Here is a 124958-nt window from a genome sequence, read left to right as displayed (position 1 = left end):
CTGCCGCTCCTGTCCCGAGAGTGCCACCCGCACGCCCGCATCTTCCTGTGCTCGCTCTTCGCCCCCGTGTGCCTTGAGAGGTAAGACTTACTTCTGAACAGACTGACGGTTTCATTGATCGGCAGGAACGATGACCCTCAAAACTAAAAAAGGTTACACTTTATTTTAAGGTGTTTTTGTCACACTGCAACTATACATTTAAGTACGGAGTAATATTAAGTAACTACATGTACTTACTATAGGATTAGGGTTTGGTTTTGTAGGGTTAGTTGCATGTGATTATGCATAGTTTACTGTTATTACTATGGTAATTACATGCATCACTGTAAAATAAAGTGTTACCCTAAAAAATATAGTGTGGATATCATTTCAGTTGTGGCCTTTGGTCAATGTTACATGGCATTTAATTCAGTTAAATGGTGTCATTATCATGCAAATGAGTACAAATGCTAATGTTAAGTGGAAGTGGAAATCATATGCAATGAAATTCGTGGCACAAAAGAAATGACAATATAGAAAGACAATACTCTAGCTTAAGCAAGAATGCGTTTATTGGATTGCATTCATTTCTGTTTGATTAAATCAATTGAATTTGGTAAATTATATCAAAGATTTGCTCTAATGCAATAGAAACAATAGCAATTGTTGCTATTTTAAAGTTTTTTTCTGTGCTCCGAATCTTAAATATGGCTAAATAGCCGAGACCACCAATGAAAATACTTTTCAAGCTGTGTGCTCAGAAACCAGACATCTTTAGCTACTTTTCCACATCAAATCATCACACAGCTCCGAAACAATCAGTGAATGTGTGTCACTTTTCAGGATCATTTCGCCATGTAGGAGTTTGTGTGTGTCGGTACGGGACAGCTGTGCCCCCATCATGAACTGCTACGGTTACCCCTGGCCCAGAATACTACAATGTGACCAGTTTCCTAAAGATCACCTAATGTGCATCTCCTCAGTTGCGCATATGCAAAACGGCACCAGCAATGAAGGCCGAGGTAAACAAAGATCTTTTTTCTATCATACATACTTTGGAAGAGCCATGTAGACGAAAACAATGGGTCTCCTCCACCAAACTGGTTTCTGTGGTCTGTTTCAGTGGTGCCGCGTGCGAGCTGCACAGATTGCGAGTTAGAGGAGGCCGCGTCATCCAAAGAACTGCTCGATCTCTTCTGTAAAAGTGACTTTGGTAAGAAACGCTAGTGTTTGCTCGTTCACCAAAAATGATAAAAGGGGTGGATGATTATGATTTCACTTTTCTAACTTTAGTTAGTGTGTAATGTTGCTGTTTGAGCATAAACAACATTTGTTATTAAAGAAACAACATTTTCTTATAAAGAAATCGCTTTTTAAGGACTACAACAAACGGCTGGTAGGGACTACAATGAGCTTCTTCACGGGTTAGTGACATCACTAACCCTAAAACTGACATAAACCCTGCCTTCGGGAACACATTTATAGATTATCAAGACAGAATATGCTAATCAGTGACTAGAAGATAGTTAACTCCACATAAGCTACATAAATTCATCTACTAACCATGTCCTGCTGCACTCTACATGTTGTCACTTCTTCTTGAGTCTCTCCATCTTTGTCTGACTCCGGTTTGAACATAAAAGGCTGAAAGTTTTAGAAATTTTCAGTGCATGTCTGTGTGAGGTAAAAGGACACAAGCTCTTGAAGCTCCGCCCCCTGCGCCGGAAGCAGCAGCTCATTTGCATTTAAAGGGACGCACACTAAAACGACGTGTTTTTACTGACCCTCAAAAAGTGACAATTTTAACATGCTATAAAAAATATCTGTGGGGTATTTTGAGCTAAACTTCACATACACACTCTGGGGACATGTGAAAAGGGCATTATAGGACCTATTTAATGCTGAAACTAACTCATTACTCATTGATTTCCTTCTCTCTGCTAGTGGTTAAAGTGCGTCTATCCAAACTGAACTCCAGTAGTTCTGTCCTGACTATGTTCTCGCTGGGCCCTCGGCTGGAGGTCCTGAAGCACGGGCCGCTGCTGGGAGGGGAAATGAGGAGTCGTCTGACACTGTGGCTGGAGCGAGACGCCACCTGTGTGGGCAACCTGACCCGCAACCATCCCGACGGGGGGACCTTCCTGTTGGCGGGCACTGTGACGGGCAAGAGACTGCTAGTCACTAAAGCTTTCAGCTGGGGGAAACGCCCGCGGCACCTCAACCAAGCGGCACGCAAGTGGAAAAGCCATCGGTGTAGAGGGTAGAGTCTCAGATGGCGGGACAAAGAGGGTGTTTAAAAAGGTATCTCAGTGTGTTCATAATGTTGTAAATAATAGAAGATCCTTAAACTATATTTTTTAAAGATATTAAACCATTTAAAATGTGTTCATGTGTCCATTTTGTGTCACAAATCGCAGTGCTACTTTTACATCCATAATTAATGAGCTGAACCCAAAACTTCAAGATTTAATACATGAAAAGCTGAAACTCACCAAACAGCAGTGGCTTCAAGCTGAGGGTGCGCATGTTATGGGTCCGGTCAGGAACGAGAGACACTCTTTGCACATGCCCAACCTGAGTAGAAAAGATATAGCATGTAAGTCTCACTAACAGTGGATTACGCACACAAAATAGGGAAGCATCACTCAGGCACAGCTGGATATTAAAGACATTTTTAAACATCATTTATAAACCTGTGATTATTTAAATTCCGCACAGCAGTACATTGCCTTGAAATATTTGAAATAAAGCTGAAATAAAATAAAATATTAAATAAAAAAATATATATATATTAAATTCTGCCTTGGTTTATATTGTAGTACTAAAACTACTAAAACTGAACTAATAAAAGTGACAGAAGCACTGTAAGGTTTGTGTTCTGTTTTATGAAAATGTAGATTGTTTTTCATTGCTTCCCTGTGATTCTGGACTTGTGCCTTGTTCCCGCTTCTCGTTTGATGTCATAGGCTGTGTCTGAAATCGCACCCTATACCCTTAAATAGGCCACTATTTAAAGGGACAGCCATTTGTAGTGGTGTCCGAAACCAGAGTGGCACAAGTGCACTCATTCAATCCCACAATGCACCACAATAGTGAGTGTACAACTGTTGTACACTCAACAGCCAAATGAATTTCCACGTCTGACCAGAAGATGGCGAATCATTCATCCATTTCCCAAACCGCTGGTCCAATGTGGCGACAGTGTAATATCATACAGGTATAAATTCCTTTTTACTTGATTACTAAATTGTTTAATAAGGTTTATACATGCTAGTTTCCATAACAGAGTTCCAGATAAATCTTTTCATTACTACTGGAGCTGACAATTTGCTAGGTTTTTAAAGTTTTGCTAAGTTATTCAACAGCAAGCACAAACTATGCAAAAGCGGCAGCCCTTCCGGCTCACTCAGTGTCCGAATTCACTCACTCGTTTTCATTCTCTACTTCAAGTGAACTATTTTAGTGGAGTAATGTAGGGAATAGTGAACGAGGGTTTGGGGGCGATCTCAAACACAGCCTTGGTTACTGATTTGGTTTCCCTCGTTATTGATTCCTTTAAATTATTAATTATTATTAAATTTAAGGGAGAAATGTTTTCTAAATTCATTGTAAGTCTCATTGTTTTAAATAAAAATGTTATTCATACATCTACATATAAGCTAAAATTAAATGAGGGGGTAGTGATGAGGGATGAATTATTAATTGTTTTAAAACATGCACAAAATTTAATTTTATGTATAATAATCATGTTTCTATTAGTATAACAATACACTGGCAATGTGGTATATTGTACTTGACTTTTTTTTTAATTTTTTTTAACACAGCTTAATTTATTTCACAATACATTAATTTAACAGACTATGAATGCTATCACAGAACATGAGAAATAAATAACAATACTCCCTGACCTCTCACATCTTAAAAAATGACCCATTTGAGATGGAAAGGCGTAACGGAATAAAAACATAAGTCATATAACATAGTGAATCATGCCCTCATGTCGCTTACCCGAATGCCCTCCAGGCGAGGCAGCTGGAAGGAGAGCTCAGGGCTCAGGTTTGGTGAAGGGGTTTGGAGTTCAGGCATGGGTCCTGGGACACTGGCGCTCTTCTCCAGGAGCACATCCTGCTCCCCAGGCCCCGTGTTATAGTGCACATAAAGAAGCAGAGCTATGATATTAATGATGTAGATGTGGAAGAAGGCCATCACCACCACGAAGTAAGCCCTGGAGCAGACGCTGCTCTTCTGGATGTTCATGCGCTCCCGGGCGAGCGGGTGTCGCCGTGGTGGTGGAGGGGGGAAATGATCCATCATCTCCCCCTCGAGGCCGTGCAAACTGTCCTCATACTCACGCATCTCCTCCTAAATCACTGCTCTTCCCCCGTGCATTGCCCTGGTCTAACCTGTCCTCCTCTCAGCTGATCGGCCAACTGACTTTACCTGGTGTGTTACCTGGCGAGCGTTATTACACACTACTATAAGCCTAACAGTTACATGGCGATGCAGATATTGACCATACATTCATAAAAAAGGTCCATCGTGTGTGTGTGTGTGTGTGTGTGTGTGTCTGGATAAGGGATCTGTGCAGGGATTTCTTCAGGATGAACCGGAGGAAAGATTTAGAACGATGTCAACAGTCTATAACAGCGCTCTTATAATCCAATGGGCGCTTAAATCGGACCTATCATACACAGAACAGACGAATAAAAGCGAGAAACCCCCCCGCACGACTTCTTTATAAGCGGAGATGGAAAATAACAACAGCGTTTATAATCATCTGTCATTCACCCTGCAAGCAACGCGAAGTAACCGACGCTAGGCTAGAACTCACGGGTCCTTTCAAAATAAAAGCACGACATTTGTTATAACACTTAATTCTTTTTAATACAACTTTGACTTAACTTTTTATTAATTACAAACTAATATTTACTTAAATTTTATTGTATTCTATTTTATTTGACATTATTTTATTTTATTCGAAATTATGACGTACTACGTCTCTCACAATTTCTGTTTTCTAATCTCATAATCTAGTATGTCATAATTTTGACGTTTAATGTTATGATTTAAACTTTATCGGTATTTCATAATTATGACTTTTTATCATAGACTGTAAAAAATGCTTTTATCTTGTAATTTCGACTTTTTATGTCATAATTATGACAAAGATAGTCAAAAGTATCACAATTATTATTTAGTATGAGTTTTTATGTAATTTTTTTTTCTTTTTAAGTAGTATATCATAATTCAGATTTAAATAATTAAGCATTTTTTTTCTTTTTTGTTATGTGGCGAAAATGGGCTTCCAGAATATTATTTAGACAATTTTATCAAGCGCTTTACTATATAATTTATTATTGACAAGTACTTTAAAAAAAGTTTAATTATTGAGCAAGCTTGAAGTAATGATTTTGATCACTGACGATTTTGCATGCTTTGAGCTTGAAACTTGAAACGGAAGCTCTAGAAAAGTCCAGCGATTGTGAGGGGCGTGGTTTGAGGCCCCGCCCACCCGTGACACCACCACCGCCAGAACAGAACACGGGAGAACATACCAGAAAACCTCTGAGCAGACGCCGACTATCGCACACTCACACACACAGCCGCCAAAGTCATGTAAGTGTGTACTCTATGTTGAATGTATCTGTTCAGATTTATGCGAAATACAGTTTGTTACTGAAACCAGCACAAAATTACAGTGTAGACTGTGAAGCTTATCGCTAGCCAGCATTAGCTACTTCCGCACGACTCATTCACTCCTCTCGTAGGCGATAAACTATATAGTAACTCAATGAAACCCCCTGCAGGTTTATAAAACGCTAAATTTAAAAGCATTAGGTTCAGAACTCTGTAATATATGTTGAAATGTGTAATAATACAGTGTAAGTATAAGTTGGCGCGTTACAGTTAGCCTGAAAAAAGGTCACCAATGTTAGCATTTTGCGCCCTTTTCCCACCCAAGTCCGTTCATAAATACACACATCTTTGTAAAATGTATTTTACTCTCGACGAACTCGCTGGAAGAGTAGCTGATGCGAGGGGAGTTTATCGGTTTCTTCTTGTATGTTAAATGCGCGCGCCGCCTGCACGTGCTGCAGGGCCATAGCGCTGGAGTGAGTGTGTGTGCGCGTGCGTGTGTGTGAATGAATGAAAGAACACACTCATAACACTCACTATCCAGTGAGCACACTACAAGAAGACAGCGGTTATATCTGAACCTCGTCTGGCCCTCAACAGCGCTGTGCTTTTAAACGATAATCCTTGATTTTATTTCAATGACCTGAGTATTCCCACACATTGTTGGGACTCAGATTATCATATTGATTAAATGATGTAAGCATATTAAATAAATAAAAAGCTTAGTCGTGTCCTAATGGTATTTCGCATGAGTTATCAATGAATTAATGTGGTCCTATGGGCATGCACAGTTTGAGACTGGAACTGAACTCTGAACTCAACCTTTGTTTAGTAGTGTTTACTTGTTTCAGGAATTTGATACACCATCCTTTGGAAAAGGAGCAGTAACAGGCGGTGGACTGAAGTGCTGTGTCACAGATGTCCATGCCACCTGCTCTTTGCAGATCTATTTAGTTGATCGAATCACGTTTTCTGTACCTCACCTGCTACTAATATCTGTGGGAAATGGTGTTTTGACACCCAATATTTAATGCAAACAATATAATTACAATATTTTCAATGCATTTTTTAAGTCTAATAATTCTTTAGTAGATGCTTCATAAAGTAAAAATGATTTAAAGTCATGTAAGCAATTGGACACTATTATTGGAATCAGTCGTACAACACGTAGCGGTCACTCATTATGCACTAACGCTCTAAAGCTCAGAGGCTGTAATGTTTAAAGGTACAATATGTAAGAATTTTGTATCAAAATATCCAAAAACCACTTGCACACAATGCACAGTGTTATATATTTCTTTCATTTGTGTACTTTCATTATCCTAAATTCAGAGAAATTCACAATTTTAAATAGTGCCCGTCACTTGTCGCCTGTCAATGACGTAATATCCGCGTTGTCCCTGGTTTCCGCTTGTACTGGCATAGTAACCATGGCGACAGATGTGGACAACTGCGACTGCGTAGCGTCTAGCGGCACGCTCACGCAAGCAGACTTTGGGACAAAAGGAGAACTAAAACGAGGATCAATATCGGCTTGGCGTTTTCAAGATGCCGAGAGCTCCACGAGTCACGACTTGACAGGGCCACTCTTGCATGCACTTTATTAGACAGGTGAGCAAATGTAGGCTATGTAAAACAAATCAATGTTATAGAGCTGGTAAGTCCCGCCCCTTCCGCAAAACCCCGCTGGACCTCAAAGTTGAAAAATCGTCAATGCAAGTGAATGGGAGAAAATAATTATTTTCTGGTCCCGTTTGAATTGTGCCATGAATGTGAACATATGTTGTCTGTGAATTTTTTATATAACTTTTCGTGTAAAGAATGCTACAATTTAGCGGGTAGAAGTTTGATACGGTTAGACTTTGTGTGAGAGCACTTTGTGGACTACAACTCTCGACGCGTTTGAAACGTCAACACCACTAGCACACGGACTAGCTCACGGATCCCGCTAAACATGGCTGTGTCTTTGGTGCACTTCACCGCCTTCTTTCAGGGAGAGGACAAAATCGTTGAGGTTGGCGAAAACCACGGGTAAGTCAACTTTATGGGGTGACGTCACATAGGCGACATGTAGTCTTTCTCGTTATGTCTTTTCCACAACTGCTAGCCGAAGAATCATACCATATACTGTCAAACTCGTAACATGAAAAGTTATATAAAAAATTCACAGACAACATATGTTCACATTCATGGCACAATTCAAACGGGACCAGAAAATAATTATTTTCTCCCATTCACTTGCATTGACGATTTTTCAACTTTGAGGTCCAGCGGGGTTTTACGGAAGGGGCGGGACTTACCAGCTCTCAAGACTACATGTCGCCTATGTGACGTCACCCCATAAAGTTGACTTACCAGCTCTATACAGCTCAACATGATGAAATGTTAGAATATGATCAGTATGTTATTCTAATGTTGATCTAGCTCACTGCTAGTCTCATAGCCAACAAACTAACACATAGAATAACATTATAACTTTCAACACACTCAAATGCAGTTTAGTGTGATCGTGTAACATTAGACCAAGTGAAACAGCGCTGCTTTACCTCATGAGTTTAATTCGTCAAATAAACTGATCTGTGTGAGTAGTAATTCAGCACTTGCTGATAGTTCGGTAGAATGAAATGTCGTCATTCCTTTATATCCGCGGGACTCGCGTGTGACGCTGATATCTGTCTCTCATTAGCAATCGCGCCGCTTCATACCACAGTCATGTTAAAAACATCAATGTTTTCACTCATCCATAAACATTATTAGATCCATCGGCATGACAACAAGTTCCATCATTCCGCTTATGCGTCATCAACCTTTGTTATTGTTTTGATGCTTAATTAAATGTTTCTCCTCCTCATTAATCTAATTTTGAAAAGAGTTATATTAAATATGAAATATTTTTGTGGAAACCCAGATACATTTTTTCAGGATCCTTAGATGAAGAGTTCAAGAGAACTGCATTTATTTGAAATATAAATCTTTTGTAACATTATAAAAGTCTCTACTGTTGTTTTTGATCAACTTAATGTATCCTTGATGAAAAAAAAGTATTAATTTCGTTTGAAAAACCTTACTGACCAGTGACCACTGGCTACATTTTTGATCAATGTAAAAGCATCAGCATATCGGTTATAGCATGAGAAAGGCCGATATAACAAACCCATGGTTTATTAGTTAACTGCGGGAATAATGTATAATGTCTGTTGCATAATCCAACCTTTTTCTCTGGGTAAAATAATTAAATACTTGCTAAAACAAAATGAAATCTGTAAAAAAATACAGCAGTGCTCGACAATACAGACTCCCCGGGGTCAGCGTGAACGACGATCGGGACAACTGAGGGAACTGTTGCTGTCCTGATTAGGCCAGTGCTGCATCTTCACGAAAGTGTGTCCTTATGTTCAAGCGCAAGAAGACACGAAAGAGAGTTCGATTCTCTTTCATCTCAAGTTTTGCGTGCCCACACATCCAAAGCGTACGCCCGGAAAGCCACATTTCAGACGGAGCACAAATATGGAATTGAGTTCTCTTCTTCTAATTCACACAAAATTATATCTTAGTGAGTGTCTTTGTAAACATTGTCAGTTATATCTTAAATTAACATAATTGTAATTGTGTACCAGTATATTGGATCTGTGCATTTGGTTTTAAAGTGACAGCAAACAACAAAAGACACAAAATCACTTGCTACTCTTGACTAAATAACTAAAAAATCGCTCACTACTCCAATCAAAATATCTGTATCGAAATCAGCCAACAGTTGTTTCAACTCCTCCCACCTTACATATACCTAAACCTACCCCTTTCCACCCCCTGATCCCTAAACCCACCCCTAAACCTACCAATCTCCACCCCTAAAATCTGGATCCAACTCCGCCCCCTGGATCTCGTGTACTGCAGTGAGGTGCTACTGAAAAAAAACAGCATTTTCCAGGCTAGGCTTATGTGCATTCCTCTCAGGACACATGACTGTTTCTATAGGAACCGGAGCTTCTAACGGCAGCTGCAGTGATGCGATGACTTTTCCGAACGGCGATTGGCTCATTTCTTTAGAAGGCGGGACTTATTCCACCATATTGCGTGTTGCACTTTCTCCCATTCATAAGTAATAGGAGTGAACCATCTTTCTATAAAGTCTTTGATATAACCATAGAATGACCAAATATCAGCTGATTGATCGGCCTGGCTGACATATTATATCCATTCATTTAAATTATCCTAAAATTACTTTTTCCTTATATTAAATGTTTATCGCTGAATTATTATATTCATTCAATCCATAATATAAATTTCCTCATCAGGCAACCAGCAACCGCTAAGTGGTACGACAGACGGGACTCTGTCTTCATTGAGTTTTTGGTGGAGGACAGCAAGGATGTGAAAGTAAATTTTGAAAAGTCCAAATTTGGTTTCAGGTATGTTGTTGTAATTTCAATCAAGTACGTCTATGTAAAACACCAAAAGCTTCTTATTATCATTGCCTTCGATTCTAGACTGTAGTCTGAATGTTTTGTGGTTCAGCTAATGTCGTCTTCTGTGCTCTTCTTCAGTTGTCTCAGTGGGACGGATAATACGAAGCACTCAAATGAAATTGACCTTTTTGGATCCATCGATCAAGATGTGAGTTTAGCACACAATTGCAATATCATGTTTCAGATGATTCGCTATAGTTGGATGTACATTTCAGGATGAGAATGTTTTGTTTTATATTTTAATTTCTATTCTCAGGAATCCAAACATAAGCGTACAGACCGGTCGGTCTTGTGCTGTTTACGGAAAGCAGAGCCAGGGAAATCCTGGCCCAGGATAACAAAAGACAAGGCAAAGGCAAGTTTATTGTTGTTGCTTTATTTGCAAGTAAAATGTTTTTTTATTTGATTATCTTTAGGAGATATATCTTGACCATTTGAAGTCAAAGTTAAGTGTGGATTTTAGTGCTCATTTAAAATAGTGGTCGACCGATATTTGGCTTTTTTTTTTAAATATCGGCATCGTCCGATACGTTTTTCTGTTTGGCCAATATATTGGAGCTTTTATTTTGACGTCGCTGAGAACGCCAGCGCCTGAGCACACATCGGCTCTGTTCTCCATCTTCATCAGTTATGGTCTCTGTTTTACCGTTTTGTCTAATACGTTACTAGATAGAACTGTTAAACAGAGAAAGTAAATTGTATACGAAAAAGTGTTATAGCCCTTGCTGTTAAATTAGAAAGGCAAACACTTATTCTTTCTCATTTACGGTCAGCAAATACGCATTTATATCATTTAAACAAATCTTTGAATATCTAATTAACATTTAATTTCACAAACCTTGCAGACTTGGTCGAATCCAGCTGCCAGATATTTTGAAGTGAAAGTTCAGCTTCACTGGAGTCGCACGATCAACAAACTTTAAACCCTTGATTTCAAACTATTGTGTTATATTCAGTTCCCCACTGTGTCATATTCATGTCATTTTCAATGTGCTGTAAGTATAATCCCAGTGTGCACAAACTTGCCAGATTACGTCCTTATTATTTATATTTTTCCCAACAATTTCTTTGAGAATCAAGAAGTTGCCATCCAAAGGAAGTCTGTTTAAGAGATTTATTTTTTTAATTCATTTTCAAATTATTTATTAAATAAGTTTGTGTGTGTGTGTGTGTGTATATATATATATATATATATATATATATATATATATAATTCTGCTTTCTAAGATATCGGCATCGGCCATCAAAAAAAACAATGTCGGTTGACCACTAATTTAAAAGTGCCCCTATTATGCTATTTTAAAGGTTCCTGGTTTTGTTTTGCACATAACGCACATAACTATAGAACCCATTCTAAATGCGCATGTGAACGCCATCAGCGTTTCTCACAGGTTCGCGTTTAAAGTCTGTGTAGAGAGAATGGTGTCGTCTTAGCGGCCCCTAATTTAATAACAAATGATCATTGCGACGGAACCAAATCAATTAAAACTAACTTTAGATGGAAATAACTTAACTCTGCTGTAAAGCCGAAACAATCTCTGTTACCTTAAATTATACGCTTATCTCTGTAAAGCTGCTTTGAGACAATCTACATTGTTAAAAGCGCTATATAAATGAAGATGACTTGACTTGACTTGACTTTTGAAGGTCTCCTACAATAGGTTTACATGCATCCAAGGTCAAAAAACACTTTAATTTTCTCATAATATACATTGCACATCACCTCATAGTGTCGGAAACGGTTCAAAGATTCAGTCTCTCTAAACCCCTCCTTTCTGCGAGCTTCCTCTGTTCTGATTGGTCAGTCTTTTGTGAAAAGTATAATAGGGGCACTTTAAAAATGTCAGTCATGTACTTGTATTTTGTTTGCCCCAAACCTCAATTATGCCTCAAAAATACAGAATAATAGCACATCTGGTTTAAAGGGTGTACTTGAGCACTGGGGTTTGTAACACAAGAGCACAGTGTTTGTGTGAAGTGTTTTCGGGTCTTAAAATTAAATTGTAGACAAAGTTGTTTGGCAGTCAATCTAGTTAACCATTAGTGTATCAAATAACCTGTTGTGTAAAAATGATTAGTTATGGTATCAGCCTTTAATATCGGTGCATCAATACTTAGTGTTGACTTGGTTAAGATAAAACGTAATTTTTGTCTTATTTTGTCTACAGGTCAACTGGCTTAGTGTTGACTTCAACAACTGGAAAGACTGGGAGGATGATTCAGATGAAGATGTGGCAAACTATGATCGCTTTTCAGAGGTTAGTTCTTTTTAGTTCAGAAATAGCTATTCACCTTCCTAGCAGTATTCCCTATTATTATGGGAATTGTGTGAGGGATATGTGCTGTTCTGACATGATTTGTTGGTTTTAGATGATGGGCAACATGGGAGGAGAGGATGATTTACCTGATCTAGATGGAGCAGATGAGGTAAGATTTAATAGTGTGTAATGTGCAATAGTTTAGTAAATAGGATAGTTCCTGTAAAGTATTCACTCACTCATGTCATCCCAAACCTCAATGACTTCCGTTCTTCTGACATATAAAATATATTTTGTCCATAAAATGGGTCTATTGTTCTGTTGTAGCCCATTGACTTTCATAGTAGGGACCAGGGGCGGATTGGCAATCGGGAATACCGGGAAGAATCCTGAACAGCCGGTGGTCAAAGGGTTTCTATTTTTTTTAATGATACGCGACCGGCCACAGCGGAACGCTGTGTATGTGTTTCAGACCGGGCCAAACCAATACTTTCAATCTTAAGGGGGGATATGAGCATCCCATCCCAACTTGGACTGATCCTCGTTTTTCCTGACATCCGATTGGCTCAAAGGCGTCGATCAAAGGAGTTTACTTTCGGTCCGGTTTGGGTTTGTGTGAATACAACAGAAACGGATGGTAAAAGTGGCGAAAAGAAGAGAAAGAAATGGGTGGGGCTGAAAAAATTAGAATAAAAAAGAAAAGATGTTGGCACAAGAGGCAGCTAAATGCGCCAAATTAACAGACCTTTTCCGTAGTGAAAAGGGTGCTGTGGCAGGAGGTGCAGATGAGGAAGGACCCAGCAGCATGGACAGGACAGGTGCACGATTAGTGATGCATTTATTATACACTGAAATTATTTATATTTGCATTTAAATTTAGGCATATATATTATATATTTATAGATATATTATAAACAGCAGTTTGCAGTGTGTCAACACATACAGACAACATCCTTCTGTAAGCAAGGAATCTCTGCATGTCTGTATGTATATTAGCTGTTAAGGTCAGTGATGGAGAGGGACAGGTTGATGATGACCCCTGCAGTCATATTGATGAAGAGAGAGAGGAGGAGGAGGAGAAGAGAGGAGGAGCAGGACCCAGGACACAGACAGGTAGAGGGGCAGTGTGCAGGGATGGTTAGGCAATCATATTAGGCATATCAATCAATCAATCAAAGCTTTATTAAGGACACACACACAAAAATAAAAATACAGCACAATATTACATATAGATACAGTCTATATGTAATACATATATTACATATAGACTGAAGCACAGATTGAATTAGAAAATGTATTATTCTTAGTCATATTTATTACTGATGTTCTTCTCATGCATATGTAGCTGTCCAATCAGTAAGCAGAGGCAGGGTCCAGCACAGGGGAAGCTGAGCCAGGGAGAGTTGAAAGTGAGGACACACACACACATCTATATTTTATGGGACTGCATTGTAGTTTTTGAGTATCTGAGTGGGTATGTGTCAGTATTTCTAACTATTTTATCACTCCGACTGACTGTACACATGACATGCTGGTAGTAGCAGTATACTGTGACTTATGTGTTTGAGATTAGGTTTTGCTGACCTGGTTGTGTTCAGTGCAGTGGTGACTTGCTTATATAACCTGAGGAGGCAGGTGTCATCCTAAAGTTTCATGAAGGTCTTCAGCGTAATCTGATTCTCTTTATACCATAAAAACACTATTAGAATTAAAATAACTGCAAAAAATCCTTCTGCTCGTGCACCAAGGGCACTCGCGTAAAAGGCCTCTCCATCTTAAAGTCCCGGGCTGAATTTCAGTCCCAGTACGTCCTTGGTAGGGACAAAAACATTCTTCAAAATATCTTTTGTGTTCCACTGAAGAAAAAGTCATAGAGGTTTGGACCGACATTTACTAGGTGAGTAAATGATGACACTTTACAGTGAAGTATCCCTTTAAAGCAGTAGTTCACCTGAAAATAATCCCATAATTTACTCGCCCTCAAGCCAGCCTAGGTGTGTATGACTTTCTTCTTTCAGCCAAACACAATCTGAGTGATATTAAATAATATCCTGGCTCTTCCCAGCTTTGTAATTGGCATTGAATAGTACCCGAGATTCTGAAGCTCCAGAAATAAGATAAAAGTAATCCATACAAATCCAAGGGGTTAATGAATGCCTTCAGAAGCGAAGTGGTAGGTTTTTTTGTATATACATTTAAAACTTTATAATCACTGGCACGTGTTCACAAGAGTCTAGTTCCGGCGGAATGGTGACCTCTGACCCGACGTAGGTGTAGTGTAAGCTTAGATGAGAATTAATGAATGGCGAAGCGTAGAGGCGGCAAAACAAAACGAGGAGTTTTAAAGACCAGTGTCAGAGGATTACGATATAAGAGAGGAAGAGCTTGAGTTTGTTGCCCAGCTCTGTTTGTTTGAACCACGAGAGGCGTCGACTCAGAGCTTATGCTACTCCTACGTCATGCGTCGGTCAGAGGTCATTCTTCCGCTGGAACTAGACTCAAGTACAGCCTTTACCGGAAGCCAGTGATTATAGTTTATATAGTTTTTTTTAAATATGGATACAAAAACGTATGACTTTGCTTCAGAAGGCACTGGAGCCGTATGGATTACTTCTATGATGGATGGATGCGCTTTTTGGAGCTTCAAAATCTGTTACTAGCCACTCACATTATAAAGCTTGGAAGAGAAAGGATATATTTTATTATAACTCCGATAAGATAAGAAGAAAGTCATACACACCTAGGGTGGCTTGAGGCGGGTGAGTAAATCATGGGATCCTTTTCTTTTTTTCTGTGAACTCTTTAAGTTTCAGCTTAAACTAGGGATGTGCAAACCCACTTATTTGTAATTGACTGGTTGAGGTTTTCTAAATGATTATTCAACTAGTCATCCTCAAGGAAGCCTTGAATAATTGGGCTCATTTAGGGCGGGGCACATCCAGTCAGATGCGGTTCTTGAGGGGGCGGAGCACAACGGGATGAACAGAACACAGCGTCCTCAACACACTTTTAACAGTTGATTGTTTTCTTTCCAGGAATCAGCTGATAGTGATGATGAAAGTAAGTTTTCCTCTTTTTCTATATACTTTCAGTTCAATACTTTTTTAAAAAGGGGTAGTTCACCCGAAAGTCATGATTTACGTCATTTACTTTTTTCATTTGACTGTTTTTGATATATATACTCTTAATTTGTATCTACCCATTTTAAGTCATCTAAATCTAATCTACACTTTCAAGCTTTAAAATGTACATGAAGACAGTAAACATAATCCAAATAAATCGAGTTGTTTAAGCCAAGTCTTAAATAATGAAACATTGATTAATATGATTGTGAATAGATTGATTCACATATAATCACTGATCAACACGCTTATCAAATATAGGAAACAGAAGCTCATCTGTACTGGCTTGACATGTGAGAACAGAAATGTCCCTTCTTGTCGTTCCAAACTTGTATGACTTTCATGTATTGAATGTGAAAGGTGAGTTCCAAAAAGAAACAAAAGCACTAGTGAAAGTGTGAACTTCAGTCCACATTCATTGTAACTGCAAGAAGAGCAGCCGTTCCATTTATACAAGTACATAAGGGATTTTCTTCATTCGTGTTGCACAGAAGAAAGTTGGAACAAAAAGAGACTAAAGCCCAAAGTATACTTCGTCCCAAAGTACTTTCCGCGACGGTCCACGCACTGACCCTGTGACATAATCCTTGAACATGTTTGTTTTTTCCCCCCCAGAAATGCCAGATCTGGAATAAGCGGCTGGCACACTGTGGACAGACAGAGGAGGAGGAGGAGGGGGATGACATGCGAATGAAAAGAGCCGTCATCTAAATGGTACATGATCTGAAAGAGCAAAGCTGAATTGATTGAGATCAGTGGATTCATAAGCATCACCTCTGTCCACGCCGTGGCTGCACTCCAGAAGATCGACTTCACCCTGTTGGGAGTTTATATGCATATTGTTGTACAGAGCTTCGTCGTCCCTCTCCTTATGAGCAGTCCTGGCTTTTTTTGTTTTCTTTTAATCTGTACTAAAACATCATGTATACTTAAACTGTTTGGAAATACTGCACTGTATTCATATTTTTTCAACTGAAAAGCAATAGATGTAATGGAAAGTTTCTTTTTTATTGTGAGGCATTGAAATTAAAATGAAAAGTGACAAACTTTGCAGAGGTGAAGGTAGTTTGTGTCTTGTAAAATCTGTATAGTGGACGACCTTGTGATTAAAGCGTAAGAACTGTAAGTAGCAGTTATTAGACATAAGACCCACCTCCCCATACTTCAGTCATCTCCTAACATTAGTCCTCATGTCTCTTGACGTGGTACCAGATTTGTTGGTGCTTGATATTTTCTGCTGACTCCCTCTGAAATGATCCAGTTTCCCGAAGTCTATATTGGCACTGTATTTGGTATTAGACTGTTAATGTCTTTAATATTATGACTGCAGTATGATGTCTTTACTGGGAAACAGAGAGGTATTGTATGTTCCAGATCAAGTCTAAAACAAAAAGACCAAATAAGTTTGCACTATCCAAACAATTGGGACTGTTTTGTGCACATTTGCATGTTTTCAAAAGAAAAAAGCTTTCAATTTTGTCTACGTATTTCTAATAAACTGCTCAAAGCTCACCTTTTCATTTTGTCTGCTAAACTGTTAAATGGATAGTTTGCCACATTCCAAACTCGAGGAACGCAATAGAATTTTGGAAAGATGTCGGAATATCTTGGTGTTCTACAGAAGAAAGGTTTGATATGGCATGAGGATGAGTAAATGATGACAGATGTTTCATTTCTGGGCGAAGTAACAAACATGTAATTAGTTAGCGGTTAAATATTTTGATCAGTTAAAATGTGTAGAAGTACATAATGTGCTCTAAAGAATATTGACTAGTTTAGATGCCCTTTGAATGTACAAGATTTGAAAATAGTTAGCAGTCATTATAGGGTTATAGTCCCCCATCAGGCAACTTGGATTCAAGTAAATGCATAATAGTGATAAAACATTAGCAAGTGAAGTTCCAGGGGCTACAAATGTGTTTTTACCTTCCAACTCCGTATTTCCAGTGGCGTACTTCATAATCATTCGCAACTCGCCCCTTTTTTTTTTTTTTTTTTTTTTTACAACATTACGCCGTGAGGTCACGAAGGAGGTGCTATAATAACAGGTTCATAGAGATGCACGCGCTCGCCCTATGACTGCATGCGGATACTTCACACGATTATGCATGCCTATGCATCATTTATAATTTTCTGCCATTTTAATTAAATAGAAATATGGCCACCTATGTAAAAGTGTGATATTGTGGATAAAAATAGTGCTTTTATGTATTTTGTATGTCTTATCGGATGAATGGCATGGCCTCGGCTCTCTCTCCCCGTAGCTGACCATCACTTCCTACAGCCGCATTCTGGCTGCGCATCCATTCCTCTCCAGTGGCTCCAGACTGATCAGCGCGCTCTGGGTCCTAAAGCCGGACGAGTTCCGTTCCGCTCTGCGCTCTACTCGTTATCCTTGACGTCTGCCCACTTACAGTAGCATGTAGTTTGGGTTTTTTAAAAAATGGGTATGTTTTATTGAAATGGATGGGGAGAATTTGTTTGTAATTACAACTAAGGGCACGTTTACACAACAATGATACACAAAAAAAAAAAACCGGAAAAGCTTTTTCTTTGCGTTTTTCGCGTAAAGGCGACAACATTGTCAAAACGATCCCGTTCACACGGGCGAAAACGATTAATATCGTTGTATTATTCATGCCAGCCAAGTAGATGGCGATGTCATTTTGTAAAGAAACACTACACCTATAGACCGAACAGGTAATACGCATGATTCGCCTGACGTGACCGTTTTCACAAGTTCACGTCTTTGTAGTTTAGGCAAGGCAAGGCAAGTTTATTTATATAGCACATTTCATACACAATGGCAATTCAAAGTGCTTTACATAGAAGAAATAAAAATAAATAAGAATAATTAAAACAGTTTAGAAAAATAAAATAAAATACAGTACAGTACAAACAGTCGGACGAACATTGGCACAGTGCTCATTCAGTGAATGCATAGCTAAACAGAAGTGTTTTGAGTCTGGATTTGAATGTGACTACAGTAGGAGCACATCTGATCTCCTCTGGAAGCTGGTTCCAGCTGCGGCTGGTATAATAGCTAAAAGCAGATTCACCATGCTTAGAGTGAACCCTTGGTATTTCTAGCTGATATGATCCTAGTGATCTGAGTGATCTGTTTGGTTTATATAGCTGTGTGTCGTCTGCATAGCTGTGGTTTAGGCGACACAGAGACGATAACAGTAACGTTTTATTAAAACTTTCACTTTAAAACCCGTTTTCCCGTGTAAATGAATGGCCAAAACACAAATTATTTTCCGTTTTTAGTTGAAAACAGTGTTGTGCAAACGGCCCCTAAATTTGTTGGTTGCAACCGGGCTCTCATCTTTCTCTCAATCCGACATGATGCATCTAATAGATATGGCTTTAGTCTTTACCACTGTTAAAGATGCTGTACCACATATGTGTACCACATATAAAATGTGCCTAAACCTAACAGATATCACTGTGTGACAGACAGCCCATAGGCTCTAATGAGACCTATACAGTCTTGTGTTAGCCAATCAGAGGCAACCTCTATAAATCTTCTTAGATATACCAGGCCTGGTTTCACAGAGAGGGCTTAGATTAAGCCAGGACTAGGCCTTAGTTAAATTAGGACATTTAAGTAGCTTTTAAAAATGTGCCTTAAAAAAAAAAAAACATTACTGGTGTGCATCTTCAGACAAAACAATGACACAGCTCAAACATGCATTTTAGTCTGGTAGTATGCTTAAGCCTTGTCTGTGAAACCAGGCAATTGCATACATTCAATATATATATATATATATATATATATATATATATATATATATATATATATATATATATATATATATATATATATATATATATATATATATTAAAAGGTGTAACTTATAAGGTTATATACTTGCATATCAGTATACTTATTATGGAAAAATACACATTAAAGCAATGTACTGGATATAAACAATGTATTTTAATTGCATGTTAATTGCAATTATGGAAATGTATTATTTTAAATGTATATTAAATGCAATTATTCCTTGCAATTATGGAAATGTATTATAGTTTACATTTATATTAAATGCAATTAGTCCTTATTTGACCCATTTAAGAAAGTTAATCTTATATGTCATTTCATAATTACTTGTATTGTCTTTGAAATATGGTTAAAGTTTGCTGAATACTGACAAGCATTTATAGTAAAATAAAATAAATGTCATTTCTATTGAAACTTGTATGTCATGCCTTTAAATAGGCCTATATTTGTAATTACATAGTTGTAATGAAGTTGTAATTTAATATATTTTAAGATATATTTACTTTAAATGTAATATCAAATAACATGTAAAAAAAACTAAATAAGTGTACTTCTTTGAAACACAGCAGAAATATTTAAACATAATGATTTAAAACTTATTTTTACATTATTACAAAGTTTACTTAAGAAAATAAATGTAAGTGCCTTTTTGTTTCATTAATATATTATCTGCAACTTAAGTAAGTTTTTTAAACAAAATACACTGTTCAGATTTGAAGTACACTACACACACATTCAATGTCCACCTGAGACCCAGGAAGAAAAAACAACATTGTTTAGCATAAGAAACAAATGAAAACAAATGAAAAGCTTCTCCTCTGGCCAATGAACGAATAGTGTATGATTATGATTCAGGCAGCATTATAGGTCAGAAGTCAGATTGGATCAGAACAATCAGAATATTATCCAGTTCCATCTGGTTTAAGATCAGAGTCATCACACTGGGATGGAGACGGGTTTGTTGAGGATCAGTGCCGATGGCTGTCGTATCGATGAAGCCTTCACAGGGGAGAGTCTAGTTGACACAATTTCTGCTGACACTTCAGGGATGCGTTGTGGTCGTGTCCAGGTGTAGGTCCTCCATCTGATCTGGATACGGCCCGGATCCGGCTCACTACATCATGCGTTGTGGTCGTGTCCAGGTGTAGGTCCTCCATCTGATCTGGATACGGCACGGATCCGGCTCACTACATCATGCGTTGTGGTCGTGTCCAGGTGTAGGTCCTCCTTCTGATCTGGATACGGCCCGGATCCGGCTCACTACATCATGCGTTGTGGTCGTGTCCAGGTGTAGGTCCTCCATCTGATCTGGATACGGCCCGGATCCGGCTCACTACATCATGCGTTGTGGTCGTGTCCAGGTGTAGGTCCTCCATCTGATCTGGATACGGCACGGATCCGGCTCACTACATCATGCGTTGTGGTCGTGTCCAGGTGTAGGTCCTCCATCTGATCTGGATACGGCCCGGATCCGGCTCACTACATCATGCGTTGTGGTCGTGTCCAGGTGTAGGTCCTCCATCTGATCTGGATACGGCACGGATCCGGCTCACTACATCATGCGTTGTGGTCGTGTCCAGGTGTAGGTCCTCCTTCTGATCTGGATACGGCCCGGATCCGGCTCACTACATCATGCGTTGTGGTCGTGTCCAGGTGTAGGTCCTCCTTCTGGTCTGGATACGGCCCGGATCCGGCTGACTACATCATGCGTTGTGGTCGTGTCCAGGTGTAGGTCCTCCTTCTGGTCTGGATACGGCCCGGATCAGTCTGACTACATCATGCGTTGTGGTCGTGTCCAGGTGCAGGTCCTCCTTCTGGTCTGGATACGGCCCGGATCCGGCTCACTACATCATGCGTTGTGGTCGTGTCCATGTGTAGGTCCTCCTTCTGGTCTGGATACGGCCCGGATCCGGCTGACTACATCATGCTTTGTGGTCGTGTCCAGGTGTAGGTCCTCCTTCTGGTCTGGATACGGCCCGGATCCGGCTGACTACATCATGCGTTGTGGTCGTGTCCAGGCGCAGGTCCTCCTTCTGATCTGGATACGGCCTGGATCCGGCTGACTACATCATGCGTTGTGGTCGTGTCTAGGCGCAGGTCCACCTTCTGATCTGGATACGGCCCGGATCCGGCTGACTACATCATGCGTTGTGGTCGTGTCCAGGCACAGGTCCACCTTCTGATCTGGATACGGCCCGGATCCGGCTGACTACATCATGCGTTGTGGTCGTGTCCAGACGCAGGTCCTCCTTCTGATCTGGATACGGCCCGGATCCGGCTGACTACATCATGCGTTGTGGTCGTGTCTAGGCGCAGATCCACCTTCTGATCTGGATACGGCCCGGATCCGGCTGATTACAGTAAACCTCGGAATAAGCAGAAAGACTAACATTACCGTAGATGTCATTCTTCTTATGATGTAACGAGTACATCAGGTGTTATAGGAAGTGTTCCCGGTTCTGGCTGACCTAATTTATGCATCTTAATAATGATGTCTCTACAGTGGACATGTAAATCAATGCCATGTTTCGTAACAGAAAGTCATATTTGATTAGAAATCACACATTTCCTGAGATCCATTTCCTGAGATACATTTCACATTACATTTACACATCACATTTCCTGAGATGCTCATTTATGACAAAAAAAACAAAACAAAAAAACATATTTCCACAAGATTGCTAAATTCGATCACTAAATTTAATGTCAGTCATGTTTAAAGACCAAGAAGTTGTGGTGAAACCTCCAAAAATTATAGTGTATCTGAAAAGCCCTGAATGTAAAACTGTGCCATCATGTATGTCAGAGAAATTCACTTAAATATAATGTCCACTACAGTGGACAAAAGTCTGGGTCCCAGGAGGATACAACTAAACACTTCTTTTCCACAAGGGCATTGTGGGTCAACAACACAGGTTTGTTCGGCCCGTAGTGCGCTAGTCGGCGCTAAGACCCGGAGGCGCGCACCCTTCTAACCGTCATCCACTTCCTCTTTCGGCTCGCTCTCTTTCTCTCTCTGTGATCATGGCTGCGCTCAAACATTACCAGCCATGTTTGCAAATCTGAAACCCAAAGGTTAGCGTTTTAGCCGTTTATTATTCACATCGCTTACACCCTCTTCATCAACACTGGTCCTTTGCCGGGGGTCCAGAACCCCTGTCTCCTGTGCGATCGGCACATATCAAGGTTGGGCAGTTTTATTATCATTATACGGGGGAAACTTTTGAGAGTGTGTTGTGTGGGTGATGATGATGCTACCTCATTTTCTCTAACCGTATATCGGGCAAATAACGTGTATTAATCAACGAAAGATGACCTTCCGAGACGATATTATTTGTTAATATTGCATTTGTACAGGCAAGCTTTCAAAACATTAGCCACTCATAATGTCTTAGAGATCACAAACCCTCTTGTATTTATATAATCAGCCCGTTTTATCTGTACGTTTATCGTCTTTAATTATTTAAATAACGCTCAAGCCCGTGGTTATGTAAATAAGACCTGCTGTTTTCATTTACACCGTTTTCATCGACACTGTTAAATTAATTTCGCGTCCAATTTCATTCATACTCCAAAATATTGAATTAACATACATGTTAATCGGCGAATGTTGTTTCAAAGCTCATAAACGGTCGTGATGAATCGTTGTTATGCGGAACGCAGGCCTCATTTTGTCATGTCATCATCACCGCTGATATTAATAACCGAACACTTTAATCAAACTTCATATCGAAATATCGTTTTATAAGTGTGTGAGTATATCGCTAGATTTTAATTATGAGCAGCACTGAATTGTCTTCCCTTCATCTTTGTGGTCTCGGTACATAATTAATCTTTCATCTTCAAGCAAAGTCCCTTTTTGTTTTCGTTTTTGTGTTGGTTGTTTGGCCGCATCTTGTCGCTTTTTCTTCTTTTTCTGGCTTAATATGTGCTGATACAAGACTAGAATTACATTAAAGAGAATGAGGAAATCGAGTAAGAGTGGATATGAGCTGGTTTACCTTGAGTTGTGGTGTTTTAGTGTCGGAGAAGTTTAATCAAATGTGGATATATAAATATATATATTTTGTGTGTGTGTATGTGTGTATGTGAGAGATCCAGAAGCAGCGCATGGTCATTAGCCTCCGTGCTAACCGATTCCCACATCTCCTTCTTCTTCTTATTAACGTTTCCCACTATAATATTTAATGAAATATCACTCTTTTGCCGTCTGTGTTGCCTTTTAGTGGCGTATGTCGCATTAACAGCCATTTCTGAATGAAATCCTAGTTTTGAGTTAGATGTTTACTGTTAGCTGTGCGGTTAATGATGGGCACGCTTACAATAATTAGCGTTGGATTTGATCTTTATGAATTAATATATCTGGTCATTTAAATTAGCTTTTTTTTCTTCAAAATTTCAAGGACTAACTTATTATTGTGTTTAAAGTGTAATAGAGTTTGAGCCTGGTGTTCAGCATCTCTGTGTGTGTGTGTGTGTGATGTGTGTTATTTAACGCATCTCATCGGCTTTATCTGCGACATTTTATGTTGAGATGTGAAGAGCAAAATTTGTGATGTCCGCCAGAGCAGAGCTCACTGGCTGTGTCTCAGAGCCCGTACACCGGGCTGTCGTGTACCTGCGCGGCGCTGAAGCGTTCCGAACGTTCGGTGTGCGAGAATCCAAATAGAACGTTATGAACGCGCCTTCAATTCTCAAAATTCCATATAGCTAGGTAGATCACTGGGTATTATTTAGAACACAGCCACTGACTTAAGCACTGTTCCACTCTGGTTCATAAACATGAAACGCTTTTTATTTGGGTTTAAATTGAGTTTTTTTTTACTACAGAAGGATTGGAATCTGCATATTGTTTAAAATGGTGATTGTGGTACTTGTAAAATTATGAATTATGAGTCTGGTTAGTTGGAAGATTTAAATTAATTTGTCCATGACTCTCTAGATTTAAGTTTTATTTAAGGTGAAGCTGTGGTTTTCACAGGACAAAAGTGAAATTTTTGATAAAGATGTATTTTTAAATGGTTTGAGAGTTGAATGAGACACCAAGGTAAACAATAGTACAACACATTAGGCATTCTTGTCATGACTAATGTCTGAAATGACTGTTTTCAAGCATGTTTCTTAAATATTTTTTCTGCTGCCTGTCTATCATTGGTTGAAGAAATGGAAAGTAATGCCCTAAACTTAAGTGATTGGTTAAGCCAGTATTGAATCTTCAAGAAAGCAATTTTGTTTTAAAGAGTCATAGTATGTGAAATTGCATACTAAGTATGCACTACATTTGGTGAGGAACGAATTTAGCAAAAAAAAAAAAAAAAAATGCATTCTATGTAGTATAAATGTGAGAGTACACATCAGTTACGTCGCTTTACTGCCATTCACAACTCCTCTCCCGTGGCATCATGGGATAGTAAAGTGTCCATCAGTAGTAAGTCTTCCGGATCCTTTTTTGCCAATGGTTTTATAAATATCATGAACTTGGACATAAGGAGCACTGGGAAGTAGGCATATTTAGAAGCAGAGACAGCGTTTACGCATTTTAGGGAAATCATCCGACAAATGGCTTACTTGTAGTTTTCTGTGTATGAATGTGACATAGGAGAAAGTATTTTAATGCTAAAAATATGCCACATATGTTTCAATCCTGTGATGTTTTTTTTTTTCCTTCCGACAGATGGAAGCAAATAACCATTTTAACTACGGGCCTCACTCTTCTGTGCCAGTTAACTCAGGACTGAAGCATTCCTCAGGAGATTCTCTCTATACTAACGGGTCCTCCATGAGCTTCCCCCAGCAAGGGAAAAGTGAGCATCTACACTGCTTTTACACAGTTTTCACTGCTTCATATTTTTGTGGAGACTCTGATACATTTTCAGTTTGTTTTTTTCTCATTTTTTTGATGAATAGAACAGCATTTATTTAATATAGAAGTCTTTAGTAATAATATAATTGTCTTTACTGTCTCTTTTGATCAATTTAGTGCATCCTTGCTGAATAAAAGTTTTAATTTCAATTTTTTTTCTGACCCTAAACTTTTGAATGGTAGTGTATCATCATGGTTAACACAAAAATATGAAGCAGCACAACTGTTTTCAACATTGGTAATAATAATAAATGTTTGAGCATTAAATCATCATATTATGATCATATCATATATAACATTATGATAATCTTCAGAGTCACAAATGACTCTGAAGACTGGAGTAATGATGCTGAAACTTCAGCTTTGATCACAGGAATAAATTCAATTTTAAAATATAATAGAAAACAGTTTTTATATATGTGATCAAAATGTCTGTTTTATTGTATTTCTGATCAAATAAATGCAGTGAGCATAAGAGACTTCGTTCAAAAACATTAAAAAAGCTGTTTTTATTCCAAAGTTTTAAACCAGTATCTTCCGTACGTAAATAGGCTAATAAATGATACGATGTGATGCCTTTATTAATGATGCTGTTCATCACACAGATCTGAATGGCGAAATGAATGTGAATGGCATCACTACTGCAGGTGGGAGCACCCAGCCCAGCGCCCACCCTCCCTCTTCCTCTTATCCTCAGATGAGCAGCCATCTACTCCCAGGCAGCATTGGATATGACTACCTGTGGGGCCAGTCTCAGTACAACCCAGCATTGGGGCCTGTCCCTCCCCACGGGTTGCACCAGAAACCAGGCTCCCAGGGGGGGATACAACCACAGCAGCCTCAGCACCACTTCCAGGGGCATGGAGCGTACCAAGTCAACGGCAGTATAGGATCGTCCCGGCAGCCCCCTGGTGCGGGGCCGCAGTATTGGGCAAGGGGTAATCCTGGGCAGCAGCAGGGGGGATCTTCGATGTCCATGGGATTTAACTCTCACAGCATATATGGGACTTTTCCCAACCAGGGGCATCCTGGCATCCCTCCATCCCAGCATCACCAGCAGCCTCCAGCCGTGCAGCACCAGTCTGCAACGACACATCATCTCCAACATCATTCACACCACCACTCACCTCAGCACCAGCAGCCGCAGCAACAACCGCAGCAGCAGCAACATTACGGCATGATGCCTAATGGAATGCCATTTTACCAGCATCCTTCACACCAGTCCCAACCGCAGGCCCAGACTCAGTCTCAATCCCAGACTCAGATGATACCGCCCGCCACGCAGAGTTTTACGCCTCCACGAGGAAGCCCTCAGCACCATCACGTGGGTAGTGGAGGAGGCAGAAGCAGTCCCCACCACATGCAGGTCCCAATGAGGTCCCCTTCTGCAATGTCTGACAGTGGTTCGCCTAAGAGCAAAGAGATGCAAGGTGAGATAGTGCCACACCGTCTTTAGTGTGTTGGAAAAAGGGTTATAGTTTTGAATTTTTGTATTTTCAATTTCGATTTGCAATTTTTTCCCCTTTAACAATAAAAACAGGGTGGGATTGTTTCTCTTGTTTGCAGATAGCTGTAGGGCAGGGTTCCTCCAATCTTGTCCTGGAAGGGCGTCTGTCTTGCAGAGTTTAGCTCAAACTCTCCTACTTGTGATTTTCTAGTGATCATGAAGACTTTGATTAGCTTGATCAGGGTTGGAGCTAAACTCTGCAGGGCCAGATTTGAGGAACCCTGCTGTAGGGAAACAATATATTTTGTGAAGTAAAGTGATTATAAAAATTGCAGCATGTTTTATCATGCATGCTCGTTCTGATTTCCTGTACTTTGGTGGTGCAATGCACTTCCTGAATGGCTTTTAATATCACCAACATCGGTATTCTAATTCTATCCTCTGACTGAAATGACATTGGTCAAATCAGACTTGTTTTCACCAAAGCTAATGGACTTCTTAGATTAGGAAGTGATTCAAACTGACTAATAGTGTGTTAACAGGTAATGTCATGCCCCAGTTCTACATTCTGCCTCGCTCATCAGAAAATGGAAAAACTGCGTGAACACATGCAACCTAGATACAATAAAACAATCAACAATACTGCTCTTTCCATTGAAGGTCAAGATGCATGATCTGTCTTTTATTTTTTTATTTTACTTGTACACTTGCTTTGGCCTTGTATTCAGTGTATTTAAATGGCTCTTCTGCTGAACTTAAGGAGCATGAGACAACAACCGTTAGAGGCATTACTGTAGTTTAGTTTCCACATTGATGCATATGCTGATATGGAAACTGCTTACTCATTCACTGTGTAGCGAATGCCTGATAGTTTATTACATGGGAGAATAGTAAGAGTAAAGGAGTGAAATCTGTGCAGATGCTGTGCATTAGCAGCATAGTGCACTACTTTCCAGGCCATGTCTCTGACCTAAAAATCCAATTTTAGTTGCATTTCCAATCATACACTAATGATTGTGAATTGCTGCTACGTGTCTCAACAATTTTGTGTTCCTACATGTCTTGCTAATTGCTGTTTGTGTGTGTGTTGTTTTTTTTTTTTGTCTTTTTGTGGTCTGTAGTTCATATGAATGAGTCCTTTAAAGAAACCGATAAAGGCTTCAATGGAGTCGAGAGAAGCTCTGTACCCCAACGGTTGACTGATGGTTTTCCTGTAAAGTCCCCTGGCCCTGTTTCCTCTACCGACTATAACCAGGGTGTGCAGCATCCAGCCGTGGACCTGGAGAAACCTGCAAAACAACGCCAGGAGATGGGAGCTGCCGCAAAGGAGCTTAGTTCTTCCCCCATCTCTGGACCACCTCCACCACTGGCTAGTCCGCCTCGGAAAACATTGACCCTGCCTCATCAGTCGGTCTCTGGACCTGTTTCTGGGCAGAATTTACATTCTTCATCTTCAGGATTTGCTTTATCTACAGCTTTGGGTGTCGGTACAAATGTGTCCGTGTCTCCACCCTCCCCTCTCGCATCACCACCTCTGATGGTCCAAGGCCAAAGACCTGAGTTCTCTGCACCTTCATCAGCTGATGGGACACCTTTAGGACTTAGTACAACTCCTTCGATGTCTTCTCCTAAGAGCTCCAGAGCTCCACCTGCTGTGTCGCATAGCCAGTCTATGGTGTTTGCTTCTAAGATCTTGACGCATCCTCCAACGGTGCCTGTGCCGCCTCAAACAGTTCCTCTGGCAGAGGCCCAGGGGTCAAAAAGTCCACAGGTCTCTCCAACACCTCTATCTTTAGCTGCGTCTCCATCTGTTGTCTCCGCTCCTCCTGCATTGGCACCACTGAAAGGACCCCAAGAGGCATCACCTCTAACAGGCCAGAGTCCTAAACATCCTGCTGCTTCCTCGACTCCAACATCTGCCACCGATAACATCTCTCTCCCAGCAGTCTCTGCACTTCCATCTGTTGTCTCTGGTTCTCCTCAAGTCGCCGCTCTGGCTTCATCTGCACCATCTCCCGCTGTTAGCTTTTCTTCTCAGGCATCCTCGGCACCTCTCAGTGTTTCTCCTGCTCCAAACGTGTCTCATTCCCTCGTTGGCTCTGCGGCTCAACCTTCAGACATTGTGGTAAATGTGGACGTTTCTTCTCACAGTCTAGGGCAGGTGGGTTCTCATGGTGTAGTACGGTCCAACTTTGGGGAATCACACTCTACTCAGAAGACGCCTGGTAAACACGAGGCCTGTGTTTCCCAGAGTAAAGTTGGAGTCATAATCGGCACATCCAAAAAGGAGTCCAACAGTGAGGCTCAATCTGAGATGCATAGGGTCCAAACTCACGGTAGAAACCTTGAACCGGCTTTTATTGTTCCAAAGGAACCTGAGAGAGACACTATGGCAGTTGGCAGAAAAGACTCTTATAGTATCAAAGATCAGGCTACCCCAAGGAAAGGAGAAAGTGACACTTTAAATGACACTTTTGGCACTGACACGTCACTAGGCTATCCGTCCTCAGCTGAGTCAACCTACCTTGAAAGCTCAAGAGCAGAGGATGGGAGTTCTATGATGGACACTTTTGATAATTCTTACAGTCTTTCCCAGACGGGAGACCAATCAAAGTTTACTGAAGGATCCATGTTTGATGACTCCAGGGACTTGCTGGAGACTTCTTGTGAAGAAGAAAACTTAAACAGCTCCATGACCTCTACAAGTTCCACCGAGGAGACTTCCCTCAAAGAGAACACGTCTCTTCTGGACGACTCTTTAAACAACACGTCGCAATACTGCTCCTCCCTGCTTTCTCCGTCTATTAATGCCTCTACACACTCTATCAAAGGTGAGATTCCCAATGCACTAATAATGCATTTTTGAACCATGACATACATTTCCTTTTTTAGAAGGGATGCACCAAACTTTAGCCGAAAACTATTTTTATATTGTGACTGATAATTGACAGATTAAAATTCAAAACTAAACTAAAATAACACTTAAAAACTAAGACCAACCTTTTAAATTGCTGTAAAGTGTATTTAGGCATCACTGCAAATCTAAGACGAATATAATTTTTTCATACTGTACATTATAATGCTGTGTTAGCTAAATGTTATTAACTTCAAGAGTGTTAGATGACAGTAAAGGTAATATAAATGAAAAAATAGAAAAAATGTACACAATTACAAATCCAATATTGACCGATTAGATAAATTCACTAATATGGTCCCAATATTGTCCTGATAAATCATACATAACTATTATTTTTCATTAAAATTAATAGTAATACTCATTCAAGTGTGTTTGAACTCTAACGAGTCTGAGGCAAGAAAGTTGTAAGCATGCAAATAGTGATTTGAATGCTTGGTGGACATATTGTGATCTTTTGCTAGGGTTTTAAGTTTAAAAAGGACATATTTGATTTCCAGGAATTAAAAGCTACACATTTTATTCCCCATAGGTGATCAGATTCTTGGACCTGAAACTTCAGACCTATCTGGAGGTGACCGAAGATCTGCGCTCTCTTTGACCTCTAAAGCTTTGCAAGTGGTTGTAAGCGGTTCTGTTGAAGGGACGTCCACACATATATCTGAAGCACTTATCGCCATGCCAACAAAAAAGCCACGGAAGCCTAGAACCCCAAAGATGCCAGTTGCTATTGCTGAAAGTAATTGTTCATCTTTACTATCATGCTGGCATAGTTAATGGTTTACAATTCTTTTTTAAATGAGTAATTTTCTTTAAAGGGACCGTTCACCCTAATATATGAATTAAGTCCTCATTTACTCACCCTGGTGTTGTTCTAATGCAGTATGCCGTTCTTTGTTTCTCAGACCACAAAAGGAGAATTTAAAAAAATGTTGTGCTTGCGCTCGTCTATATGATGGCAGTGAATAGCGACCAGCATTAAGCTTTAAAAAAGACGCAAATGTATCACAGAAGGATCCCATGCAACATGTATCATATATTCCAAGTATTCTGGATGTATATGATTGGGTTTGGTGAAAAACAAGCGAAAATTTCATGTATTTAATGAAAATCCTGGCCGTTGATCATCTGTGCACGTTCGTGACACTTCATTATTAGTGCCGCAGTTAATTCCAATTCGCCAAGTCCAATTCACAAGTTGTGAGAAATCAAAATTAACAAAAATGTGAGAAAATACAACAAAAAAGTATCCGTGTACTTCCTTCACTGAGCTGAATATCTCCGGACCTGGGCTCCATTTGTCAGATGACAGTCAGAATGACGGTTGACATGTGAACGCAATCGTTTTTTGTTGCGACAACACGCAACGAATATATTAACCTCAGAGATGAAAGTACATGGATTGTATTTCATGTCAGGTTTTCATTCATCTTGATTTTTCACAGCTTGTTTACTTTCTCTGGGAGAGTCTGAATGAATTGCGGCGCTACTATCGCATCTTTTTTAAAAAGCTCGATGCTAAATGATGACTTAATGTTCATGACATAATTTGAACAATCCCTTTAATGAGTCAGATGGATACAATTGTGTTAGATGCTAAATACTGTCTTCTCAATTATTTTCAGTTGGCTCTCCTGATGCCAAGATCAAGAAGCAGAAGTTAACACCTGATGCCCCTAAGGCTAGAAGGAGAAAGAAAACAGAGGAGAATACATCGACTGTAGTGAAGAAGAGGAAAATCTCTAAAGAGTCAAAGGAAATGGAGAGCATCCCAACTGATACCTCAAATGCTCCGCTTTACCTTCCAAATAATCCACTGACCTTTGTCCTTGACTCAAGCCTGACCAATAATGGGAGTCCATTAGTCCAGCCCAAGAGGATCTGGAAGCGTAAGATGAAAGAAGGCGTGAGTGAGGCAAAGCTTTCCAAACCAGCCAAAGCTGAGCTGGCCGAAGGAAAAGCTGAAGATGATGATAACAGCTCCACAGCAGGTATCTACATATTAGGGGTTGAAATTTGTTCTTTTTAAGTGGTGGTCAATCTATTTTGTACTCATACTTTTGGCGCTTAAGGTTAAAATATATTTAATTGTTGTTTGTGTGTCACAGGCGACACTCCAAGACGTAGGGTTGCAACTGAAGAGCAAGTCCAGTTTCCTTTGCAGCATGGGTGAGCAGTCCTATGTCCAAAGTAGCGTCAACCAGGGCTTGGCACTTATTTCCCAAGGAGCCCATGTGCTCCTAATTAAAAACATTTTTGGAGTGCATAAGGAACTTAAGGGGTGCAATGAAAAATGATCAAATAATTAGTTTTTCTTAAATGGATGTCATTATTTAATTTATTTGAATAAAAAATATACGCTAGGTTTTTAGCTAGCTTAAATTTCTGCTTCGTACTGAATTCATTAAATGCCAGATACAATGGCCCTCATTTATCAATCTTGCGTAGAAACGGGCGTATATATTGGCGTAAGATTATGCTTACACTCCTCTCATCGCCTGATTTATGAAGCTGTGCGTACCTTTGAAATTCTGGTGTACGCAATACCTGCCCTTGATAAATGCCGCGGCTGAAAACGATCGTCATTAGACTAACACGCCCCTATATATTCAAGTCTCCGCTTCCCCCACGCCCTCATTTTACGCCATGGACACACGGAAGACGGCAAATTAAAGAGAAACTTCTTTGAGAAAGAGAAAGCGAAACCAGGGAAGTGGAAAGAAACAAAATTGATTTCTAGATTTTTATTATTAATGACGCTTATTGTTATTTAGAAGAAGAATGTCGTTATTATTATTTGTATTATTATTATTATTTAAAATAAGAAGAATGGCATTTTTATTATTTTGTCAGTCTGAATTATTTTTTTGGTCATTGAAAGCCTTTCATTTCTAAACCCAGTCCGTGCATACCTGCCGGGCCTAACCCTGGCCTAACCATCGTTTCAAAGAATAGTACAACGGCGAGCGCGTCGAGTATAAACGCCTCGTTCGTTTGGGGAGGTGCGCGCGCAGTCTGCGGAGACTCGCGCTGCGGAGCCAGGCGAAAGTATAAACAAAACGTCAGGTAAAGCGCACAGGCTCGCAACTTAAGGAATACATATGCCTACAAATCAAATGCTTTGGTAAAGTCACACAAATTAAACATTGAAGTCCATGTTGCACAAAAATAAACACTTAATTTTATAATTACTATGTTGCTGTTTTTTTACAGTGGGTCATAATATATTATATCTTTTAGTTTGTCAGTGCGTTTTGTGGTGTTAGGAATTGTTTTTCTGCGCATTCCCGCACTCAAAACGTGCGTACACCACCTCCTGAGCAGGTGTAGGATTTGAGCGTGCCGTACGCCAAAGTCCATATTGATAAATCTCAAAGTCACCGTGGTTTTGGGTGTACGCCCGGTGTACGCTGGAAATTTGGTGTACGCACTTTTGATAAATGAGGGCCAATGTGTGTAACCAGAATACCAATAATATCCAGACATTTTTCTTTTTTTAATATAATGCACTTGAAATCTAATTTTGAAGTGTCTTTTCCACTTGTATCTGCTCATCCAAACAGATGAGGGAAATAAAGTATGAGCTCTTGCAATCATCTACAACATATTACAATATTAACACTGTAAAGTAAACATTGTCATAATTCAGCATTAGATCATAAGCAATCGCCAGCGTTATGAGATTTTCATTGATTGTGAACTGAAGACTAGAATACACAACAGTGCCACGTTTTTACTTTGAAGCGTGTAGTGCTCACAATTATTTAAAGTTTAATAATCACATTAAGCTGTAATGAGACTCCTATTTTCCGTCCCCAAAGTTAAGACCTGCAATATTAAGATCTCATTTTTTATTCTCACATGTGCTCCTAAAAAACATTTTACACTTTGCAAACATCTGTTTTTAGTTGAAGATGCTAGTGAAATGCTTGCACTGTCAAGCCCTGATAACTGATTAAAATTTAGTTTTTTGCTGGTAACATTTGTTTAAAAACCAAGGATATATGGTAGCTAACATACAAATAGAAATCAGCTCCAGCAATCCTCTCAAAATAGTTTTTAAAAATGCTTATCCAGCAATTTCAAACAGCTGGAAATGCATTGGTCTGGGTTATGGCAATCATGTTTCATGTGCTGTGTTTCACATTTGCTAGCTGGAAGCGAGAGATTCGAGTCAGGAGGCTTGAGGACCGGCTCAAAGGGGAGACGTGGTATTACAGCCCCTGTGGCCGGAGGATGAAGCAGTTCCCTGAGGTCATCAAGGTGAGTTCTGTTATACTAGTGATTACCCAAATGATTACCCACAGTTAGGTTCACGATTTTGGGAAAATGTAATTTTCTGATAAAAATTTAGATTTGCAGTTTAAATGCACATTAAAAAAAGTTCAGGTTTGAAGGGCTGCACAAAGTTTTGTGATTGTGTGACAAAATGGCTATAAAATATATTATAATAATATTTCACTTTGTCTGAGATTCTGAAAACACCAGATCATGAGCTGCTCACGTGTAAATGAACACAGTGCCACTTCACTCTGAAACACAGTGTATAGACTTGTTGCAGCCTATGCGATTTGATAATCACACTAAGCCATATCGGGATTTCGGTTTTATTTCAAATAACCGTGCAGCCCTTTCTGCAATACCACTGTAGCTTCGATGAGTGGTAAAAAGGCTTGTCTTCATCCAGTTGCTTTGGTCTCTCCTACATTCTCCAGTTTCTGAAGAGGCATCAGGATGGTCTCGAGGGCGTTTCAAGAGAGCACTTCAGCTTCAGTCCACGCATGCCAGTGGGAGATTTCTACGAGGAGCGGGAAACACCTGAGGTGTGTATTAAGATGTCTACAGACTCGAGAGCTACATGCAATCCAAGACAGTTACACTGTTGCATGACATGCCGTTTCTCTTTAATCTTTTTTTACAGGGTATGAAATGGTTCCCCCTTGCCAATGAGGAAGTGCCCTCCATGATCATGGCTATAACAGGGAGACGTGGTCGTCCTCCAAATCCAGACAAAGAGCCTCGTCCTCGTGGACGCCGAGCCAAAGGAGCCCAAGGTAGACGACCAGGCCGACCTCCCAAGGCCAAGATGGAGGATCTGCTCAGTAAAGTGGATGCCAGGCTGATGAAGAGACTGGAGGAAAAGGGTAAATCTGAGTATTCTCAACTGGAAAACCTGTAAGCATGTAGGAATGAATGGAGGTGTGGGGGCAAGGTACAAATGATCAAGGCTGTGCTCTGCTGCAAGACGCCTAACCTCAGGTTGCTTTAGGTGGATTGTCTGATTAATATAACATAAACTTGTTACAGAAGCACTCAACTTTTTACCTTTTGAGTCGTTTTTTTGTTGCAGCTTTTTTTGTCAACTATAATGAGCAGTTGATGATAATTGTTTTACAGTGGATCTCACCGAGGATGAAAAAGTAAAACTGGTCAAGATCAAGAAGAAAATGAAGAGAAAGGTGAGCTGAATTCACATTATTTACTAGGGCTGGGGCAATATATAGATGCATCTCGATTCGTGGATCGATACCAATTGTTTCCGAATGCATCGCAAATCAATTCTGGTTTCTAGGCTAGTTTTTAACCGCACACTCAAATGCTCACGAAGAAGAGCGATAGTGTGTTCGGCTGATTCTGAGAATGTACTTGCACCTCAGAATGCTTTTATGACGCAAGATTACTGCAAACACCCTTGTATTTCACTTCAACCTTTTCAAACTTTATGAATGATTATTTTATAGAAGGTTCAAGTGGTGTGTGTAAGTTTCTATAGCACACAGTGCCATCTGCTGTTAAAAACTAAACTCAGAATCGATTCTGAGAGAGAGAGAGAATCGCGATGCATTCGGAAAAACTTGGAATCGATCCAGAATCATTTCTCGATTCACAGTGCATCGATATATTGTCCCAGCCCTATTATTTACTGTAACAAGTTCACTTTGCAGAATATAACTTTTTCATCTGTTGAAACGGAGCATCTGATTTGTCTCATGCAGGCAAGAATGAAAAGAAAGGAGGATGCAAAGAATAAAAAGATCCGGCAGGAGAAACGGAAAGCAAAAGTAAGTGAAACGAACTCTAGTTAAAAATTTGACCACAAAATAATTTATTTTAGTAGCTTGAAACCCTGGTGTTCAGAGCTCTGATTGTGTTTTCTGATGTGTTTGAACAGTTGGAGAAAGCCAAAGAGCAAGAACAGGATGATGAAGGCCAGTCTCCGTCATTGGAAAGCCCTCTGTCGGCCTCAGAGGGGCCCAAGAAGCCCGGGCGCAGGAGGAAGGTGGCGGTACCAGCGGCAGAGCCAGAGCCGTTGGATCCGGAGAAGGCCAGCCCCATCAAGAGAGTGGCCAGGGCCCGTGTCAAAGCCAAGGCTCTCGCCAAGGCCCAGGCCCAAGCTGAAGCAGAGGCGCAGGCTGCTCTGGCGGCGAAGAGGCAGGCGGAGAGGAGGGCACAGGCTCAGAGACGAATGGAGGAGAGGAAGAGGCAGCAGATGATCTTAGAGGAGATGAAGAAGCCTGCAGAGGACATGTGTCTCCCTGATCATACGGTGAGCTTGACATGCTGAGGGATTCACACATACATGGGTTTATGTCATTACATTTGTTAATCTTGTTAATCCCTGGAAACTTTTTTGTATTAAAAACAAAATCTGCACATTCGAATGCAAAAAACGCACATTTTAATTTTTGGTGTGTAACGCTAGACATGATGATGATTAAGTAACTGACCCGGTTTGTTTTTGTTAGCTTATCCAGTAAACAGTGCATATACAGTATACAGTGCGGCTGCGTTGTTAATTTGAAAAGTGTCAGAAAAAGGCTTCCTGCTGATGAAAACACTCTCAGTTGGTGGCAAAAATCGCGCAACGACATACTTGACCATACCTGGCACATCAGTCAGAGCTGAGCGGGTTTTCATCGGCTGAAAACATTGTCAACCAAAAGCGCTAAGCACTCGCTACAGATCAAGTTGAGCGTCTGGTGGTTTTGATGAACAATATGTAGATGTGTGTAGGGAGTTTATTTTGTGTTCATGTAGTGCATTAGTCTGTCTGTTGAAGTATGTTTTCTCAGGTTACTGATCCACTTACACAGTTTTATGCACTATCGTAACCTAATTTTCCTTGCATGCACATTAAGGAAATTATATTTTATTAAAGAACAATTGTTTCAAAAGTTAATGCACTTTAAAAAGTGAATGTCATTTCATTTCAATAAAAGATGCAATGCTTTATTTGGGTTATATTTGCTTATTGCGCTCGCTTGCGCCCTCTTGTAGGCATAGGAGACAATACAGTACTCTTTTCCTCTAATTGCCTTTAGAATTTTAATATATTTCGAATTTTGCAAAAATTTAAGAAAGATATTCGAATTTAGCTTTTCAGCCATTTTAACAGCCCTAGTAGCCCACTTTGTTGAGTACATCTCTGAATGTTGGATAATTAAAGTGTGAGTGTCTTCATCTGTAGCTCCTCCCAGCGCTGTCACGGATACCAGGACTGGTGCTTTCCGGTGTGGCCTTCTCCAATTGTTTAAGGGTGGTCGAGTTCCTGCATGGTTACGGAAAGGTTCTGGGCCTCCAGGTGCCTAAGGATGTTCCCAGCCTGAGCACCCTGCAGGAAGGGCTCCTCGGCATTGGAAAGAGCCAGGGCGAGCTGCTGGATCTGCTCATTAAACTGGTGGACGCCGCTCTGCACGATCCTGGACTGCCCTCGTATTACCAGGTTTGCCTAGTTCTTTTGAGTGTGATATCAGTATATTAAATTTGTCTTTCAAGTTGTAAATGTTTTGATAATGCATCCTTTTCATCAGAAACTTAAATTGGGTAACTTTAAATGTTTCATTATTTTAGTTAATGGAAAACAGACTTAAAAGCAACATAAAACCACATCCACGACATTTATCTTCTGTATTTTTTGTATACACTACCAGTCAAAAGTTTGGGGTCGGTAAGATTTTTAATGTTTTTAAAATAAGCCTCTTCTGCTCACCAAGCCTGCATTTATTTAATTAAAAAACAGTAATATTGTTAAATATTATGGCAATTTAAAACAACTGTTTTCTATTGTAATATAATTGTAAAATGTAATTTATTCCTGTGATTAAAGCTGAATTTTCAGCATCATTACTCCAGTCTTCAGTGTCACATGATCCTTCAGAAATCATTCTGATATGCGGATTTGATGCTCAAAAAACATTCATTATTATTATCAATGGTTTTGTAATTTTTTTTCAGGATTCTTTGATGAATAGAAAGTTCAAAAGAACAGCATTTATTTGAAATATAATCTTTTGTAACATTATAAATGTCTTTACTGTAACTTTTGATCAATTTAATTCATCCTTAATGAATAAAAGTATTGATTTCTTTTATTTCATTCCCCCCAAAAATAAAATAATAATTGCTACTGACCCCAAACCTTTGAACGATAGTGTTTTAATGTTACAAAAGCTTTCTATTTCTGATAAATGCTGTTCTTTTGAACTTTCTATTTATCAAAGAATCGGTAACTAAACGTGTAAATAACTGTTTTCAACACTGATAATAATCAGAAATGTTTCTTGAGCATCGAATCATCATATCAGAATGATTTCTGAAGGATCATGTGAAACTGAAGACTGGAGTAATGATGCTGAAAATTCAGCTTTGATCACAGGAATAAATTACACTTTAATATGTATTTACATAGAAAATTTCACAATATTACAGTGTTTTTTTTTTTTTTTTTTTTTTTTTTTATCAAATAAATGCAGGCTTGGTGAGCGGAAGATACTTTTTTTTTTTATAAACATTAAAAATCTTACTGATCCAAAACGTTTGACTGGTCATATGTATATATAATCACATATGTCATGTGGGTTTGGCGTTTGAGTGATCAGTGATTTAATGAAGGTTGGTTTGTTTCTCTTTCGTGTCTCAGTCTGTGAAGATCCTGGGAGAGAAGCTGGTGGATCTGGAGCTGAGCCACAACACTGTGTCTGAAGTGCTGCGGATCTTTCTGGAAGCCCATGGCTTTGAGTTGGAGGTGTGTAACAGTCTCCGTACAAAGAGCTTCCAGACCCTCAAAACCGACGTCAAAGCCTCCATACTGGCCTTCCTGGTGGAGGAACTCAATGGCAGCAACATAGTCACCAGGTCAGCAGGAATTCAAATCATATCATCATCATAATTATGAAGTGTTTTCTTGATCTATTTATTTAAACATGTCATTTTCCAACTGTTCTGTTCTGCAGGGAGATTGATAACACGCTAGAGAATATGGCAACCTACAGGAAAAACAAGTGGATTATAGAAGGCAAACTACGCAAGTAAGATCCTTGCATCTTATCATCAAAGCTTTTTGTGCAAATTTGGTCGCTGTGAAAGCGGTTTTCTGAAATCTGGTTCTTCAGTCTTAAAAATGACATTGTGAAAGCTGAGCGAACCAGGACTAAATGTATAATTTTCTTTTTTTGGTCTGGACCAAGAGAACTGAACTACAAGTGTGAACACGCCTAAAAATGGCTTAATCAAAGTGACCATTGCATGTGCCCTTTGCTAACGGCCTTCCCAAAATGCCCGATGCTGAAGATGGCGATGCTAGTTTCTCCTCTTTCTGAATTGCTATGTAGCTACACAAATAAACTGGTGTTAGTACTTGTTGGACCAAGTGTGAAAGCAGTCTAATGGCTCTTTTCCACCGAGTGGTACAGTACAATACACAATTATTTCCGTTTCGGTACTAAAATATCAAACTGTACTGTACTACTTTTTTGGGACCCTTCCGTTGGGGTACCTAGCACAGTAGTCCGGTACCTAAAGGGTGGAGGTAGACTCGCTGCAGAACGTTGATTGGCTGACAGAGAATCGTCACTTGTGTGTACTACAAGGGGAATTACAACACAAGAGGTGCCTTTTTTAAAGGGTCATTTCACCCGTGGAGACATGAATGTGTATTGAAAGTGGGTCATTTATGTAGAAGAAATGTGAAATTATTTTTGAATTTGGAGCTTTCTAGACTGAGAAAAGCCAGAAAATGTATTTTTGGCTTATGTGGATGAAAGACAACAACTCCCAGAATGCACTTGCTTCTCTGCCCTACAAGGCCACGCCTACCGGTAAGACAGCGCAGTTGAGAAGGAGAACAAAAACATCAAGGCAAGGCTAGGCTACGAGTGAGTCTCCGTGACGAGTTTGCCCAAAATGTCCGGGATTCGGCTTTTGCGTTCTACAGTCGCCATTCATCATGTTTACTGTGGCGAGCAGGACGAGGCTGAGGGGCGCGGGAGAACGGCGCGAGGCCGGTGGCGTGATTACTGACGACCGACACCTGTGAGTTCTCGTATCTCGCACGAAGGAGCAGGTATTTTCTTAGCAATGGTAAAACACACGTCAACCGATCACGCCACCGGCCTCACGTCTTTCAACCGATCACGCCACCGGCCTCGCGTCTTTCAACCGTTCACGCCACCGGCCTCGCGTCTTTCAACCGTTCACGCCACCGGCCTCGCGTCTTTCAACCGATCACGCCACCGGCCTCGCGTCTTTCAACCGATCACGCCACCGGCCTCGCGTCTTTCAACCGATCACGCCACCGGCCTCGCGTCTTTCAACCGATCACGCCACCGGCCTCGCGTCTTTCAACCGATCACGCCACCGGCCTCGCGTCTTTCTCCCGCGGCGCTAGCCTCGTCCTGCTCCCTGTATTACTGTGATTACTGATGAGCGCGCCTGTGAGATGCACCGGTCTCATGGGCTATCTCTCACGGAGGTGCGGGTATTTTCTTAGCAAAAAACGCAAATCAACCGATCACTTGTTTAGCATTCATGTAAACATTACATTCAGATTCACCAATCGGGGTGAATTCAGTTAGATTGAAACAAAAGGTGAGCATGTAAACAATGGATGGCGACCGCAGAAAGCAAAAGCTGAATCCCGGACATTTTTGTCGATCTCGACGGCCGGACATGTCCGGGAAATAGAGTATGGTAACCCCTACTACTCAGCTTTCTTCGTCCCTGTTTTCTGCAGGTTTCTGCCGTTGAAATCAAACGCACTCGCACTGATCTGTGATAGGTCTGTTAGCGCATTAGGTCCAACCCCCTATGGGCGGGTTTGAAAGGGTGGATCTAGTGCTTGTAGTCTTAACAGAAATCCCCCCCTCTTACACTTCCTCCTACAATGACGCAAAATGACGATTTTTGCGTCATTGTAGGAGGAAGTGTAAAGAGGTAAATACAGATTTCTCTCGTCTCGGGGGGAAAATGAAAAAATGTTGCATGACCATTCAATAGTATGACTGGGTTTCTAACAATGCAAAGCTTAATGCAAATGGGTGAAGTGTCCCTTTAATATACAGTTGAAACAATACCGTTGCAACCCAATGTCGGCTCACAACAATGTACCATGGTAGGACAAGATCTGCTGTAGGTCCCCCATTGTTGTTTACTGTGTCACTTTCTTTTCCGCGTGAGAATGATGTCTATCTCTGCTTTTCGGCATACAAGGGTTTACCGTCCTGAATCGTACTGTATCGCTCGGTGGAAACTAGCCACAAGACTCTTCTGTCAAGACTCATTCCTAAATATCTGTGTGTGTGTGTCTGAGCAGACTGAAGGCTGCGCTGATGCGGAAGACGGGCCGCCCAGAGGAGGAGCTGTGTTTTGAGGAGCGTCGGCGCAGTTCTCGTGTTGGTGTGGCCGATGAGGAGAGCATCGACGAGAACTGTGTTTTGGAGAGAGGGAGTCGCCGCAAAGCCAAAGAGGAACCCAAAAACCCTGAGGTACTGATACCAGAGCTGTGCTTATGGAGGACAATCGCAATATTATCTGTGATTTAATGATGGTTTAAAACGTTTATTTAGTGCACTGCATGTCAGATGTCAGTCAAAATATGTATACCTTGGCTGGTTAGCTAAATTTGGTTGAGTTATATAAGAGACGGTGTACTGACAACAGCTACTCTGAAGATGTGAAATGTTGTCATTAATCAGGAAATGCATCTACTAAACATTTCCTTAGTGACTGGTGTTCGTTAAGAGTAGCAGAAATGAGCCACTTTCTGAGCTGTTCTTTTAGTCATGTTCATCCATGATGTTTTGCTGAGGGTTTCCTCGTTGCATATTTGATTCGTTTATCATGACCAGCACCAGAGAAATCTGAAATATTAAACATCAGTGGTTACTTCAAGAACTAAAAAAACTATATTAGGTAAAAGCGATTCCATGGTTTAACTGTTTTTTCCTCACAGATTGAGAGCCCTAATACCTGCAGTGTTGCAGAGCTGGAGCGTCAGATCGATAAACTGACCAAGGTAAAATATCTAATCTCAGCTTCTGAAAATGACATTTTTGAGTTGTGTACAAAAATCATTGTATTCTGCACATCATCAATGTACACACTTTCTATTGTATACAGTTGTCCTGTAATTGTTTTAAAATTACAACTTAGAGCATGTATATTATTGTAAAGTTAGACCAATTGAAGGAAGTTGGTATATTCACATAATAATCTATTAATATTAATAGAATTAAAGTTACTCCAAAAAGGCTTGGTTAAAATGAGTATATACAGTTTTAGACCTAGTGATTCCAGAAGTTTCAAATGTTGGTCATGAATTTAAAATTTTCACTATATGCACCGATACTAAAGTTATCAGCTGGTACCGTTAGTCTATAATTCAGAATGATATCTGCCGATATCAGCGCTGAGCCGATAGTTTGATTTTCTTCAGGAAAAAATGAAGAATTAATCTCTCCCAACTAACCCTGTAAACTATACAGGGAAACCTCTCATTTGGTACATTGCTGTATTATTAAAGGTTAAAATTATCAACAGAGCCCAACCCATTATATTCAACTGCTTTTGATTTTTAGATATAATAATTACACTCAAATAAAAACTGAAATCTTTGTATTCAACTCAGTTGCACGTAAGGCAGTTTTCATAAACACTTGAGTCTATCAAAATCCAACTCTTATTATTGAGTCGGTCAAAAAATTTGATAAATCTTTTCTTCTGTGTTCAGCGGCAAGTGTTTTTCCGCAAGAAGCTGCTACAGTCGTCGCATTCCATGCGAGCGGTGTCTCTCGGGCAGGACCGGTACCGGCGCAGGTACTTGCTGCTGCCGTATATGGGATGTGTCCTCGTGGAGGGAGCCGAGGATATCTTGGGTGAGTGGAAACTCCCAGCATGCAGTTAGTCTGGTATCTCGCACACTTAGGCTTCGTTCACACTGCAGGGCTTAATGCTCAATTCCGATTTTTTGAAAAATTTTGATTTTTTTGCAAGGCCGTTCACATTTCCAATTAAATGCGACCTTTTGTGATCTCCTGTGTGAACGTGAAATGACCCAGAAGTGACCCGCATGCGCAGAAGAGTACTCAACGGTCAACGACGTCACTTCTTGTTTGCGGAAGTAGCTAAACTTTAACCAGAGCCCGTCTCTGCTTTAACTAACTGTGATTCTCTCACTCACACACACACACACACACACACACACACGCACACACACACACACACACACACACACACACACACACACGACTACTTCAATGCAGAATTATGACATTTTTCGCGTATCAATGACGTGCGGGTCGGATACATGCGACCTGGCCGTTCAGACTGAAGTCGCATTTCATAAGATCGGATATGTATCGGATTTGGGACCACATACCCAAGTGGACTGGGTCGCATTTGAAAAGATCGGATCTGTGTCGTTCAGACTGTCATGAAAAGATCAGATACAGGTCGCATAGGGGCAAAAAAAATCGGAATTGGGTCGTTTCAGCCTGCAGTGTGAACGTAGCCTTAGAGACATAGGCTGTGTCCCAAACACCACACTTACGGTCCCCTAAGAGTCTATACTTGATGTAATGCCATATACTGTACATTCAGGTAATAGTCTGCTGTGGAGTCACAAAAAATCAACAATTTTTGTTTATTGCAAACCATATGCAGAACAAAACATTACAGACATTAAGTGCCATGCTGTGTAAAACACGGCACGTTTAATTTCTTCTTGGTTTTCTTATTACTATGGCCATATGATTTGGGGGAATCAAATTTTTTTTTTATATATATATATAAAAATTGTGACTCATATTTAAAATGGGATTTAAAAAAAGAAAGAATAAAACCAGGTTTGCTGTGCTTGTCGGGCTGCACAATTTGGCCAAAATTTTGTTATTATCAATATGGCAATATCAATATTATTATTATTATTAATTATAATAATAATAATAATAACTATTTGTATTATTAATGTATTTTTTTATTATTATTAGTTGTATAGTAGATAAAAAATTAAGAGTGAAATAAATATTACTATTGTAATATTTCACTGAAAAATAATATTTTAGAAAAAAAATCTTTAACATAACTAGTTACAATACACATTTAATAATAATTTATAATAAATTCACATGGCTTATAGTAATTGTCAGAATGGTTGTCAGTTTGGTTTTTAATAATAATAATAATAATAATAATAATTTCACATTCTGGTAAATTTGTTATTCTCTGAATGTTCATTTGTTGTTAAGTAATAATAATAATAATAATAAACTTGTAAAATAAATAAAACTGTTGGCATACAGTAACAGTATAGAGAATAAAGTTAACATTTTTTTTATATATACAACAAATGTTAAGTATTAATTTCTTGTGCAGCCCTACTTGTTGCCCACATTAATGTCCAGTTATTACTTCCCTGTGTTCAGCTTCAGATGAAGTGACGGTCAGTGATGAGCCTGTGACTTATGTGAAGGTCATAACCCCAGTGAAAGCAGAGGTTAAAGCTGAGCCTCCCCTCTCTCCGGGTTTCGGCACCTGTTCTCCTCGAGCGTCCCAGCGTTCCCCCGCAGAGGTGGATCCTCTCCCCGGCGAGGCCTCTCTGATGAGCAGCCCGAGAGGACGGGGACGCCCCCGCAAGATCAAGCCGGAAGTGGAGCTCCACCTTCGAGCCGCCAAGAGCCGGCGGCGACGGCGCTGCAGCAGCAGATCAGCGGGTGAAGATTCGGCCCTCAACTCCCCCGTGCAGGATCTCGCTCAGCCCTCTCTCGAGCCGCAGGACACCGAGGCGGACGGCAGCACGCCGATCGCAGCGTCTGGAGCCGGTCAGGGGGAGGATAACAGCCAACCGGAGGACAGTATGAGGGAGCAGGCAGAAAAACAAGGCCAGTGGTTCAACCTGTTGCCTAAGGAGCCGTGCGACGAGGCGTCTCTCGCGCAGCCGTGCGAGAACATCCCTGCACCCACTTCATCCCCAGCGAAAGACACTCCGGCACCCCTCGGCTGTGACCCGCTCGCTGCACCTCCACCGCAGCCGACCGCGACACAGGTTCATACTTCAGTGATATCAGCAAAAGTGAATGAATATCCTAATGCTGGAGGCTTCTCCTTCTGATGGCTTCTCCCTGTGTTCCTCATCCTCAGGTGCAGATGGAAGCTGCTCCTCTTCCGGCTCCTCAGGTGTGCTCCACTCCAGCTCCAGCTCCCCGGGCCGGCAGGAGGCGCAGGAGAGGCAGCGGGCCGTCCCGAGTGCACTCCCGATCCAGCACGGCCAAGAGGCGCGGCAGACCTCCCTCCAATCTCTTCCAGGAGGTTGAACTGAAGTACTTCACTCAACTGACGGTGAAGCCTATTCCGTTAGGTGAGTGTCGTGACGTTAACGGATGAAAGGCGGTTTTGCCCATCCTGCTTTTGTAGATTATAGGGGCTTTCGCACCTTTTCACAGCTCCTAGAACTATTCCTAGAACTTCCCGGATTTTGGCGTGTTCGCACTGCTGGAACTAGTAACGATTTGCAGTCGAGTCTGTTTAGACGAGTCGGTCTAAACCAGCACTATAGGAACTACCAGTGAAGTTAGTGACGCGGATTATAGTCTATATATTTACTCCAGAAACTAACTCTACGAACATGGAAAACAGTGATAGATGGGCATCTTTAATAACTTTTCATTACTGTCTACTTTCTATGTATAACAGTTCTATCTAATAACGTATTAGACAGGGCTGTTAGACGAATCGTACAGTAATGAACACGGAGAATGCGAGCGCTTTGTTTTAAGGCTCAGTCGTTCTCAGCGCCGTCAAAATAAGTCACAACAACAAGCCGGCTTACGTCACTTCAGAGTTCCAACTGGCATTGCGAATGCAACCCGGAAAATGTTCCTAAGGGAACCATTAGTTCTCGGGAAACCACCTGGTGCGAAAACCCCTTACATAAGCGCTTTTCTAAGCCTTGCCAACTTAACCATCCAATTTTCTCTGAAATAGGGAACAGAGGAATTGCCATTGGATGGATGGATGTTCATAATATTTGAATATGTCACTAAGGCAACTTTATCTAGCCCAGAGGTTTTTAGAGGAGTTGATGAAAAGCTAATAATTAATTTAATCATAAAAATGTAAAATTATAACTTGCACTTTGAAACCCGTGGTCTAAAGTTTGGTCCAAGAAAATTTCATTGTCAATTCATCAAAACTCACAAGTTTTCCGTTTTTATTTGGAAACTGTGTGGTGTAAACGGCCCGTAAATGTCTTTCTCTCTCCTACAGAGATGGTGAAGGGCTGGTGGTGGATCAAAGAACCGGAGGAGCTGACAGCCATACTGAGCGCCCTCCACTCACGAGGCATTCGAGAGAAGGTTCTCCACAAACACCTCACTAAACACATGGAGTATCTGGCTGAGGTCTGCAGACGTCCCGTGACCGGTGAGGAGCAGCAGCATGCGGAGTGTGATTGCAGGCTGTGGTTGATGGCAGCATGTTTAGTCTATTCTTTTGCATTGTTCCTTCCCAGATCCCATTTTTCAGATGTCAGTGGAGGATGGCGATGCCTTGCTGGAAGTGTCTAAACAGGCGTGGAGTGAGCAGGAGAGAGCCCTGCGGTTAGACATCAGTGCTCTCCAGTGGGTGGAGGACCTGGAGCAGAGGGTAGTCGGTGCAGACCTTCAGCTCAAGGTAAAGGAAACACTTTATTGAAAGAATCACAGCACTGTAAGGTCTTGCTCCAATAGTGACCACAGGGTGGCGCTCTTTGTTTATACTGCGTTTACAACACAAGCACACTCGCCTTATCACTATTTCCACAATCTCTATTTCCAGGTGCCTGTTCCCAACACGGAGAGTGAATCGGAGGCTTGTCAGGAGTCAAGTTCTCAATTTCAGGTAGTGTAAACCAGCAGCCCACACACTGAGAGTCTGTTAGTCCTAAGTAGAGGAAACTGCTCTGTAAACTGCACTCTATTCAAAAGGTTGTCATACTCATTAAATGTAAATTATCAGGGTTGTTCCTTATTTATTTTATTATAAATTAAATAATAAATCAATTTACAAAATAATAAATGTTATGTACCTATTGTTTCATTTTTATTATGAAATTAATAAAATGTAATGCATTTAATAATTAAAAACAAATTTAAAAAATCTAAAAATAAATTAACAATAAATGTAATAGATATATAAAAATAAATACATTTAATAAATGATTTGTACATCTATTATTTTAATGTTCAGGTTATGAAATTAACTAAATATTAATTAATTTAATAATTATTTCAGTTAACTTTTGTAAAGATATATTCACATAAATTTTATTTTATTATTCATTGTTACTGTTATGAAATTAAATATTTAAACTCTTGTAAAGCTATATCAACTAATATATTATTGCATTATTACAGTTATGAAATTAATTATACATGTGTATATAAACACACACACACACACACACATATATATATACATATACACACACACACACACACATATACATACACACATATGTATGTATATGTGTGCATATATATATATGTATATATGTGTATATGTATGTGTGTGTTTTAGAATTGAAAATATATTTGTAATTTTCTTTCTGAAAGTAAAAAAAAAAAAAAAGAATGATTCATCTTATGTGGGATTCTAGTTGTTTTATCTATTATTATGTTTTTACTTGGATTTCGACATCAAAAAAGCCTTTAAAGCTGTCATGGCATTAAGAAAAACTATGCAAACAAATTTAAAATGAAAGTTTACCAGAAGGGACATTTGTCCTTGTTTCAGATCTATACCCCTCCCGAGGCGGACTCCACGCGGGAGGACCTGCAGTATTACGAGCACGAGGTTGACCCCAAGGACGACTGGATGGTCAAGACTAAAAAGGAATGGTCTGACCTCCTGCGGGTTCCCAGCAACCCCCTGGACCTGGCCGTTCTCCGACTGACTAATCTTGAGCGTAACATTGAGCGGCGTTATTTGAAGGAGCCGCTGTGGAATCTGGCAGAGGTGGTCCGCTTGGCCCCTCTCACCCCTCCGCCCGGCGGGGAGGAGGTCCCGTTAGATGCTGTCAGGTGGGTCAGAGTTGAGGGTCGTTTTTTTTTTTTACCATCAAATATCACTTCATTATTATCCTATGTAATCATATTTTTCAGCCTTCATCAAAATGAATCATTACTTCAAGTTAAACAGTACTCTGGAGTAAATCAAACATGTGTTTGTTTGTCTTTATAGCTTGGAAAGTGAGATCACACCCAGGATGAGGACGTGGCGGCAGGGCCTGGACCGCTGCCGCAGTGCGTCTCAACTCTCGCTCTGTCTACTACAGCTGGAGAAAGCCATCGCATGGGAGAGATCCATCATCAAAGTGGTGAGAGCACACTCATAAGCTCAGCTTCAGTGCCTCTATGATTATTATATGATATCATTTTTTTACATATACATACAGGGCTTGACATTAAGTCACGGGTGTATTTCAGTAGTACCGTGTAACAGTCACTCCTACTATTGAGAATAAAGTCTAAATATTTCGCAAATAGTCGAAAACTGATGTTTATATGTGTCCACAGACGTGTCAGGTGTGCCGTAAGGGTGATGACGACGAGTACCTGCTCTTGTGTGACGGCTGTGATCGTGGGTGTCACATGTTCTGCCTGAGGCCGAAGGTCATGCAGGTGCCAGAAGGCGATTGGTTTTGTCCCACCTGTGTTGCCAAGGTATGTAAAATCTGAAATATCCAGCTGCTGTTTTTTTCATCCGATTCACGTGATCATCTTGGAAAATGTGCATGAGTTTTGTTTTGTATATTTTTGTCTTTAGCTATGTTTATGAAACTAAATTTTGCAGGAAAACGGAGACTCTCCGAGATCACAACGTTTATCACGTAAGAGGTCAAAGCCACGGAAACGGCGTCTTGGAGAAGATAGTTCAGATGAGGATGATGGGTACAAACGAGGCATGACCACACGACAAAAAGATACTCCTGCTTCCTCAAGTGGGACGAGCATCTCCCCTTCAAAGCGCAGGAGGATGACCACACGAAACCAGCCTGACCTCACCTACTGCGAGTGAGTCTTTCCTCAGGTCTTCAGTCAACCAGGAGGGACACTTTAAAAACATGACAAATAAGTTTATATTTAAAGTGCCCCTAATATGCTTTTTCATATATTACCTTTCATGTAGTGTATGATGTATTTGTTTGTGAATGTAAAAGGTCTGCAAAGTTTCAAAGGTCAAAGTGCATGATAAGTGGAGTTATTGTCTCAAAAGAAAGAATCGATTCTGAATTTCTTGAAACAAGTCCTCAGTCACAACAGACTGGGTCATCTGACCAATCAGAGCAGAGTAGACCAATCACAACAGACTGAGCCATCTGACCAATCAGAGCAGAGTTGGCCAATCACAACAGACTGGACCATCTGACCAATCAGAGCAGAGTAGACCAATCACAACAGACTGAGCCATCTGACCAATCAGAGCAGAGTTGGCCAATCACAACAGACTGGACCATCTGACCAATCAGAGCAGAGTAGACCAATCACAACAGACTGGACCATCTGACCAATCAGAGCAGAGTAGACCAATCACGACAGACTGGGTCATCTGACCAATCAGAGCAGAGTAGACCAATCACAACAGACTGAGCCATCTGACCAATCAGAGCAGAGTTGGCCAATCACAACAGACTGGGTCATCTAACCAATCAGAGCAGAGCAGACCAATCACAACAGACTGGACCATCTGACCAATCAGAGCAGAGTAGACCAATCACAACAGACTGGGCCATCTGACCAATCAGAGTAGGCTCTCGGAAAGGAAGGTTTTATAGAGACTGAATCATTTATTCAGAACCGTTTCAGACTCATGAGAAATGAGCTGATGCTGCAAATGTATATTATGAGAAATTAAAGGGTTTTTTGACCTTGGATGCATGTAAACCTATTGTAGGAGACCTTCAAAACAAAACTAGGAACCTTTAAAATGGCATAATAGGGGCACTTTAAAATTCTTTAATACATAATAAAATGTTGTTAAATGTAACTTGAAATAATACATCTAATTTTACGTTCTCATAATACTCATTTGTAAATTTAAATTGAATTTTAAAAAGCATTGGCCAGTTGCTTTTATTAATTATTTTGTTGTTTGAATTGAAATAGTTTTTCAACTGTCCAGTTTAACGCAATTGGCAAATGGATAAAGAAAAAATGCTTTTTGAGTGCCACTTAAAATGTTGCTTTCATTTACTTTCAATGTAATAAACATTGTAAATGTCTATATTCATCTTGGTGCATCTCTGACCGGAGTCTGAATGAATTTTCTACATGTAACAATGAACGGGTGATGTGGAATAATGACGAGCTGTTTGATGTGCTGTAGGATCATTCTGATGGAAATGGAGGCTCACTCAGACGCCTGGCCTTTCCTGGAGCCGGTCAACCCCCGCCAGGTGCCTGGCTACCGACGCATCATCAAAAACCCCATGGACTTCCTCACCATGAGGGAAAGACTTCTGCAGGGAGGGTAAGAGGGAATCTACCAATCACAACATTACAGCAGTGGTGGAACGGATCACAAAATTCACCTTTCAGATCATTTACGTTTTTTGAGCCACGGATCAGATCAGCAAAAAAAAAAAGGGGTGGTGTAACTTTGCTTTTCATTTATTACTTAAAGCTCACTTGAAGTTCTTTGATACTACATCAAAAACTACTAGCCTAACTGACAAAGTTCACACATTATTAAAAACAAGTGAACAGTTAGTAATAAAATAAGAACTTTATTAAAAAATTAAATATTTAAGCCTAAATGTAAAAACACTGTTTGTTCACTGCAGAAATTAAATATAGTTTTATCTTTGTTTTATTAACATTAATGACACAGACAACAGTAGAATTATTAGGTGTCTGCTGTCACTTTAGGACCGAATGCACGGACTGTAAAAACTGACAAACATACGGTTTCTTTATCATCTGTTCACTTATGACATTAACAAGAGAATACTTGCAGAGACGGGTATTTATTCATAATTTTGTGTTTATGTGTCAGTTCAAGGGCAAAGAAACACGAAAGAGGAATCAATTCGGTGTTCGAACAAGTCAAGTCAAGTCATCTTCATTTATATAGCGCTTTTCAGGGATGCAAACAGCGCGCTTTTCGGCGCCTCGCGCTTTTTTCCCGTCAGTTTGGGTGACTTGGGTCAGAGAGGGTCTTATTATAATTTCACAAAGTCATCTGAAGCCATTCCATAGCTTAATGTGAGGTACAGAAGTCTATTTACATTATTAAATTAAAGTTTACGGAAACTCGTTTTCCCTCCTCTGCGGCTGTCAATCATTCTCCATTCAGTATTCTCCGCGCGCGCCTCGTCCGTTTACAGCAGGATGCATGGTAAAACTCTCTCCAATATGATATATTCACATTATAACGCTTGATCTGTAGATAAAAGGCTTTGGATTTGCATAAAATAACTTTATTTTGTGTATTTGTATTTCACGTTTGTTGCTGTTTTAAACGACTCGCTATATCCGTGTGCCTGTTAGATCACACACATCACAAGGACTATAAATCGGCATCAAACGCACAATAACTGTAATTTAAAACTGTGAAGAAACAAATAATCAATCAACTGTTGGACAGATATAACGTACACTAGGATTTGTCCACTCGACATTTCTTCGCTTTGTGCCGTGAACTTCTAAATGCGTACTTGTGCAGCGCTGCACACTGTGACTCCATGTTGCTTTGAGCACATCATTCTGCACCCGCGATGCGCATACGCGCGTTGTGCGCTGTTTTGAAGCGTTTCATATTATCATGGTTTTGCGCACTGAAAGATTATTAAAAGCATATATTTTTTATACCTAGCCTGCACAATACATTTAAAATAAGCATAATTTAATTGTATATTATTTATATATAGCCTACACTTCTGAATTCTTGACATTCATATATAAATATAAAATTGTGAAATGTATGATTGCCTGATTACTTTTTGCTGCTGATTTATATACTCACTAAGTTTAATAAAAATACATAATACATTTATGTAATATTTAAAGGTGTTAACGGTAATCTTACACTGCAAAATGATAACTTACAAAGGATTAAATTCATCACAATTATGTAAGTATCTGGATATTTGCCGCGGGGCGAGGGCTTCGATAACCTCTCTTTTTGACCATGCATGTGTTTGCATCCCTGGCTTTTAACAATGTAGATTGTTCCAAAGCAGCTTTACAGTGATACAAGGATAGTTTAAAGTAACAGATTGTTTTGGCTTTATAGCAGTTTTTGAATAAAGTTATTTTCCAGCTAAAGTTAATTTGATTGATTCACTTCCGTCACAACGATCATTAGTTATTAACTTAGGGGCCGCTAACACAACACCGTTTTAACAGGAAACTCTACACAGACTTTAAACGCGAAACCTGTGAGAACACTGGCGTGCACATACGTATTACGAGTTCAGTCTATTGGTATGCGCGTTTGTTAATTCTCTCTCTTACTCAGCGGGGGCGTGCGGCGAGTCCTGATTTTCACCTCTTCTTCTGCGTTTACAATTGTTTGAAAGTGTAAATTGGCAAGACAAAACACGTCCAAATATAAACTTTCACTCTATTATGGTTAAATTTAGCAGTTAATCCGCCGAAACCGTATGAAAAGTACGAAATGGCTCATAACTCCTAAACCGTTAGGCGTAGGTTCAAATGTCTTGTATTGGCTCAAGGCGGACCAAATGCATGCCTTGAAATTTTTGGGTATTTTACTTTATTTATTTTGCAATCTAGTCCTAGGTTTTTGGCCCGATCAGAACCAAACCAGTGCAGCAAGATTCTCTGGAGTCTGAATGTCAGTAGTTATAAAAAAAAGTTGAAATGTCAGTTCACAGTCCCTAAGGGCCGCCACAACGTTCCCAGTGGGAGGAGCCACTTTTACTAAAATGTCTATAACACGTGAAAAGAATGAGGTATTTTCACCAAACTCAGCACGCGTGAAAAAGGACGCTATAACAGGAAATTGGTGGCGCTATAACAGTAAAAAAAAACATGAAAATGGCTATAACTACTTCACTGACTTGAAAATTGGCATGCAGTGTCTTTGTGTCGAGGTGCCATGATTGTCTCTGCGTACATTGACATATCTCAAAAAAACTCTTCCGCCATCGTCCAATGAAATTTGAGCACCTATTACACAAGGTTAACAGAGGCTGATCGAAATGAAATTCGCTGGCCTGTTTGACTCCTCATTCTGAGCATCTTTGCCTCTAGGACCGACGCCGTCCATAGAATAATTCGTTAAATATTGGGAGATTATTTCAAAAAACAACTTTGGTGAACTAGTCCTAGGTTTTTGGATGAAGCTCAATAAAATCACTGCGGCACAATTCTCAGGACTCTCTAGGTCAATAGTTATCAAAAAATTTTGAACTTTGTCCTCCCGATAGCTATGGCAGAGTAATTTAAAAAAAGTCTACCCAAAAGCCTAAATGAAAACTAGAAACTTCACGAAAATAGGTGAGAACATGCAACATGATTTTAAACAAGCATGTAAACTTTTATGAAGATCAGACCATGGGTGGGGCTATAACTGTTAAAAAACTTTAAATCTGGATTTTTCCTATGGTAAATTGCCTATATTGGCTGTAAATGGACATTTCCATCTATGATTGAGATGGAAAGAGGCTTACTAAATAAAACATAATATCTTTTTACGCATGTGCTTAAAGGCATTAAACAGCTTGAACCCCGACAATTGCTTCCCGCAGCTATATTTTATTATATTCACATTTTTTATTCAATTTATATTAATTAATTTATAAATTAATTTGTGAACTAATACTTAAACTGTTCCTCAATCATTTATCAGTTCTTAAATGTCCAGTTTACCAGTAATTGGACCGATGTTAATGCATGTCAAAGAAAAATGAACTTAAAGTTGAGTCAGACTCTATCTGTGTTTGACATTATGTTTGGGTGTATAATGTTTAGCAAAGTCTTGTTCAGGCATCAACTGAAAAAAGCATAGACTAAAAGATCTCTAAGCCGCTTGCACACCCGTGTCTCTCAGGTACTGCAGCTGTGAGGAGTTTGCTGCCGACGCTCAGCTGGTTTTCAACAACTGCGAACTCTTCAACGAGGACACGTCGGACGTGGGCAAGGCCGGCCACTCCATGCGCCGCTTCTTCGAGAGCCGCTGGGCGGAGTTTTACGAGAACAAGGACAAATAGAGACGCTGCATGGGAGGAACGCCACGCTCCTTCGATGAGGCCCGTTACTACTAAAAACTCTTTCTGGAGAGCCCTCCAGTCCTATGTATGCATACACATGTAGATATATGTATAAATTTGTTCTGTTTGTTTTACAAGTATCTGTTTTTGCCCCCCTCCCAACCCACCTTGATTTAAGGTTCAGACATTTCTTTATCAACTGGTGTTACGGCGTACAAACTTCTCATCTTTCTTCACTTTCATCCGTCACTCCTTTGGGGGTCGAAGTACTTCTACAGGACTTGATCGGGTCACACTTGATGTCACGTGTCACAGACACACCTCTATCAGGACGTTCTCACTGTTTCGCCTTCTGCTCCTTAACGTACTGCTCGTGGACCACGCGTGTCCCCTTGATTGAAAATGTAACGTAACGTGCTTTCGAGACTAGAAGCAATTTCCTCAGTATATTTTTTATTATATACTATATATATACACTTAAAGACAGGAAAAAAAAATAGTTGGGATTATTTAATAGCAATAGACTGTAGTGAATCTGTACAGACATGTCGTAGAGAGATGTATAGGTGACTCATGAAACGGCCAGTAAACATGCTATATCACGTGTAACTCATCACGTCTTTTGCTTGTAGAAAATTGGTCTTTTGAACTGGAGGTTTGCCATCTTTTACTAAGGATTTGTTTTGTTTTTTTGTCATGCCCCCTAAACCCAGAAAATCAGTGTTCGTTCATGATGAAATCTGACGTAATGCCAATAGCAGAATCATTTAGGCCGGTTTTAACTTGATTTTTAAGCTCCGCTAGCTAGATAGCCATTTTCAAAGCTTTTGCTTGGTGTATGACTATTGTCTGTGGGGGGAAAAAATAACTTTAGGTCGTATTGATATTGGTTTATATGGAAAGGATATGTACGTACTTATGACAGTATAGGTTGGTTTAGCGCCGCTTATTTTCTTCGCTGGATCCGGTTTGCTCCTGGTTTTCATGAACATGATGATTTGTTAAAAACCCTTGATCCATCCTCAGATGTTTAGACTGTTTTATGTGTTTTAATGATGTGTGTGTGTGATTGTTTGAACCTGGACCAACTCCATCAAAAATGATATTGTAACCATGCTTTCTCAAATGAAAATGCCTTGCATTATTAGTGGTTGAACTGACCCATAAGGATTTGTGAAATCTGAGCGTTTTCATTGCTCCCCTTATTATTCCAAAGCAGGATACACTGAGTAGAGGAGCGCAGTAGAGCACACACTATTCATGTTCATTCATACACTGAACTCAACGTGCGCAGCAGGAGATGCACCGTTCACTCTGTTCCTCCTCGTACAAAAAGGGACATATTTGCTTCTCCTAATTTTTTTTTTTTTACAGATGGAAAACCTGAAGACAGTACTAGAACATTCAACCAAATGTGGTGTTAGTGAATTTTTAATAATGTACAGTTTTTGTGACTTTAAATTTGTTCCTTTCTATATTTTTAGGACCAATATATCGTTTTTAAGAGGCGACATTAAATGACCATGTTGTTTCAAGGTAATGTAACACGCGTGCACCTGTAGAATGTACTGTAACAGAAATAAAACATCTAGTAGACGAACATCTGGTCTCCTTAATGTTTATTATCTGTATAGTGTCTGGTAATGACGTTTAGATATCACACAAGCATGAATACTCTAAACATCAGCACTGCCTTGAGTCTGAGATTGCTTTTATATATATAAAAGTTAAAGGGGTGGTTGATTATTTCACTTTTCTAACTTTAGTTAGTGTGTAATGTTGCTGTGAGCATAAACAACCTCTGCAAAGTTACAATGCTCAAAGTTCAAAGCAAAGGCAGATATTTTCTTTTACAGAAATCGCTTTTTAATGACTACAACAAATGACTGGTAGGGACTACAATGAGCTTCTTCATCACTAACCCTAAAATTTGCATAAACCCCGCCCCCGGGAACACATTTATAGATTATCATGATAGAATATGCTAATCAATGACTAGAAGATAACTACACATAAGCACATAAATTCATCAACTAACCATTCAGAAATGTCCTGTTGCATTCTACATGTTTTCACTTCTTGAGTCTCTCATAAAAACATAAAAGGCTAAAAGTTTTTGACATTTTCAGCACAGGTGTGTGTAAGGTAAAAGGACACAAGCTCTTGATGATCAACTTTACTAAAAAAAAAAAAAAAACCTGTTGTACACAATCCTCTACATGCCAAGGAAAGGGCCTATTACTATAACTGTAAAAATGTCCCACTTCAGGGTCGTGATACATGTTTTTCTGTGAATAAATATATACACACACTTGTATGCATCTATAAGTATCTTCTTTAATATATAGTGGCATGCAGTATTTTGTGACGGTTGTTATGATTGCAATTGATTGAGCCACCAAGGTTGGTAAGAAAATCTGTTATTAATATTTTGGAGTGGAGATTTTAGGACAGTTACCACGGGATTAACATCATGACAAGTTTTTCAGCAACTGGGCTCGACGGAGTGGGAATGTTGTGTATTAGCTATTTTGAGCAGAGAGTCCGTGGCATGGAAACCCGTGTGTTGTCGTGTTGGAAGTGCAGCATCACAGGCTCGAGCAGCAGGTGGTCGGAGTGTATCTGCACGCTTTGTGTCGCACAGATCCCCGGGGTGTGTGTGTGTGTGTGTCTGCAGCACATGCTGAAGGTCAGGATGCTGTCTGTCCCAGCTGGGCCTGGAAGTATAGCTCTGGAAGTATTGCTGTATTTGCTTTATTTCATGGGGGAGAAAATGGTGGTTGACGTCAGGCTTCCAGTAGGGAGACCTGAGGTGATGTCATTAGAAAGAGCGGGAGAAGTGGGGAAAAGAAGAGGGGAAACGTGCAAAAAAAACATAGGGATGTATGCAACTATATCACTCAACTCGTTGCGAGTATGATATTAATATTTTAATAAAATAGGCTAATATGTCACTTGTGTTGTGCTGTAGGCCTATTCCTTTTTGTGTCCAACTAGCTTACATAACCAGGCAGAATTTTTTTATTTTTTAACAATGTATTTTTTTTTTTAAACAAACTTAAATATCACTCACTTTATTAGTGTTTGTACTGTACAGTTGTGCAGTTTTGGGGGATTTGGGGGATTTTTTTATTTTAATTTTTTGCCTCAATTTGTAATAATTTAAATACACATTTATATAAAATGCCAGTTTTTTTTTTTAAATGAAATTCTCTTTAAAGATCTACATTTCTCAATTTCATTCATGATGATAACATGAAAAATGTGCCATGGATTAGTGGAAGATTCCTGGCATCTACTAGAAAATAAACACTTTTAAAATTAAATAAGAATTTTCAACTACAGTTCGCCCAGAGCGCCATATGACATAGAACCGCCACCGTCGACCAATAGCAAACCACAAACATACAATCAATTCCCCATGGACAAAATTAAGCCAAGCCCTCTTATTCCAGAAGCCGTTTCACTCAGATTTGTGTAGGGAGAACTATAGTACTGTACAGTATGTACATACTGGGAACTATATTGTCAGAAGGCGAAGCACTGCTACTTGGGCGGAGTGATTTGCTCACAGCACCTGAGAAGCCCCGTGGTGAGGAGCAGAGAGTTTGCTCAGAGTTGGAGTAAATCACTCCAGTAAATCACATGTTGTCACAACATGTAAATAGGAAAATGTTGGCGTTATTTTGTCACTTATTGGGAGCAGTATGCTAGCTGGAGCCGTTTACCTCCAGTCTTTGTGCTAAGCTAGGCTAGCGGTGGGTGCGTCAGGCAGAGTTACGGCACGCACGGAGATGAGAAGGGTATATATGGACTTATCTAACTCTGGGGGATACGGTGAAATCCCAAAAAGTCAGCGTGTTCCTTTAAGTGTCCAAATATTTTGAGGCCAGTTTAGAAATGTCTTTTGCTGTGTCCCAATTCAGAGGCCGCATCCTTTCAAAGGACTGGATTACCCCCGGGATCAGGGATGAAGACCTCTGCTCTACTCTATCTTTACCTTTCCTAACCCTGTTCTACCCATTTCTGTCCTGCTCTTTTCTAGTAATCCTTAGCTGGCAGTTCGATTCTGTGTGATGCACTGTGTGCTGTTCGTGTGTGTGTGTGTGTGTGTGTGTTTGTGTGTGTACTGTTGGTGTCAGCATTCTGAGTGTGGAGAATGGAGAAAAAAGGTTTCTACACTGTCAAGTCGACCTCCCCTCGCTGGCCTACGCCGGGTTTAGGTTCACAAAAGAGGGGATCACAGCTCCACAAACCACCAGCATGAAGTGGATTACAGGCAGGACGCACACACACACACACACACTCTTCCCCCCCGACCTCTCCAAGTCAGTGTTGACCTTGATCTAGTCTCAGAAGTTCAACGTTCACTCTGACCTGTAATCAGCCACTATAAGCAAACCATATTCAAATCTGGAGGGCCGCCCCGGAAATGTGTTGAGATAAATGTTGAGAGGCTGCAAATGAACTACTGTTTCATCTTTGTTTGCACATTTTCTTTACACTTGATCACTGACCTTGAATCTCATTAAACCTGTCAAGGTCATTATTCAACCCAAAATCAAAAGAAATATACAGCTCTGGAAAAAATTAAGAGACCACTGCAAAATTAGCAGTTTCTCTGGATTTATCGTTATGTATCTGTTTGAGTAAAATTAACATTTTTATTTATTCTACAAGCTAGTGACAACATTTCCAATCACAGCTTTCATGTGTCTTGGCATGTTCCCTATCAGTCGGTCACATTGCTGTTGGGCGGCTTTATGCCACTCCTGGCAAAGAAAATTCTCGCAGACTGGCTTTATTTAATGGCTGGTGACCCTCTTGCTTACATTCCAGAGGTTTTCAGTGGGGTTCAGGTCTGAGATGATGGACATGACACGGTCTGTCTTTGTGAAGGACGTGCGACTCAATCCACATACAAGATTGTCCTGGAAGAAAACATGCTTCCTTCTGCTCTGACAATGTTCCCCAAATCAAAGGATTGTTTTCCCCTGCAGATCGACGCTCTAATGCACACAGCCAAGGTGTGGATGGAGGACCACCGGATCAAGACCCTGTCATGGCCATCACAATCTCCAGACATGAAAAAGACTTGAAGTTCAAGTCATGTGACCATGGTTGAGTTCATTTAGAGCTTCTGCCGATTGTATTTAGGCTTAAGAAAAGTCGTGTTCATTTGTGGAGATTATCATGATGAACAAAACGTGCAAGAATCATGAACTTTTGTTGGTTTCGGAGCTTATTTTCTGCAAATGCCAATGGAAATATCTTATTGGGTTTGTGTTTTTCTATATAAAAATGTTGATACAATATAAAGTATTTTCTCTGGCTCTTGTTTTAAATCATTTTGTTCCATTATTATGCTTGATGTTTTCATCTGTTGACGTTGTACAAGCAGATTGTGACGATTGGTCGGTCTGGTATTAGTCCCACCCTTCCTTCTCTGTGATTGGACGGCTGGGTAAAAAGTGGCAGTAATGAGCGCTGCATTTAACCCAAAGTTGAACATTGTTCAACTCTATGTGACTGCCTTGAATGAGCCTAAATTAAACATGTATTCACTCTCAGAAAAAATGTACAGTGCTGCCACTGGGGCAGTAAGTGAAAAGGTACATATTTGTACCTTACTTAAAATTTGTACCTTATCTTTATACCTTACCTAAATGGTAAATATTAGTACCTTAAAGGTACATGTTAGTACTTTAAAAGCACATATTAGTACCTTTTCACTTTTGTACCTTAGAGTAGTGCCCCAGTGACAGCGCTGTACCTTTTTCTCTGACCGTGTTTAAAGGCCAATAAAAGGTCCCGATTGCATGTTTAGCTCGTCTAAAACGGGCCACTTTAAAGAGCCGTCTAGCTCTGCCGCATCATAATAGGTGTCATGGCAACTGAATCAGGCTGTCGCTATGGCAATCATCACAGGACTTCACAAGTAGGATGATGAAAGGAGAGAAACGATGGATAATATATGTGTGCACGTTCACTCGTTTATAATTAAAGGATGTTGGTACCGAAACCCAACAGTGGCATATAATGATAAACCAAACAACACTCAGTGTGTCTTACTGGCCAACACTCAAACCCTCACTCCTTGCACTAGTGGTTGAAGTTGCCAGTGTCTCTGCGGGGCAGGTGAATACGAGCGGCCGAGGGTCGCTGTTCTACAGCATTAAAGCTTCACGTGCCCGACTGAAGTGGATGTTTATGATGCATGTTGAGCAGCTGTGGAGGTTTGTCAGCACTGCTAAGCATTTAGCGGGAGAAAGGGAGGGGTGATCCCTTTGTGCCCGGGCCTCCTGTAGTCTCCTCCACTGGAATTAATTAGCCTCTTTCTGACAGAAGACACCCTTCCATCGCAGCCCGTGCCCTCAAACACACACACACACACACACATCAGGACAGACTGACCGACTGACTGACGGACGGACGGACGGATTGTACCAGATCAGACTTGGAATGGCAATAAAAGAGGTAAGGACAAATAAAACACAGTCATTGATTGGTTGCTGGAGATTCAGTTCAATTTGCGTCCAATTTGATGTGGAACCAGTTTGCGTAAAAGATCAGGTTTTAGGGTGAACTTATGATGAAATGCAATCTAAAGAAATTCGGTGATATCTATTGTGTCAGTTGATTTAAGTTCATTGTCTTTCCACTTTTAACTATGGAATAAATGTATGGTGACACTAAAAATACAATTTATTGACTTGCTTGCATCGTCACAAAACATAAATTATATTACATTTTATATGTAACTATATATATAATATATATAATTTTAAAATCACTACTGTAAAAAAAGTTGCTGCCTTAAATTTTTAAGTACAATCAACTTGGATGTTTGTCATTTCAACTTAAATTACATTAAATGAGTTGAATCTTGTGTTACTTATAAAAAAGTAAAAGCAATGTAAAAACGTATGTTGTCAACTTATTGATCATATAATTTTTTACTATTTATAAATTTGAATTGATGACTTTTTCTTTATTCTTTTTTATTTTATTTTCTGTCTTTAATTAGTGTCTCATTTTATTCAGTAGTTTTCAATAGTGTATGTTTATTTAAAACAGTTTGCTGTCTCTGTGCATGGACGTTTTAATCCTGTAAATTACTGTCATCTTATTTTGAAAAAAAAATTAATAATAAATTAGCTATTTAAAAAATATTATTTACTGGTTACTGATTCATCACAGTTTTAACGTCAGTTATTTGCTTTATTTTCGCCGTTTGATTCACACCAGGAGCTGAGGAGCCGTCAGTTTTGGCAGGGGATTCTGGCAGAGCTTCTTGGTTCCCTGATCTTTGTATCTGCTGTGTTGGGCTCTTTAGTGCCGGGGCCGGACGGGGCCTCCCCGGGGCCCATCTACCCCGCACTGGCTGCCGGTATGGCAACTGTGGTTCTGGGATATTGTTTTGGTGAAATCAGTGGGGCTCAGGTAAATAACTAATTTATTTATTTATTTGTTAACTCAACTGAAAAATCGTGGTGTTAACAGTGGTAGGTCATGTGATTCCTAGAAATCACAAAACCCTATAATAATGTGACATATCTAAGTGAAACGGCTTCTGGAACAAGAACAAATGTAGGGCGGGACTTGCGTACGGCCGTCTGCCGGAAGGTTTTAAACATGGATATTTTTCTTACACGAACGCATCGCTTCACTTCAGAAGGCCTTTATTAACCCGCCAGAGCTGCATGGATTACTTTTATCATCAATAGATGCACTTTTATGGACTTCCAAAAAAATATACCCATTCAATCCCATTATAAAGCTTGGAAGAGTCTGGACATTTTTTAATATAACTCTGTGATTGTATTCGTCTGAAAGAAGAACGTCATATTCACCTAGGTTGGCTTCAGGGTGAGTAAATCATGGGCTAATTTTCATTTTTGGGTGAACTATCCCTTTAAGATGCTTAATGTGGTTTAAGTCAGTGATACTGAAGCCCCAAATTTAGTACACAACTTATTAATAAAACATACCGTACATTGTACAGACAAGAAGAAAGCGCACAAGGTTTCACATCGATTGTTTCCTCGTTATAAAGAAAACGTTTATAGTAAAACATATCTGCAACATTTATCAAGTTCATGGATAATTGCAGGCATTTGTTAATTATTTTAAGACTAAATTCATCCCATAGTAGGCTTTAGTAAGAGCAAGTAAAATAATCTGTGGGATGGGTGATTTAAGTGCAATAAGAGTGTCCTGTTGTTTTTAGGTCAATCCTGCAGTGACTGTGGCGCTCTTGGCCACGCGTAAGGTGGATGTGTTCAGGGCGCTGGTGTATCTGGTGGCCCAGTGTTTGGGGGGGATCCTCGCCACAGGCCTCATGTACCTGTCGCTGCCCCTGAAGTCCACCGCACAGAACTACATCAACAAGGTGCAGAGGCTTTCACCAAATATAGGACATGTTCAGACCCACATACTAAACCTGTTGGTCCTGAAACAACATTCACATCCACTAGTCAGACTTTATTGTTAAGCTTTTATTTTTCAACCTGAAATCTCCCACTGATTTTAGGGCTTGTTAACTCTATAAAGCCTACCGTTTCATATTTGATACACATGTTTCTAAGGCCTCTAGATGATCAACATGATCACAACTTCTTGTACACAAATTTCTAGAACTTATGTTTTCTGGTTTATAGTTTATTCTTTGTTAGAAATTAAAAGGCCTTTTAGTATAATTGTAAAATGTATGTTTTACAGCTGTGAAATGTTATGACTGATTTTAAGTAAACATAAGAATACATTTTATATTGTTATTAATATTTCAAGACGAAAGAACGTGCAAAGAACGGCACTTAAGTCATTCTTAAAAAAAGAAAGATGTGTTCGTAGTTTTGCCGGCCAGATTCAAAAGTTGAATCTATCAACTAGCTCCGCTGTTGGGAAAACGCTCTGGTTGGTTGAAGCGCTGTCCTATTGCATGCAGAGGGAATTTGAAAGACAGCCGTTTATCCCGCCCCTCGGATTGAGCCGTGCCTATGGTGAGTTACCAGACCTAACATCTTGATGTAGGTCTGGCTTGCCAGGCTATCATTCTTTAGAAAACCTTGTTAACATTTATCATATATGGATCCATCAGGCTTTTGAGGGACGTTTATTTGTTTATCTCTCGATCATCATTGTATTGCATTATATGTTTATACCTCCACAGTAAAAACTACAGAGCTTTGATCATAAAACTAAAATTATATAATATATGCAGTTTATGTACTGTAAGTGTCTTCTATTCTGTTAAAAAGATTTTATTGATTTATATTACAAGCTATCAGAATTTCATCTCTCCTTTTTGTCCATATAAATATCAGCAACTGTAGCAAATTGAATATTTCTGTGAATTTTGGGCCTCTGAATAATATTAATAATATTATTTTTTTCCTCCTCAGGTATGAGCTTCGTATTCTCACTTACCTTAGACCTTAGTCCTGCTTATGCTAGCATATAAGGCAACGAGAGCTCTCCAATGCGCATGATCAGACGCACGGTCCTCGGCTTCCACCCAACTGATGCGGAGTCGCTTCAAGCCATCTTTGAACGTGGACTTTCAGTTGGTCTTGGGTCGTCCACGTCCATGCTTGGCATCTAGAGGTTCCCAATACATGGCACGCCTCGTAATCCAGTGCTGGTCCATTCGCAGAACATGGCCGGCCAATCGTAGTCTCTGTTCCGTGATGATGATGCTCAGTCTGTGCATTTTACTCCGTCTGTGGACTTCCACATTGGTGATGTGGTCTAGATAGCTAATTCCAAGGATACGTCATAGACACCGCTGATGAAATACGTCAACCTTACAGGTGACAGCCACTGTGACCTTCCACGTCTTGCTGCCATAGGTGACAGTAGGCAGGACGATGGTTGCGTACACAGGCAGTTTGATGGTCAGGCTGATGGTACTCGATGTCCAGAGGGGCCGCAGGCGGTAGAACACTGCAGATGCCTTGCCAATGCGACAGATCACATCCGCCTCAGAGTCACCGTCATTTTTAATTAGGCTCTCAAGGTAAGTGAACTGGGTGACATCTTCCAGCTGCTGCTGCCCTAGATGGATCGGGATCATGGCCGGTGTTGGTAGCAAGTGGACCTGCATGACCTCGGTGTTCTTTCCGCTGATCTTCAACCCAACTTTGCCCAATTCCTTGTCCAAAGAGGAGGTCATACGTCCAAGGGATTTCCTCGTCTCCGCGAGCAGTGCACTATCATCAGCAAAATCCAGGTCGGTCAGGCGTGATTGGTCAGTCCATGGGATCCTATAACCGGGTCCATCAATCGCCTTCGCCATGACAAAGTCGACCACGATCAAGAAGAGGAATGGCGATAGAATGCATCCCTGCTGGACACCGGTCACGATATTAAAGAAGTCGGTGGTCCCAGTTTCGGTCTTGATCGCGCAACTGGAGTTTAAATAAAGGTTCTTGAAAATGGCGATGAATCGTGGCGGGACACCATACAGGTGAAAAATACACCACAGCGAATCCCGATGGACACTATCAAAGGCCTTCTTGAAGTCAATAAATTTGATGGAAAGGGACCGTTTGAACTTGATGGACTGCTCAATGACATTACGGAGGGTGAATATCTGTTAACTGCACGACCGTCCTCCTCGAAATCCAGCCTGGTTGTCACGCAGGCGTCGATCAACAGCCACCTGCAGGCGTCGCAGCATGACACTGCAAAGGACTTTGCCAGGCACTAAGAGCAAGGTGATGCCTCTCCAGTTCCCACAGTCAGATGGGTTCCCCTTCTTCGGCAGCTTAACAATGACGCCCTTTCGCCAATCATTAGGGACAGTCTCGGACTGCCGACAGCTGTTGCATGCCTCGACCAGCTTTTGGGCTATCACTGGCTCGCCATACTTCAAAAGCTCTGGGGATATCTCGTCCAGTCCAGCAGCTTTACTCCTCTTGAGTGCTTTGATTGCCGCATTGATCTCTGTAGTGGAGATATCGCTGATGTTGACCTCGAGTTCGGGCTACCCTGGCTCACTGTCGAAATCATAGGCGGATGTTGTTTTCTGACTGGTTCAGGGTTTCTTGGAAGTGCTCGATCCAACGGGCATCCTGCTCTTCTTTGCTTTGAAGTAGTTTCCCGTGTTTATCCTTTATTGGGATGCTTGAGCTACTTCGAGCTCCAGTCAGCTCGAGCTCCAGTCAGCTCGGTACGCACGCACGTCTTGCAACGCCGATCTCCATAGCCAGTTGATGCAGATGTAGTCGATCTCATTAGAGAAGCAACCTCCAGTTGCCCTCCAGGTCTTCTTGTGAATGGCCTTGCGTTGAAAGTGTCTTGCAGCTGCTCGAAGAAGGCGTCCTTCTCAACATTCGTTGCGGCTTCAGTGGGGGCGTACACTTGCACGATGGTGGTCTTAACATGCGCCGAGTGGAATCGAGCGGTGATGATGCAGTCACGAACGGGCTTCCTTCCAATCATAGCCACAGCAGCCCGCTTGCCGAGGATAAGTCCAACGTTGCCCTCGTGTTTGTCTTCGTGAACTGAGTAGATAACCACCTTGCCGTCGCTGACCGTGTGGTCACTACCGGTCCAACGCATCTCGCTGATGCCAAAGACATCCAACTTGTAGTTGTCGAACTCCCGCAATAGCTGCATGGGCCAGTCGTCCAGACCGGAATAGGGTCCGTACATTCCAAGTGCCTATTCGGGTGATGTTTCTGGCGGAGAATATTGAATTCCGCATCAGACTCTGGACACCGTTTCCGGTTTGATCCGTCATCATCATCATAAAAGTTACCGGTTAAGGATTTTTACGGGGGACGAGTTGCTAGCCCGACACCCCAACCCATTTGGGAAGCCAGTGCCACCGTTCCCCGAGTGCCAAGAGCCCTTGTTGCCCAGCCAACGCCACATGGAGGAGGTGGATGGACTTTGATCGGCCCCCCCAACAATTTTTTTTATTTTTCTATATGTTCAATTTAAAAAATGTAACAGATGTTTCTGACTATTGTTTCATAGCCGGTTTTACAGGGTTAATGGTTAGGGTAGGGAAGGAGTTGCAACTGTGTTTGTTGGACAAGTATGTTGTTGCAGGACCAAACCTCCTATTTTGAATAGAAATTAAACAGTCTCTCAAATAACAACATGAGGAGGCCTATATAGTATGTTGACATGAACTTCTAATGTCCTTTCTAAAAGGGCACTTTAACAGATTCATACTACAGGCCTCCCTTACAAAACACAAGTATACATCAAGTTAATTTTATTAAGTATACTTAAGAAAAGTTCATGTTTATTTTTAAGTATACTAATCAATGTACTAGAAGTATAATTTGTAAGCGTACTGTTTCAAAACAATTAAAATTGACCCACTTTTTAGTGTATAAAAGAATACTTTTAAGTATACTTTGAATGTAACAGTAGTAAACTTTGAGTATACAACTAGTTTACAACTACATTGTTTGTTTATACTGCAACTATACTTCAAGTGAACATATAGATATACTTATAGTTTACTGTTAAATACTTGTAGCACATTTCTTTAGTACAGTATATGAAAAATATAGAAAAATATACAATTTGAAATAAATCAACATTTTTAAACAATGTAAGTTTATAAGACAGTATGTAAAGTACACCAAAAAAGTTGCTGCCTTATTTTTATGTACAATCAACTTGGATGTTTAAGTCATTTAAACTTAAATCACATTACAATGACTTAAAAAAATTAGTTGAATCTTGTATAACTTGAAAAGTTGACAATTGCTTAGCTTATTTTGATGAGTTAAAACAATGTAAAAACATGTGTTGTCATAACTTTTTGATCATATAATTTTTTACAGTGTATATGAAAAAGTATTTAATAGGCAACTCAATCAAAAGAGTAAACTCCTAAAAGCCAAGTATACTTAGAATACTTAATTATACTAATTATATCTTGATCAAACGATATAGGCCGAATATACTTTGACATTCCTGTCAGTATAGTACACTTACATTTAATTTTAAGTATATTTCTGAGAAGTACATAAAAAGTAGACTGAAAGTACATTATTTTTAGTTTAAAAGAAGTATACGAACAGCACAATTGAATAAACTTCTTTTTTGTAAGGGCTGTGTTTAGAAATGTGCTGTTTAAAGATGTTTTGCACTTACTTTCTAATCCATAGAGAATCAACATGACACTCAATGTTACAAAACAAAACTCAAACTTCCATCTCATTTCCTTCTCGTTCAGGTCCCAGTGGACATGAACGCAGGTCAAGCTCTCGTGATGGAGATGCTTGCCACGTTTGTCCTGGGCTTCACCGTATTTTCTGTGGAAGATCAACGCAGGAGAGAAATAAACGAACCTGGAAACTTAGCCATTGGGTTTGCTGTAACCACTGCAATCTTTATTGCTGTAAGAAATTAATACTTTTATTCTGCAAGGATGCATTAAATTGATAAAAAAAATCACAGTAAAGACATTTATAATGTTACAAAAGATTTATATTTCAAATAAATGCTTGGTGAGCAGAAGAGACTTCTTTCAAAAACATTAAAAATTACCGACCCCAATCTTTTGAACGGTAGTGTATGTACATCCCTTATGTCAACTACCAGTCAAACTACATGCACCTTTTGAACCAACTGAATCTATTGTCCATTTGACAGCTATTTGTAATTATTATTTTTATGAATAATGATCCCATTGTGCTGTCCTCCCTCTGCATGTATTATTGTAAATGTACATGGTGGATTTCAGGGGAGGTTTTCTGGTGCCAGCTTGAATCCGGCTCGCTCCCTTGGTCCCGCTATAATACTTGGATATTGGGAACACCACTGGGTAAGTTAAACAGCTATTTCAAGCAGCTCTGTTGACTAGTTAGTACTAATGAATACAAACGGAAATGACACAGTTCCACAATTATCATCTGGAAACTTTTTCCTACAAAAAAAGTTGTGGATTTTTTTGCTTTTGGAGCAAGTAGGAAAGTAAAAGCAATATTTGTCTCCCACATACTTCTATAGACGTGTCCCCGGCTGTTGTTCACTTCTGCAGTCCAAACCCTGAAAAATCTCTGAAACTGCATTGCTAGAACACAGATAGGGAGATGAATATAGGTTATTTTATGTTTTTGCCACTTTAAAAATAAAAAGGCGATTTATCTGCTTCCTCTTGTGTTCAGGTCTACTGGATCGGGCCAATATTAGGTGCAGTCCTGGCTGGACTATCCCACGAGTTTATTTTCGCCCCCAGTGCGTCCAGACAGAAGCTGGTGGCTTGTTTGACCTGTAAGGACATTGAGATTGTGGAGACGGCCAGCGTGTCTCGATCGTCCCTGTCCACCGTCACACAGAGCGCCATGAGAAACAAGCAAAGCAACAAACTGGAGCACAGCTAAGCTCAGATTCAACTGACCAGATTCAGATTCAGTTTTTTTATATTTCGTCAATGTCACAAACAACCAATCGCTGGGTGTTATTCGTGAAACATGACCAGAACAAATTTTGTGTAATTTCTTCATAACTATTCTTACCTAAATTGCACCACGCAAGTTATTGAGAACAGATTTAAGAATCATTTACACAGACGTTTGTCCTGCTCGTGTTTCACAAATGAGGACGATCAAGTGGAAATGTACCACATATTTCCTTAAAAACCTGTAAATACTGAATGAAAATATTTTCATAGAATATTCTATTGTGGACCAGAAGCTGTACTGCCTACTGTCTTAAGTAGTCTATGAAAAAGGAAAGCTGTTTGTACAAAACCCGCAGCTTGAACATGGATAGTTATAAAAGTGCCAAACATTTGCCAATGTGGCTTGAGCTTGCATTATTGCTTCAATAATGTTCAATATGGTAACACTTTATTTTTTTGCTCCCCAACAGACATTCTACTGACTATCTTTGCAATTACATGTCAACTTATTCTACTAACCCTATCAGTCTACTACTGTCTACTGATACTCTAATGAGAGTTATTTAACATGTAGTTGACAAGTTACTTATAGTTAGTAGAATGTCTAAAGTGGTCCATCAAAATAAAGTGAACTTTTTTTCAAAATCCACCGTTAACCAAATAACATCAGAGTTTCAGTGTGAATTTAATTTTATCGCTATTATGTGAGCGTGTTTGTTGATATTGTGTCATTATATCTTTAGTGGCAATAAATATAACTGTGTTCTCAAGATTTACTTTGTTTATCATTTGGAGCATAAGTTGACTTTCAGATTTATGAATAATGGGATTCTTAAACTATTACTGTACTTGATATCAAAATGTAATTTATAAACTATAACTATAATACATTTCCTGGCTTGACACAAAAAGCATTTGTTTTCTCGCATAGATTTGCTCTGCTACAAATTACTCTGATCCACATTTCAACTTGTACTTGTAGCATAATTTAATAAACGGTAATATTGTTTCTCTGTGTTCTTACAGAAAGCATGTTGAACATTTCCACATTATATACATTTACTCAAACACACACACACACACACACACACACACACACACACACACACACACACACACACACACACACACACACACACACACACACACACACACACACACACACACACACACAGAGGTAGTGTGTTGTGTTCCACACTTGCACTTGAGTATACATGCATACATCATACATAGCAGCTATTAATAACACACACATGCACATAAACAATTAAGAACATCCACACAGTGCCAGCCAGCATTTTGTTTTGTTCAGCATGCATGTGTATGAGTGTGTGTGTGTAAGTGAGGGAGTAAAACAGATGAGATCAGCGATCCTAATTCACCATGAGCTCTTCTAACAGAGGGATTTTCCAGGGCTTTATCCGGCTACGAAGCCCCCCCGCCCCTCCAAAACCGATCTGCTCCTCACACAATACAAACCTCTGTATAATCACTTCTGCCCTGAACAAACCAGAACCACCAGCATCATTCAACCATATCTCCATAAACTGCACTGCACTGATGTTTTCAAAGAAAATTATTTTAATAAGTTTATCTATACCATTGTGTTTACAGCTGGTGGCATCACAAAAAGTCCTAATGGATTTTATATACACAGACAAACAGATGGATGGATAGAACAATGGACAGACAGACAGATGGATGGATGGATCGATAGATAGATAGATAGACAGACAGACAGACAGACAGACATAAAGATAGATGGATGGATGGATGGATGGATGGATAGATAGATAGATAGATAGATAGATAGATAGATAGATAGATAGATAGATAGATAGATAGATAGATAGATAGATAGATAGATAGATAGATAGATAGATAGATAGATAGATAGATAGATAGATAGATAGATAGATAGACAGAAGGATGGACGGACGGACGGACGGACGGACAGACGGACGGATGGATGGATGGATAGATAGAAAGAACAATGGACAGACAGACAGACAGACGGATGGATGGATGGATGATAGATAGAGAGATAGAATGATGGATAGATAGATAGAACAATGGACAGACAGACAGACAGACAGACAGACAGACAGACAGACAGACAGATAGATAGATAGATAGATAGATAGATAGATAGATAGATAGATAGATAGATAGATAGATAGATAGATAGATAGATAGATAGATAGATAGATAGATAGATAGATAGATAGATAGATAGATTGAATGATGGATAGATAGAAAGATGGATAGATAGAAAGATAGATGGATGGATAGATAGAACAATGGGCAGACAGACCGACAGATGGATGGATGGATGGATGGATGGATAGATAGAAATATAGATGGATGGATAGATAGAAATGTAGATGGATGGATAGATAGAAATATAGATGGATGAATGGAACGATTGGTGGATGGATGGATGGATAGAAATATAGATGGATGGTTGGAACAATTGGTGGATGGATGGATAGAAAGATAGATGGATAGATGGATGGATGGATGGATAGAAATATAGACGGATGGATGGAACGATCGGTGGATGGATAGATAGAAAGATAGATGGATGATAGATAGAACAATACATAGATGGAAATATAGATGGATGGATTGATGGATGGATGGATTGATGGATGGATGGATAGAATAATGGACGGACAGGCAGACAGATAGATAGATGGACGGATTGGACGGATGGATAGATAGATAGACAGATGGATAGATATATGGATAGATGGATCTACAAGTGTTCTGGGAAAACAATGTTGCTCTTTTTACGTGACCATCAAGATTAAGGTTTAAAGAGTTTCAGCGATCACGAGACTGGAGGTCCGGCGAGAGCGACAGATAAAGGGTGTTTTCACATGCTAGCTTCATGCTCTGAGGAACAATGTGTTTCCTGTGCTCAGGGGTTTCAGTGCACGTCTCTGAACACGGCTGGCTCATGTCTCTCCGCACAGGGCCTCTCTTGAGCCGCGCGGATGGAGGCACATTGTGCGTGTGCGGATGCGTGACATTATTACGACAATGTGCCTTGTGTGTGTGTGTGTTTTCTGCCTATGTGTGAGTTCAAGTCAGCACTAACTCGCCTGTGAAACCTATGGCAATAAATTAAAGTTTTGATTAAAAAAATCCACAACCCTTTCCTGATGTTAGAGGTCTTAGACATGTTATAAGCTTACATAATTTCATGATCTCAAAGTGTGCCTCATTAAAATCTTATTGGTGGATCAGCTTTGTACTTTAGAGCCCCACAGAGATACACATCCCCTTTACTTTGAGCCCGATGTTCCTGTCTTAATCTCACTCTGATTGAGTTTAATGGAGAGCGCAGTGAGTGAAAGGTGCTTGATATGGGATGCCCCCTTTAGCTTCTGCCTCCCGGGGGGGATTATGTCGTCACGCCGGGCCCCGGGGCCATTATAAATGCCCCCATGGCCCCTTTGTGGTCCGTCAGACCAGCTCTACTTGGTGTGGGCAGGATATGCTCCGTAACCTCTTCTGTGTCGCTCAACTAGAATTAGCCCTGTAGATTTAGCCTTTAGCATCGATGTTCAGGTCTCTCTGACAAAACCCTCCAAATTTTCATCACGCACACACACACACAACCACACACACCTCATGTTTCTTTAGCAGTCTGGGTGTTGTGCAGGCGAAGAGAAACAACACCGGCGGAGGCGACCCGTGCACGGCTACATGTGTGACCGTTTACTCGCGGCTTCCCACACAGCCTCAGCTAACGGCTAGATCTATTAGGTGGACGCTCATCACTATTTTTGCCATCATTTCCCTTTTTCATTTATTTATTTCCGGCAGCTTCAGCTCAACTAGCTAAAAAGTCACACAGGATTTAACTTTTTGTTTACTTGTTAACAAGGACAATTCCATTTTTTTTTTAAGACACTTCCAAAGCCAGTTTTGCTAATTCAAAAAAAGCTTGGGTTTTCGTTGTAGTTGGATCTCTTCAGTCACGATGTGGGAGTTCCGCTCTATGATGTTCTGGCGGGCGGTGTTTGCCGAGTTTTTCGGCACCATGTTCTTCGTGTTCTTCGGGATGGGCGCAGCGCTGCGCTGGACCTCGGGGCCGTACCACGTCTTCCACACTGCCCTCTGCTTCGGTTTCGCTGCCGCCACACTCATCCAATCCATCGGACACATCAGCGGAGGACACATCAATCCGGCCGTCACCTTCGCCTACTTAGTGGGCTCTCAGATGTCCCTGTTCAGAGCTTTCTTCTACATTTGTGCCCAGTGCCTGGGGGCCATGGCAGGGGCCGGGGCCCTCTACGGAGTCACACCCAACAACATGAGAGGCACACTGGCACTGAACACGGTAAGAGGGACTCCAAGAACAAGAATTATATTGGATTTATTTTTATTTTAGTCTTGATAAAAAAATCTGAATTTTTATTTATTATATTATTTTTTATAAATGCACATTTTTATGTTTTATTTTTACAAGAGTCTAAAAGAGCATTTTTTAAATGATACTTACTGTGTATAGCACATACTAACAGGCCCTTACATAAAGAGGTATCTATGTTGTGGTCTTTTAAACCTTCATCCATATTTTTCCGTGTACCTGTTTATGTGTGTACAGCTGCAGCCCGGGATCAGTCTGGGAATGGGGACCACGGTGGAGGTGTTTCTCACCATGCAGTTGGTGATCTGCGTCTTCGCCGTCACAGACGAGAGACGGAACGGGCGCCTGGGTTCTGCCGCTCTGTCCATTGGCTTCTCTGTTACCATGGGCCACCTGATGGGGGTGAGCAAGACTATATTAGAATAAACTCTTTTTTTATGTTTGAGGTTTTTTTTACTGTGCAGTACGCTGAAAATGTCCCGTGTTATTTGTGTTTGAATCAGATGTACTACACTGGCGCTGGTATGAACCCCGCCAGGTCTTTCGGTCCTGCTGTTCTCATGAGGAATTTCATCAACCACTGGGTAAGAAAAAAAACACGACCCATAAAATACTGAAACTGCCCCGTACTACAGGTCACGAAAATACTTAGTGACCTTATTTTTCTATTTAGACGAACAGAAGGACAGATAGATAATTATAAATATATAAATAGATAGACAGATAGATAAATAGATAGACAGACAGACAAACAGATAGATAGATAGATAGATAGATAAACAGAAAGATAGACATACATACATTCATACATGCCGACAGATAGATAGACAGACAGATAGATAGATAGACAGACAGACAGACAGACAGACAGATAGATAGATAGATAGATATATAGATAAACAGAAAGATGGATGGATAGAAAGACAGACATACATTCATACATACCGACAGACAGATAGATTGAATGATAGAACTATAGATAGATAGACAAGATCATTTAGTGACCTCCTCCTCCTTCCTCTTGTCTTCTGTCAGGTGTACTGGGTGGGGCCCATGATTGGCGGTGCTATGGGGGCCATCCTGTACGACTACATGCTGTTCCCCCGCATGAGGGGCCTCTCTGAGCGGCTAGCCACTCTCAAGGGCAGCCGGCCCCCCGAGGCCGAGAACCAGCCGGACGGTCGCGGGGAGCCCATTGAGCTCAAGACACAAACCTTATAAACCTGCTGAAAACCTGGGGACCGAAGTCTGGCTCTACCTCACTGGACCATCTCACCGCCCCGAGCAACAGCCAACATACCTGTTAAAACCATATCGAAATAAAAACCCACACAGAGGGTCGCATATCTACTCTAACGTAGAGTCCTCTGTGTAATATTATAGGTGTGTTGCTAGTATCAGTGCAGGGCAGAGGGCGGAGCTGAGGCAGGGGTTCAGGTGGATGTGGGCGGGGCTTATGGTGTGGGAGGGGCTAGAGCAGTTTATTTAGACATGCTTTTCACTTTTCATCTGACTTCACTTTTCACAATTCATTTTCAATTTTGTTTTCTACAACACCAATAATTTTGGATGTATGCAACTTAACCAGGGTTTCACATTTTTTTCCACAAGTTTTTTTTTTAATTTCCGTGAGAGTTCATGTGGGTGTGCAAGTGAGTGCAACTGTGTGGGTATTTTTGTGTGTGTGTGTGTGTGTGTGTGTGTGTGAGTGTGAGGCAGAACATGCACAGGTATGTAGGCTACATGTGTTTAGCTTGTGCATGACCAAGTGTTTGTGTGTCTGTCAACTGAGCATTTATTTTGGGTTTTTATCATTACAGCTCGCTCATGTCTGTACCATGCTCATGTTTTTTTTTTTTTTTATTATTTTTACGGGACTCTATGACACCCCAAACTGTATTGTTTGCAATGATATTCCATTCCTTTATAACTTTCACACAAACCACCCGTGGACTGAGATTTTTTAACGACACCAGTCCTTGCCACCAGTCTTTGCAATTACTTCAAGTTTACAGTGTCTGTTGCCTTTCATTAAATCTTGTTTGAGGATAACATCCATGACTGGGTAAAAAAAAAAAAGCAATATGAATCATATTTGAATGCAAATAAATACATGAAAAAGAAAAGGGTCTTTGTATATATCACATGCACACATGCAGTGGTTTGCTAATTAATTATGCATGAATGATTATTAACACTAGATGGCGCTGTACAACAGTTTTTTATGATCTAACCCGAGCTCCAAATATTTAGCTGCGATTAGAGATTTATGATGGTGGGGTTTAATGAGACATAATGACATTTAGAAAAATGGCCAGTATTTGTTTTCAGTAGAACAGAATTTAATGAAGTGGTAGGAGAGTTTTTACTAAGGACACAACACACCCACACACCCATTCAATTAATTTTGTCTTTATGCTTTTAAAATGGTCTCTTTCCTCCAGAAAAAAACAGATCAGCAAAATTGATGACTATCTTGCACTACAATTTCTTGTCCAATTAAATGGCATAGGCCTAAATGTCCCTCCCTTGCTTGCCATCGACTAAAAGTTTATCAAGTGAAAGAAATTACATTATGTCCAATAGGTTTAATATTGTATAGTAAACAATTATTTATCAAGTGAAAGAAATTACATTTTGTCCAATTTGTTTAATATTATGAAGTAAACAATTATATACATGCTTAAATTAATGTTGTTTGTGTGTATAGCCTAACCACTTTATTTATTTTTTACAGAGGGCGCGGCCATTTGTAAATATAACGTGTCTGGTTTCCGGTGTTATCACCCTCCAGTTATTTTTAGTTGTACAAAACAGTAATGTTGTTTGATATTGCAAACTGGTATTTCTTACCATATTATTTTAATGTATTGTCGTTATAACCCCAATGGTTTGTAGCGCAAAATTAATTAACCAGAAATCTCGCAAATTCACAGAAAACAGCTTCTAGGGCAAACTCACACTGCTGGACTGTAAGATTACCTGGATTGCTTTGGTGCTCTGCTCACTCTACACAACAAGGTTTCTTATCATAGCAGCGGACAACACAACGCTGACGAAGAGCACAAACTAAAAGACATTTTGGGTGCTTCTCATTTCGTATTAGCGCGTCCTCGTTTCCTTTACAGTGTGTTTCCTCGCTCATGACTCATCGGGAAGCTTCCTCGTCCCTTGCCTTCTCGCGGTGCAATTAAAGAACTGATTAACAGTCGCTGACCTGGTGTCATACTTAAAGGGATGGTTCACCCAAAAAGAAAATTCTGTCATGCATTTTCCAAACCTGTATGAGTTTCTTTCTTATGAACACGAACACGAAGATATTTTAAAGAATGCCGGTAACCAAACAGTTGATGGACCCCATTGACTTCCATAGTAGGCCTATTTTTTTTTTTTTGCTCCATTCTGTGGTTCATCAAATGTCCTTTATGCATCAAAATATCTTGTTTTGTGTTCCATGGAATAAATAAATGATTTTGTATTCTTGGACATCTGTCTGCAACAGCAAAATCCAGCCAAAATTGTGAATTGTATTGTGAAGTTGTCTTTACTTCTACGTTGCAAAATAAAGTGGATTAACTGATAGTTGATGGGTACCCGATTTCTCACGACATCTCAATCAGCTGATCCAGGGCTGTGTTTAACTCCACAGACATACACTTGCAAACTTCCCTAAGCACTTCCCCTCTGGGGAATCTCCGCCGCCATTTTGAAGTGTGTTCAACTTCGTCTAAATGTGTGCGGAAGAAGTTTATTTGGACAGACTCTCAACCCCCTCGATTAGAGGCTGCGTTCCAGTCCAAAATTGTCATGCCCTTCACTCGCTAACTCCCCTTCGTCTCGTTCACTCGGATATACGTCATTGCTTACGTTGCATGAGTGCCTACTACTGGCGGAACCTTAGCAATAGGCTGAATTGGAACGTGCTAAGCCACGTTCATCACTTAGAATCCACAATGGGGTTGATTTATTATTTATTTCCCCCCCTTACGAAAATGTTAAATGCAGCATTCTATATGTATATATTTGTGTCTAAGTTTATTTTTATAATTAATATATTATAGAGTTGTTTGTGGTGGGGTAAATTAAACGCAATATGTGTTGACGTCACAATCATGTTGCGTGGTATATGGAGCTGTTCATAGTGTACATATGAAGTGTACATATGAAGTAGACTCTTTGACTCTCAGAGACTCTTGACTCTGTCAAAATCGAGGGAGCGAGGGTCTGTCCTTATAAACTTCCCTCATCCACTTCACAAAGTGCAACACACTTCAAAATGGCGGCAGGGATTCCCCCAAGGGGAAGTGCTTAGGGAAGTTCGCAAGTGCATGTCTAAAAGTGGGCTGGAAAGCAGCCTGAGTCTTCTCAATATACACTTTAGGCAGATCCATAGACCACAATGCAACACGATTGTGATGTCACAGCAGATTACAACTCTAGTGTATGATATTGAAGTTATTTAGACATTTAATCTTAAAGTACCTGTATCTACCTTAAGCTGACTGTTATAGTTTATTGTATTGTTATAATAGAGGTATAGATATAATAAAGGCCTATAGAATGGTGTGTAAAACAAAATTCATAAGAAAAAAAAAACTGTAGACTATAAATCAGCTTCATTGTGGATTCCAGTGATCAAGGGCTCCATTTAACCATTGTAAGGGTTCTGCCAGAAGTGGGCACTCGTGCAGCGTAAGCAATGACGCACACGTGTTGAGTGTGTTTTGATTCATGTTTGTATTTCTGTTCTAGTGTTTTGCTGTCAGTGTGTTAATTAGTTCAGTCTTCCTCCATCCCCTGCCTGTTTGTATCCATGGTTACTGATAGAGTTAGTTCTGTTTAGGTGTGCGTGTGTCTACTTGATTTACCCTCTATTGTTTGCTGTGTATTTAAGCCCTGTGTTTAGTCCTGTTCAGTTGTATGTCGTCATTGGTATTCAATGGTTGTTCTGTTCATGTCTTGTTATTTCTGAGAAACCTGAATATTTCTGTTAGTTTCATTTTGTTTTCAATAAAGACTGCTGCACTTAGATCCAGTTTCATCTCTGTTGCAAACAGCCCATGACAGAACGACAGACCATTTACAGATAGATCTAACAGCAGTGAGAAAAATTCCCTCTCCAAGGATTACAGCATTGCCAATTCCAGTGGTCACAATGCTTCCAGTGAGTGATCTTCCCGAGTCCGTTCCTGAGTGTGAAATTCCCGAGTCTGTTCCAGTGAGAGAAATTCCAGATTCCGTTCCAGTTTGTATCCATGGTTACTGATATAGTTAGTTCTGTTCAGTGGCCGTTTCAGTAAGGAGGTTCAAACATCATACTTGAACTTAGAGTTGATTAAGCCCAATGTATACTTCTGCGTCGGTTTTCATTTATATGTCAGACTCTACGTAAGCATAATTCTTAATCACTGTTATATTATCAGGTGAAAATGGACAGAACGGTAAGTTATTGAACTAATACTCATCCCACGGTCCTAAAAATAAATAAGAACGTGGCAGCAACTTAAATTAACTATAAAAATGACAAAAAAATAAATCATCAGTTAAATCTTTAAGCATAAAAGGTTAATGGCTGTACGCTACATGACTTAACAGCATTATAAATAAATATCAATCAGTGTGCAGCAGCTTCTTCCACATAGTCTAATGCTCTTTTCACATAATTAAATGTTCTCTAATCCAACCTGCTCCATTTATTATTTAGGGTAAAGAAATGAACATTTGACTTCTACTCCGCCAACAGCAAGAAGGCAGAGGCTCGCAAAATGGGGGGATGAAGAGGAGACGACCACAATACCAATTATTGGAAGAATATTAAAAACCAACTGCAAAAATAATAACTGTTGCTTTTTTATTGTAGGAAATAAAGATGACCAAATCAATTGTGAATAATTTGTGTTTATTTGACAGCTGTGGTGGTGGTTACAGCATATATCTCTACCCGTCCATCTGGCATCCTTCCATTCCATTCAGTAATCCGCTTCATTTTCAGAAGGAGCGGTGATGGGAATATGTGTGTCATCAGTGCATCCAACCACATTGGAAATCCTAATTATTAGGTTACTTCCAGAGGTTGCAGCAAGATGTTATCAAATGAATGTCATTTATCAGATTATCCTCATTTAAACTGATTTCTCCACCACTGACCTGCAATCTGAATCTCCTCTTTGATGGCTCTCACGGGTTTGTGCCCAGGAAACAACACAAAAATTCTCAGAAGGAGCGTGAGAGCGAGGCACACTTTCTCTGCATACAGCGGCCTTACTAATGTGCTCTGCATCCCCACCCCGATGTTATGAAATGTGCAATGAATGAATTATCTGCCAATGGGGTAAGATAAATACCCCAGATAAATAATCTTGTTTCCGTTTGCATTTTATGTATTGTAGCATGCATGAATGAATAAATTAGTTATTTAAACACCGTTTATGGTTTAAAAAGGGGGAGGATGAGGAGACTTAAAGAAACTCTGGGTTTACCTAAGAAAACCTGCTCCTGACCAGGCTAGGTTCACAGAGTAATTTACCATGGTAACTGAGTTACCTCTCTTTCAGAAACGGGCTTGACTTACCCTGCTTTCTCTGGTTTGGCATACCTCCATTCTGAAACAGAGTTTCCCTCATTTCAGGGTCAACATACTCTGAGTTTTCACTTTACCTCCTTTCTGAAATGGGCCCGCTCAATTGTCTATCGCCGTTGCTATTTACTGATTCATGTTTTGGTATTTCAGAGAAACCTGACTGTTTCTGTAAGTTTGATTTTGCTTTCAATAAAGACTGCTGCACTTAGATCCAGTTTCATCTCTGCTGCAACCAGCCTGTGACAGCTAGGTATGATAAAAGTGGTCTAAATATTAAAGCATGTACAAATATTTTCTGCAGAAGTTTCAGAATCATAAAGTGTCCGTTCGGTCCGAATGTCAGTGTCCTACCTGCCTGTCAACATGTATTTCCACACCTGCAGACATCACACGCCATCATCGCATTGAGTAAAGCGATGCAGAGTTGTAGACACACAGTCACCGAGCGCCGCAAACAAACAGCAGCTGCCTTTCCCCTTCTGAACCAAAACAATGAGCTTATGCTGCGTTCACGCAATGTCGTAACCATAATTACGAGATGGCAACCCGTGACGTTTTTCCCGGAGCTGCTCATGTCCTCAGACTCGAATTTATGCTTTTCTAGCATGATTAAGCACGTTGCTAACATGATTTAACATATTGCTAACATGATTTAGCACATTGCTAGCATGATTTACCATGTTGTTAGCATGATTTAACATAGCATGACACTCCTATTTTCAACTTTTTACATAAGCCCAATTTCCAAATGTAGAACTGTCTGACAGTTACGACAAACCAAACTTCGTGGTGCATCTGCCAATATATTTTTTATGTGTTCATCTGCGGTTTTGATCTTTCCAATATTGTGAATGCGCAGACTTGTCATGGTAATCATCAGCAACAGCTGCTAATGTGAGTATTTAAGTATTTCTAAATATGTTGTAGTGAAGCATTTGTTGCATCACATGGATCTTACTGTGCATGTAAGCTGCTTCACATCAGCGCACATTGCTTTCTCCTAGTGTACTTAAAAAAACACTTAGTATCCTTGCACAAGCATAAAATGTCACCATACACAAATACTTTTTAAATAGCAAGATCATTTTTGAGTATCACTGCAGTACATATCAAAATTAATACATTTGTATGCTTTTTGATACATTTGATAGCTGTGAATGATCATTTACAATCTCTGTATCATATCATCGGACGGTGTGCCTCACTGAGTAAAACTGTGTGCCACTTTCCCCTAATTCTGGAGCAGGTTTATTTAACGTAAGCAAGATTATACTGCAGCTTTATACATGAGGCATCTGATCTAATGTAATGAAAAAAAAAAACTGCATTAATTTATATTTTGCTTGCAAAAAAATGTTTAATCAGCATTCACTCCTACTTTTGGATGACCGTCAATACACTTTCTCCACCTAATGGTGTAGTTACAGCTTAACAAAAAACAGGTCTGTTCATTTACTCACCCTGGTGTGGTTCTAATACAGTATGCCATTCTTACTTCTTGGATGACAAAAAGAAAGAAAAGAACGGCATACTGCATTAGAAAAAGAAAGAGCGGCATACTGCATTAGAACAACACTAGTTGTAAATAATCACTTCCTTTTTATTTTAGGGTGAACAGTCTCTTTAAGCTGACCAACTAAAGCCTGAACTGTCATGTCTAATTTGAACACTCATTTGCCTAAATACAGTGAAGGTCATAAATGTGTTCATAATCAGCCAGTATTCATTTTTCCAACTTGACATGTAGGTGGTGCACAAAAGGAAGGCCTATTGTCCAGAAAAAAGAAAGAAAAGAAAAAGAAAAAAGAACATTGCACAATGCACATATAAGCTTTTGGTCTGGTTGGAGGACTGTTTGTGAAGACGTTTACAGGTGCTCATTTGGATTGAGGTCTGAGGCCTCATGCATAAAACTTCCTGTAGTTTCCTTGGTGATAGTTTGCCTACTCACAAAAATATATAAAGCCCAAATGCCCTCCATTCCCTTCATTTGCATAGGTTTGTTTGCATGTCCATGAACTCTTGGATTCGTTCCAGCTCTTCCGTTGAAGCAGCCATAAATGGATATTAAACTGGTTATTCGTCGTAAGCACATGTACACTTCTGTGTTTCTCAAGAAAAAGAAAGATCCAAAGAAGAGAAACAAACTCAACTGACAAGTTGAAAAGAGTTGAGGAACAGATATAATAATATAACCATATGAATGAAAATGAACCATTAATAATGCATCGTCTAAAAAGTGGAACAGTGAAGCCACCCGTACGTAACTGTCAAAATAACCACATCAATGAAGCTCAGTTTTTGTAAATGACTTTATTACTTGTTTTGCATGTTCTGGTCTTATGGCTTTCACTGTAAGGTATTTTCATATTTTGAGTTTGTTGTTGCAGGGTAGATTAATGACAACACTGTTCTTGTGAAAACAAACAGATTGTCTTGGCAATATATCGTCTTGCGCTGTCCAAAAGTCCTCTCAAACCAAGACTTTTCTCATGTTTTCCTGCATGTTCCTGCTGGCATTTTGTCCTGTAGTGTCATTTGTGGAGCGATACCAATGGCAACCACTGACATTTGTCACAATACTCTTTCTTTTGTCTTTTCAGCAGATGTAGATATTGACCAAAACACAGTCTAAAAAGCATCACGTATAAGACAGGATTAGAATATGATTAATACTCAATGTTTTAATGTCTATTTCCTCATGATTATTCGCAGGCGAGCTACAGCGCATCTGGCATCCATGTTACTGAATGCTGGATTAATGTTAACAATCTAAGTGGAGCTACTTAAGATTGCGATGAATCTTGAAAGATTGAAAGAGGAACTACAGGAGGTGAAGGGACCTTTGACAGAGGCGATAGACGGCGATAAGCAGGTTTACAAATCCTATGCAGTGCTACATTTCTAGAAAAGTTATCTATTCTTGGAAAAAGTCAGGTTAAAAAATTCACGTTTTTGCTCAGGGAGAGGGAAGCACATTTGTGTCATAAGAACAGCTCTATAAAAGAAAAATGGATAAGTCTCTAAGGCTTTGTGCTTAATAGATCTTCCTGCATATATGCACAACATACAACCTTAAAAATCATTCGTTTACGCAGTATACTGAATATACACACTACCATTCAGAAGTTTGGATTAAGTATGTTTCTTGTTTTAAAAGAAATTAATACTTTTATTCAGCAAGGATGCATTAAATTGACCAAAAGTGATAGTAAAAACATTTATAATGTCAGAAAAGTTCAAATTAATGCTGTTCTTTTGAAATTTCTATTCATCAAAGTATCACATTTCCACACAAATATCAAGCACAACTGTTTACAACATTGATAATAGTAATAAATGTTTCTTGAGCATCAAATCCTCATAATAGAATTATTTCTGAAGGATCATTTGACTCTGAAGACGCTGGAAATTCAGCTTTGATCACAGGAATAAATGACATGTTACAATATATAAAAACTTTAGACAATACACTTTTAAATTGTAATAATGCAAAAATGTAAATAAATGCAGCCTTGGTGAGCATAAGAGACTTCTTTCAAAAACGTTGAAAAAAGCCTTCCGCTCCCAAACTTTTGAACGGTAGTGTGTGTATAACCTGTCGTTTCCTATCATTCCCTGAATCCATCTGAATCGCGATCTAATATTGGTTCTGCAACAATCTTCTACCAATAATGACATAATAATTAATCATAAGAAAAAGTCCATAAACTGAAGGATAATGAAAAGCAGAAAAACTTGAAGCCCTTTGTATGCGACCCCAGTCACAGGCTGATGATGTCACAGTTCCCTGTCCCATAATGATGATGATGTTCTAGTGCAATTTCAGCATTACCCGGTCGGTCCTTGTGGCCTGTCCTAAAGGCGGTCGGTGTGGAGCTGATGAGGAGGGATCTGGATGAAGGCTGCGGTCGGGGCGCCTCCGACGGACAGCGGGGTGGAGGAGGCGGAGGACGGCCCGGGGGTGCCCGGCGGGTACATGTAGCTCAGGAAGCCTGGCGAGGGGGCGTAGGGATACTGCTCGAAGGCTGAGGAGGCGTACTGGCTGTAGGCGGTGCTGAAGTCAAGGTAAGGAGTCGTGGTGGAGGAGGAGGAGGAGGAGGTGACCTGTGCCGGCAGAACCAGGCTGGGTTGCAGGAAGGCCTGAGGGTAAACATATGGCTGGCTGAGTCTGCAAACAGAAACACAGAGAGAGTGTTAACTATTTAACAAGGGCTGTATGACTTATCGAAATCGCGAAGGCTGTGATGTGCGCTGTGTGTTTCAGAGCGTGTTCATTTACACGGAGCAGCTCATGATCCGCCAGTGTCTCAGAGTGGCTTGATTCACAGTAAATGCTGCTCATCACGAACTCCATCTGCATCTGCTCCGACTCTTGGCGATATACTATGTAAGGGATAATGTAGAGCGAGGTGGTTGTTATAGCGAATACAACCCCGACAGGCTGATCAGGACCTGAATCATTGTCTTGAATCAGCCTAAGGGATTGTATTCGCTATAACAACCGCCTCGCTCTACATTATCCCGCTTATTACATGGCTACCTACCAAATTAATCAATAATTTGACACAAAATATTGATTTAAAAAGGAGTTTACTGATTTAAAAATGATTGTATTGCTTCCACTAAAGAAAATAGTCCGTTTCTATGGTTAGAATCCTGCGTCCATAGCAACGCTCTGTTTTTCATGGCAACGGTGTGTTATACTTCGCAGCGGTCTGTATTCTACATTAGAATTCAACCAAACCATGTAATAAATAGTATAGTTACTCAATGACAAATAAAATATGGACTTCCATATAGTGAACTTTTACAGAAAGGTAAAATCTTACAAAAAAACGACACTTTTTTGTTTTGTTTTATCCTTTAGTTAGCCCTTTTAAAACATTTTTATTTTAAAGCAGCACTCAGTAGCTTCGGGATTTCTTCGCTGTATTCTCGCTTTTTGCTCGCAGGTTTCTCTCTAGAGCTCCCCCCACAGCTTCGGAATAGATATTTGACAACACTGTTGTAAAAACTCGTTGGTGATTCTCAGACACCAGAGGCTAGTAGATCAACGACATCAAAGCAGATGGGACATTCTTTAAAACGTCTTCTTCATTCGGGTTCGGACAGCGTGAGGGAGCGCAATAATGACAGCATTTTAGCAGATTTCTTTTGGCCGTAAAGCAATTGTTTACATCGCGAGACTTGATATCACGCGAGACTTCCTGACGCGGCGGCCGGCGGCCCGCCGGCTCAAAGTTGCAAGTGCGTATTTTCCGCTCACGGGCACCAGGGGGGTGCGAAACGACCACCATTCAACCCGAAATAAGTAATATAACTATTCCAATGACTCCGAAGCTGTTCAGTTAAGGTAAAAAAAGTTACTTAGTTCACCTTTAATGTGCGTGGTGCTTGCCCATGAGTAAGTTGTTTTTAACTCTTTCCCCAGTCCATGTTTTCGCTGTTATACGGTAAGAGGCGCTAGTACACATCTTCTGGAAGAGTACAGAATCTCCAAACAGCATTTAAGTTCAAAACTGCCAGACTTTACTGACTGAAACGTCGACCCAGGACGAGCTACAGGACTGTGAAGCTTTGGGGGTGTTGATGGACTCGATCTACTCCATCTGTGTTTTGATCATTGTTCTCAATCCCATCCAGTCATAGCCTTCAACAAAAACGTGATTTTTTTTTGCTTTTTTAATGAAAATAACCCACATTCAAGTGTTGATAAAAAATGAATGCATGAGGCTAGAAAAAAAACGTTTTTCTGTGCAGTTGCTAACATTTCTTATCAATGATGAAAACAGTTAGCCTGGCTAACGTCAGACCTCGTCTCATTGAGATGTGGTCTGGGAACCACATGTTCATTTTCTCATATTTGAGGCGTGGTTTACGAATGCCCAGAGCCGTTTATTGGGCGCTACGAATGTCTATCAAATGCGCCTGTACGTAGCTCACAGCCAATCGTTTCAATTATACCAGATGACGTATGTAGAGCGACAGAAATGCGACGAGGAAGAAGACGAAATAAACTTGCGTTCTAAGCTACTTAGAACACTATCTAAGGCTGCATCGAAAGGTAACTTCGCGTCTGCTGCCATGTTGGACCCATAGATATAAACAAACTGCTTCGGTGTGTCGCATTGACGTCGTCATCGTCTTGCTGCTCCCTCCCCGTTCTGTGATTGGTTCCCTTTTTGAGGGGAAAATCTGGTCCATGGTGTCCAGGCTGCCTAGCAGCGGGAATAAAATCGCGCTGCGCTCAAGGCAGCATGGAGAAACCCAGGCTAGAAAACAGTAGTGCAGCTTAATATTTTTTGTGGACACCGTGATGCATTTCTTTTAATGATTATTTTAAGAATATGATGTTCAAAAGAACAGCATTTATTTGAAAAATAAATCTTTTGTAACATTATAATTGTATTTACCATCACGTTTGATCAATTTAATTTCTTTAAAAATATATTACTGTCCCCAAACTTTTGAACAGTAGTGTAATGTAGCTGTAACTTGAATAATCACAGTGTATTCTGAGAGTAGATACTCCGTTGTGCCAACTGACCTCCTCACTGACCTCATTAATGTTTCTTATAAGTTTCTGCCTGATGATATCATGGCCAAACATAGAGAGAGAGAGAGAGAGAGAGAGAAAGACAGAGACAGAGAGAGAGCGAGAGAGAGACAGAGAGAGAGCGAGAGAGAGAGAGAGAGAGAGAGAGAGAGAGAGAGAGAGAGAGAGAGACAGACAGTGAGAGAGAGAGAGAGAGAGACAGTGAGAGAGAGAGAGAGAGAGAGAGAGACAGACAGTGAGATAGAGAGAGAGAGAGACAGTGTGAGAGAGAGAGAGAGAGAGAGAGAGAGAGAGAGAGAGAGAGAGAGAGAGAGACCAGAGGCTGCTATCCACAGCGCAGGCAATGCTAACACCATACCCATAAAACACCCTCAAAAACAAAGAGGAACCCAGAGGGGTCGCAGAGACAGCTCGAAATATAGAAAACACAAAACCGGCAACATCATCATACACACTCACACATCTGCAGCAGCATACACTTCCTTTCTTACACGCGCATACACACATCTGCAGTGTCATTCGTTGCCGTCCTGGGCTGAAGGATGATTTATAGGGACTGACAGTGGCTTTGTGGAGTAGGCAAATCAACTGAGTCTGCCGTCCTTACTGACCCTATTCATCCTAGCAAATGCTAATTCAGACAGGGAAATAGAGGGATTGAGAGAGACAAGGAAGAGGAGAGAGAGAAACAGAGAGAGAGAGACAAGGCAAAATAAAGAAGACCAAAGTTGACAAGGGTGTGAGGACTGACGAAGTAGGGCAAACCCATTGCTGCAAATTAACTGAAAATGAGTGTCTTTAGCTCTTCCGAAAACTATTGTGCTACTAACATAGACAGCTGCCTAATCTTCATTTGACCTTATTAGGACTTGGAGCCTTTATAAATGAGCTGATTAAAAGAGGTGTGAAATGTACTCAATCTATTTTTTAAATGTTCCATTTTTTTATCTTATTGTGAAAGATTCAACCATGCATGTTAATTTTTTATTTTTTTTTACCCTCTAATTTTCATTTAAAATATAATAACTCCATGTTCTGTTGAAATGGCAGACTTATCTCTGGTGACGTATGCCAGACTTCTCCCTGATATACTCACTTTTTGTTCTTCGTCAGTCTCGCAGTTTTGTGTGTAACACATTACAAGTAACTTGAGCTACGTAATCGGATTACTTTTTTCCAAGTAACTTGTAAAGTAATATATTTACAACAAAATATCTTATTTACTTTTTCAAATAAGTAATGCAAGTTACTGTGCTTTCCCATGTATTGACTGACAGATCTCCTGTCCTCGTGTTGAGAGAAATCAGGAGTAAGTGAATCCATCGTGTGCGCTGTGTAAACATGATGCTATTGTAGTTCTGGACTAAATGTGAGCATTTACTCATCTCACTTCACAAAACCTGATTCAGTATTCCTCAAAATCAATAAAAACTGTGAAATGTAAACTCAGAATATTATACAAACCTGTAATAATTAAATGTTAAATTACACAAATATACTTTATGTACTTAATCTCACTTTATAATGGTTGATCCAAGCAAACGTCACATTTGTGTTTCGCTTTCTTTGTTTTTATTGCTGAAGTAAGAGCATTGAACTTTCTTCATCTGTGATCAAACTTTGTATAGGAACGATCAGTTCGTTTCCGATTTTGCTTGAAGTGTATTATAAGGGTTAGTTCACCCAAAAAAGAAAATTCTGTCATTAATTTCTCACACTCATGTCGTTCCAAACCCGTAAGACATTCGTTCATCTTCTGAACACAAATTAAGATATTTTTGATGAAATCTGAGAGCTTTCTGTCGCTCCATTGACAGCTACACAACTGACACTTTCCCAGAAAGGTAGTAAAGACATCATTAAAGTAATCCACGTGACTCCAGTGGTTTAACCTCAAATTTATGAAGCAAAGCAATTTGATTTCATCAAAAAGATCTTAATTTGTGTTCAGAAGATGAACGAAGGTCTTACGGGTTTGGAACGACATGAGGGTGAGAAATTACTGACAGAATTTACATTTTTGGGTGAACTAACCCTTTAAACCTGCTCAGTCTTAAAATCGACCACAAGCTTATGTTTAGATCTGCCTCCATCCAATCAAACAATGAAACAAGACCCCATTCTGCATTATTTTGCGTATTTGAAAACGCTGTGATAAGGCTAATTCAGTACATTTTAGTAGGTTTGAGTATTTATCTGTAATTTATTTTGGTGGTTCTGTTGATATGGGGATGCAGGAAGCCTTTTTAAAAATGCCTGTGCATGAAAGCGACAAAGAACAGAAGCACAAAGAGAAATGAAAAGAAGCAACATGGAAGGGAGAGCAAATTATGACGACAAAGAGGAAGGACGAATGATCTTGTTTGCCCAGAGCAGAATATCACTTTTAGCAGCCGCAGCTGTTGGGTGGGGGCAAGACAAGGAGAGGCAGAGAGACACAGGGGCTTTTAAAGGTCATGTCTTACCAGGCAAACACAGAAACAAACTGTGGAATCACTAAATTACTGACAAATTAGTGAAGGGGGCAATCTGGGCGAGGGCCACCCGTGTCCCGTCACTCTTACTAATGCAGCGCTGCTAAAATGAGTGCTTGTGTGACATTTCTGGCATTAATATGCATAATTTGCAAAATAAATAGTATTTATATCTTTCTATCTAGAAAATGGATTAATATATTTTTTTTTTTGGAAAGAAATTAATACTTTTATTCATCAGAGAGGCATTAAATTGATTAAAAGTGTCAGAAAAGACATTTATAATGTAAGATTTATATTTCAAATAAATGCTGTTCTTTTGAACACTATTCATCATAGAAACCAGAAAATGTATGTTGGTTTCTACATAAAAATATTAAGCAGCACAACTGTTTTCAACATTGATAATAGTAATACTTGTTTCTTGAGCATCAAATCTGCATATCAGAATGATTTCTGAAGGATCATGTGACACTGAGGACTGGAGTAATGATGCTGAAAATTCAGCTTTGATCACAGGACTAAATTACATTTTAAAATACTATATTAAAATAATACAATAGAAAACAGCTATTTTACATTGTGATAATATTTCACAGCATTATTGTTATTTTTACTATATTTAATCAAATAAATGCAGCCTTGGTGAGCCTATACTTCTTTCACAAACATTTTTTTAAAAATCTTACAGACCACAAACTTTTGAATGGTTGTGTATGATCAAGTGAAAATTAAACCATACAAGATTATCAACAATGTCACATGAATGCTTGCTAGAACAGTACTGTGAATGTTGCCCAAAAAAATGATAAAGGTCAAATGTCAGTGGATGTATCATGCTCTGTGCCAGTTCGGCTACTTTTACTACAACCTAAAAGTATGAACTCTTTTTGTGAAGAAAGAGTTTTGAGTGTGTATCACAAGAGTAGACAAGCTTTGGGACATACTACTACTTCGTCATAAAATTGCATCTTTAACGAACGCTCTGTCGTTATGCGTATCCTGTCACGTAAACTGGCCTGTCAATCACATTTAACGTCTTCCACATTTCATTTCACTTAATTTCCTAACATATTGGAGAGAAAAGACGTTGATCTGACAGGATAAATGTTGATTATCAGTCCCTCAACCTCTACTTAACCATCGGCCGCGCACATCCGCCATGTTTGTGGTTTTTTAACACGTTTTACTCGTGTTTGTAGTTCTGAACCGAATCCTCCTCCAAAGCGCAATGGGTTGTGGGCAATATTATCCATTAGACTGTGCACAGATCCACAAATCGAAAATCTACCAGAAATAGTAGACAATCCGGGGTCTTCTGGCATACTCTTTTCAACATACTATGTTTTTGGAAATACTTATTTTAATCTCACATACTATTTAGGATTGATAGTATGGACATGGGACGCAGGGTAAGACTTGGAGCACATGACAAGCCAAAGGTGTAAGAGAGACGTGTGTGTATGTGTATCTCAGATGCTCAAGTAGTTTGATCCTCATTGTGCTAGTTCAGCAGAGCTCCCTAAACCTGCAGACCTCCCACAATGCTGTGTGTTTGCCAACACCCAACCCCCAACCACAGGGGGTTTGTTAGCAGCACCCTCCACTTCCGTAATCCCCATCTCTAGCACCCTGCCAAAGCCTGCAACCTCAGGACAACCCCAACACCAACACCCTATTCCCCAGACCAAAAACTCCCTCTAATGCCAGCCAACAGATGGCGAGAGTGCCAACCCACTAACTAAGCTAACCGAGTAGTGATGATAACCCAGAGCACGTCTCAAACCTGACAGTGGATGCTTTGTTCAGAGCGAATACTCATCAAACATCATCAGACAATCTCCTTTAAGTTACCTTAAAAAATTTTAATTCATAATTTACACATTTTGTTGTTGTATTGCCAACCCACTAACTAAGCTAACCGAGTAGTGATGATAACCCAGAGCACGTCTCAAACCTGACAGTGGATGCTTTGTTCAGAGCGAATACTCATCAAACATCATCAGACAATCTCCTTTAAGTTACCTTAAAAAATTTAAATTCATAATTTACACATTTTGTTGTTGTATTTTTCCATTCATTTCTCCCATAGAAATGAATGGGACAAATGGGATTAAAAAAAAAGTTTTCCTTTAAGCATTATAAGCCATGGAACAACTTAGGTAAGTAACTGATGACAGTATTTTCATTTTTGGGGTGAACTGTCCCTTTAACTCACAATGTAAACAGACCCACAACGGGTACAAGACACCTGTTCAAACCAAAGGCTAACCCTTAGACAGTGAGTTTAAAGAGAGACCCCCGCAGATATGGACAAGACCCTCGACTTTAGCATAAAAAAGACAAATAGGCTACACTATGTACACACACTGTTTAAATACGCACACACTCCTCTTCTGAGTGCTAAATCTCGCTCTGTACACACAGAGGTTTGTTATTTACAAGAGTTACAACTGAAAAAATCAGGTAGTGATTGAATTGTATTTGCATTTAATTTTACGACTAATACAAGAAAGATCTGTTTACACACCAATAGTCCATGTGTTTTTTGACACAGTGACCAAATACATCTTACACTGCTACAATAAGAAACATACACTATCGTTCAAAAGTTTGTGGTCGGTACGATTTTTTAAATGTTGTTGAAAGAAGTCTCTTATGCTCACCGAGGCTGAATTTATTTGATCAAAAATTAATATGTAATTTATTCCTGTGATCAAAGCTGAATTTTCAGCATCATTACTCCAGTCTTCAGCGTCACATGATCCTTCAGAAATCATTATCAATGTTGAAAACAGTTGTGCTGCTTCATATTTTTGATGAAACAATGATATATTTTTTCAGGATTTTATACTTTAATGAATAAAAAGAAGAGCATTTATCTGAAATACAAATCTTCTGTAACATTATAAACGTCTTTACTGTCACTTTTGATCAGTTCAATGTGTCCTTGCTGAATAAAAGTATTAATTTCTTTAAATCCTACTGACCCCAAACATTTACACGATATAGATCATTATTATCATTACTAGTGTTATTGTTATTATTTGTATGCTATATTTTCTATAGAAGCTAATAATAATATGCAGAGACAGCTGTCAAGCTCCAAAAAGCACAAAAAAGTAAAAAACATAAAAGTAAAAAAAGTGTCACTAGGAGTAGGTCATTTTTGTGTAGAAAAAACTAAATCTTGCAGGTTTGGAATGACATGAGTAAATTATTTAAAAATGTACTTAAAGGTAGAAATATGATTCAGATGTTTGTGAGAAGTGTAGGTGGGATAGGGAACAAGAAAGATGTGCATAGCTAGAGAGAAAGACAAAGAAAGAGAGAGATGAAGGTTTGTTTTGCATAACACCTGGCTGGTTAGCAGACTTGAGGCAGGTGGTGACCTAACTGACAGACAAACAGGTCAAACAGGATAGGGAAGAGAGACCGAGAGCTGAGAGAGCAAAAGAAAGAGAAACACTGACAGAAAGAAACCAAGAGGGAAACACAGAAACGGGAACAGCTTAAAAAGTGAGAAACCCAGACAGTGTCACTGACAGTATGAGAGAGAATTTGGAAGAGAGAGAGAGAGAGATGAAAATAAACCGCAGAGAGAAAAGCAGCCGGCACTGTAAACACATGACAAATGGTGCACTGACGTTCACAGCTCATGTCCTGAGATCTGAGGTTTACAGGGAGTCAGACGAGCTGAAACGGGATATATGAGCAGAAGAAGCCAGATTAGGAGTAACTGACAGTTTTGGGCTAAATCAAACTGCGGTTTTGACAGGACTATTTCTAAGGGGTCAGGCTAGGATTTCATGTTATTTATGCAGAAACGGTCCTCCCTCAAGCCTGACATTTGCAGAATGAGAAGAAATGCTTACCCATACTGCCTCTGGATCAGGGCTGGATGAACCTGCTGTACTCCAGAAGAGTATCCTGTGACAACAACAGAAAAACAACATTCAACGACCAGTTTCTTGACAGTTAAAGTGACAATTCATCAAAAAATCATGACAAGTTCAATGTCACTCCAAACCATATAGGACTTTCTTTATTTAGTGGAACTAGTCTAGTGAGTCTAGAGAAAAAAAGTTGTTTTGGACCCCATTTACTTGCAAAATATCACTGGTTTATCAATGGTTTATAGTCAGTCAAGATCCATCTTTCCTTAAACTGCAGATTTTTAATCAAATATGCTATTTTAATCAGATTTAGTGGGTTTTTTGGGTCCTTGTTGGACAGAAAATAAGTGAAGATTCTTCAAAATCCCCTTTTTGTGTTTCACTGATAAACAGCACACAAGGTTTGGAAAGATGAGTAAATAATTAACTTTTTTTTAGGATAACTATTCCTTTAAGGCCCTGACACACCAAGCAGACAGACGGCCAAAGTCTGGCAGCTGTTGAGTGTTGGCCGGCCCAGTTTGTCATCGTCGAGGGAATTTTTGGGCCGATTGAGCATGTTAAATCTGCGTTGGCGACGTCGGTGAGAGAGAAAACTCTGATTGGCTGTTCAGTTTAGCGAACGAGTCAGTGCACGAGAATAAAAGCGAAAGTGATGAAAGTGAGTAAAGAAGTCGAGACGGTACAGATCGAAGGCTGTTATCATTTTACATCATATGTGACCCTGGACCACAAAACCAGTCACATGGGTCAATTTTTTGAAATTGACATTTATACATAATCTGAAAGCTGAATAAATAAACTGTCCATTGATTGGTTTGTTAGTATAGGGCAATATTTGGCCGAGATACAACTATTTGAAAATATGGAATTTGAGGGTGCCAGAAAATCGAAACATTGAGAAAATCGCCTTTAAAGGGATACTCCACTTTTTTTGGAAATAGGCTCATTTTACAACTCCCCCAGAGTTAAACAGTTGAGTTTTACCGTTTTCGAATCCATTCAGCCGAACTCCGGGTCTGGCTGTACCACTTTTAGCATAGCTTAGCATAGATCATTGAATCGGACAAGACCATTAGCATCTCTCTCAAAAAAATGACCAAAGAGTTTCGATATTTTTCCAATTTAAAACTTGACTCTTCCTATTTAAAACTTGAATAATCAAGAAACTTTGCTGCCGTACCATGGGTCCAGCAGGTGTAATGATATGACGCAGCGTCTGAAAATAGTCGACCCTATATTCTACCGAGCTGGGGACTGGGGACTGCGTCATATCATTACGCCTGCTGCACTCATGGTACGGCAGCAAAGTTTCTTGATTATTACGCAGGAATGAGAGTATAGTTCCTAGCCATATCAGCCTAGAAAATCGCAACTTTACATTTTCTGTCGGTCTTAGTACACGATGTAACTACAGAAGAGTCAAGTTTTAAATAGGAAAAATATTGAAACTCTTTGGTCATTTTTTTGAGAGAGATGCTAATGGTCTTGTCCGATTCAATGATCTATGCTAAGCTATGCTAAAAGTGGTACCGCCAGACCCAGAGTTCGGCTGAATGGATTCGAAAACGGTAAAACTCAACTGTTTAACTCTGGGGGAGTTGTAAAATGAGCCTATTTCCAAAAAAAAAAATCCCTTTAAGTTGTCCATTTATGTTTGCGATTGTGCTGCATTCAGTCACACAAATAAATGTTTTATATATTTACGGTAGGAAATTTACAAAATGTCTTCATGGAACATGATCTTATTCTTTACTTAATAACCTAATAATTTTAGGCATAAAAGAAAAATCGATAATTTTGACCCATAGAATGTATTGTTGGCTATTGCCACAAATATACCTGAGAGACTTGTGACTGGTTTTGTGATCCAGGGTCACATATCATCTGAGCATTTCAATATTCAGCACAACAACATGAGCCGTCTGTAATGAAGAAAATCAGCATGACTGATATTCAAAATGGCGCTTTCTTAACGGTTTGTGAATCTGCAGTCCTAGTTTTGGTGTGTTACGGCCTTTACAGGAATGTTCCAGATTTGAAACTAAGCTCCTTCATGGCATACTGTCGATTACAGAAATTACTTCCACCTCATTCTTCAGTTTGTAAAAATGAACAAACATGGTTTGTAGAGTAAAGCATGGCATGTTAAAATACACACTTAAAAAAAACCATAGCCATAAGACCTAATCATTGTCTGTGTTAACATGAAGTTAATAATATTGAAGTTAATCTCAAAATATGTCATGACCACATAAAAACCCAAGGACACCAGAAAGGGGTTGTTATGAAAAACATAACCGGAGATTCATCTGCCTACAACAATATCCACCACTAAAAAGATTTAGTCAACTTTGCAGCTGAAATAACTCACCTGAATATAACAAGACTGACATTTTTTTTCCGCACTGGCAGATTAGTTTTACTATTTGGCCGATAAGTGTCAGAAACAGGACTTTTATTTTGACAGCGCCAGAGCACAGACATACAAGAGCTCACTTTCTGCATATTTATTAGTTTACTTTCTTTAATACTTATGTCTTATATATTATAAGAGTTTTTTATATTTATTACTTTTTTCATTTATTTCTAATTCATTAAACTATGTCATTAAATAAATTTCAGTGCAGCATGTGTTACTTTAAACTACATGATATCATATCAGCCATCGGCCACCCTGCTCTCTAAGATATCAGCATTGGCCATAAAAAACAACAACATTGTTTGACCATTAATAAATACTATAACAAAAATACAAGCTGCATATTTCTGCTTTAACCCCTCTGAAATGTCTTGCCCCATAGACTCGCATTGTAAGTCCATTACTGTACACGTGCTTTTTTTGTTTAAGTCACTGTGTCGATAGAGCTCCACATCTTGAACCCAGAACACTAAAGACATCTTGGCAGTGAATTAAGGTTAATGTTTGTTAAATAGAAGAAATTGAATGGAATTAATTCACTATCCTCTCTGGACATTTGTCCTTAGAGTCATTCGTTGTCCAATTTTTTATTTGCCATGTATTTGACATTCATGATGCATGTTTGTAATTCTGCGTCCTCCACAAACACACACTGCTTAGGCTTTAATTGGCACTCATTCTCTCCATTCACCCAATATGCACTTTTGTTTTTTTCTTTCTGTTTTTCCTCTCTTCCTGTCTGCACGCTCTCATGAAGTCGCTCATGTGAAAAACTCCAGTCTGTCTGTTCTCCAGCGTAACAGTGTATCTGCCCGGACACAGATCAGAAACATCTCTCGCCTGGATGCCCATTCAACACACACACACACACACACACACACACACACACACACACACACACACACACACACACACACACACACACACACACACACACACACACACACACACACACACACACACACACACACACACACACACACACACACGGCTCAACAGCCTCTTCACACAGCACTGCAGCACTTGCATAAACATACTTTAGCATTTACAGAAACCTTATGGTGAACATAATTCAACTTGTGTTTCTCTATGTCTATCAAAAAAGTAGCACCCCTTATCTTAATAGCGCCCCCTATCTTACAACAGTGAAAACATGGATTGCCGAAAAATTCTATCAGTGGCCGGGGAAAGTTTAGGAAATTAATTTTATTTCGACAATTTTTGCGGAGCTTAAAGTCTGAATTGTCTAGGTGGTGTAAAAGGCTTTGGCGTTTCCAATTTGCACATTTTTATTGTCCATAGTGCTTGTTCATGTTGCATTTGCTCAAACTGGCAACCCGTGTGAGCGTCCAGTCTGAGGAGCAGGCGGCGGGAGAAAAGACTGCAGTACCTATTTCGACCACTAGTTGTCATTCTTACAGACTGCACCTTTAAATAGAAGCAAAGCTGAAATAAAATAAAATATAAATATTAGATAAAATTTAACTTAAAAAACGTAACCAAAATGTTAAATAATATAAGTATTATCATTGACCTTTATACAAAAAAAGTTCATGAACAATGTTTCCCAGAATAACATATTAGTCTGAAAAGAAAAGGAAAGCGCGAGACCGAGCGATACAGGACTGCCGTTTCAGACACGTTGGGATGAGAACAAGAGCAGAGGCCCAAATATCCCCTGTTCCTGTGTGAATACAGTGTGTTAGGACAGGTGTATGTGCTTTAAGTTCTCTTGACAATACCCTTCCTCTTTTCAGACATATTAGCCAGAGAAATGCAAAGTTGGAGGTTAAACGTACAGATAGACATGCTGAGTTAAACATATCACTTTCTGCCAACACGTTCACACACATAGATGCAAATGTAGGATGGCAGTAAATTCTTGACAGGCTTAACCCGTCAAGCAAACTGTTAAAATAAGTGTGAGTTTGAGTTTGTGTGAATCTGCTTGTCTGTGTTTGTGTGTGTGTAGTATATTTGTGCAGAGTAAAAACACCATCATGATTCTGAGGGCATGTTGTGATGAAAACATACATCAGAGTCAACAGGAAAAAGCTGCAACAATTTCTCTACCGTATAAGGGAAGAAGAACTTCAAACAACTTCAGAATTCATTTCTTAAAGGGATAGCGTATCATTTCTCATACAGCAGAATAGAATAAATCACTTTCAAAACAGTGAAATGCTCATTTAAATATCCCTCAGCCAATGGTGTGAGTTTGGGGCAGACTTATCTGTTTGACAGACCAATGGCAGAGAGGGGGAGGGTTCGAAAAACCAGTTTGAAAACAGGCATTGTTTTTGCATTATTGTGATGCATAAATAACACCGCTCACCTTTAAAAGTGACAGAACAATTATAGTTAACTAGAGTATTTAAAAGATAAGTACCGTAATTTGAAGAAGTTTAAGGCTTATGTCTGGTATTTACCTGTCAGTGGGCTGCGTGGTTTGGCCCCGATGTACGCCAGGTTGACATTAGCTTTGCGGCCATCAATAATAGGGTTGGGATCTTTACAAGCTCTCTCGGCTGCACTTTTATCTATCATCGTGACCTGAAAAGGAAAGAGAAATTTAAAATACAGACACAAGTTTATTATACCCTCATGTCACGATACTAAACTCACGATACGATATTATTGCGATACTCCAAGACATATGGTAAAATGTTAACAAAAAATGCACTGTTGATTAAAATGCTGGTATTACATTGTGGGTGTAAATGAATAGGCTTGGATTTGGGGCTGGTAACCCAATGCACAGGACAGTGGTGACACTAGAATATTCATGATTCTGAAGCTGAAAATATAGAATTATTTTAGACTAATATGTTTGCACTCTTTCACTGACTAGATATATTTAAAATGTAGGCCACTTTTTACTAGTAACATAGGATATTTGGCATTATCAGGACCCACAAATATTCCCCCACTGCATTATTATACATTATATTCAACATTATATGTAGTAGATTAATGTAGTACTGACACGAAAACTCTAAAAACTTTTCTCACACAGTAATTTTTATTTTGGGTGAACTATACACAATATATATTGTCACTATCCACGATTGCATTTTTGTATTGTGATATATTGTTACATCCCTAAAGTTTATGACTGAGTGCAAATTATTGGCCGTGCTATTTGATTTGATATTTAAAGGAGTCATATCATTCATTTTACCTCTTTTTTTTTTGTAATTAAAGTTCTTTTTTCCTAATATTTAATCATTCTTTGACCGTTTTCTGAGCCTTAGAATTACACAATCAATTTTTGGTCACTGTGCCTTTAAGAAACACATCCTTCACAACATGGGAAATCAGTAACAGCACCAAGCAATTATCATGTCTGTTATGTTCAAATATATTTGTTTCGTTTTAAATTCTGAACTATTTGATTTTGCAGTTTAATCTCCATAAATCCATTTTTGAACAAGAGTTGAGGTCTTAAATGTTATAAAAGATTAAACTCTTTTATTTCAAAACTAGATCAAGGCCTATTCGAGTCCTCTTTTGAGTGTTCTTGCACTTGAATGGACAAAAAAAACACTCAAAATTATGTTGAAATGCCTGTTTTTGGCATGTTTTTTTACTTTGATGTCTGCGGGCGCACCTGAGAAGATCATCGGATGGGTGCCAGATCCGGGTAATGTGCATCAGCTCTTAAAGTGACAGCAGCCTAATAAACCTGCTGCAGTCCATGCCATTAATGTTCATCAAAGAACAAAAGAAAAGTAGAAAATCACTCACTGCTCTTTTTTACTGAATAACCTTTGCAGCTTTAATAATGATTAATATATATTTAATATATACAGTGAAGACTATGTAGTGTTATTTTACATTTGATCACTTTAGTCAGTTTCTGTAGTATTTCTACATGAATACTGTCAGACATACCTGAAAATCTTAAAGAAATGTTTATTTCATTTGTATCTTTGTTCTAGTGTATTTATTTGCGCTTTATTTATTTCACCGGTATGTAAAATGTTGGCTTCATCAACTATCTTACATGGGTTAAAAACAATGAAAACAAAAAATATATTTTTAGAATTTACCAACTTTATGTTGTTTCTACATTAATTTGGAGATTCAATGTGTGTATTATGTGTTACAATATAAAAATACATTTCAAATTTTAATGTTAGGTGCAATTAATTGTAGGTTAATTAATTACAGAAAAATGTGATTAATTATTTAATAATTTTTAATCAATTGATTTAAATTGCAATAATTTTATAATTAAAAATTATATAAATAATTTAAAGAATTTTAATAATAAATTTATAAAACAATAATAATTTGAATATATATTTGAAGTGGATCAAAAAAGTATATATATATATATATATATATATATATATATATATATATATATATATATATATATATATATATATATATATATATATACATACATACATACATACATACATATACCCTAATTGTTTTTTGAAATGAAAAAAATAAATGTAATTATTTTGCATATATTGTTTTAATTTTCCATTGTCTCACTTTGTTATTTCTTCCTAAATTTATAAACCCACTTAGAAACCCTCATAAATTCAGCCCAAATAGCCTTAATAACATCTTATGTCATCCTTAAACTTTAATAAGTATCCTTAAGCTATAAGTATTGTGATAAAGGAATACTTATTGTAACAGTGAAACACGCATTGTCTGTTAAGCTGCTTTGTGTTGTGAAAAGAGCTATACTATGGAAGCTTGTTTCCGCCACAAAATAAATTATTTCTCAGAATTGCGAGATATAAAGTCAGAATTGCGTGTTTTAAAGTCGCAATTGCGTGTTATAAAGTCAGAATTCTGAGATATAAAGTCAGAATTGCGAGATATAAAGTCAGAATTGCGTGAAATAAAGTCACAATTGCGTGTTATAAAGTCAGAATTCTGACTTTTTCTCGCAATTGCGACTTTATATCACGCAATTCTGACTTTATATCTCAGAATTCTGACTTTATATCTCAGAATTCTGACTTTATATCTCGCAATTCTGACTTTATATCTCAGAATTCTGACTTTATATCTCGCAATTCTGACTTTATATCTCAGAATTCTGACTTTATATCTCGCAATTCTGACTTTATATCTCAGAATTCTGACTTTATATCTCAGAATTCTGACTTTATATCTCGCAATTCTGACTTTATATCTCAGAATTCTGACTTTATATCTCGCAATTCTGACTTTATATCTCAGAATTCTGACTTTATATCTCGCAATTCTGACTTTATATCTCAGAATTCTGACTTTATATCTCGCAATTCTGACTTTATATCTCGCAATTCTGAGAAATAAAGTCAGAATTGCGAGATGTAAACTCGCAATTGTGAGATAAAAAGTCGCAATTATATATATATATTTTTTTTGTGGCGGAAACAAGCTTCCATACTATACACATAAACTTTAACTGAATTAAAGAAAGAATAACCTCTTTGAAATAAGTTCATAGAACTATATGCAAAAATAAACTGACATGATTTACCAATATTGAGTCCAGTGCAGTTCATCTTATCAGCTGATCTAAAATACTGTTTATTCTTCTACTGTCTATTGCGGTCTATTTTTTTTACAGGCTCTTCAAAAACCACATTTAACTCTTCGCTGAATTTATCTTAAAAGTACAAGCATGTTATTAATACCAAGTAGAAAATGTCTAAGGGTGTTTTAGTGAGGCGGTTGAGAAGCCTCAACTGCTGACTTGTTTTCACAGCTCGGGTCTCGGTGACAAATGCTCTTCCAGCAGGCTGCAATATTAGGTTTGAGCTGCTACACACACACACACACACACACACACACGCCCCACCCTGTGGAGACCCAGTGGCAGCTGTGTTCCCCAGGGCTGGTGGAACTAGAAATACAGCCAGAGCAGTAGCGGAGCGGTTAGGAAGAGAATTTGTGGGATCTGGTTTCTGTCAGGTAAACACCAGAGTGTACGCTTCATTTCTGTAGTGCCCTTGTGTGGAGAGCGTCTCAGACTGAACATGAACAAAACAAGCACACACACACTCATAGCTGCCACCATGTTATTATCTCAGTAGTCACAAAACACGGCTAGCAAATGAGGCGACAAGCCTCAGTGAGCGTGTTGGGAAAACATTAGGGTTGTGTTGTAATCTTCTGGGAACTCTTCTGGTAACCCTCCCTTGTTTTTTCTTATTCCAGAATACAGCTTTTAAGACGAGGCCTCCCACACAGGGAGTGTATCAGCCAGCATATTAAAGACTATCATTCATGACAAAGCCACCAGATATTTGTCGCTCTCACTCTCATATAGTCTCTTTATTTCCTTCCCTTTCTCACACACCCTTGGTTTATCTAATGTGCATGTTTACAACTTCGCAGATGACGTGCCAAAAAAAAGAAAAAAAAAAAAGCATGAAGTGAAACTGTGCGGCCTTATCTGTGCTTTCCAACTGCTTTTGAAGGCAAACCACGATACAGTTCTGTGCCAGTGAACACAGACGCTAATAGAGAAACTGAGAAACGAGATCTATATGAGTGAAACTCACGAAACCCGTGCAGATCATATTTCACCCCCCAAATAACAACATAAAAAAATTAAGAAATTACATTTTACTTTTATCAAATGTAGAAGACAGGTCCAAAAAGATTTTTGCATTATATATATATATATATATATATATATATATATATATATATATATATATATATAGGCCTATATATATATATAAATTGTAAAGAAAAATAACTTGTTCTAATCACTTTAACAGATTATATTTTTAAATAAAATAATAAAATTTGCATCCTAGTAGTTTGTTGTGCTGATTTTAATGTTGATGTAAAAGTATTAAACAAGTTGATGTGTAATGTGATATGATAACATACCAAGGTGTTCTTTTAAGATATTCCATATCAAACCATGTATTGCATTACTTTATTATATTACATTGCATGGTATGTTATACCATCATGGTATTATATCACACCCAATAACATCAGTTTACCATGTTACTGCCATAATACATTGTCTGTACAAGTCCCTTTAAATGCGTCGCGTTATTCAACGTGTTGATGCAATTTCCACTGAAACAGGAAGTCAGGGCGGGGCATATCGAAAAGCTCCTCCCCTTTTTAAAAATAGCCAATAGCGTTTCGTTTAAATATCACAGCTCGGCCAGAGCCGTTGAGCTCGGTAAAGCCGCAGTTTCCTCCTAATCTCTAAACGATCCGCTCTGTGCTTATCGTGTCTCTGGACCGGAGCTGCGGCGGTTTGCGTGGTGAAACCAGACTTCATTCGCCCCAATGGGTTTCCCCTATATAGTGCACTATATGCCATTAACTTTAGTAAATGTGTGAACAAGTGACAGATTTCAGCCCAGCTTCAGCGTCTATTTATAATGTAGGGGGCGGAGCTTTAGATTCTCGAAAGCATTTGATTGGACAGTAAATCTGATGAGAAGCTGAAGTGCAGAGTGATGTCATCAAAATCATTGACCCATATTGGAGGAAGTGAGACTGTAAGTTTTGGATGCTTATATCTTCTAGATGCGAATTTTGTAATTGTTTTGGAGCACACTAGCTTATAGACAACAGTAAGACTAACATATTCACACTAAAAGCCAAAAACCTTAAATTTTGGTTTCATGGGGACTTTAAAGCTTGCATATATGCAAAGAGATACTGTGAAAGAAAATAATGCAATGACAGGGAAAGCCACTCATTTGATGTTATAAATGCAGTCAGATGTGCTTGGCTGAACAAACGGTCATTAGGGCCGTCCTTTGGGCCCCTCATAATAACCTCCATATTAAGTGAGCAGAGGTTGGCTTTACAGCATATCACAGCAGATAAACCCTTGGACCGGACTATGCTTTCCACTTACAAAGCTTAAAAGAAGTATTTGAAAGGGGCCACTTGACAGAAATCTGAGACCCTGCTCTCAAACTTCATCCAGGAGGCTAAGAAGATAATTGATGACATGCTTTTTTAGAAATAATCCACTTATGGTCCCACATGTGACTCTCAACATCACACCCACACACACTTGTGGAGCAATGCAATGTAAGAACATATTGTGCCCCCGAAAAGCTCTCAATATCTAAGGATTACATTTAAGATCCTTCAGCACCAAATCGGACTAGGTGGAAAAACATTTAGGCCTATTAAAAAGGGCTCATTCTAAGCCTACAAATCATCATTTGTTACTAGGATATGCTTCACGGCAATTTAGAGCAGTTCATTGAGCTGCTGATGGAGTTTAAACTGTAGATCTACATTGGCTTTTGTTTCCTCAGAACTGTAACAAAAGACATGCGCCAAAGGCACGCGACGGTTGCATTGTCACCTAGAGACCGCACGAGCGACACGTTCTAGTGAAGTAGTTAATACAGTTCGGTGAATCGGTTCTTTTGGACAGTTCGTTTCAAAGAGCCGGTTAAAAGAACGCATTCAGCGATTCTTTAATGTTATAACATGGTCCGTTATTTTTTTAAATGAAACTTAGCAATTGAAAGCAACTCTATTTTTTAGTGTGTTGATAAAAAGCTCACTTCTTGGTTGTCTACGTTGAACAATCCGACTCTAAAGAACAATTGATTCAAGAATCGGTCCACAACAACCGCTCAAGCACAACTGCGGTCCACAACAGCTCAAAGTCGCGTTTATTCCTAACAATTTTTTTTTTTTTTTTTTTTATTTCCACGACAATACATAACACGGCCAATATAGTGCACATAGCCTAGTTAAACGTTGCGCAGAGTAAAATTTGAACGGACTGAGTAAAACCCAACAAAGACAAAGTGTTGTTCTTCGCGTTAATTTGACAAGCTGTTGAGAGTTAGCTATAGACTATACAGGAACAACTGATATAAGATATTTGTACTTACAAAGCCATATCCTCTGGATTTCCCCGTTTGTCGGTCCGTTATTACCACGGCTTCATCGATGTCGCCGAAAGTCTCGAAGTATTTGCGGAGCGACGCGTCCGTGGTGTGATACGGCAGACCGCCGACGAAGATCTTGGTGAAAGTCGTGTCTTTCTGAATACTGGGATACATCGTTTCCAACGTCCCATTCACGAACTGATGTAAAAGCATCGGGGCGCGAAATTCAGTGCAGTGTAGATACGAAACGCGCGGGTTATAAATAAATATAAATAAACATAAATAACGAACGCTTCTTCTGCTACTCTAACAATGTTCGCGAAGGCAGCGAGGTAGATAGTCCTTTGGCTTGGAAAAAACAACTGTGGCTCCCGTTGCTCTCCGTCATGTGCCAAACTACTTCACTAGTCCATGAGCGGAGAAACAATGAGGACTGGCGGGCGGCAGGTGACTGACGGACTGACGCTCGCTCGCTCGCTCGTTCGTTCGCGCCGCTCAACTACAGTAACACACTCACACACACACCTTCCTGCCTCCACATCCAATGCGATGCTAGTCGAGCACCCCTCCTATTCCTGACGCTCACAGACCCTTCCTCTGCCTCACCTTGTTTCCAAACTGCACCTGCCTTTGTTCTGAGCCTCTGCAGAAACTGTGGCTTTGAGTCTTCCGTGTGGTTTTGATGACTGACTACGGTATTCTCTATACTTGAGAGTTGCAATGAATGGGGTTTGTTGTTTACAACCTGGTGCATTAGTATTTCTTTATGCAATTGCCAACACAACATATTTATCCATTGAGATACCCATGTAATGACCACTGAAAGTCAATGTATTGTTTCCGAGTCTCCATTTACATGTGTTTGAAATGGTTGAATGCTATCATCATCTGGGTACATGGATGGCAGTGCATGGGGTCCAAAATCTGAGACCAGAAAATCTGCAATTGTAAATCTAATTCCTGAATCTTAAATCTTTAAATGAAAATAATTCTTTTGTATTCTGATACAAAGAAAAACGAGGAAAAATTCTAACAAAATTGTATGATTCAGATTATAAGTATATTTTCACGCAAATTACTCACTCAATTAATCATTTAAAAAAAAATGTTTTGTTGTTGTAGATGCAATTAAAAGAATTAAAAAGAATTAAAATAATATTTAAATATATAGAAAATTGACTAAAAACAACAAAAGCAAAAACAGCATCATTTATTAAAAAGGCTGTCTGCTCTCAAAAAACATTTAGGCCTAAATTTATGGTTTATGCATTTGGATTGCATACAAAATTGCAATCTATTTGAAAAACATATCATAAACAAACTAATAAACTTAATGTGATGCATATTTATCAGTAAAATAGGTATAAGATTTCTGCACTCAAAAAAGTTATGGCATAGTTTAATATGAACTATTTTTATCAATTTGATTTTATTTAAATATTCATCTTTTCAAAATCCATTTTTTTCAAATTGCTTTGAATCAGCATAAATCTGTTCATTGTGAAAACACTTTCATATATTCAGTTATAAAGTATAAAAAGAGCCAACATGATTATCTGCCACATCCACAGACATAAAATGGAAGAAAAAACAAGGCTTACACTTTTCATTTTTTTATGGTCCACTTTTTATGGTCTACTAACTATAAGTAACTTGTCAACAACGTCAACTAACTCTTATTAGATTATTAGTATGTAGTAGACTGATATATATATATACATAGGATTATATCAGAACATTGTTTTTTTTTTTGTGCACTTTTGTTTGTCCCAGGGATGTATGTGCTGTTCCTTAATCTACTATAGGTGACAGTTTCATATGATGCTTGATGAAGGGGTCACTCAGCATCAAAGAAATCAACACCAATCTGCCAGTCACTCACATACTGTCATTTACATTTACAGTGCAGCCTTATGTGGGAACATTGACACCCCTGACGCTGGTCACAGGAACCACAGCTCTGGCCTGAAGGCTAGTGGAGGAAACGTTTCTCACGCCTGCAGCCAGCAAGTCTGAAGGGGAGAGTGATGAAAGAAAAAGGAACAAACGTTTGAAGACAGTTGCAGGAAGGACAGATATGAGGCATTAGAAGAACCCTTTTTGACTAACCAGTCACATTTTTGCATTCAGCATCTGTATATGCATACATTCTTGTGATATCAGGAAGACATTTTTCTTAGTGACTAAAAAAAAAAGTGCTAAATATTTTTGGGGGGCGTATTTGCAATTTGGATTCCTTTTTTCTTTTAGACAAAACTGTTATTTTTGTATTATTTATATGATATTATAGTATTTCTTAATGTTTTGAATTATATATATATTTTTAATCTTCAGTTTTATGAAACGTAATTTTGATTAAGTGAAGTTTTAGTAATTTAGCTTTTGTCATTTTTATTTGTTTTCTAAAAATATTTAGCTAGTTTTTGCAGTTTTAGTTTTATGTCACTTTTGCTGAAACGCAAAATTTCTGTTTCTAACTTTCTCTGTTTTTCATCTAATATTTATATTTAATTTTATTTCAGCTTTATTTCAATTAACATGCTTTTTAAATAGTTTTAGTATTAACAATAGCCACACTGCAAAACAATTTGGGTTTCTTTCACAACTTCATGCCCAGTGTCCAATCCGGGTTTTTGACCAAAACCAGCTGAGATTCACATATTTAATTAATATTTAAAAAAAAAAAAAAAAAAAAAGGATACCTGTGTCATCATTTACTCACCCTCATGTCATTTTAAACCTGTGTGACTTTTGTTTCTTTGTAGAGCACAAACATGTTGTTGTTTTGGTCCCCATTTTTAGGGCAAACCAACCTTCATAATATCTCATATTGGAAAGAAACCAATCATACAGGTTTAGAGTGAGTAAATTATCACAGAGTTTTCATTTTTGGGTGAACTATCCCTTTAATATGCAGCATTTAATGTACTTTTTGTGTACTTTTGCCTCGCCTGCCCACTATACATCAGATTAAACTTCACGCACAATGCCAAGTGCCAGTGTCCAACACATCTACCATTCTAATATACCACAGCAACAATGGTGCAAGTCACAGCGAGGCGCAGACAGGCTCCGCAGTATTGTCCTGAATTCAGCTCCTCTCTCTTGACTAAGCAACTGTGTCTTACAATCCAGTTGTTTTGAAGACAGACAGGATGGCAAGTAAACATCTTGAGAGGTTCTATGTCCAGTATACAGTAAGGCTTCTGACAAATATGCTGAGAATAGCGAGACGTAGGAGTGACTTTATTAGCACATCTTTGCTGAGTATTAAGGCTTTGGTGTTAGAACATTGATCGAGATCTCACACCCTCTCCAGCCTCAAAGACTGTAACGTGCAGATGTTCACACCTCTGAAACCTGAAAGGAATTGAAAGACCCTTTGTCTGCAGACAAATGCCTCTCTCCGATGACTTTAACTCCCAACTCAATAATACTCCAGAGACCTTCATATTTACAGGACTGTAGATTTTGATATAGTGGTTAGTAAGTGTTATGACTCAAAGTTTTAGCATCAATCTTGGAGTACAAAGGTAAAGTAACACTTTTAAGATCTAAAAAAATCTAAATTGAGCTACAGTAAGTCAGACAGTGGGTGAGATGTGGAGAGGAGAACACAGTAACTGTTACATTCCTGTCTTGTGTTGTGGACTCTTATGTGGATGGATGTATCGTTTTGTTCCCATTGTTCCTGTGTTCTCAGTTCCTGGTTAGTTTCTGCTTGCTAGTTTCCATAGTTCACTTCGTCTGTTGCCATGGCTACTCTTTGCCTTCACCTGTCCCTTGTTACCTTGCGAAGTTATTAGCGTAATTTCGGGAGGATTACAACTATTTAATCTATAAAAAACAGCCTCTTCTCATTTCTTGTCGTTAGTTCTTTCGGCATCCCTCCTCCTCCCGTTCTCCTCATTTTGTACCATATTTTGCCTGTGTAATGGGGGGGCAATCGGAGCTCGAGTAGAATATCCTCTCTGAGCCCCTCTATAGCAGACAGCAAGCCAAATCTGTTAACCACTTACACTAAGATTATATGCGCACACAAACTCATGAAGTGCATTTAGGGTACGTTTACACGACACCGATACGCTTAAAACGGAGAAGTTTTTCCTTTGAGTTTTCCGTGTACAGGCGACACCATTGTCAAAACAATCCCCATTCACACGGATCCACGAAAACGACTAAAAACGCTGTATTCTGCTGCCAGGCCATTAGATGGAGATGAAACACTAGAGACTGAACATGTAATACGCATGTGCATGACATCATCGTCTTCAGAGATTCGTGTTTTTGTTGTTTACCATTTTCAAAAACTTTTCAAAAGTTTGCGTTTTCCGGCTCCCAAAACGCTGTTGTCGTGTAAACGAACGGCCAAAACGCATAAAAAGTTTTACGTTTTTTCACGAGTTCACATATAATTATTACGGTAAAGGTTATGCGTATTTGGCGTGCTGTCCGGGTGGAGGGCTCCGAACTCGGAATTTCTGCCCGAACCCAGAGTACTCCCCCCGTTGGTAAGAGTAGATGGAACTAGAAGTGAGGAGATGGGGTTGAGGTGGGATGCTGATAAACTGTCAATGAACAGAGGTGGGTTCTGCTGTTATTTATATTGCCCTGAGTTGATTACTGATTGATCTCCACTTGGGTTAATCATCTGCACCTGCTCCTCCCGAACCTTGTTAATAAAACATCATTAGTTGAAAACGGTGGCGTGTAAACAGCCCCTAAATCCCCTGTGTTTCTTCTGTTTTGTGTCTGGTGTTGTCCTACGTGGATGTTATGTGCGCTCTGTTTAGTTCTGTTTATCTCATGTTTGGAATCTCCGGTTTGTTACCTGGATTTACTTTTGTTGTTTTGTTTTAATAAATCAGTCACTGTATTTGGATCCTCCTCTCTATCATTTCTGAACTGCCTCATAACAGAACACCAGACCCTGTAAAGATGGATCCAGCTGTCACCCTAATCTAGGACCACATCAGACACTTTCTGGACCATTGACTTCTTATGCCATGGACTAAATAACCCGTTACAATCTACACTTATCCGTGATGGTCCTTGAGGATCGCTGAGTGAATATATAGGAATATTACACCCTTCAGAGATGTGGTTCCCCCTTAACTGTGGTCTCTAGATACGGTGGTCATGGAGTTTGGGCCACCACGGGTCACAGCCGTCATGGTTGCCATGTCAGATCCCTCAGCCGTCATGGCCACTATATTGGAATCCATGAAAGCACGAGGCGGTCGGGATGCGCTAAGACCACCGGACTCTGGACCACCGGACATGGATGCAATGAGACCGCCCGTAACAGGACAGGCAGAGAGTTCAGAGACGGCCTGTTTGGCCAACGTCCCCACATTGAGGAAGTTCCCAGGCACTGTAGCAGGACTGAGGTCAGACAGCTGACGTCATCTGAGGGGCACGAGACCTCATCGTCTGAAAATTAATCATATAACATGTATTGTAGTAAAGACAAAGACGATACATGTCTTTACATGCTTGTGAAAATGTACAGGCATGCATTTTCTCAGAAGTGATGTACATCATAGGCCTACACAACTCTCTGTAATATGTAATTAATAAATAGAAGATCTTTTGCAATATAAATAAAATAGTTTCGCAATATAAATAAAACGTTTTTATGCTTTATGTGATCACGTGATCAACGGTTTACTTTCCATTGCATAATGCAAATAATGATGCAAAAAGAAGCTCCACATTTCCTGTGGATTGTCTCTAAAGCCTGACATATGAAATATGAAATAATAGTCAGAATTACTTAATGGAACAGTTTATTGAACCTTCAGACAAAAACTAAAAAAATCTTTTTTTTTGAGAATCATAATTGATACACCAGGGTTAAGGCTCATATAGTGTTATATAGTGAGAGGTCATGAGGAAAAAAAAACACCTTAATATTATTCAAAGGCCCAAACTGAGCAAAAATATGCAATTTGCTGCAGTTGCTGATATTTATATGGTCAAAAGTAAGATGAAATTCGGATAACTTAGTAATGTAAATCAATAAGATCTTTATAACAGTATAGCAGAGTACTTACAATACAGGAGCTTATATATCAGTTGTCACTATATCTCCCAATAATGTCTTCTTAAGATAATATTTAAATGCTTAGTTTTTCAAAGCTCTGTAATTTTTTATTGTGGAGGCAAAACATATAATGCATTACAATGATTGAGAAATAATAAAAAAAATATCCTCAAAAGCCTGATGGATCCTATTTGATATAGCTACAGTAGTCATTTGAAGTGGATCAGAACCTTTCATCAAAGTTATACATTAATTTTGATCAATACCCGTTCTTGTCTTAGGACAACTTTGATGATCCACTTCAAATGTTGACTACTGTATATAAAAAAGATGAGTCTATATAGATAATAGACTCGTTAGGCGTTTTACTACGAGAGGCGTCTTTTTTCAATGGTTTTCCTGTGGTAGTGAGCGTTCCGCGCGCTGTTTATGCGCCCCAGGCGCCTCGCGTTTTAGCAGGCTGGCTAGGTATAAACTATCACAATCAGATGACATAAGGCATTTAGTAGATTGTGTACAACAGATTTTTTTTTTAGTAAAACATTTAGAAGTAATTTAGAGACCTTGAAATCAAATATGATACAGGTTAAACGACCTCACAACCTGTAAGAGACGGTGGTCCGAAGCGTGTCATTTCATGTTTTCTGAATAGAACAAAAATGAGTAAACTGCGCCCCCTCGCGCTAAATAAACGTCATTACCTTCATGACAACTTATGGTCCACAGGATTGCCAACAGACAAGCGCTGTAGAGACTCATTTATTTACCTTTAAAATAAAATCGCATGGAGCCTCCACAGTAAAATAAATACAAATAATTAAATACTGTAATAACGCGGTTAAAATTATAATAAAGATAAATACAAGAAACTATTTAATTCAGGCTTCAAAACCTATTATTGTGTCAGTAAATTTTTATCACGGGTCAAAATGTTTCGTAGCTAGACAGACAAGGCTTAAGCCTAGTCCCAGACTAAAATGCATGTTTGAGTTGTCTTAACTGAAAGCAACTTTGTCTCAAGGTGCACACCAGTATGTTTTTTTTTATAGTCGGGTTCACACTGTACTATTTTGGCCACGATTTGGCCGTCTGAGACAGATTTTGTAAATCCTCCTAAAAGATTCCACTGATCCTAGGCCAAAGGTTGCCAGGCACGTCATCTCCGCTTAAGTGGTCTTCAGTCACGTCAAAGAGTATAGAAGTAACAAGAGGCGAAACTCCGTTGCAGTTTTGACAACAGCCACTAGGTGGCGCTTCGGTAGCGCGGCCGCCATTTTGGACTGAACCAACGGCTTTACTGGTAGCACAACTACTGTACAGCATTAACATTATGTCTGAAAATAATTGCAAACAAAGAAAACAGTGTTCTGCCATCAACTGCAAAAACTACCAGTGTACAACCAATCAACTAGCATTTCATAGATTCCCCAAAGATCCAGAGAGGTAAAGTAGAAAAGGTTTTATTAACTTTAAAGTGAGCTAACGTCAACGATAACAGGTGCTGTAACGTTAATGTAAGCTATCCCATAACCGCAGTAACAGTTTGCTAACGTTATGTATTTGGTCGAAATTGTCAAGACTCGAAATGGGCTTTTTAAATCGCATACTTTCAGAGATATATGAACACCTAACCTGGCAAATGACCGCTTTATTAATTCATTGTTATCACTAAATTAACCCTTTAACTGTCACCTTTTTTTCGCTTAAACATGAAAATCACTATCCAAACTTAAATGGTTGTAACGTTAGTATGGTTGTAACGTTAATACTATGGTTGGTCTTGTTTTAATTTGTCAGATTATTGTTGAAGTGAAATAAATTATGAAAGTGAAACAGAAAAAAGTTATATAAGTTTGAGTTTATTAAAATGTACAAATTTTAAAATATAATTATTTATATTTTATATAATATATATATATATATATATATATATTACAAAATATATTTTACTCTAGAACTGCAAGAAAATGAAAGCAAAAAATCTGAACAAGTTGTGTTCCACATTTTAGGTTGATATGTTGATATCTCGCTCCCTCACCCTTTCTGCCGTGTGCTCTAACGTTACTGCTACACGGTTTGGAGCTGCGCGCTCTTGCTCGCTCGCTCTAGATTCCGGGTGATTTTAGCTAATTTGCGGGCATCAGGGAGCCGCTATAAATATGCGGGAGACTCCCGGATCTTCCGGGAGACATGGGATGTCTGCTCTAGAGATATTAAAAACTAGAAACTACTTTTTAGTTCATTTAACCGCTTTTGAATTTGAACCGGTATAGTTCAATCCTATGACAGCGGTGTTGCGTTCAGTCCAAGATGGCGGAGCTGCAGCTCTGCGCATGGGTGAGTTTGTTGCAATGGAACGTTCTATTGAGTTTCGCCTCTTGTTACTTCTATACTCTTTGGTCACGTCATCTCCACTTAAGTGGTCTTCAGGCACGTCATCTCTGCTGAAATGGTCTTCAGTCACGACATCTCTGCTGAAGTGGTCTTCAGTCACGACATCTCCGTTGAAGTGGTCTTCAGTCATGTCATCTCCGCTGACGTCATCTCCGCTGAAGTGGTCTTCAGGCACGTCATCTCCGCTGAAGTGGTCTTCAGTCACGTCATCTCCGCTGAAGTGGTCTTCAGTCACGACATCTCCGCTGAAGTGGTCTTCAGTCACGTCATCTCCGCTGAAGTGGTCTTCAGTCATGACATCTCTGCTGAAGTGGTCTTCAGTCACGTCATCTTCGCTGAAATGGTCTTCAGTCACGTCATCTCCGCTGAAGTGGTCTTCAGTCGCGTCATCCCCGCTGACGTCATCTCCGCTGAAGTGGTCTTCAGTCACGTCATCTTCGCTTAAGTGGTCTTCAGTCACGTCATCTCCGCTGAAGTGGTCTTCAGTCACGTCAACTTCGCTGAAGTGGTCTTCAGTCACGTCATCTCCGCTGACGTCATCTCCGCTGAAGTGGTCTTCAGTCACGTCATCTCCGCTGAAGTGGTCTTCAGTCACGTCATCTCCGCTGAAGTGGTCTTGTCATCTTCGCTGAAGTGGTCTTCAGTCACGTCATCTCCGCTGACGTCATCTCCGCTGAAGTGGTCTTCAGTCACGTCATCTCCGCTGAAGCGGTCTTCAGTCACATCATCTCCGCTGACGTCATCTCCGCTGAAGTGGTCTTCAGTCTTGTCATCTCCGCTGAAGTGGTCTTCAGTCACGACGTCTCCGCTGAAGTGGTCTTGTCATCTCCACTGAAGTGGTCTTGTCATCTCCGCTTAAGTGGTCTTCAGACACGTCATCTCCGCTGAAGTGGTCTTCAGTCACGTCATCTCCGCTGAAGTGGTCTTGTCATCTCCGCTTAAGTGGTCTTCAGTCACGACGTCTCCGCTGAAGTGGTCTTCAGTCACATCATCTCCGCTGACGTCATCTCCGCTGAAGTGGTCTTCAGTCACGTCATCTTCTCTGAAGTGGTCTTCAGTCACGTCATCTCCGCTGACGTCATCTCCGCTGAAGTGGTCTTCAGTCACGTCATCTTCGCTGAAGTGGTCTTCAGTCACGTCATCTCCGCTGAAGTGGTCTTCAGTCACGTCATCTCTGCTGAAGTGGTCTTGTCATCTCCGCTGAAGTGGTCTTCAGCCACGTCATCTCCGCTGACGTCATCTCCGCTGAAGTGGTCTTCAGTCACGTCATCTCCGCTGACGTCATCTCCGCTGAAGTGGTCTTCAGTCACGTCATCTCCTCTGAAGTGGTCTTCAGTCACGTCATCTTCGCTGAAGTGGTCTTCAGTCACGTCATCTCCGCTGACGTCATCTCCGCTGAAGTGGTCTTCAGTCACGTCATCTCCGCTGAAGTGGTCTTCAGTCACGTCATCTCCGCTGAAGTGGTCTTGTCATCTTCGCTGAAGTGGTCTTCAGTCACGTCATCTCCGCTGAAGTGGTCTTCAGTCACGACATCTCCGCTGAAGTGGTCTTCAGTCACGTCATCTCCGCTGACGTCATCTCTGCTGAAGTGGTCTTCAGTCACGTCATCTTCTCTGAAGTGGTCTTCAGTCACGTCATCTCCGCTGACGTCATCTCCGCTGAAGTGGTCTTCAGTCACGTCATGTTCGCTGAAGTGGTCTTCAGTCACGTCATCTCCGCTGAAGTGGTCTTCAGTCACGTCATCTCCGCTGAAGTGGTCTTCATTCACGTCATCTCCGCTGAAGTGGTCTTTTCATCTCCGCTGAAGTGGTCTTTAGTCACGTCATCTCCGCTTAAGTGGTCTTCAGTCACGTCATCTCCGCTGAGGTGGTCTTCAGTCACGTCATCTCCGCTGACGTCATCTCCGCTGAAGTGGTCTTCAGTCACGTCATCTCCGCTGAAGCGGTCTTCAGTCACATCATCTCCGCTGACGTCATCTCCGCTGAAGTGGTCTTCAGTCTTGTCATCTCCGCTGAAGTGGTCTTCAGTCACGACGTCTCCGCTGAAGTGGTCTTGTCATCTCCACTGAAGTGGTCTTGTCATCTCCGCTTAAGTGGTCTTCAGACACGTCATCTCCGCTGAAGTGGTCTTCAGTCACGTCATCTCCGCTGAAGTGGTCTTGTCATCTCCGCTTAAGTGGTCTTCAGTCACGACGTCTCCGCTGAAGTGGTCTTCAGTCACATCATCTCCGCTGACATCATCTCCGCTGAAGTGGTCTTCAGTCACGTCATCTTCTCTGAAGTGGTCTTCAGTCACGTCATCTCCGCTGACGTCATCTCCGCTGAAGTGGTCTTCAGTCACGTCATCTTCGCTGAAGTGGTCTTCAGTCACGTCATCTCCGCTGAAGTGGTCTTCAGTCACGTCATCTCTGCTGAAGTGGTCTTGTCATCTCCGCTGAAGTGGTCTTCAGTCACGTCATCTCCGCTGACGTCATCTCCGCTGAAGTGGTCTTCAGTCACGTCATCTCCGCTGACGTCATCTCCGCTGAAGTGGTCTTCAGTCACGTCATCTCCTCTGAAGTGGTCTTCAGTCACGTCATCTTCGCTGAAGTGGTCTTCAGTCACGTCATCTCCGCTGACGTCATCTCCGCTGAAGTGGTCTTCAGTCACGTCATCTCCGCTGAAGTGGTCTTGTCATCTTCGCTGAAGTGGTCTTCAGTCACGTCATCTCCGCTGAAGTGGTCTTCAGTCACGACATCTCCGCTGAAGTGGTCTTCAGTCACGTCATCTCCGCTGACGTCATCTCTGCTGAAGTGGTCTTCAGTCACGTCATCTCCGCTGACGTCATCTCCGCTGAAGTGGTCTTCAGTCACGTCATGTTCGCTGAAGTGGTCTTCAGTCACGTCATCTCCGCTGAAGTGGTCTTCAGTCACGTCATCTCCGCTGAAGTGGTCTTCATTCACGTCATCTCCGCTGAAGTGGTCTTTTCATCTCCGCTGAAGTGGTCTTTAGTCACGTCATCTCCGCTGAAGTGGTCTTCAGTCACGTCATCTTCGCTGAAGTGGTCTTCAGTCACGTCATCTCCGCTGAAGTGGTCTTCAGTCACGTCATCTCTGCTGAAGTGGTCTTGTCATCTCCGCTGAAGTGGTCTTCAGTCACGTCATCTCCGCTGACGTCATCTCCGCTGAAGTGGTCTTCAGTCACGTCATCTCCGCTGACGTCATCTCCGCTGAAGTGGTCTTCAGTCACGTCATCTCCTCTGAAGTGGTCTTCAGTCACGTCATCTTCGCTGAAGTGGTCTTCAGTCACGTCATCTCCGCTGACGTCATCTCCGCTGAAGTGGTCTTCAGTCACGTCATCTCCGCTGAAGTGGTCTTCAGTCACGTCATCTCCGCTGAAGTGGTCTTGTCATCTTCGCTGAAGTGGTCTTCAGTCACGTCATCTCCGCTGAAGTGGTCTTCAGTCACGACATCTCCGCTGAAGTGGTCTTCAGTCACGTCATCTCCGCTGACGTCATCTCTGCTGAAGTGGTCTTCAGTCACGTCATCTTCTCTGAAGTGGTCTTCAGTCACGTCATCTCCGCTGACGTCATCTCCGCTGAAGTGGTCTTCAGTCACGTCATGTTCGCTGAAGTGGTCTTCAGTCACGTCATCTCCGCTGAAGTGGTCTTCAGTCACGTCATCTCCGCTGAAGTGGTCTTCATTCACGTCATCTCCGCTGAAGTGGTCTTTTCATCTCCGCTGAAGTGGTCTTTAGTCACGTCATCTCCGCTTAAGTGGTCTTCAGTCACGTCATCTCCGCTGAGGTGGTCTTCAGTCACGTCATCTCCGCTTAAGTGGTCTTGAGTCATGTCATCTCCGCTGAAGTGGTCTTCAGTCACGTCATCTCCGCTGAAGTGGTCTTTTCATCTCCGCTGAAGTGGTCTTTAGTCACGTCATCTCCGCTTAAGTGGTCTTCAGTCACGTCATCTCCGCTGAAGTGGTCTTCAGTCACGTCATCTCCGTTGAAGTGGTCTTAAGTCACATCATCTCCACTGAAGTGGTCTTCAGGCACGTCATCTCCGCTGTGGGAGAACTGGCCCCCCAACTGGTTTCACCCAAGATTTTTTCTCCATTCTGTCACCTGATGAAGTTTTGGTTCCTTGCCACTGTTGCCTTTGGCTTTTGGGGCTTGCTTAGTTGGGGACATTTAATATTCAACAATAATATTTATCTGCCTGCATTGACACCATTATATGAGAACTGAACTGAGCTGGACGATGCCATCACGGTTTTCTCCAGAGCGGCTATATATATATAAATTAACTAAATTAATAACTCTTTTACAACAAAAATGAACCATCACTGAACTTACTTAAGCTGGACTTTGACGCTATTTTCTTCTAGATCTGCTCTACAGCTCCACTGAAATGGCCGTTGTGGTGGTGTCGGGCTACACCACGGGCTTGGCCCTCCTTCCCTGCCCCTAATCCGCTCCACCTCGCTCCTGAATTTGAGGTTCTGTTTTCAAAGCATCTGGAAGAAGCTCCTTTGAGGGCGGGACCTTTGATCTCGGTTCTGTGTCTTTCGTATGGACTTTTATGTTGAAATGTATTTTCCAGTTTCTCTGTGCTCGCTTCCTGTTTTGTTTCCTGTTTCTTATTGTTTTCATCATTAGTTACACCTGTCACCTGCCATGAATTGTCTCTGATTTCATGTGTATTTTAGTTCGTTTTTTAGTCTTGTTTTGTGCATTTACTGTATGTATTCAGATTTAGTCTGAATCAGGATTAGTCTATTCAGGGTTAGTCTGGATGCTCTGGTTTTTGCCTTTCGTGTTCTGCGGATCGTGTTCCTGTTTCCTAGTCTGGATTAAATCCCTGTTTTCCTGTTTTTTTTTTTTTTTTTTTAGTTTTTGTATCTTTGTCTGTGACATTAAATTTGTGCGTGCATTTGGATGCTTTCTCTCTGCCTTGTCCCATTGACAGCCTCATGTCAAAAGTACACCCCGCTATATATATATTTTTTAAAACTAAACAGTTACACTTGCAACATATTTTATAAAGTCCGCATTTTGTTATAATTATAATTTTTTACTTATTTAATAGAAAATAACAAGTGACTCAATTTTGACCACTGAATTTTTATTTCAGAAATCTGGTCACATTTATCCCACAAGACGGTAAATCAGTCCATCAGTGCTGTTCTGTACTACTGCTTAAACTCTTTAATTTAGTTCTGCTGCACTGCTAGTATTGGTAACACTTTATTTTACAGTGTCCTTGTTACACGTTACATGTAGTTACTATAGTAAGTAACTACTATAAATTGTGCACAATTTGATACAACTAACCCTAAACCACACCATAATCCTAACGCTATAGTAAGTACATGTAGTTAACTATTATTACTCAGTCCTTAAATGTATAATTACACGGTAACAACTAAAAATAAAGAGTAACCCTATTTCCACCACAGAAAATGTTCATGACTTCCAGACAAGAATTTTCCAGTGATTCATGTATGTCTAGTGTTGGACATTGTTAGTAAACAAGTTAAATAAACTAGTGTGAAGTGTGTTGGAAGATTAATAACATTTATTTTCTAAAAGTGCACTGTAAAATATTTCCAGGATTTAACGAAATGTTACAGTTACGAATGTTACGAAACTTCTTTGCATTATGATAATTAGTGTTCTCTTCGACATGCAACCGTATTTACTTTTTCAATCCTTTTCTCCCAGTCAGTGTAACAGTGTTACAGAACACAACAAGTTGCACTGTGTGATATTGAGAAAACCAAATAAACTCAGTGATTGACAGACATATAAACACCAAGCGAAGCCTTCACTGATGATCCTCACTGCCTAGAGATATATAAACACTGAGCGAAGCCTTCACTGTTGATCTTCACTGCTGGTAGAGATATAAACACAGAGCGAAGCCTTCACTGTTGATCTTCACTGCTGGTAGAGATATAAACACCGAGCGAAGCCTTCACTGTTGATCTTCACTGCTGGTAGAGATGGTATGTTGCAGTGAGTAAAGGTGCTGTCACATTTGTGAATTTCGTGAAATAATTTTCAGGAATATTACAGCACAATGAGTGTATATTAGCACTGTTTGTTGTTTGTTTTTGGCATCTGATGGAGCTTTTGGACTTGGAAACAGTGACGTCAGACTTAACAAGCGGACTGAAACACAAATGTTTTAAAGTTAAGTGAAGATGGACATTTTTTATTTAAACATTTACATTGATTTATTACATGGAACATGTGTTCCCTTTCAGTCGCTCACGTTCGACGTAACGTCGACGCGACGACGTAATTGGGATCACTTCAGGGAGCCCTATCAACTTCGAGTGTCTACAGAACGAGCCAATGAACGTTGGCGTTTCAAGATGTCATTCCGCTTGTGCGTTTCTGGATGCCGTCGTTCCCTGGCGCCAGCAGATGGCCACAGCAGTTGCCTCTCGTGTTTGGGCATTCAACACGCTGAGGCAGCTTTTGTGGATAGTTCATGTTCCCATTGCGGGAATATGACTATCGCAGCGCTGAGATCGAGACTCGCTTACCTCAAGGGAGGTGCAGTCCCCTCGCCTATGCCCCGATCTAGTGTCTATTCTGCCTCGCAGAATAGACCTACTTCGGTGCATGACCAGGGTGATCTGAGGATTACCGTGAGGGCTTCCCCGTCGAGTCATCCTCTGCGGGCCCCTCACGCCTCACAAGCGCTGTCGCCATTGGGGCTCCTTAGTGAACGTCTTGGTCCTTCTCCCGAACGGCCAACCGTTTCCTTTGGGGCTCCGGCTGACGATCAGATGTCGATCGCAGCATCGGAGGGGGAGCTGTCCTCTGGAAATGACGACTCGGCTGCGTTGCCCCCCTCGGGGTGTGTAGCGTTGTCCGAGCCAGATCCAGAATGGACTGCTATGCTTTCCCGGGCCGCCGAGAAGGTCGGGCTTGCGTGGAATCCTCCACCACGTCCCTAACCTTCTCGGTTGGACGATTGGTTTCTCGGGGCGGGCCGTGCTGGTTCTCAGTGCGCCGCCCCGGTACCTTTCTTTCCGGAAGTGCATGAGGAGCTCTCTAGGACGTGGAAGGCACCGTATAGTGCCCGAAGCCGTTCTAGTGGCTCCTCACCCCTCGCCACCCTCGACGGCGGGGCAGCTAAGGGGTATGTGGATATCCCCCCAGTGGAGCGGGCCGTCACAATGCAGTTGTGTCCGGCGTCCGCTTCCTCTTGGCGGGGTAATCCACGCCTCCCGACCAAGGCCTGTAAGTTTTCGTCCGGCTTAACGACGAAGGCTTATAAGGCCTGTGGACAGGCTGCTTCCGCCCTCCATGCCATGGCGCTTTTGCAGGTCCACCAGGCCCAGGCGCTCATGGACATGAACGAGGGTGGTTCTGACCCAGAGCTCCTCAGGGAGCTCCGTGTGGCAACCGACCTCGCCCTCCGGGCGACAAAGGAAACCGCACGTTCGGTTGGTCAGGCGATGTCCACTCTGGTGGTCCAGGAACGCCACCTTTGGCTCAACCTGGCGGATATGAGGGACACCGATAAATATCGGTTCCTGGATGCCCCTCTTTCCCAGGTTGGGTTGTTCGGCGACGCAGTCGAGAGCTTTGCCCAACAGTTCTCGGCCGCACAGAAGCAGACGGAGGCCATCCGGCACATCCTGCCCCGGCGGACCCCTGCTGCTCCCACCCGTCCGCCGGCCGCAGACCCTCCGTCTACTCGTCGCCGTGGTCGGCCTTCTGTGGCGTCCTCCGCTCCCGCCAAGCCCCAGCAGCAGCAGCCATCATCCAGGCCTCAGCGTGGAGCAAGCCGCAGGAAGCCGACCCCGCCCGTCCAGGCCGCTGCCAAACCAGGAGGCAAGCGACGGTGCAAACGACCCTGAGACGGGCGGCCCAGAGGTGGATCAAGTTGCTCTTCAGGAGATGGCGAAGGCGCCACTCCTTCCCCCGGTGGAGGGCCGGGCGGAGAATCTTTTGTTTCCTTTTCTTTTTGTTCCGCCTCTGACCCACGGGTCAGTGGTACCCACATTTTCAAAAAAAGAGCAATTTCTGAAACCTCTGGGCCCCAAGAGGGCGCGCTTGGCAGTCGACGACGCCGCCATGCCTTGTCACTCCCGAGCCCCTCTTTCATCGCCAGCGAGCAGCAGTGGCTGTGTTCCGGACGTGCTGTCGCCTCCACACACTCACTCTGCCCTTCGACGGAAGCAGGTATGTGCTGCACCACACACTCAGACCCCACTTCGGGCCGCTGTGCCGTCCGAGTCGGGTCCCTGCATTCCGCCGCGCTGCCCCACCCCGGGTACGTCTGTGGTGCCGTTAGTCCCGCTTGCTCGGTCTCTGGGAGCCTGGTTAACGCTTCCCAGCCCGTCTCGCTGGCTCATCCGTACCATCAGACTCGGCTATGCGATTCAGTTCGCCCGGCGCCCCCCTGCTTTCAAGGGCATCCTGTTCACCCGTGTTCTGGCGGACAATGCCCCCGTGCTCAGGGCGGAGATCGCAGTCCTACTGGCGAAGGACGCGATCGAGCCGGTCCCTCCAGCCGATATGAAGACCGGCTTCTACAGCCCGTACTTCATTGTACCCAAGAAAGGTGGTGGGTTACGACCAATCTTGGACCTGCGCGTCCTGAACCGGTCCCTTCACAGGCTACCGTTCAAGATGCTTACGCAGAAACGCATTTTCAAATGCATCCGTCCCCAAGATTGGTTTGCAGCGATCGACCTGAAGGACGCGTACTTTCATGTCTCGATTCTCCCTCGACACAGACCGTTTCTCCGCTTTGCGTTCGAGGGACGGGCATATCAGTACAAGGTCTTACCCTTCGGGCTGGCCCTGTCGCCCCGCGTCTTCACGAAAGTCGCGGAGGCAGCCATTGCTCCCATGTGCGAGCGTGGTGTTCGCATCCTCAACTGCCTCGACGACTGGCTCATTCTGGCCCAGTCGAAAGAGCAGTTGTGCGCACACAGGGACATGGTGCTCAGTCACCTCAGCCACCTAGGGCTTCGGGTCAACTGGGAAAAGAGCAAACTCACCCCCGGGCAGAGGATCTCTTTTCTTGGTATGGAGTTGGACTCGATCAACATGACAGCGCGCCTCACCGAGGCACGGGTCCAGTCAGTGTTGAACTGCGTGAGCACGCTCAGACGCAGAACAGCGGCACCACTGAAACTGTTTCAGAGGCTCCTGGGGCATATGGCATCTGCTGCCGCGGTTACGCCGCTCGGATTGCTTCATATGAGACCGCTCCAACACTGGCTCCACGATCGAGTCCCGAGATGGGCGTGGCAGAGCGGCTCGTGCCGGGTCCAAGTGACTGTCGCCAAACTCTCAGCTTGTGGTCGGACCCTTCGTTCCTGCGGGCAGGTGTTCCCCTGGAACAAGTGTCCAGGCACTCTGTGGTCTCCACGGATGCCTCTACCACCGGCTGGGGGGCCACGTACAACGGGCATGCAGCTTCAGGTCTGTGGACGGGGCCTCAACTGCATTGGCACATCAATTGCCTCGAGTTGTTAGCAGTACGTCTTGCACTGAGCCGTTTCAAAACGCTGCTACTAGGCAAGCACGTACTGGTCCGTACGGACAGCACTGCGACCGTTGCATACATCAACCGCCAAGGTGGTCTACGCTCCCGCCGCATGTCACAACTCGCCCGCCATCTCCTCCTCTGGAGTCAGAAGCATCTGAGGTCGCTTCGTGCCGTTTACATTCCGGGCCTGCTCAACCGTGCAGCCGACGAGCTCTCACGGCAGCAGGTGCTACCGGGAGAATGGCGACTCCATCCCCAGGTGGTCCAGCTGATTTTCAGGCGCTTCGGGACCGCTCAGGTAGATCTGTTTGCCGCCCCGGACACGTCTCATTGCCAGTTGTTCTATTCTCTGACCGAGGGGACCCTCGGCACGGATGCTCTGGCACACAGCTGGCCCCGGGGCCTTCGTAAGTATGCGTTTCCCCCAGTGAGCCTTCTTGCACAGACCTTGTGCAAAGTCAGGGAGGACGAGGAGCAGGTCTTGTTAGTTGCGCCGTATTGGCCCGGTCCTGGTTCCCGGAACTAGTGCTCCTCGCGACAGCCCCTCCCTGGCCCATCCCTCTGAGAGAGGACCTGCTCTCTCAGAGACGGGGCACCCTATGGCACCCGCGTCCAGACCTCTGGAAACTCCATGTCTGGTCCCTGGACGGGACGCGGAGGTTCTAAGTGACCTACCCCCTGCGGTAGTTGACAGCATCACTTCCGCTAGAGCCCCCTCTACGAGGCGCCTCTATGCATTGAAGTGGAACCTGTTCGTTGACTGGTGCTCCTCTCATGAGGAGAACCCCCGATCTTGCTCGATCAGAGCCGTGCTTTCCTTCCTGCAAGAAGGGCTGGAGCGAAGGCTGTCTCCCTCCACCCTTAAAGTGTATGTTGCCGCTATTGCCGCACATCACGATGCTGTTGATGGTAAGTCTTTGGGAAAGCATGACCTGATCGTCAGGTTCCTGAGGGGAGCGAGGAGACTGAATCCTCCTCGCCCACTCTCTATACCCTCTTGGGACTTGTCTCTGGTCCTTCGGCACTTCAGAGACCACCCCTTGAGCCTCTGCAATCAGCTGAGTTAAAAATTCTGTCCTGTAAGACAGTACTCCTGGTTGCATTGGCCTCTATCAAGAGGGTAGGGGACCTGCATGCATTTTCGGTCGACGAATCGTGCCTAGAATTCGGCCCGGATAACTCTCACGTCATCCTGAGACCCCGGCCCGGATACGTGCCCAAGGTTCCTACCACTCCCTTCCGGGACCAGGTAGTGAACCTGCAAGCGCTGCCTTCGGAGGAGGCAGACCCAGCCCTGACTTTTCTCTGTCCCGTTCGCGCTCTGCGTCTGTACGTGGACAGAACGCAAAGCCTCAGGACCTCAGATCAGCTCTTCGTCTGTTACGGAGGCCAGCAGAAAGGGAAGGCTGTCTCCAAGCAGAGGATGGCCCACTGGATAGTGGATGCCATCGCCTTGGCTTATGAAGTCCAAGGCGTGCCCTGCCCGCCTAGGTTGAAAGCCCACTCCACTAGGAGTGTCGCTTCTTCCTGGGCGCTGGCTCACGGCGCCTCGCTGACAGACATCTGTAGAGCTGCGGGCTGGGCGACACCTAACACGTTCGCTAGGTTTTATAGCTTACGTGTTGAGCCGGTTTCTTCCTGTGTGCTCGCTTCTACTAGCCGGTAACACCGAAGTTCCCGCTCTAGTGTCGGCTTGCTGCGCCACTCCCTTCCTAGGAACGGATACGTGCGCTTTTTACTCCAGTCGAGTTCCCCATTGGCGAACCCTGTGAGTTCCTCCGCACCCCTTCGGCAGTCGGACGTTGCGGAGCGTCCGACGCCAGGTCTAGTGCTCGTATGCTTCTGTAACTTGTGCTAGGCTGGGTTCCATATGTGGTGATCCCTGCGGCGATCCCATATGTGTATTCTTCCACGACCAGCTCCCTGCGGTGAGCCCGTGTCTTCCCTTGGCAGAGTCTGCTCTGCCGTCACTGTCCGGTGTGTCTCCCCCTTCGGGTGGAGCCACCCCAGTGACATTCCATATGTCGCACTGCCCCTTCGGCCAGTCCATATGTGTATTCTCCACATGTTACCTCCCTTCGGGCAGGATGTGGCTCCGCAGCGTTCTTTCCCCTGGAGAGGTACGCTTTCCCAGTGTTATCCAAGAGTTCCGCTGTGTGGGGTATAATGGAACAGCAGTTGAACTCCCTCTACGCAGGTCTTCCGCCCCAGCAGTTGGGGGTCTGAGAGTCTTGCGTAGGGCGCTGGATGTGGCAGCAACCGTGGCGTTTTCCATGGGATCCCAATTACGTCGTCACGTCGACGTTACGTCGAACGTGAGCGACTGAAAGGGAACGTCTCGGTTACTGATGTAACCCTCGTTCCCTGAAGGAGGGAACGGGAGACGTAACATCCCGTCGCCACCGTTGCTGACCATCGCTGCATGGCCGTCACAAATCTCGGCTCCTCAGCGAAAAACAATGTGTGCGTGCGCCCGCTTCCTGTTTATACCCGCGCTGCGGGGCGGGGGCGCGTGACGCGATTCACGCACGCCAACGTTCATTGGCTCGTTCTGTAGACACTCGAAGTTGATAGGGCTCCCTGAAGTGATCCCAATTACGTCGTCACGTCGACGTTACGTCTCCCGTTCCCTCCTTCAGGGAACGAGGGTTACATCAGTAACCGAGACGTTTCCATGCATTTTGTTGAGATGTCTTTTCTTGTGTAGCCTATTGTATATACATGGTTGATTATTCATGTTGCTTATGTATTATACTATTTTTTTGTGTATTCATTGATATTAATCTATTACTAGCTTTTTTCCCAAGTGCATGGAAGTGTATGTATTAAAATGGATCTAAAATATGTAATAAACAATTCTTATTTTGTATTTGGTTCAGTTTGTTTATTATAATAGAAGTCAATGATAACCATAGTAACAACATGAAATTAAATTAAATTTTTTTTTCATTTGGTTCCTGGAGGCACCCAAAATGGTTCCACACAGTGCCTTATATAAGAGTTCCTCAGGAAACCTGTGTGGTTCCTCAGAGAACTGCCCCTTTTTAAAGCATGCCTAGAGGATCTACAGACGGTGTGGCAAAGTGAAGCACCCCAAAAGGTTCCTCCAGGCACCTTTTATTTTTACAGTGTACTTCAAACTTTTTGTTACTTTTTGGTACTTCTTAATTTTATTATTACGACTACTAGTAGTTGTTGATTGTTTCCCATTTTACACTCACCACACACCGCGAGAATCTGAACAGAGGCAGTCACCAGTCACCATGGCTTTGACAGTGATTAAATCACCGAAGACCCCTAAATACCTTAGGCTAAGTTGTTGTTTTTAGTAGTCGGTCATAAAAAAAAAAAAAAATCACAGACAACATATGTTCACATTCATGGCACAATTTCAAACGGGACCAGAAAATAATTATTTTCTCCCATTCACTTGCATTGACGATTTTTCAACCTATAGGTGCACTTGGGGTTTTACGGATGGGCGGGACTTACCAGCTCTATATACTAACATGTACA

At 40.7% G+C, this 124958-nt stretch overlaps 7 protein-coding genes across 8 annotated transcripts in view; 5 read left to right on the top strand and 2 right to left on the bottom strand.

Annotated features, from left to right (window-relative positions):
- The window catches only part of LOC308702848 (secreted frizzled-related protein 5), a gene marked incomplete at both ends in the record, with an annotated part of 2456 nt that extends 213 nt beyond the window's left edge, over positions 1-2243 (top strand). The window contains 4 exons of the mRNA XM_081385975.1: positions 1-80; positions 823-1001; positions 1103-1192; positions 1924-2243. The exon at positions 1-80 is cut by the window's left edge and continues 213 nt beyond it. Coding sequence (XP_081242101.1) covers positions 1-80; positions 823-1001; positions 1103-1192; positions 1924-2243 — 669 coding nt within the window. The remainder of the gene's footprint in view (positions 81-822; positions 1002-1102; positions 1193-1923) is intronic.
- p4htma (prolyl 4-hydroxylase, transmembrane a) overlaps positions 1-4779 on the bottom strand; it is a 16529-nt gene extending 11750 nt beyond the window's left edge. The window contains exons 1-2 of the mRNA XM_081385973.1: positions 3988-4779; positions 2472-2553 (exon numbers count right to left, since the gene is read on the bottom strand). Of these exons, the coding sequence (XP_081242099.1) occupies positions 2472-2553; positions 3988-4335 (430 nt within the window). The 5' untranslated portion in view covers positions 4336-4779. The remainder of the gene's footprint in view (positions 1-2471; positions 2554-3987) is intronic.
- Positions 4780-5408: 629 nt separating this feature from the next.
- ptges3b (prostaglandin E synthase 3b (cytosolic)) lies at positions 5409-16974 on the top strand. The gene is made up of 8 exons (XM_081386345.1): positions 5409-5595; positions 9912-10025; positions 10161-10230; positions 10339-10437; positions 12251-12340; positions 12453-12509; positions 15376-15400; positions 16078-16974. Coding segments are annotated over exons 1-8 (477 nt in total). The 5' UTR covers positions 5409-5593; the 3' UTR covers positions 16098-16974.
- A 5293-nt stretch (positions 16975-22267) lies between these two features.
- Positions 22268-55558, top strand: baz2a (bromodomain adjacent to zinc finger domain, 2A). Of its 2 annotated transcripts, none has more exons than XM_081387628.1 (30): positions 22268-22435; positions 24924-25053; positions 25718-26542; positions 27681-29390; positions 30006-30212; positions 31099-31464; positions 31582-31642; positions 33628-33736; positions 34189-34296; positions 34395-34617; positions 34871-34932; positions 35470-35535; positions 35646-36020; positions 36942-37196; positions 38394-38608; positions 38707-38781; positions 41064-41235; positions 41703-41765; positions 42480-42624; positions 44173-44792; positions 44888-45104; positions 46013-46168; positions 46257-46417; positions 46562-46624; positions 47519-47805; positions 47966-48101; positions 48301-48447; positions 48578-48798; positions 50111-50254; positions 53801-55558. In XM_081387628.1, the coding sequence occupies exons 2-30, from the start codon at positions 24924-24926 to the stop codon at positions 53958-53960; spliced, it is 7479 nt and encodes a 2492-aa protein (XP_081243754.1). In that variant the 5' UTR covers positions 22268-22435; the 3' UTR covers positions 53961-55558. The 2 variants fall into 2 exon arrangements, with proteins under 2 accessions (XP_081243754.1, XP_081243755.1); XM_081387629.1 differs by having other exon boundaries at positions 22285-22324.
- Positions 55559-60422: 4864 nt separating this feature from the next.
- On the top strand, positions 60423-68314 carry LOC308702877 (aquaporin-4; the record flags this gene model as incomplete). The annotated part of the gene is made up of 6 exons (XM_081386019.1): positions 60423-60437; positions 61209-61403; positions 62191-62352; positions 67165-67329; positions 67675-67755; positions 68099-68314. 6 exons carry the CDS (start codon positions 60423-60425, stop codon positions 68312-68314), a joined length of 834 nt encoding a protein of 277 aa, XP_081242145.1.
- A 4011-nt stretch (positions 68315-72325) lies between these two features.
- On the top strand, positions 72326-73936 carry mipb (major intrinsic protein of lens fiber b; the record flags this gene model as incomplete). Its single annotated transcript, XM_081386337.1, has 4 exons — positions 72326-72685; positions 72953-73117; positions 73219-73299; positions 73751-73936. The coding sequence occupies 4 exons, from the start codon at positions 72326-72328 to the stop codon at positions 73934-73936; spliced, it is 792 nt and encodes a 263-aa protein (XP_081242463.1).
- A 6700-nt stretch (positions 73937-80636) lies between these two features.
- On the bottom strand, positions 80637-104268 carry rbm38 (RNA binding motif protein 38). Its single transcript, XM_081387698.1, has 4 exons — positions 103508-104268; positions 97076-97199; positions 92204-92258; positions 80637-83466 (listed from the first exon to the last, which is right to left on the bottom strand). Exons 1-4 carry the CDS (start codon positions 103715-103717, stop codon positions 83154-83156), a joined length of 702 nt encoding a protein of 233 aa, XP_081243824.1. The 5' UTR covers positions 103718-104268; the 3' UTR covers positions 80637-83153.
- Between the last annotated feature and the right edge of the window lie 20690 nt (positions 104269-124958).

The sequence above is a fragment of the Scardinius erythrophthalmus genome (assembly GCF_964197995.2).
Source record: "Scardinius erythrophthalmus genome assembly, chromosome: 15".
Taxonomy (NCBI): Eukaryota; Metazoa; Chordata; class Actinopteri; order Cypriniformes; family Leuciscidae; genus Scardinius; species Scardinius erythrophthalmus.
The sequence above is the reverse complement of the archived record's forward strand: the minus strand, read 5'-3'. Positions and strand labels throughout refer to the sequence as shown.

Bases quoted from the DNA above. Each gene is read 5' to 3' on its own strand.
- ptges3b (XM_081386345.1), top strand. The intron at 10,438-12,250 runs GCAAGTTTATTG...TTTTGTCTACAG, and splicing joins TAACAAAAGACAAGGCAAAG to GTCAACTGGCTTAGTGTTGA. The intron at 12,510-15,375 runs GTAAGATTTAAT...TTTTCTTTCCAG, and splicing joins ATCTAGATGGAGCAGATGAG to GAATCAGCTGATAGTGATGA.
- baz2a (XM_081387628.1), top strand. From the start codon at position 24,924: ATGGAAGCAAATAACCATTTTAACTACGGGCCTCACTCTTCTGTGCCA. The intron at 42,625-44,172 runs GTGAGTGGAAAC...CCCTGTGTTCAG, and splicing joins GGGAGCCGAGGATATCTTGG to CTTCAGATGAAGTGACGGTC. The intron at 50,255-53,800 runs GTAAGAGGGAAT...CGTGTCTCTCAG, and splicing joins GAAAGACTTCTGCAGGGAGG to GTACTGCAGCTGTGAGGAGT.
- rbm38 (XM_081387698.1), bottom strand. From the start codon at position 103,717: ATGCTTTTACATCAGTTCGTGAATGGGACGTTGGAAACGATGTATCCC. The intron at 97,200-103,507 runs GTAAGTACAAAT...TTTCCTTTTCAG, and splicing joins AATCCAGAGGATATGGCTTT to GTCACGATGATAGATAAAAG. The intron at 83,467-92,203 runs GTAAGCATTTCT...TTCTGTTTGCAG, and splicing joins CTGATCCAGAGGCAGTATGG to ACTCAGCCAGCCATATGTTT.